Source organism: Electrona antarctica (genome assembly GCF_951216825.1).
Source record: "Electrona antarctica genome assembly, chromosome: 3".
Classification (NCBI taxonomy): Eukaryota; Metazoa; Chordata; class Actinopteri; order Myctophiformes; family Myctophidae; genus Electrona; species Electrona antarctica.
In genome coordinates this window covers 5,326,710-5,448,605 of record NC_136808.1, presented here as the reverse complement: position 1 = coordinate 5,448,605, position 121,896 = coordinate 5,326,710, and the positions used below count along the sequence as shown (strand labels likewise).

The 121,896-nt window shown below is 42.7% G+C and overlaps 6 protein-coding genes across 12 annotated transcripts; 1 reads left to right on the top strand and 5 right to left on the bottom strand.

The window, feature by feature from the left end:
• Positions 1-18,335: 18,335 nt before the first annotated feature.
• LOC306919495 (kinetochore protein NDC80 homolog) lies at positions 18,336-37,629 on the bottom strand. 3 transcript variants are annotated; one of them, XM_079496183.1, is made up of 18 exons: positions 37,473-37,629; positions 35,965-36,060; positions 35,482-35,556; positions 35,221-35,368; positions 34,452-34,621; positions 34,034-34,136; positions 33,687-33,833; positions 33,395-33,472; positions 33,161-33,254; positions 32,940-33,040; positions 32,421-32,565; positions 31,800-32,005; positions 31,336-31,491; positions 31,079-31,168; positions 20,510-20,602; positions 20,185-20,315; positions 19,740-19,842; positions 18,336-18,686 (listed from the first exon to the last, which is right to left on the bottom strand). In XM_079496183.1, exons 1-18 carry the CDS (start codon positions 37,478-37,480, stop codon positions 18,546-18,548), a joined length of 2,085 nt encoding a protein of 694 aa, XP_079352309.1. In that variant the 5' UTR covers positions 37,481-37,629; the 3' UTR covers positions 18,336-18,545. The 3 variants fall into 3 exon arrangements, with proteins under 3 accessions (XP_079352309.1, XP_079352310.1, XP_079352311.1); XM_079496184.1 differs by having other exon boundaries at positions 34,452-34,522; XM_079496185.1 differs by lacking the exon at positions 33,687-33,833.
• LOC306920552 (uncharacterized protein) lies at positions 23,795-25,332 on the bottom strand (the record flags this gene model as incomplete). The annotated part of the gene is made up of 2 exons (XM_079497365.1): positions 25,203-25,332; positions 23,795-24,890 (listed from the first exon to the last, which is right to left on the bottom strand). The coding sequence occupies exons 1-2, from the start codon at positions 25,310-25,312 to the stop codon at positions 23,795-23,797; spliced, it is 1,206 nt and encodes a 401-aa protein (XP_079353491.1). The 5' UTR covers positions 25,313-25,332.
• Positions 37,630-45,666: 8,037 nt separating the features above from the next.
• On the bottom strand, positions 45,667-62,726 carry LOC306919909 (uncharacterized protein). Of its 5 annotated transcripts, XM_079496463.1 has the most exons (13): positions 62,367-62,431; positions 57,628-57,948; positions 56,649-57,280; positions 55,173-55,203; positions 53,920-54,006; positions 53,731-53,812; positions 53,222-53,243; positions 52,689-52,767; positions 49,291-49,730; positions 48,931-49,053; positions 48,690-48,843; positions 47,473-47,713; positions 45,667-47,310 (listed from the first exon to the last, which is right to left on the bottom strand). In XM_079496463.1, the coding sequence occupies exons 1-12, from the start codon at positions 62,428-62,430 to the stop codon at positions 47,517-47,519; spliced, it is 2,232 nt and encodes a 743-aa protein (XP_079352589.1). In that variant the 5' UTR covers position 62,431; the 3' UTR covers positions 45,667-47,310; positions 47,473-47,516. The 5 variants fall into 5 exon arrangements, with proteins under 5 accessions (XP_079352589.1, XP_079352592.1, XP_079352591.1 ...); XM_079496466.1 differs by lacking the exons at positions 45,667-47,310; positions 62,367-62,431 and adding an exon at positions 62,539-62,726 and having other exon boundaries at positions 47,323-47,713; XM_079496465.1 differs by lacking the exon at positions 45,667-47,310 and having other exon boundaries at positions 47,323-47,713; positions 48,699-48,843.
• A 1,615-nt stretch (positions 62,727-64,341) lies between these two features.
• On the bottom strand, positions 64,342-74,991 carry LOC306920502 (dimethyladenosine transferase 2, mitochondrial-like). The gene is made up of 10 exons (XM_079497296.1): positions 74,434-74,991; positions 73,618-73,911; positions 72,470-72,647; positions 71,767-71,858; positions 70,819-70,966; positions 70,518-70,666; positions 69,398-69,487; positions 68,116-68,187; positions 67,677-67,822; positions 64,342-65,576 (listed from the first exon to the last, which is right to left on the bottom strand). The coding sequence occupies exons 2-10, from the start codon at positions 73,855-73,857 to the stop codon at positions 65,429-65,431; spliced, it is 1,263 nt and encodes a 420-aa protein (XP_079353422.1). The 5' UTR covers positions 73,858-73,911; positions 74,434-74,991; the 3' UTR covers positions 64,342-65,428.
• Positions 74,992-84,734: 9,743 nt separating this feature from the next.
• LOC306920551 (saccharopine dehydrogenase-like oxidoreductase) lies at positions 84,735-91,788 on the top strand (the record flags this gene model as incomplete). The annotated part of the gene is made up of 5 exons (XM_079497364.1): positions 84,735-84,838; positions 86,633-86,823; positions 90,355-90,467; positions 91,210-91,290; positions 91,708-91,788. The coding sequence occupies 5 exons, from the start codon at positions 84,735-84,737 to the stop codon at positions 91,786-91,788; spliced, it is 570 nt and encodes a 189-aa protein (XP_079353490.1).
• A 1,993-nt stretch (positions 91,789-93,781) lies between these two features.
• Positions 93,782-101,890, bottom strand: LOC306920501 (dimethyladenosine transferase 2, mitochondrial-like; the record flags this gene model as incomplete). The annotated part of the gene is made up of 9 exons (XM_079497295.1): positions 93,782-94,078; positions 95,985-96,130; positions 96,441-96,500; positions 97,703-97,792; positions 98,711-98,859; positions 99,042-99,195; positions 99,967-100,058; positions 100,492-100,657; positions 101,654-101,890. 9 exons carry the CDS (start codon positions 101,888-101,890, stop codon positions 93,901-93,903), a joined length of 1,272 nt encoding a protein of 423 aa, XP_079353421.1. The 3' UTR covers positions 93,782-93,900.
• Positions 101,891-121,896: the final 20,006 nt, after the last annotated feature.

Below are 121,896 nucleotides of genomic sequence, written 5' to 3'. Positions count from 1 at the left end.
TAATAATTATGCCCGATAAGGATGCTATAGGGTTCATGTGATTAAGATTACCTTTGCAGAGTGGAACCCACAAACACATCTCTGCAGGCCCCCAAACAGAGTTCTCTGTCCCCTCTTCTGAACTGGACACTTCTCAACCTGTAAGAAATCAAACTGAGACCTACATTTACTGAAATATGTATGGGTAATCCACTGTAAAAAGAAAAAACTGCTTTACTTTTACTGTATATAAAGACTGTGCCAGTTGGGCTGCTTTGAGGATGGCCTAGTTCCCGGCATCAGAGGGCCAAACCCCTGTGACATAATCTTCCATGTCCTTGTGTTGAGGGCTCCTATATTCAGCTATTAGTGTAGATTTTCGTCATACACAAACATTAAATTCCCATTGACAATGAATGGATAATTTCATGTCATAGTGTCTGAGCAAATAGGCATACTGGGCTCCATCTTGCGCCACCCCTTACTCATCCCTAAACGTATTTTTTACTATTTTAAAACATTTCAAAATAGTTCAACTAGCCAATCTACATTGACACGTTGTTAGCTTGTAGATCGGCTATTTGTACTATTTTAAAATGTTTTAAAATAGTAAAAAATGGCAAATAAGTTTAGAGATAAGGGGACGTAATGTTGACACGTCACTTACTGCTTGTTGCTTTGAACACAGCATGAGTGACACATACAATCCCTCGTTTCATCTCATGGTCAGGTGGTTTAGGGGGGCCCAAGGGACCCAAGTTTGAGATTTACTGCCCTAGAGGAGCTGAAGAAAGATAACCATGAGTACCTGTAGAGGTAGCAGGACTGGTGTCAAGCCTGAACATCGTCAAGACATTGACAGACTAATTGTTCATTGTGAACACATTTGTCTCATTCATAATTTCCTCATTACCGCAACTACAGTTAGAGAAGCCCTTCTATTCTGTCAAAATCAGATAACTTGAAGGATTTGATAATCCCTCATATACACATGTCAATAAACATTTACTGTATACTCAACTGGTGTGTTCAGTTGAAATAAACCAAATGGGACCAGTGAAAGATCAAAATGCGTTCCGTGTTTTCAGTTTAACGTGTCACACTGGAAAGAGTATACACTTGTGTAGAAATGAAGCCAAGCAAATTTGACAATAACATCTGGTTGGAATCTACGTGTTAAGGAGGACTGATTAGGACTTCCATCAATTCACTGAAAGAAAAACGCTGTTAAATTAAAAGCTGTGTTTCAGAATGCTAAATTAGTTTGAAGCATGTATACTGTATGTGTATGTGAATGTTGGGTACAATACTGGCTGATAAAAGATAGGGCCCAATATGGACCGTTTTGCATAATGTTTGGACATTCGAGTGTTTAAAATCAAAGTTATTTATAAAGTAACTTCCAAATGTTGCTGTCGGGTGTAAACCTTCCATGTCCAACACAGTTCCTGAAGATGGTAAAATAGCGAAAATAAAATCTACAAGCTCACGCCTCACCTGGAGCTTGTAGAGCGTCTATTTTCACTGTTCAACCAGTACAGCACCTCAAAATTCACAAAACTGAACGTGAATAACACTTCACACCACAAAGAAGTCATTTTAACAAAATTAGTCTATATTAACAAATCTGAAAAGAGAATCCCCCCCTCCCCGAAAATCACTTTAAAACGATGCAAAAGAGTCTTTGAAAACTAGTTTCCTATAGGGTTGGGATCTGGTTTCCATCACATTTGAAACCGTTTGTCACTAATTATTAACACAATGTCTTTAATCTAATTGGTTTGACTGTAACAAGCTGCTCTGATGTAAAGCGTTAAACATTCACTTAACTAAACTGCCTCCCCCTGGCCGGCCGGGGCGCCTGATGGAGGGGAAAGGAACTGGTTGGAATAAAGTGTTCCTTCCACGCGCTACGTCCAACGAGGGAACCCCCCCCCCCCCCCGTCGGGTGTAAAGGAGCAACTTGGACACTCAGGCATGAAGGAAGTTGAAGTTCTACTATTGTTTCTGAACTACGTTATTATGTAAGGAGGATAGGCATATGTAACCACCGTGACACGGGTGTAGAAGGAACCACAGGACAATCACTCTCTGTTGGTTGTTTTTACTGCAAAGACAGCTCACAGCACAAGGGTGATGAATAAAAGGCATACAGCTTTCTCTTGAGAACGCCTGTCTCTCTCAGTCCCAGCATGAACTCACTTAACAAACTGTCTGTATACACATGTAAGCAATGTTGCAGTACAAAACAATTAACAAGAAATAATTAATGAATTGAATACAACCAAAATAATAAAATAGTCAATACAACAATTATGCAACTGAATACACAAATACAGTCAATAGTAATACCATTGTGCAATTGAATACACAATTACAATACACAGCAATCGATAAACCCTTTTAGTCCCATGAGTCCAACACGGGGAAGCTCACCCGGCCAGGACACGGAAAGGATTGACAGATTGATAGCTCTTTCTCGATTCTGGGAGATTTGTTAAGAGACTCATTTTGTTAAAATGACTTCTTTGTGGTTCTTTGTGTTATTCACGTTCAGTTTTGTGAATTTGGAGGTGCTGTACTGGTTGAACAGTGAAAATAGACGCTCTACAAGCTCCAGGTGAGACGTGAGCTTGTAGATTGTATTTTCGCTATTTTACCATCTTCAGGAACTGTGTTGGAAATGGAAGGTGCATGGCCGTTCTAAGTTGGTGGAGTGATTTGTCTGGTTGATTCCGATAACGAACGAGACTCCGGCTTGTTAACTAGTTTCGCGGCCCCGTCTGGTCGGCGACTAAAACCAGGTGATGTGCTGTGCAAGAAGAATCTATGGGAGAACCTTGGTGATGCGGTCTGCTCTGGAAGAGCAGGGAAGGGGAACTCCTCTGGAAAACGATACAAATTTCTGGTGACCGGCCATGGAAAATATGAAGACTCCCACAGGGAAGGACAGATCTGGACTCAACGTTACTTTGGATGTTGAGGTACACACACACACACGTTCTTTGGTATATGTCTTATCTAATTGGTGTAATTTCAACAAGCAACAGCTACAGAGATGTCGGGTGCTCAATGGGAGCAGAGTGCTTCTGACCCTCTTTTAGACGTTGTAAACTCGGGGGGAATGTAATCATGGTCGGCCCAAACAGGAATCTGTACAAATGAATGGAAGGTTCGTACAGAGTCAAATCAAATGTGTGTCGTTGTGAATGAAACATGTGGAAGCTAACGTCAATCTCTAGCGGTCTAGCCCCATATGGAACCTCTCTGTAATTCTCCAATCTGTTAATACGACGACAATCTGAGAAACGAGGAGTTCAAAAACACAAACCAACAAACGTGTGTGTGTGTGTGTGTGTGTGTGTGTGTGTCCCAATACATTATTTCCGTATTCTCATGCCCCCCCATGTAAAGCAATATTGAGTATTCATATAGCCTACCAGTCGTTCTCAACCTGTGGGTCCCCACATGATTTGGGGGTGGGGGGACTCCAGATGACAGTGAAGTGACAATTTAAGGACTTTTAAGACTTTTACAATACCTCAAAGGCTCTAAAAGAAAAAAATACCATTACTGCATCAAAAGTAGGCTAATCAGCAAACCATGCTATAAAAACTGGTCAAACATTGGCCAGATTATTAAATGATAAAGAAAGAGGCAACAATTGTGAAAATGGCCGATCTACAAGTTCACAACGAGCTTGTAGATGACAATTTTTTTTTAAATCTGTGGAACCATTCTGTTGATTGTCTGGGTGGGGGGTCCCCAGTTCAAATATGATTACTTTGGGGGGTCACAGCCTGAAAAGGTTGAGAACCACTGATATAGACTAACTGAATATTCTTAAAATTGCTAGCCTACCACCTTGATATAAAATAAAAATGTTGTAACTTACATTGATTCACTCGTATACCAAAATCCATTTGGAAAAAAGAAAAAAAATCCCACCTGTGTGAAGTGAGGGGCGCTCACTTAGCATTATCTAACGTTTGGATAGTTGGTGTCAAGGTGACGTAATGTTTGCTCAGTAGTTGCTGATGTCTGCTCAGGAAGTTTGAGTGTTTGCTCAGACCGAATTTTTTTTAGAGGGAACATTGCCTGGCATGTCGTAATAATGGCCCAACATTCGGCGGAAATGGCCAATCTATACATTTGCGACGTAGCTTGTTGGCTATTTTCGGCAAAGGGATTTGTCGTAGTCAGAGAGAGAGGGGGGGGGGGGGGGCTGTAATCACACATTATACCAGATTTCTGTATAAAGATTTGCACACATGTTCAGGATTAAAGAAAATGGCGGATCTACAAGCTCATAGTGCGGTATATCTGCTATTTTGAATAGCTGAAGTATAAGGTCAGAGTTCAAATAAAAAATGTCACAGATGCTTTCCTGGTTAGAAATGGAGTGCCGTGATTTTTATAGTCTTTTCTGTTTTTGTATGAGTCTATGGAGTTACTCTAATAGACCCCCAGTTGTGTTTATTATAATCAAATATGTCTTCCCTGTGTTTTTGGTTTCTTCCTGAAAGCCTTTGAGTCAAAAGGCCCAATCGAAATGCGTTTAGTGATCACAATATCGTCCCCTCCCCCCCTAACCCCTCCGCCTTTATCATACAAGCTGTGGGTGCGTCCTTTGTTCACCACTCGCCTGAAAACCAGGCATACTTAATTAACTGGATGTGGCCACATAAAAAACATAATTTTAACACTTTCTGTACACTTTTGAGAATCTTCCTAGATGGTCATGTTTTAGGGGGGTTGGTGTGTGTGTGGGGGTGGATCACGGCACTCAATCTTTAAATATAACCTTTTTCACGCCCGTCTTCAGGTGAGGAAGAGCAGTGTGAGATCGAGGGCTGGGACTGCACCTTCCCCAGTCAGCCACTGGCCGTGCCTCCCAGCCAGAACGGACAAGACCTCTGTAAGTAAGTTAAAGTAACAATAACTGCATTCTATCAACTTGCTTAGTCAGGCAATTATTAATTATCAGAACAATATCCAATCTGGGAATAAATTCCTTACGAAGAAATGTGTTTGTAAAGGTGTCTACTAGTAACCCATCTCACAAAGACTGATTCAGTTTCCCTAGGACAATCTGTGACAGCTGTGCTGAAAGTTGGCGTACCATTGATAACCTTTATGCAGGAAAAAATTACAATTTTTCATTCTGCTTTAAGTAACGTGTGACGGGTCAAACTAGGAGTTTTTTCATGATTCTGAATCCATTGCAAGACGCTTTTTTTTTTTTCTTCTGAAAAGGGTAATATAACACGACTGCACCCATTTCACTTTCCCTCTATTCACCCTGAGAGAATCCAGTTTGTTGGTGAGCTGGTGAATTGAATCGCTATACTCTTGGTTCCTTGACCTCAGAGCACAGAATGAAGTGACACAAAGTAACAGAACATTTTGGAAGTTCAACATGTGCTCTTGGATTTTTTGCTGTCTCTATATCCATGCAGGCACTCTGCTGGCCGCCTTCTTCGCCTTCTACGGCCGGTTTGAGTTCCACAGCAGAGTCGTATCCCTGAGGGAGGGCCGTGCGCTCCCCATCGCCCCCTTCCTCGGTCGTCGGGAGACCCCAAAACGGGTGCCCTGCATGATTCTGCTGGATCCTCTTGAAGGCTCCCACAACGTGGCTGCGGACCTGACCGTCGGCACCCAGGCCGACTTCCAGCGAGAGTGCGTGACGGCAGACCTCAAGTATCTGCGGTCTGAGGAGCTTCCCTCCCCTCAGTCATGGGGCCTGGCCAGCCTCCTCACCTCAGTCGAGGTAGCCGGAAACAACGAGAAGTGGGTCGTCGGTGAACCGTTAATGATTCACACAGCGGCCCGTTCCTGTGTTTATTGGTTGCCAATAAAGGTAGGGACCAATAATGCGGGCACAAGTTATTTAGTTCCTCCTCGGAAGAAAGCCATCCCGAATCGCCTCAAACGAGTTAGTTCTGAGCGAGCCGAGGTGGAGCAAGAGAACCCGTCTCTGCCAGCGGGGGGCGACGTGGCACGGCAGTCGAGTGACACCGTGTCACTCTACTGCCATGACACGTCGCCGTTCTCCTCGGAGAACGGCGACGTTGGTGACCCGGAAACCCCGACCCAATCGCCGTCTCTTAGTGTAACGTTTCGGCAGAGGAGAGGCAGTCAGGCTGAACCGGATTTGCCCGCATTTGGCGAGACTCGGGAGGAGGAGGCCGTCATCGCGCCGCCCGCGAGGCCCAGGAGAGGCGAGAGGAAGAGAAAGCGGGATGTCCTCCCGAGTCCAGCGCCTCCTGAATCTGCCGACGGCCAGGACGGAACTCGTCGGCACGCAGAAAGGCAAAGGAAGCGTGTCAAAGACGAGCGGATCTCCTCGGAGGTGGCGGAGGAAGGAGCGCGCGCCCGAGAGGAGAAATCGGCCGATGTTCCGGGTGCCAGTGCTTCTTCCACTGCCACGGAGATGCCGGTCCTGCCGAAAAAGAGAGGCAGAAAGGCCAACCGGCCTCTGCCCGAGGACGTTCAGATTCCAGAGGCGAGGCGATGCGAGGAGGCCTCCGTCGCCCCGGCTGCAAAGCGCGGCAGGAGGAAGGCGACGGGACAAATCGTGGCTCCAGTGCCCCCTGAGTCGCGGGTCCAGGACAAGGCGCTCGTCGCCACAGCGAAGCCCGAACGGGTGACCACCAGGGCCAAAGTGGGACGTGTCGTTGCGGAAGCGGAGACCCCGGACGTCGTCCACCCCGCTGCGAAGCCCAGAAGACGAGGGAGGAACTCGAAGGAGGACGTCGAGACTTCAGGGCCTCCCGACTCGTCCGAGGTTCCCCAAAAAACGCTCCCCAAACGAGGTGTGGCACTCGATGCTCAACCCGCTTGTTCGTCCACCACGATCTACACGTTCGAGGAGATGCAGTTGCCAGGTAGGCAACAATGTCACAATTATTACACAATCGCCTAATTGCAATTATTTTTGCATGATCGTCAATCGTTTCCATGTTAAAATGTCCATACGTGTTGTAAGCGTGTAGAATTGTAGATCCAACTATTTCTGCCAATTCTTTTAATTTTGGGGAAAATCTTTTTTTACCAGCTGATACGAAGTATCGGCAGGTCTACATTAGGATGGGAAACTTGCAACACTGCTTGCAACACCGTAGATCATTCTGCTGAGTGTTGCCAAGTCTGCATATTTCCAGCCAAGTCTGCATATATTTCCATCCAGCCTAACGTGGAGGCTGCTTAGCTTATTTCTGTCACGACATTTGGCAACACTGGCAACCACACTGCCGAGTACTTCTTGCTGAGTGTTGCCAAGTCTGCATATTTCCTGCCTGCATATTTCTAGCCTAACGTGGAGGCTGCTTAGCTTATTTCTGTCACGACAGTTGGCAACACTGGCAACCATACTGCCGACTACTTCTTGCTGAGTGTTGCCAAGTCTGCATATTTCAAAAGCCCACAAAAAACACCTTTCAACACACTACTTACACACACTCCAACTCGCTTATAATTCGCGGAGCTGGCAACACTGCCTCCCCTCGCGCCATTGGCTCAGACACACACGCACACGCACGCACACACACACACACACTCTCACACACACACACACACACACACGCCTGGAAGCCACCGCCCACTGTGATCTCTCCTCAGGAGAAGAGAAACAGCGGAGGAGGAGGAGGAATTGTCGCCTCACCATTTCGCTTCTTCCTTCTAAATCTCTGTATACAAAATTTAGCTAACTCATCGAAACTCTTAGTTACATCAATATTGTTCTTCGCCAATAGTTGGTTTGTGCCAAAGTATTACGAGTATAGAGTTCGCATTGGCCAATTCCATTGCCACGCACATTCACAGCCATTTCCCAACGCGGTGGTTTGACCCAGAGCCAACTCATAGAAGAGTTACGACATTGAGGGGGCAGAAACCGAGCGCTCGAGCGCTGTTCATGCAGGCTGAACTGAACAGTTTCGGGAGACAAACACAGCAGTTACTTTTGCACCATGCTAATGCCTGCTAAAGCTAATGTTGACAGCCTGTGTGTGTGCGTGCTTGCAGCTATGGCTTGCAGGAGAGAGAGGCAGGCGGAGCGGAGGGGTCTCGTCTCGCGCAGCGTGTGTGTGGAGTTTATGCGTTGACAATTTCGGCCCTCTTCCATGGCATTTGCAACACAAACAACATTCTCCCATGTTGATAAGAGTATTTTGAAAAGCACTAAAGCAGTGGTTCTGAACCTGTGGTCTGGGGACCACAAGGTGGTCCCCAGCTACATGATGGAGACTTGGTAACCAAATGAACCCTTAGAGATCTTTAACTCTTGCGAGTACAATTCAACCAAGTGGGTCCTTTTGGTTCCATTTCACACTCTCAACAGTTGAAAAATTGTTAAACATCTGCATTACTTCTACACAATTTCAGAATGTAGCAAAATTATTTTGATCAACATTGGCCTGTTATCTCTCCTAATGGTACCAACATCAATACACTTCTTTAGTTTGGGTCTGGAAGGCTAAATGTCATCAAATGGTGGTCCGTGGCTCAAATGCAGAATAAATAATGGGCCTTGATATGACAAATCTTGACAACCACTGATTTAAGGTATATTTAGAACGGATAAAAATATGCGATTAATTTGCGCTTAACTATGGACAATCATGTGATTAATCGCGATTACATATTTGAATCGATTGACAGCCCTATTATTATATAACACAGAGGCAACAATTGTGCAAATAGCCAATCCACAAGTTCACAACGACCTTGGACATCTGCTATTTCACAACATTTATCTGTGGAACCATTCTGTTGCTTGTCTGGGTGGGGGGGTCCCCAGTTCAAATATGATTACTTTGGCGGGTCACAGCCTGAAAAGGCTCCTAAAATTGCTAGCCTACCACCTTCATATTACCAAAACTAATGTTGTAACTTGTTGCCTTATCTAACTATTCATTGATTCACTCCCAAAATCCATTTGGCAAAACAAAAAAAAAACACACCTGTGTGGGGCGCTCACTTCGCATTCTCTCATGTTGGGCTAGTTGGTGTCAAGGTGATGTCTGTTTGCTCAACAGTTGCTGATGTCTGCTCAGGAGGTTTGAGTGTTTACTCAGACCGAAAACAAATTAGAGGGAACATTGCCGCGGACCACCGCACCAACCTCTGCAGGGACCCCCCTTATATTAAACACACATCTATACGGAAGCTGCTGGTTTTTATTCATATTGAATCAATTCTTGAATTGAATTGATTGAATATAAGGGGGGGCCCTGCGGAGGTTGCTGCGGTGGTCCGCCGCAATGTTCCCTCTAATTTGTTTTCGGTCTGTTAAATCAAGCTACAGACATTACAAATAACCTCCATTTCCTCTAATGACTTGATAGTCACCAATGTTTGGCTCCATTTTGTACTAGGCTACACTCGCCTGGACAGATCCTGTTGTTGTTTACACACACACACACACAAACAGACAGATATATACATTTCAGATAATAGCACAATTCTGAAGATTGTAATCAGCTGGTAATTAATTGATTTGAATCAATTGTTTACTATTAAATGTTCCAGTGATTTCTTTGTATTTAAGATATTTGTCCTATCTGTCCTGTGCAATTGATTACGAAGCCTAAAAGGCAAACGGATATACAAATTGTAATGTTCCAATGTACAATGCAAAAAAAAAACACTCGTTTTTTTTTTAATCGTTAATCGCAATCATTTGTTGTTGTTAATGGTCAACTTAAATGTGTGATGGTGACAACAGCCCCGTTGCCAGCTCCGAGGAAGAGGGGGCGGCCCAGGAAGGCTGAGCTTCCACAGTCTCAGCAGGAGACGGCCGTCGTCCCGGCACCAACGCTCAGGAGAGGGCGGAAGAAGTAAGCCTGTCACATTATTGCAAAATCTCCCTACTGGCAATTATTTCAGCTGAAGAATGGTTTCCATTCATTTCCGTTTTCAAGTGAGCGTGTTGAAAAATGTGCTGACGTTTTTCAGAAACTGTGGAAATGGCTGATCTACAAGCTTCCGTGTCGAATTGTTCAAGCTTGTAGGTCAGCCTTTACTTAAATGTTGTACTTTTGAAAGTATTGTTTGTGGCCAATTTCAGTTTACATTGTAACTTATTGCCATAGATTATTTTTGTTTTATTATTATTGGTAGTGAACGTTGTCAGTGATTATCATGACTACCCTGTGTAATTGTTTACAAAGCCTGAGAGGCAAACGGAAATGTAATTTTTCGTTGCTGTCGGGAGGAAACCTCATAACTCAATTTGAGGTTTTTGATCACCCATTGAACCAATGGAAAGTAGTAAAAAGTGCTTTGGACAAAACCTCAACTCCATTGGACCCTCAAAATGTCTGCTAAAGCAACTAACTCCACCACCTCTCCCCCTCTCATGGAAGTAATTGACAATATATAGTTACAACATCAACTTTGAAAAAAAACAGGAAATATTCTTAATTTCCTGAAAAATGTACATTTTGGAGTTATGAGGTTTCCTCCCGACAGCAGAGATATACAGTCAGATATACAGTGTGAGGGAAAAAAACGCAATTAAATCTTCTTCCATTGCAATTATTTGTATGACAGTTAACGTCATCATCTATGATTTCCTCTCCAGGACTCTGGCGCCTCCTGAACCGACCCAGGTTCCGGCCGGACGGCTCGCTGTCGCCTCCGAGAAACCCCAAACGCGACCGGGCGGCAGAGCCAAGACGAGGGCGCTCGCCAAAGAGCCGGAGAAACCCAAACCGGACGAGCATGTTAGCCAAGATGCTCCGTCTCATGCCTCCGCCTGCTCTGCCGGTGAGAAGATGGACCCGCCAGTCGTCGGAGGCAGGAGCAGGAGGATGGGCAAACTGCCCGGGTCCGAGGTGGTCGCCACAGAGAAACCCCAAACGCGAGGCAGCAGGGCAAAGACGAGGGCGCTCGCCAAAGCACTGGACATACCGGAACCGGTCCCAGAGCATGCTGCTCCGTCTGCCTCCACCTCTTCCACACCCCTTGTGAAAACGACGGGACGAGGGCGCAAGGCTCGGCTGCCTCCTGCCAAGGAGGTGGTCACTGAACCACCGGCAGAGAAGCCCAGGAGAGGAGGGAGGAAGAAGGCTAATGCCTATGGCCTCATGAATCTAATGTAGAATATGCTCCCCAAATGCTTTTAACTTTGAACATATTGTTGTATTGAATAAAGATGTTGTTAAACTGTTTAACAATTGTAAAATGTATTTTCTTTTCCATGTTGCTGTCAGGATTAAAGTCATAGTGACTACAGACGTCAAGGGAATTGTAGTCCTAGATTTAGTGGACTACATGGACCATATACAAGTGTCCATACTGTCTGAGATAGGGAAACATCACATTAGATAAAATAATTAAAATTTAAGCTGACATGCAATGATGCAGATGTCAGGCAGTATAGCCATCATCACTGTTTATGCCTGAAGGACTGCAGTAGCTTGAAATAAACAGAATTAAACAGAATTGAGAGTGCAGATGCTGCTTTTCTCACGTACTGTATGATTAAATTCAGCTCCATCACCTCGCCTCAGTTTGTTAATGGATAAGTATTTTCACCTTCTTCATGCCCATGGTACTTAAAACGAGGCCGGGGGCACTGGTTGTACATGGGTTTTTGATCATTAAATTGGAAAGCTATACATTTTTATGTATAGGCCTACATTTGATTTGTAACCAGAAATTCCTAAAACAAGTCGAAACATGGGTTAATTATTATTTCAGTGGTGCTTTAGAACCTCCCGCTTATTATAAGAATGAATGTCATTTTTTATAGCGCTTTTCCAAGTGCTCAAAGCACTTTACAACGGTCCATTCATAAATTGGGAGGTGATGTGAAGCGGCGAAGTAGTGCGAACAGTCGACGCCACCTTCCTCACTTCCCACATTCACACACACCAATGGTGGCAAGCTCATACCGCGACCGACGCATTTAACAATATGTATTACTTGCATTTTAGGTGTCTAGTTAATTGTTCACTGCTCATTATGTTACGCACAGGTGGCGAAAGCACACAACGAGGTGGTCTGTATGCAGTACAGGAACATTTGAGGACATTTGTTCCTCCTTTGTGAACAACACTACAAAGCCCTCAACACGTTAGGGCATTAAGCAACTAGTCGACTAGTTTACTAGTCGACTAGTCGACCTAGTTGACCTTGTTTTTTTCCCCCTGATTTTGTAGGCCTCAAGATCAGGTAGATTATAGTTTATAGTCACCAATGTACAGTTTTTAAATGTACACTTTTTTTAATTCTTTTTTTTACATAATAGGTAGTTGAACAACTAGTCGACTAGTAAATTAGGCAACTAGTCAACTAGTAAAAATGACTAGAAGTGAATGCCCTACAACACGTCACAGCTTATTAGCTACCTTAAGATCAAAGGGTATTCGAAGTGGTCAAACTATAGCGATTGAATCGAGGAGTGTTTGAGTTGGTCAAAGTATAGCAGAATAGGATGTTCAGAAGCATCTTCCATAAAATCCTAATGGTCTTCTAGGACAGTGGTTTTCGACCAGTGGTCGCCGAGGGGCTTGGTGGTCGATCCCCAGCTAAATGATGGAGAGTTGGTAACTATGATGGATAATTTGGAATTATTAAGATTTAATTGTTTGTGGATTTGTTTACATGTTCCCAATGACTTAAATCTTATGCCCCATGCCCTGCAATAATTATGAATCGGTACATATGCCCTATGCCCACTGATTTCGGTTCTCACTTCTCCCAAGCCGGCGTGCTGATAAAGAATTGTTTTCTCCTGTTTGCCATAACACTATCGGCCCCTTTGTGACAAACATGTTTTTGCCCTTGGTATCTATGCGTCCAGAGCAGACAAGTTGAGACAATCTGTCTCCTACTAATGTTTACTAGTAGCCCGTAACTTGAATTATAAACTACAATTCACCCTTAAACTACATATCCCATGCATTATGCTTCCTGGTTTGGATAGGAAGTGACAGTGTGTACATCTCTTGGTTGTCTGACACGTTGCTCTATGTGCCTTCTCAAATCTTGATTAAAATGATATACTGTGTCCATTTTGTGACACGGTAGAGAGACATTTTGTAATTTGGCTGTATGTGGATCTGTTCTGTTCTCTCCGAACTAAAATTAATTGACAAAAAACATATCTGCTCCTGACTGGACCTCTTTCTTGTGGATTAATTTATTCTATTGGGTATTTAAAGGTCTATTGACGTAAACCAATCTCCCTTGCGGATTAGGCAAGTGGCGGTTTTGAATCGCAGCTTTTTCAAGGGACAATTCAAGGCTCTGAGGTCTAAAATGGGACGGAGCCTATTATTCTGTGTAACGACATACTATAGTTCATGGTTTCGGACAGCATTCTATATAGTATGTCATTTTTTCATGATTTTGGGGCACTATGTCAGAGCCAGGACTTGAACCTGTGGCCTCTTGATTCCCAGGCAGGCTCTGTACCCAGTGAGCCACTGTGCTTGCTATGTATGAAAAGCGAAATAGATAATGATAGATGAGCCAGAGACTTGTTTCCATTGTGGTTCATAAACATTCAAACGTCTAGAGATAAACAACAGCAAAAGAAACAATAGACAAATATCCTGTTATTTTATTTTTTTGTATTTTATTTTTGTATCAATGTTGTACTCAAAGGGAACAGCAGACTGTGTTGTGGCAGGTAGCAAGTAGATCAGTGACTTAGCACACTGGCTGCATGATCTGGAGATTGTATTGTGGGTTCAAACCCCACTCAAATCTTTACTTGCCAAAATCTGCCATTGACCCCCATTCTGAATTTCTCAAATTTAAAAGCACTATATTTCTAAAACGATGAAACATTTCAAAGATTCCTTTTCAGGCAAACATGTCCACCGTAAGATGAACCTAAATAGGTTTGAATGGGGTTTCTAGGTGTAAGTATGTAGGACTAGTAGTATGCCAAAGTTTGTGCTATTGCCATTGGGAATGCATTGGGCGTTTAACTTAAATAACTCAGAAACTACAAAACATTTCAAAGTAAAAAGTTCCAGCATGTGTCTCCACAGAAAGCTGAATTATAAAAAGTGTGAATGGAGTTTCTAGGTGAATGATTTTTTGACGTGCCACTATCTGCCATTATAAATTTCTCAAATTTAAAGCAATATATTTCTAAAACTATGAAACTATTTCAAAGATTCCTTTTCAGGCAAACATGTCCACCGTAAAATGAACCTAAATAGGTATGAATGGGGATTCTAGGTGTAAGTATGTAGGACTAGTAGCATGCCAAAGTTATATATTTTGTCGGACGGCATACTATAGCATGTCGTTTTTCGTGATTTTGGACTATTTGAAAAAAAATTGAAAATCATGAAAAAACGACATACTATAGTTCATGGCTTCGGACGGCATACTATAGCATGTCGTTTTTCATGATTTTGGAGGATTTGAAAAAAATATGAAAATCATGAAAAAACGACATACTATAGTCCATGGTTTGGGACGGCATAATATATTTTGTCATATTTTCATGATTTTGGGACACTATGTCAGAGCCAGGACTTGAACCTGCAGCCTCCTGCAGGCTCTGTACCCAGTGAGCCACTGTGCACGCTGTTCTTAAAAGGCCGAATCGATAATGACAGAAGAGCCAGAGACTTGTTTCCATTGTGGTTCATAAACATTCAAACGTCTAGAGATAAACAACAGCAAAAGAAACAATAGACAAATCTCCTGTTATTTTATTTTTTGTATTGAATTTTTGTATCAATGTTGTACTCAAAGGGAACAGCAGACTGTGTTGTGGCAGGTAGCAAGTAGATCAGTGACTTAGCACACTGGCTGCATGATCTGGCCGGTCGTGTATAGTCGGCACAGCCGGACAGCCAAAGAAACGAAGGCTTGCCTTTGTTGCCAGGCAGTTTTGCCATCTTTTTCACCCAATCAGAATTTTTCACTTTTCTTTGTAGGGGATTTGGAGACTGGAGTTCGATTCCCCCTCATGGAAGATAGATTAGTTATTGACCAGTTAACTGCCTGGTAATTGCATACCTGGATGTAAAATAATAATAAAATATGTTGAGTTGTAATTGTACCACTGTGTCTGTGACTTATTTCTCTGCCCTTGATTTTCTATACTGCTGTAAATTTACATTGTCAGTAGTTATGATTGAATTGATGAATTTGGATAATTCTTTCCATCTAGATGACCAAGTTGGGTCCGGGGACCCTCAGGGGTCCTTGAGGGAGTTCCAGGGGGTCCCCATGCAGCTAAATGATAGTTAGTAACAAAATGGACCGTTATGGTTCTGTAACTCAGAGTGTACAAATGGAACCAAATGGTTCCATTTGTACACTCTCATAGTTAAATTAACATTGATTTAAAAACATAAATTGGGGGACCCAGAGATAGAAATACCAGCAATGGGGGTCCGTAGACAAATGCATGTCAAACTGGGGGGGTCCTTGAAATTAAACGGGTTGAGAATCACTGCTATAGCCGGGGAAAAAAAGGACCATATCTCTTATGGCATATGGTCCCTGGCATATGTTTTCAAATGGGGGTCTGCGGGCTAATTAGTGTCAATTTGGGGGTCCTTCACATGAAAAAGTTTGGGAACCATTGGTAGATAGCAGTAGTACTCAACATCATTGCCATCTAGTGGCTGTTATAAATCATAGCACAGCAAATGGAAGGCAGCCTCTGTAGACATTTTTAAAGCTCAGCTCAAGACCCACTTCTACACCCTTGCTTTTAATTGATTTATTTGTCTTTTTAAAAAAAATGTTATTCATGTCCTCACTGTATTGTTTATGCCCTGCCTTTCTTTCTTTTTTGTGTAAAGCACTTTGAGCTGCATTTATGTCATGAAAGGTGCTATACAAATAAAGTTTTATTATTATTTTTTATTAGCAACAAAACATTTCTGTTGAACTCTGTGAAGCAACTGTTGTGACATACCCACGCGTTCAGGGAGATGTCCTCTACCACACCCCAATCTCCGCTAAGCGGGAGAGGTGGCAACAGTTGCCTCGCGGAGCCGTCTTTTGTCCAGTGTCCACTCTGGGTCTGGAAACGGCACTTTTTTTACCGTTGACAGCAGTAGAAGGTCTGCTGCTCGGAATTTTACACCTCTCCCGCTTAGCGGAGAGTGGGGTGTGGTAGAGGACATCTCCCTGAACGCGTGCGTATGTCACAACAGTTGCCTCGCAGAGCCGTCTTTTGTCCAGTGTCCACTCTGGGTCTGGAAACGGCACAATTTTTACATTTGACAGCAGTAGAAGGTCTGCTGCTTGGAATTTTACACCTCTCCCGCTTAGCGGAGAGTGGGGTGTGGTAGAGGACATCTCCCTGAACGCGTGCGTATGTCACAACAGTTGCCTCGCGGAGCCGTCTTTTGTCCAGTGTCCACTCTGGGTCTGGAAACGGCACTTTTTTTTACCGTTGACAGCAGTAGAAGGTCTGCTGCTCGGAATTTTACACCTCTCCCGCTTAGCAGAGAGTGGGGTGTGGTAGAGGACATCTCCCTGAACACGTGCGTATGTCACAACAGTTGCCTCGCGGAGCCGTCTTTTGTCCAGTGTCCACTCTGGGTCTGGAAACGGCACTTTTTTTTTACCATCGACAGCAGTAGAAGGTCTGCTGCTCGGAATTATACACCTCTCCCGCTTAGCGGAGAGTGGGGTGTGGTAGAGGACATCTCCCTGAACGCGTGCGTATGTCACAACAGTTGCCTCGCGGAGCCGTCTTTTGTCCAGTGTCCACTCTGGGTCTGGAAACGGCACTTTTTTTTTACCGTTGACAGCAGTAGAAGGTCTGCTGCTCGGAATTTTACACCTCTCCCGCTTAGCGGAGAGTGGGGTGTGGTAGAGGACATCTCCCTGAACGCGTGCGTATGTCACAACAGTTGCCTCGCAGAGCCGTCTTTTGTCCAGTGTCCACTCTGGGTCTGGAAACGGCACAATTTTTACATTTGACAGCAGTAGAAGGTCTGCTGCTTGGAATTTTACACCTCTCCCGCTTAGCGGAGAGTGGGGTGTGGTAGAGGACATCTCCCTGAACGCGTGCGTATGTCACAACAGTTGCCTCGCGGAGCCGTCTTTTGTCCAGTGTCCACTCTGGGTCTGGAAACGGCACTTTTTTTTACCGTTGACAGCAGTAGAAGGTCTGCTGCTCGGAATTTTACACCTCTCCCGCTTAGCGGAGAGTGGGGTGTGGTAGAGGACATCTCCCTGAACGCGTGCGTATGTCACAACAGTTGCCTCGCGGAGCCGTCTTTTGTCCAGTGTCCACTCTGGGTCTGGAAACGGCACTTTTTTTTACCGTTGACAGCAGTAGAAGGTCTGCTGCTCGGAATTTTACACCTCTCCCGCTTAGCGGAGAGTGGGGTGTGGTAGAGGACATCTCCCTGAACGCGTGCGTATGTCACAACAGTTGCCTCACGGAGCCGTCTTTTGTCCAGTGTCCACTCTGGGTCTGGAAACGGCACTTTTTTTTTTCTACCGTTGACAGCAGTAGAAGGTCTGCTGCTTGGAATTTTACACCTCTCCCGCTTAGCGGAGAGTGGGTGTGGTAGAGGACATCTCCCTGAACGCATGCGTATGTCACAACAGTTGCCTCGCGGAGCCGTCTTTTGTCCAGTGTCCACTTTATAAAGTCCATGCACTCCAGTGAATAGCATTTTTATTTAGATTTAGATTTTAGCATTTAGATACCTTTTTTACGTTATTTAATTACTTATTTTTTACACAGAAACATGTGTGTCTTTACAATACCTGTAATGTAATAATACTAATAATGTAATGTAATAATTTAATTAACGGCACTTTTATTCTGAAAGCAACCGGATGTCTTAAATTTGCTAGCTCTCAAACAGGAAGTTCTAGATTTGCCAAAAGAACGGAGCCGACATTTAAACAGTGTTCCATAACTATAGCCTTCTGAATGCCTGTGGGTAATAAGATTGCTTGCAACATTAAGATTTTAGATACAACAGTGCTATCTAGTGGTCACATCGAAAACTTACTCAGGTTTATAAAAAAAAAAAAAAAAGTGAAGTGCTCTTATCAGAGCCATAGAGTAAGATAGAGTTACGACATTGAGGGAGCAGAAAACAGCCCGGTCACATGGATCATGTACTTGCGCGAGCCCATAGACTCCATTGCATTCCATAAACTTCCGGTGTCCCTATTCACCAACAAAAGTTTATGTAGAAGAGGCTAAGAGCCACCATTGGACTGGTCCCATGAAGTGAACAAGAGTTGTCGTAACTCAGTCTTAATCGATGGTTCTGGCTCTTATCATACATCATCTGAATTTGCTACCTACACAAAAAGTTTCCTGGTTGTAATGGGTTAAGAAATCCATAGTATAAAGTGACAGACAAAAGAAAAAGGCATCCAAGGCGCTCTGATCACATTAAAAATCCTTTATTGCTGGGGATTCTCACAAATACAGTTCTTCAAATGGATCTGTGCAGTTCTATGACAATGTACAAATCGAACAATTTTAACAAATGTAACATCTTTGGGACCTCGATCTACTGTGAAAGTCTGCGTTTCCCTTATCTCATTTCAATTTACTTTTCTCCCATGAACTGGCAAGAAGCCTCAGCTTTGTCCCATCAAGCATACAAAGCATCAGCCTTTTCCTTGAAGAAGTCAACCATATCCTTGATCTGCTGAAACTGTTGGTGTTGGTGTTCCGCTGTCAATGCCGACATGCCATGCATTTGTCTTTTTTGATTTTTGTCTTTTGTGCATTTCTGTTGATTGGAAGGGGTACAAGATAAGTTATAAAACCATGATTAAATACTCAATTTTGCAATGTCCAAATTTAACTTCCTACATGTAAACCATTTGATAATCATTTCAGCAATGCTTGTAATTCTTAAAAAAATAAATATATATATATATATTCTCACTGACCATGTTCAAGTATAAATTAAGGCTTAAGTGGTTGAGGTAGATGTTAATTAAATAATATTTGTTGTCCAAGTAACAAGTCTGAACGGAAAAGAAAGATTGTTTCATACTGAAAAAAAGCCAGTCACTGGGGATGTCTTTGGTGTGACCAGATCTACACCATCTAGTCCAGTGGTAATGGAGTGGGGGTCTGGGGTCCCCAAATTATTTGATAAAGCATCACAATCAGCTTTTTCTGATTTCACAATTGCCGTTTTTGACTTCATTTTTAAACATGATACTTATGGGGGCCCCTGGCACAACATTTTCAGATGGGGTGCATAATGCATATTAATTTGGGGGATGGGGGTCCTAAACATGAAAATGTTTGAAAACTGAACTGGTCTAGATTTACTGTATACCATCTAGTCCAGTGCTACTCAACCGTTGGGCTTAATATATCTGCAGACCGTCATGGCCATACCAATACAATTATTTTATTTTATAGTTTTGAACAAGATTGTAGGTATTTTATCGTTTGATCCAAGATAAAGTGATATGGCCTGATGTCAGCCGAGTATTACTTAATTCACCTGTGATAATCTGTTCTCTACGTGAATGAAGCCCGATTTTGTAACGTCATCATTAATCACAATGTTTTTGTTCAGTGAGGTTTGGCCTTAGAAATGTGGCTTTTTACTGTGCAGTCCTTAATGTTTAGACTAGTCGTGTAGTCTGTTGCAAAATACAATTTTAAACGACTCAAAAATACTGAAATCTTTAGCTTGCGGCCCTTGGACTTTTGCAATTTTGCAGAGTACCCCCTGAGCCATCTAAAGTCGAGCAGCCCTGATCTAGTCTGACGGGTCAGATAGTGTCAAGTCATTAAGTTAGCTATAGTTCACATGTTGTACCTCCAAAAGGGCCACGTGTTCGGCAGCAGTGGATAAGATAGTGGATAGGTTGTTACGCACTGTTCGTCTCTCTTCAGTGGTCTCAATCTGCACCAGGTGGTACCTAGGATACAGATTAAGTCAATGTCTAAAATCAGAGTTGGGTACGAGTGATCAAATAAACACACCCAAATCAACTACCTTTGAAATATAATATACTGCAATTACAAACATCTCCTCCACAACAATCATCTCTTCAGTTAACCCATTTAGAGGTTTATTAAAAAACAGAAATCCTGTTGCTAATCTATACACACACACACACACACACACACACACACACACACACACCGCAACATCTACAATGACACAGAAGCTTTCCCCGTTTTAGAGGTACAGGCTTTCCCAATCTTAAAGGGTTAAATGCAATAGGTTTCGACAGTAAATACAGTGAGAAAACACCAACTGTTGCTTTGTGGCTTTCAGTTTCTGGACAACTTCATCATTGCCACTTGTAAACATTTTCTGCAGGAGTTTCTCATGGTCTTCAATAGACTCCTTCTCTGCTGTCAATTTCTGCTCCTCACATTCCATCTCCTACACACACACACACACAGAAGATTGATATTAAATCAAAGTGAGACGCAAAGAAACTTTATCCAGATGGCGATGCATCAGAACAAACAGCACGGTTTTGACTCCCTTGTTCCCACAGAGGACCCACTCACACACAAAGCTACGAGACCATTTAGGCCCGGGCCTTCACAACATTATACACTCACACATTTTACCTGCATGTCATGTTCCAACTGTAGATCGAGTTTGCAGTTGTTCTCTCTCAGTAGCTTCAACTCTTTCATCTTGTGTAGGATTTGGCCTTCCATCTGAGACAACCACATTTAACATGATTAATATCTGGCTGGTACATTACAACCACATTTAAACTTAACAGATTGAAACAAGTTTTGATTTAACACAATTTAAACCATTTTGGACTGAGGCCGATTCTAAAAACACCTTCTAAATCCTGACCTAAGTTCTGAAAAAAAAAAAAGACTTCTATAGCATCAACTTTTAAATACTGTACAGAACCCCAAAAGGGGTTCCCATGGCTTAAAGCCAAAATAAATCCCAAGACTTTACATTTTCAGACCATGTCCCAATATATGTTTTGTAAAATGTTGGCCTACCCCTGTACTAGACGGGGATAAAAGTCTGTAAGAGAAAAATAAATCAAATTAATAACATACATTTTTGGGTTGGTAAAATTATGTTTCCCCAAAGTTTACTGAATGTGTGTGCCAATCCATGCTTCATGGATGGAAGTAGCTTTTGAAGTTCTGTTGCATTATATTGCTAGTCTGGCCAATCAATTCAAATATTCATATCTTGAACTTACTGTAGGGCTTGAATTCACATGGTGAATAGCAGTGTGTAAAGTTAAAAAACCCAGAGGAAGACAATTATAGGCATGTAGCCTTCAGTAGTCCATTATGCACCTTGCATAAGATTGCAAGAGAGAATAAAAGTCAACTAGGCTACAAGAGAAACAACCCATTGGTTTGGCAACCAACATTGGATACAGGATAGGTGGGCAGTGGGCACAATATGACATCTGGGCACCTTAACATCTGGCCATTTTATCACAAATGAAAGAAAAGATTTGAAAAATGGTCATTAAATTAATGTAAATGTGAACGTGCCTGGTACACAGTGTTGTTTTTGTCGGCTATTTTTCAATTTAGTCTCAGTCTTAGTCCAGTTTCAATCACCGTTGTTAGTTTTTATATTATTTAGTCGAACTCATCCTTTTTTTATTTAGTCTAGTTTTAGTCGACTAAAAGTCGAGCATTTTAGTCTTTATCTTAGTCCATGAAACCGTGATTTTATTAGTCTAGTTTTAGTCAACAAAAACTCTTGGCATTTTAGTCTAGTTTTAGTCTGACAATTTAGTCTAGTTTTAGTCTAGTTTTAGTCTGACAATTTAGTCTAGTTTTAGTCTAGTTTTAGTCTAGTTTTAGTTTTAGTCTAGTTTTAGTCTAGTTTTAGTCTGACAAATTATTTTAGCCGTTTACTTTTTTGTCAGCAGATCGAATCTAAAAATATTTCACATAGCATTTTCTCATCTTTTGATAAAAATGACAATTTTAAGGAATACATCCAGAAAGGGAACATGAATTGACATGAATTTGCACATTTATTTTTCTAATCATCAATTCAGTTCAGACACATTGATGCTTGCATTAAAATAAATAAAATACATCCGAGATGAAAATATAACAGAAAATAAAGTGCCTGTTCTGTGTGCTGCCTAATAGACTTAACCACTTAAACCCCAGCATCCATATTCTGAGGGGTAAATGTAAGCTAAAATGCTGGTATTGTAGGCTATTTATGTGAGACCAACTAAGTACAGAGCCACCATGTTTACTAGAGTTTAAGTGGTTAATGAAATAAGCTAGTTCACATAGAATCCTAAAAGAAAATGCATCTGAGGTCAGTGTTAAGAAAATAAAAAACTCCCATGGATATAACAAAATACTGTAAGAACATCAGCCTTTTGGCAACTTTCTTTCTTCTTCGAAAGATGAAAACGGCACTTACGGCAGGACCTATGTTCAATTCTTACAAGCCAAACATTTAAATGAATTAGTATCTAACTTATTGGAGCCAGAGCTCTACTTCAGAGCTCAACACTCACTCACAAAGGTGCATATAGCAAACTAGTTCACATGGCATATGCCTATAGTATTAAAGATGAAACAAGGCAGAGCTTGCTAGAACTAAACCAATGGAAACAAGTATTTTTTAAACTTGCAAATAAACTGAACCAGGGTGGAATTTGAATCACATGTGTACATGTTAACACTTAAGCTGCAAAAAATGAACACAATCTCAGTCAAATACTGTACGAACTGCAGCATGTTTTCAAAGGTCTGCACTCTGCAGGTAAGACCCCTTTTTCCCCTGTGCAGATAAACGGCTGGACCTTTGTTCAATTAGTCAGCCAGAGCTCTACTTCATCAGAGCTCAACACTCACCCACTGTCTCACTCACCATCATGTTGGTAAAATCAAAATAAATCCCTTGCATAGATATAACAAAAGTGCTGTCTCTAGCAAACTAGTTCACAGGGCAGGTGAAACAAGGCAGAGCTTGCTAAGAAAATGATCTATTGTTTTGTAAATGAAAACAAATTTGCAAATAAACCTAACAAATGATTTTCTTTTTGTCCAGAATGATGAAAACAGCAGGACCTATGTTCAATAATACAAGTCAAACATTCAAATTAATTAAAGTGCCTAAATTATTGGAGCCAGAGCTCTACTTTAGAGCTCAACACTCACAAAAAAGTGCATATAGCAAACTAGTTCACATGGCATGTAGTTATTGAAGATGAAACAAGGCAGAGCTTGCTAGAACTAAGACAATGGATGGGAAAAGTGTATTTTTTTTATCTTTCAAATGAAAACTGAACCAGGGTGGATTTTGAATCACATTTGTACATGTTTTAAACACTTAAGCTGCAAAAATGTAACACAATCTCAGTCAAATACTGTACGAACTGCAGACCCCTGCAGACCCCTTTTTCCCCCCTGTGCAGATGAAAACGGTTGGACCTACAGTAAGTTCAATTAGTCGAGTCAAACATTCAAATAAATTCAAGTATCTAACTTGAGTTGGAGCCAGTCAGCCAGAGCTCTACTTCATCAGAGCTCAACACTCACCCACTGTTTGTCTGTCTCATTCTCTGTCCGTCTGTCAGTCAGTGTCGGCCTGTCTCATTCTGTCTGTCGGTCTGTCTCATTCTCTGTCTGTCGGTCTGTCTCATTCTCTCCGTCTGTCTCATTCTCTGTCTGTCTGTCTCTCCACTCGAAGTTGCTCTGACATGTAGAAGTTCACATTTGTACACAGTACTGCTCTACCTTTTAAACAGTTAACTGCAGCATACAAAATACAGTTGAATCAATCAGTCTAAAGTCTAAACAATACCTCAAATCAATGTTTTGTATTGTTAAAGGAACCTGAAGGTAAAGCAATAGTCTGTGGTAGCCATCAGTCCCATGACAGTATATTTAGACCTTGTTTAGCTTGAGAAAGGCACTTCTTTCCAATGTGGTTCTTGCCCTGTTGCGGCGGCCAGTTGAGAGTTCACCGGTTACACTGAAGACGCGCTCTGCAAAGGCTTGTGACGCTGGTATTGCCAGAAGATCCAAGGCGAAAGGTTTCAGACGCACAAACAAAGTGTCACTCTGAGAAACCCAAAACTCTATCCCAGATACGCCAGCAGCTTGGGACAGGGCATCTTTGTATTTCTGAATCTCCTGCCTGATAGTGGCCTGGGGGGGCCTGGGCCTTGCTGGATGACTAGGATTAAAACATCGAAATCTAGGCCGCTTTGGCAAAGTGGCTGTCTCTTCAGTCTCACTCTGCCCGCTTGCCTCTTCCCGTGTCTCTTCAGTATCCTCCTCCTGCTCCTCTTCACGGATTACTGGTGGCACACTGCGAGTGATGTAATCCTCAGCTTTTCTCAAAAGTTCCTGGATTGCCTCCTCCTCATTTTCAATGAGGACGTCTACTGCTAAACTTGGGTCGACCAAACATGCAGCTGCAGCAAGTGGATTGAACCTGTCATCTGTGACATTAAGGAAAAGGCCAAAGCGTAGCTCAATATTTTCCCTCATCTTCTGTGCCAGTGCAGCTGCATTCTTGTAGCTCTGGGCATGAACCCTGGAGAACTCAGACAGGTGACCAATTAAGTCCAGCAATGCAGGCACAACAAGACATAGGGAGTTGGTGTCACTTTGGAGTAGCTTTGTGTGTTCAGCAAATGGAAGGAGCAAGGCCTTGAGGGTAGCCAGCTTCTGCCACTCACTGGGTTGCAGGCTGTCCCAGGTCATGCTCTCAGCTACCGATGCAAGATGGTCCTTCAGCTGAAGAGCGCGAGACATCATCAAATAGGTACTGGACCATCTGGTTGGGCAGTCTTTGGTGAGGGTGAGTCCACACCTTGCCAGTAACCGCTCTATGGCAACGGATGATTTGCGGAACAGTTTCACCAGGTGCCTGAGTTTGTCCAGCACTCTCTTGATTGTGGGTTCCTTCTGGATCATGTTGACGACTAGCTGAAGGGTATGGACCACACAGGGGGTCCTCTCCCAGGTTCCGTACCTAAAGAAAGTGGAACACAGAACACAGAGACTTTTCATAACCATTGCATTAGCACATACTTATCAGCACACAAAACATAAAAAATGCTCATTGCAGATTACATTTTAGAATACATTTACATTTTACATTTATTTACATTTTAAACACATCATCCATCCATCTAATGCTGCCGCAGTATTTTACAAGAACCAGCTCTTACATAATATAGGCTTGGAGTTTTGCGTTTACATTTTATATCAAGCTCTAAATAATAAACTGAAATAAGTTATAGTGACTGAGAACTAATCGCAGCAAACATGCACACAGACTGACCTTTCATCAAGGACTTCTGCCTCTTCTCCCTCTTCTTCGTCCTCGTCAGAGCTGGTGTCACTGTCCCCCCTGTCCTCTTCATTATCGTTGTGACGGAAAGCAGCAACCATGTTGCTTCCATTATCTGTGATGATGGTGATGATTTTTTCTTTTGGGATCCCCCATTCTTCTGTTGACTCCTCCACAAGAGTGGCGATAGCCTGAGCCGTGTGTGGGTGAACCATTTGCTTTAGGTTCAGGAGTATGTGTTCTGCCTTATTGTCTTCTGAATTAAAATAACAAGCACTGATGGCAAGAAAGGATGCTGTGAGACCCTTTTTAGTCCAAATATCTAAGCCAATACTAATTTTGCGTACCTTGGACAGTCGTTGTTTGAATTTGTCCTTTTCGTCCAGGTAGATTTTGTCCACTGTGTTTGTAATTTTATTTCTTTTTGGCACAGTGACTCTTTTATCCATCCTCTCAATCATTTTGCCAAAATCCTCATCTTCCACTAGGCGTGACGGGAGGCCTGTACGGGCTATCCACAGTGCTACACCTTCCTCTTTGAACTTTTGGTCTAGAGAGTCAGTTTTGTATTTGGTGTGGGCCAGTAAAGACCCTTGTATAGCTGGCCTGCTGTTGCCCTTTCCGGGTGGTAGGTTGGTGGTTGTAGCCGGTGGATCTGGAATCTGGGACAGGAGTAAATACAATCAGTCAGTCAGGTCAGATACACACATTGCACAGGATAAAATAGGAAACTATAGGATATAGGCTAAGTAAAGCATTTATTAGTATTTTACTTAATTAAAACAGTATCTGTAAAAACAAAATGCCAATGTCATTCCAATCCAAAATCATACTAAAAAGATAGCATATGTAAACTATCCTACTTTAAGCAGAAATATAATTGCAGAGTCTGACTCTGCAGACACTTTTAGTTGTGTTTTTGCAGGCAACATGTTGTTTGCATCCATGTATAGGCTATAGCTTCCCATGTGTTTTGTGCACACTGACTGGGTTGTTTGCAAGTTACTATAATAGTTTGCTTGCTGTAGTGCTATTAGCTCATACTTCTATATGCTTTAAATAGGCTAAACTTGCAATCAAACTGAAACCATAGTTGCCCCACCAGTATAATGTATCTACTTCAATTCATTCAAGTTCACAGCACACGCATTTCTCTAAAGTTCTCAACAAGTGGCTACGGTCGCTACATGCTAAGAAGCTAACGTAAGTTAGGGTAGAAGAGTTGCGACATTGAGGGGGCAGAAAACAGCCCAGTCACGTGGTTCATGTACTCACGCGAGCCCATAGACTCCAATGCATTCCGTAAACTTCCGGTTGTCCCTATTTGAACAAAATGGACTGAAGCCCCTTCAGTTTGCGTAACTCTGTCTTACTTATGGTTTTGAGTTAGGGTAGGTTTTATTGTAGACTAGTAACATTAAGCCGACAGTACTCTCAACAACAAAACGTTGATTTAATGTTACACTTGTAAACAACCAGCAGCATACTTTTTGTTAACTTACCTTGAGTTCTTTGTGGTAAATGCTGATGTGTCTCTTCAGGTTTGTTGTGTTTTTTCCTTTTATCTTGTGGCCACATTGCTCTCCTTCGGTTAAAATCAAGCATTCTGTTTTATTCTCCACATCGATGTAGCGAAAATGTTTCCATATATCTTCTCTTCTCTTTCTCCCGGTCCCCGTGCAAAGCATTTTACTATTTTATTTTAAAAGTATCGACAATAAAGCATGAGGAATCCTCCTCCTCCTCCTTGGTGTAGTGTGCGGTGCCCGCTGCAAAATCAAAAGGAGGCGTGTCGTGACAAGGGTGTGTTCGAATAGAGGCACACTGACCACAATGCTAATACAAAGTGATAGGCGACTGTGCTCCCGGACAGTCCCGGCGGTATTTCCGAACGCAAAACGTGCGCTTCATAGCAAAGAGACAGGAGGAAGTGATCAAGACGATCATAAATAATATATTTCGTATCGTCTTTGTTCGTGAACAAAAATGACCATAGATTTTAGCAGAGTCTTTATTTTGTGAACTACATTTTCGTCTAGTCTTTATTAGTCAACGAAATTGCATAATAATTTAGTCCCAGTTATTGTTTATACACGTGTTTTTTGTCTAGTCTAGTCTAGTTTTCGTCTGGTGAAAAACACTGCTGGTACATTGTCAGAGTTAATTTGATCCTTCAACTTATTGCTCGCTCGTTATTAATTAAGCGGCGGAGAAAATTATTATGAGGATCACTTTGTTGCCCCCCTGAGCCCCTCATATCACTTCACTAGCATAGCAAGCCTGCTGTGTTGTGACTGCTTCGGTCATGTCATTCACACCACGGCAATCTACTGTACACATACATACCCCCTTAATATTTTTTTGCGGAACTACACCAATCTCATTAATGCACCCTACAAACCCTCCCGAGCGCTCAGATCAGCCGACGCAGGGAAGCTGGAAGTAGCCTCCCTAAAAACACCGGGACAACGTTCCACACGCCCCAAACTCTTCTCCCTTCTGGCTCCAAAACTATGGAATGCACTTCCCATTGCAATCAGAACTGCAGCTTCGCTCCCAATCTTCCACCAGTCGGAAAACGCACCTCTTCAGACTCCATCTTAGCCCACAGTACTTTGCCGTAGTACTTGACCTAGCCTAGAACTCCTACAGGTGTATGAAAAGGCTCAACTATCTTAGATAGCATTTTTATGCAGACTTAGAGAGCAGTTTATGTAGACTTATAGCATTTTATGTAAACATAGCACCGTAGTTTATCTGCAGTTTCACTATATACATTTTCCACTGTTATGCCCTTAGCTTATGCATGATAACGTATGCATTACCATGCTTTTTGTCTCCACCAGGCCGAAGGCATGGGGAGAGAGTATGTTTTGCACTCAGTCCGTGTGTGTGTGTGTGCGTCCGTCCTTCCGTCCGTCTGTTACCCGCTAATCTCCGGCACCGTTGGCCCGATCCATGCCAAACTTTGCACACACACACTCCCTGGATGCCAACGATGAACCTCTGCCCCAAATATTCCTCAACGGCCTGTTATAGCACCACCATGAGGCCGATTTAGGCAAAACACATTTCTGTACATTACTCGTACACATTTTATCCATACATCACACAATTCGGTATACACTATCTCCATAGTCATGTGATCAACACGGATCTGCACCATTTCCCATCTTCCTTCCTGATTGGCTAAGATTCGCTTCCAAAGCTCACATGATTGGTCCGTTTCGAACAAATTGCCACAAATCACAAACACAGTGTGCAATTTCCGTGAAATTATACACGCACATTTCCACTAGGCTGAGGACGACATGACACATTTGTTTTCTCCAAACCAGCCTCATGGTGGCGCTATAACAGGGCAATTCCGGTTTTTACCTATAACTGCATTGATCTGTGTACAACTTTGTATGCGCACTCCCTAGAGGCCATGGAAAAACATTTTCCCTGCATCCCTCCACATCTGCCGGTTATAGTGCTACCATGAGGCCGATTTCTGCAAAACACATTGTTTATATTAGTCGCACAGATTTCAGCCAAATCTCATGCAAATCGGTATACATGATCTCTGTAATCATGTGATCAAGACGAGTCAGTTTGATTTCTCAGATTCTACACTGATTGGCTAAGATTGCCTTCCAAAGTTTTCAGGAGTGGCCAATTTTGTACAAAATGCTAGCCTGGTATCCAGCCTGCTTCGCTACGTTCGGCGGATTTGTTTTTCTCTCTTCGCTTATCAGTCTGGAAAGCCTCCGATCTCCAAGGGAGGCGGGACATGCCAAAAGCTTCGAAACCTAACGTGGCTTCTGATTGGTCTGTGGTGCGGGGCGGGACAAAGCACCAGTGAGACGTCATAGCAAAGCGCAGCTACACAGTGTGAAAAGCATGGAGGGTGGCGCTGGCTGATGACGTAGGTTGCCTAACGCTACTCTCATTCGTTGGAACAACATCCAATCAGCAACTACGTTGACTACGTAACATATGTAGTTCTAGTGTAGTTCTGCAAAACCTCCCAATGGGAGGCTTTCCAGACTGATAAGCGAAGAGAGAAAAAAAAATCCGCCGAACGTAGCGAAGCAGGCTGGATACCAGGCTAACAAAATGCTGCACATCCAGAATTCTATCCTCAGAGATGCTATGAGTGATCTGGCTCTGCATTTCCTCAACAAAATGAAGAAAATTGTGGCAAAAAACAAACAAACATGTTTATATCACTCCTAAACATCTTGCCAAACATCACACACACACTCCTATCCTCCTGGTGGAGACCTGTGCCCAGAAGGGCACTTTTTCTAGTTTATTCTCTGTTCTTGCTTAAGGAGAATTCCATGCTAGAAGGCTTTCTTACCTTTCTTTGTAGTCGTTACATCCCCACCAAACAGGTCCAGGTGTTTTTTTGTGCAAAAACCCCTTATTGGCCATTTCCCCTACCATAAGCATTGGATGGGGCTATGGGGTGTTGTGCTAATTCTCTTATTTCCATCGAAATTAGTAGTAAAGTGTGCCGCTTGGGATATTATTTACATTATGAAGAGAGGATATATACAAAAATATCCTTTGAGCGATGGAAATAAGCGAATTAACACAACACCCCATAGCCCCATTCAATTCAATGCAATTCATTTAGGGCTTATGGTATGGAAAATGGCCAATAAGGAGCTTTTGCACACAAAAAAAAAACACCTGGACCTCTTTGGTGGGGACGTAACAACTACAAAGAAAGGTAAGAAAGCCTTTTAGTATGGAATTCTCCTTTAATGTAAGTCTCTCTGGATTAAGAGTGTCTGCTAAATGCCTAAATTGTAATGGTCCTATGAAATCCTCAGGACGGAAATCCGTCTCCAGGGTTTGAGCACTTTAAGCCCTGGGTTCCCATCCAGAAGGGTAGAGTTACAAAAAGCTAATTGTTTCATTAGGTTTTTATATTATATTGCATTTGTAAATTAAATTATATGCATCTCGTTTACAAATCATGTTTTTATTATGGTCGAGACTCGAGGCCATGTATAAGCAATTTGGGCTTCTTGCCTCCTCCTGGCACGTAGTTTTTAATTGTGCTAAATCAAAAGTAGCTAAGGTGTTGCACAGCAAAAAAGGCTGCTCTACAAGCTTGCAACACCATCGTATGTATAAAACTGGGCATAAGTGGTTAAAACACATGCATAGACTCAGACTGTGCCTGTAGTACGGCAGCAAACAGGTTTCTTTTGATTAAAGTGGGAAATTTGGTATATAGGTTTTTTTTTAATTGGCCTAAAATATTGCCTATATACACACACACCATACCATTCAAAGTCAAAGTCATACGATTTGTCACACACGTTACCGCAGTGAAATTTGTTCTCCGCATTTGACCCATCTCTTGGAGCAGTGAGCCGCAGCCAAGGAGCGGTGAGCTGCAGCGTGCGCCGCGCTGACCATCACATTTGTGATGACGGCTATGGCCGTTTTTAGCCCAAGGAGTATTTTGTGCAAAACTAATGCTTGGAATGGGTTCAGAATCATGGGGGAAACTAGTTTTAACACTCGCATGCTACTTAAAGCAAAATGAAATGTTGCCATTTTCGCCTTATAGGATGTTAAGTATGGTCACATATAAACCCCTATAAAAGAAAATGCTCAATACCAACAGCTGGTCGGCAAGTGGATTCATGAATGTACGTATGTATAGACAATATTTTAGGCCAATTAAAATAAAAACTATATATCAAATTTCCCACTCCACACCCCCAGCTGCCAGACTACTAGTTCAAATAGTATTACTTCATCTCTTCCTCACTCCTGGTGGTTTAATGTTTACTACGTAATAACTTCATTACCTCCTCATTAGTCCCCTAGTATACGGTAATAACTTTGCACTAGATTACCTCCTCATTAGTCGCCTGTAGACTGAGCTTCTTGTTGGCCATTTGCTCAATCTCTCTCTCCACGTCAGCGATCATTTTCTTCAGTGGCAACTAAACATATGACAGAATGACTAGATAAATATGTAGCATACAATAAATCTAAACATGCATCATACAAACTACACATCTTGGCTTACTACAATTATGCAAACTCTGAATGCCATATAGGTGGCTTTTACCAGACAATCAATATGGATTCAGATCCATAAGTTACATACCTGGATCTGTGCTTTGTACTTGACCTTGATAGCACCAGGTTGATCCATGGATGCGGTCTGTATCTCAAAATCATGTCCACAGGCATTCTCTGCAGATGCTGGGAGCAACTTTAGCCTACGGGCCATCTTATGGTACTCTGCCACTCTCAAGAGAACCTGTGATGGGGGAAGCAATTTTGACTTTAAACAATACCATTAACCAGTCTTTTCACAGTCAGTTTGCACTCTTCAGACACAGGCACATACAGATCTCCATGTGGGACACAGACAGACAGTTAAAATGGACCACATGTGCGTTCCATCGAATTTGCGATTGTTAATTGTTCAGTTTAATTGAATAATTTCTTAACGGCAATGAAACAACTATTAATATACATTTCTGTGCAGCACCACAACGGCATTGAGTTTTGTATCTAAATGAGCACTGAGGATTTCACTGTGTGTACTCTTGCGTGTATACGCACCCGTTCCTTGATCTTGGCCAGACCCATCTCTTCCTGCCACGCGTGTTGCTCTGCCACCTCTTGAGCCTTGACGAGGATGGAGCTCCCCTTCTGGAGCTCCATCTTCTCCCGGTTGAGCCTCTCCACATCAGCTGGAGTGTAATTCTGATTATCCAGGAGTTGCTGCAGTCTGGCCCCCTCTTGGGTCAGAGAATCAAGATGGTGGCCTGTGAAGGTAGAGTGGGAAGGATAGCTAAGACACACTGAAACAGTCCAACTTACGGTTTCAGTAGGTGGGGACGGGACTAATTATTTTAACTACAGTTCCTTTGCTTGCAGACTAGGGTACACATCCAGTTGAACCCATCCAGTTGTACACATCCAAATGAACCCTAGTGTCAGTATATTCTTGCCATCATGGGTGAACATTTGGCAGAAATGGATTATCTACCATCCCAACACAATGCAATTTTGAGCTTTTAGATGGTGGACTGAAATACAGACACCTGGGGTACCCTGATCAAAACATTTGTGGGGTTTAAGTGGTCAATACATGCAAGGCTGCATACCATTAAACGAAACCAAAAGGTTTCTGTGTGGAATGTCAAGCAACAGGCTAGGTAAAAATGGAAGCAAATTTACCAACAGCCTGCAGCTCTTCAGCCAGTCTGGAGTCCTCCCTTTCCAGACTAGTTCTGAAGGTCTTAAGCTCACTAAGGTAGGCGTCTATTTTCTGGAGTTCTGTCTGGAGCTCATCCTTCTCGAGTCTCATCTTCATGAGCGGATCCTGGTGGTGAGAGTTCTGATTAATCTCTGGAAAATGTTCTGCACAAAAAGTTAGGAGTCACTGTTTGCCCCAAAAGCATGTGCTGAGGATCAATAAGGTATCCGTCAGTGGCATCATCACGTGTGTATAAATATAAACATGAATTAAGCAAAAAAAAAGTAGTCTCAAGTCTATGCTCAATCGAGCAACCATCCTGAAAACATGCAAAGGTGCAAAATTTCACATTTAAAAAGCCTATATTTTAATGGCTTCAGCTCAGCAAAAACCTTCCTGAAAACATTCAATTTCTATGAATGTGTCCTTAGCATATTTAAATACAATTTCTAACGGCACTGGTGGAGCACTGTAAAGGTGCGTGAATTCAAAATACCAACCAAATGTTTCTCTTTCTCCAGCTGATCCACCTGTTCAGTCAGTAATGTGAATTTGTCCTCCATTGACATCAGCTGGGCCTCATCCACACTGTATGCCTTTTCTAATGACACAAGCAGACAAAACTGCAATCAATGCTTTTTCTTAGAACTGACCTGTAGAACAAACTGTCAAGTTCACTAAAATAATAATTAAAGATGTGCAACATCCCCCAAATACCTACCAAGTTCTGACAGGAATAGACAATCCTCCTTTTCTAATGAGTCGCTTCCCTGCATTAACTTGGTGTACGTGTCAGCCACCATGTCTACACACAGCTATGAAAGACATTCAGAGAACAAAAATGAGTGATCTTGTCATCAGACCGTCATTTAGAAATAAAACACATCCATCCAACAGATATTTAAAGCTATAAAAATATGTTTGATTACTTTTATTGTATTACATTAATGGGTACCTTGCTACACTCCACAAATTCTCCAGTTTCTTCAGAAAGACCCTTGAGCAGGTCCTCACTCTCAAGACCACGGGAGATCTGACAGAAATAGAACATTTTAAATATTATCGAGATCTGACATAGACAGCACATTTTAAATGTTATTCATGCCAGTACATATTCTTGGTTGTGTGACGGTGTTGCACTGAGAATAAAAGCAGCTCTTCTGCAATCGAGTCGAGATCTGACAATCATTCAAAAATCCACTATGTAGTTGGGAGTTTAGTGTGTAATGTAATCCAATACATCTTACAAATACTGCAGGCAATCCTTTTCTTTGTGACGTGGAGGGTAAAATGGCCTCAGAACGTACATGTCTGTGAATGCCATGCGATTCAGCATAGCACGCTGCCATTGTTATGCGGCATATTTTGCTTTGCAGTCGCCATTGTGCAACCATCTGCAGATCGGAAGGGACACAGCTCACTCCTTAGCTACAATACTGGAAAAACTATTTTCTAGTTGAGAAACACCCACGATTAATTAGTTAGCCGATAAATTACTACATTGCTGGCAACCAGTTTAATAAGCGATTTGATTATGATTATTATTGCACTCCTAGCGACACCAGTGCACAATGAAGTATATAGCAAGCCTTACTTTGACCGTGTCAATGAGCCAGATGAGAGCTGCCAGCAGCTGAGGCCATGTGTGTGGAGCTCCAACAGAATACATGGCGCTCTTAGACAGAGGAAAGGTATACCTTAAACCACAAAGAGACAAAGATGGTCAGCAGAACGGTATACATTAAACCACAGAGAAAGATGGTCAGAGCAGAGTTCAAGCAAATCTGGCAAGCCGCCCATTACATTTTGAGTTACAGAATATTGTATGAAACCAGAAATCTTTGCCAAAGGCCTTGAATCAGTAGGGTTCAATCGTATTAGTAAAAAGGAAATCTAAAAACTCCCTTTAATACTGGTATATAGGCAAACAATGTTTTGCCTTTACCTCACGGCAATTAAAAGAATGTTACTGTTTATACATGTGTAGAAGTACGATGGTATTATTCAATTACCCGAGGTCTCTCAGCAAACGAGGTACCTCCTCCTCCACTTTGGATTTAGGCAGCACAAAGGTTGGGTCCAGCTGTTGAAAAAGGAACTCAAACACTTTGAGAAATTCCTTGGTAGAGGGAGACTGGAACGTTTTGGTGGACACCTCTCCATACGAGTTTTCTGAGAGGAACTAGAAATTAAAAGACAATCAAGATACACAGAACCAAAGAAATCCTAAGGCTGAAAAGGCTTGAATGTACAGATCCAAGACATGGTCTTAGGCCCTAGGAAGTAAAGTCACTTCCAGAAGAGGCTAGGCCAAGTCTCTCAGCTAACACAAGAGACACTTCCTTGACGCGAAGACCGTACGGGCGACGCCATGTTGCTCCATGGAAGGAAAGAAACATGCGCAGTTGAGACCAGGAAGTTGTACAGTACATGCACAAGTTTGGGCATGTACAACGGTCTTCGCGTCTCATCCTCTTTAGACAGTCCTTGCTTGACCCCAGGAAGAATAGAGGCAGTGACTAGTGGGGGGGGGGGGGGGGATCTAAAATAAACAATAAACTTCCTCTTGAATGAGCAAAAGGTTAGTTTCTCCCCCCCCCCCCCAGGTAAAAGCCGATATGAATGTTCTGTTTAAAGTGGTGGAAAGACAGGGAAAGGCTAATACTGAACACCCAATCAAGTATGACCACTATCAGAATACAGAGTTTAAAACTCTGTACACAAACCGTTAACAAAAACATCCTCCCTCCACCAACGGAGGTAATGAAGGGTTCATAGTACCTCACACAGCTTCCTGACACACTGCTGCATGTAGGACTTGTCGTGCAGAGGTCTGGGGTCCTTCATTTTGTCGGCTGTTCCCAATGCTCCAAACATGCTATTGCGTCCTCCGATGCTGCTTTTACGGTTTAGACCTACTCCACTAGCCCTGTAGCGATCAAGTTCATATTAACACATTCTAATGGGTAAGTAGGTGCAAATCCAAAATGTTATCATTGAATATTAAGTCTATTATAATTTTCTCTTTTGTGAGTTACATACCGAGCGCCAAAGAAGGTCGAGGTCCTAGACTGGGGTTTTCCGAGGTTGAGCTTTCCATAAGAGGGTTGTGCACTACTGTAAATACATTAAACCCCAAATGATGAATTGAAAACATACTTGTGAGCAGGGGCTAAAAAACAATACCTAAATGGGAGCAATGTAAATTATGTTGACACGATCCATTTCAAACACTTCTAAAGACATCAAAATTAAAACACTTATAATGCAAATGTCCACACAGTTTTAACTGGGCACATAAATTCAAGTTGATATGTAGCAGCATCCTAGTAACTTTCCAGCTTAACATCCATGATTATGGCAAATACAAAAGCTTTTAACTTCACTGATGACGTAGGCACCACCATTGTTAAGGTTCCTTCGGGTATGGGACATTATGAACAAAAAGACAAATAGAAATAATGTTAAGCTGTGAATCATTTTCTTACTACTAGAAACTTTGAGGACCCCCAGGGCCAAACCCACCTCTGTGGTGTGGCATACATGCTCTGCCTGCTTGGATCAGCCACCCTCAAAGGCTTCTCTGACATTCTGCTGCTAGAGACCGCAGTTTTCTTCTTTCTGGAAGAAGTGATTCTAGCATCGTTAAGACTGATGTCTGTCACAATTATTACATAATCTCCTAATCGCAATTATTTGAGATAAACAATTATTTTTGCATTATCAGCAACAGTTTCCATGTTGAACATTTTTCAAAATTAGAAATGGTTGATCCGTTTTTCCTTATCTTGTACATTACATATGAAGATCGATTTGTCTTACAACAATAGAAATGGAATACCGATTTATAAAATGGTAAATGGTGCATTTATATAGCACCTTTATCCAAGGCGTTTTACAGAGATGTGCATTACATTCACCCATTCATACACCGATGGCAGCGGAAACCATGCAAGGCACCAACTAGCACATCGGGAGCAATTAGGGGTTCAGTGTCTTGCTCAAGGACACTTCGACAGTAACTCTGGGGGAGCCCGGGTTCGAACTGACAACCTTACGGTTACCATCCAGGCACTCTACACCCCTGAGCCACCACCGCCCATCATCATAACAATCATGAACACTCAAATATGGGACCCTTACTCTCCTGGGACTGTATGACCCATAACATAATGAATGTTAATAGTTTAAAAGTTAAAAAAAAGGAATGGTTGATCTACAAGCTTACGTCACAAATTATGTCTTGTAATGTGATGTCTGATGCACTACTAGCGGACTAGCACAACTTGAACTTCCTTCCAACTCAACTGGACATTGATACTGGACTTGGAGTTCGAGGAAATATTAGTTAATGTGCCATTTCTACGGCAGCCATAATAGTGACTAAACAAAACACATATTACCAGAAGTTACCAAAAACACTCATTGGGCCAAAAACAACCATAGCCACTTGCCCAAATGTGCTGACATCACATTTGTGATGACGGCTATGGCCGTTTTAGCCCAAGTCACATATTATGCCAATTGTGGAAATTGCTCAAATGAAAGTTAGCATCTGGCAGTTTCTACATGCTGGGGACCCATACTCAACATTACTAACATAAAACCTTGGTGTACTCAACATGCCTGGTTTCACATTCTGGCACGTGGACTGTTAGCTTAGCCCTGATTCCCTGAAACATGACAGTCATAATGAAGAATGAGCGTCACGTCACGTGTGAACCATGGTGGCTACGGTGTTTGGTCCGACGATTCATTGATCCGATACCCCTAACCCCTAACCTAACCATAACCGCAAGCACGGGAGCAGGCGCTAGTCCGAGGTGCGGACGCATGTCGAACCAATGCTCCGTCGGACCATAGTATGCCTCCCGGTGGCGGTTACATGACTGGCTAATGTTAGCTTAACATTTCAAGCAGACATAATGAAGAATTGAGGAGTCTGAGGACAGAACTTGGCTGAGAAAAGTAACACGGTCTGAAAATGCTATGATAGCAACGCAGTTCATTTATCATTGGCTTATGTTACTTACCGGTCCATTATTTCTTGTAAGTGAATGAAGGTTTATTTATTTTTAACCGCGTGACTAAACAAACTTGCCAGCTCAAGCCCACTGATGTGTTGCTGCCTGAGTGAGGGAGTGCTGCTGCTGCTGCGTTTTAAATACACCGCCCTGTTGGATTGAAGGGCGGTGCATTTGACCGTGATTGGCAGTGGTGGTCTGGTGGAAAGTACCAGAGCCTTAGGGCGCGTTCGGAAATACCACACCGGAGCGCACTCGCCTATTAGTTTACATTGCACAGTGGGCTCAGTGCGCTATTTCCGAACGCGCCCATAGATACATACATATGGCTCTGAAAAGTACTAAGTACATTTACTGAAGTAGCCTACTGTACTGATTTCCTTCTACTCCCTGACTCCTTCAAAACCGCTCTCAAAGGACACCTACGGACGGACGGCTGCAATTCGAAACTGGCCTCCGTAAAATCTGAATCCCCCCCACCGCCTTTTCCCCTCACTGTATATGTTTCTTTTCCCTTTTTACCTCCCTTATGATGAATTCCTGTTCTGTTCTTTGTTTCGTCTCTAAATGTTTTGATGAATTGAACAAGGTGGACCCTCTTGTAAACAAGTGTAATGCTTAATTGGGTCGTCCACTCACAGTTAACAGTCTTTGTATTGAGTTTGTGTTTGAAATGTACTGTAATTCTGCAAACTGTTAATACATATTTCAATCAATCAATCAATCAATCACTCCACTACATCTCAGAGGAAAATATTGTACTTTTACTCGACTACAGTTACTATAGTTAGGCCTATATTGTAGATTTTGATTATTATTATTACAAAACATACATTAACCACTTCAAATAGCCGATCTACAAGCTCACAATGCATCGCGATTCTGAGCTTGTAGATCAGCTATTTTCTAGATTTACAAACGAGATTTTTTTGAAAACTTGAAGTGTACATGGGACATTCTGCAATACATAATTCTGCAACTTCTGGCACATTTTGACCACTATAAAATGTTCAGATCATTTTACAACAATTTTCTTTTGCACTTCAATTCAATTAGTTTTTAGTTATTATCAACTGAAGTCTGAACTCATTTATATAAACTCATCACTTTTGTCTGATAGTATTGGTTTTCTTCATGTTTTCCAGACAAGGTTAGAGTACGCCCTCTGGAGCAGGAAGATGGCATTGCAGCAGCATCTTCCCTCCCTTTGTGAGTGGTATGTGAACTGGGAGAGGGTCCATGAAATTGCTTGGGTTGACCAGGTCTCAGGGTTATTCATCTGGGATTTTTCAGGTGGCCAAGGAACAGGTGCTCAAAGGTCTTCATATTGTGTGGAAAAAACATGGGACAACCCTTTTTTGGAGCCGGTTTCCACAGACAGAGGGAGCAGGGGCATGATTTGCAATTACATGGTCCAAAGTTGTGATGGGGATTTTCAGGGAGGTGTTCACCAATCTATTGAAAAATATATTCAGTTAATTTTAATTTCCCATGACCTAGGGGAAAAAAGGGGAAAACAAAAGGAATCCCGCACACTGTCTTCACTAATTACACTACAGCATTTTATTGAGTAACGTTTCAGTCTTTCAGTCGACCTTCATCGGGCCTGATGAAGGTCTGGCTGAACGACCAAATTGTTGCTCAATAAAATGCTGTAAGTGTAGACAGTGTGCAGGATTCAATTTTTTCTACTCCTCCAGTCAATTATCCGACGCACCTGTCCTCCGTAGGTGTGCAACTGTGCATAAGGACTTTTTTCTTCTAAATTTGCCATGTCCTGGAATTTCTATAACCAGGGATTCTCTTCTTCCCATTCCATACACCATCATGTTGTTCTGCTGGGGTTTGGATTCCACCTTCTGCTGTAGGCTAAAGATTGGGTAAGTGTATTTTTGGACAGAATCAAAAAATGTGTTTTACAAAAGTCGGCCTCCTGGTGGCGCTATAAAAGGCAGATGCGGAAAATGCAGGTCAAAGGTTTGTCCTTGGCCAATGGCCTCTAGGGAGTGTGCATGCAACGTTTCACGCAGATCGGTGCAGTTTTAGGTAAAAGGTGAAAAGCTGCCTCATGGTGGCGCTATAACAGGCCGTTCTGGAAAATGCGGGGCAGAGGTTAATCGTTGGCATGCAGGGAGTGTGTGTGCAAAGTTTGGCATCGACCGGGTTAACGGTGCCGGAGATTAGCTGGTAACGGACGGACGGAAGGACGGACGGACGGACGGACGGACACACACACACACACGGACGGAGTGCAAAACATACTCTCTCCCCATGCCTTCGGCCTGGTGGAGACAATAAATAAACACATACAAGCAAAGAATGAAAGAAAGAATGAAAGAAAGAAAGAAAGAAAGAAAGAGTGTGTAGTCTGGGTTGTATGTGTGTGGGTCAAGCACCTTTTGGGGATTTACAGTCTGTAACCTAAAGTATGTATTTGTGCATATTTGTACACTGCTGTAGCCTAAATACAGAGGAGGGGCCCACATATACCGGTATGCATTGATTCAACATTTCATTTTTAGTAAATTGTCGATTGATGCATGGTCTCTCTGTCCAGTTCCCAACTAAAGGGCCCCTGATGAGAGTCAATTAAGGCCACTGGGAGGGCTTAATAATAATAATAATAATAATAATAATAATACCTGGGATTTATATAGCATTTTTTTTACCCAAAGTAAAAGAGAGCTTAACTTTATTTGTCCTTGATCAGGGCAGTTTTGAAGGCAGGGAGGGGGTGAGCATCTCTGATGCATTTGGGGAGTGCATTCCAGAGGGAGGGGGCAGCCACAGAGAAGGCCCTGTCACCCCAGGTTCAGCGCATGGTCTTGGGGACCCCGAGTAGGCCGGCATCACTGCATGGACCTGAGGGAACGGGATGGGATAAGTGGCTGGTATGAGGTCAGAGGTAGGGGGAGACATGTTGTGTAGTGCAGTGTGAAGTGTGGTGAGGAGCATTTTGAGAAGTGAATTATTTGTGCTACTGTGCCAGTTTTGGACAGATTTGGTCTTTAGATCAAATCCACTTTTGTTTCCAGTCCAATACAGGACTCCAATAAACCTCTTCAAACTTCTGCTGATTCATACACAGTATTACACACTAGTACAGCCAGGCTGACAGGCCAATTTCACCATCTGTCTTTTCCCCAGTCAGCCTATATGCAACATGTATATGTTTGGGCATGTGGCCAAGCATAAAATACCTTTACTATGGTGATTTATAAAAAATAATTTATGAGTCATTCCACGGAACCTGTACGATATGTGTGGTCCCTCTGACCTTTTCAGGTGTATTTCATCGATTGAGTCACCAAAATATATTTTTAAAAGTTTTTTATCATCAATTTAAATGTTCCCTTTAATAGTGTTAAAATCACGCATTTTATCTTCATATCAGAACTTATTTTGCTTTCTATTAGACACCCCCCATTTTGTAAACTTGGGACATAAACAAGATATGACTATTAACAATGTACAAAAATCCATAAATTGTGCCATCACATATAAATCTATCTGTGCTTTATTGCTGGTCATGTTTATTTTTTTAAATAAATACATGATTAATCATTAAAATAGCATTATATAGTAGAGCTCTGTCCTCCAGTCGCATGCCGTTACACAAGTCATTCTCCCCTCCATAACAATAATGAACTGGCCCTTTAGTGACATAAGCACAAGGAATTATGGCATTCTACAAGTACGAAATAATAATAATAATAACTAGAACTGCACTCTGTCGAGTGCCTACTTGCTTGTTGCCCACAAGTAGGCCTACTAGTGCGCAAGCAGAGCGCGCAAGTACTGTCGACCGCTACAAACTGTCAAATCTCAGCTTCTCTTTGAAAGAAGGATTGAAATATTGAATTATTAGGTTTAGCTATTTGCTACGTACCTACTTTTTGCACGTAAAAAAGTAGTATTATGAAGTATATCGTAATAAAGATGTGGATTAAAGGACCCAATGCCTTCGATGGTGACGTATATCTCGATCAGTGTCGGGTGGATTAAAGGAAATGCCTCTATGTATATGTATATGTAATTTGTAAGTTGATTAGCGGTATACTGTGGTTACTTTTGATGCGTATGCACCGTCCCAGCATATGACATCAGGGTATAACTGGTATAGCTAGCTCAGTAGTCAGTAGTCATTACGTAATTTGCTAATTCTCAATGATGACGTAATAAAGATGTGGATTAAAGGACCCAATGCCAGAATGTAATTGGTTTTTGATGGTGACGTAATGACGATATGTTTTAGTGTCGGGAAGATTAGAGGTAATGTTCCTATGTATATGTATATGTAATGTGTAAGTTGATTAGCGGTATACTGTGGTTACTCTTGATGCATATGCACTGTCCCAGCAAATGACGTCAGGGTATAACTGGTATAGCTAGCTCAGTAGTCAGTAGTCATTACGTCATTTGCTGGGACGGTGCATACGCATCGTCGGGCGAAACTAGTACTTGCGCGCTCTGCTTGCGCAAGTAATAACTTGAATTTATATAGCGCCTTTCAAGAAACCCATGGATGCTTTACAATACAGAAAAAAAATCACACCCGTGTGAACTGAGTGGTGTAAGGTATTATATAGACTGATCAGCTGTGGTCTGACGTAATGTCTGACGTAATGAAATCACACGGAAGAGGATTAAGGAAGTCCTCAAGCTGGCCGGTCTGAATGATACCAACCATGCTCATTTTTGAGTGGTGTAAACCACTCCTACAACTGGCTTTTTTGTGCAGAAAAAATGAGCATGGTTGCTATGTTCACCCTGTTCACCCGGGTGAGATTTCATTACGTCAGACATTTGTGCAGAAAAAATGAGCATGGTTGCTATGTTCACCCTGTTCACCCGGGTGTGATTTCATTACGTCAGACATGATTTCATTACGTCAGACAGGCTATATTACACCACTCAGTTCACACGGGTGTGATTTTTTTGGTACGAACAAACACGTGGACACGTAAACTAACAAAGCCAGTTGTTGGAGTGGTTTACACCACTCAAAAATAAACAAGAAACTAATTGCCAAAAGCCTGAGTGAACAAATGTCTCTTCAGTGCCGACTTGAAACATGCTACAGAAAGAGACAATTTCACCCCTTATTTTTTAATAGTCATTTATACTCTGATATGTGCTCATAAAAGCATTTAGACATTTTTGAAATGTCTATGGGAAAATGCATTGGGAATCATTTCCTGGGCCTGGCGTCGTCATGAAAGGGGGCGGGACTGCGACGCTCTATAGGCCACCTTGAGTAAAACCCGTTATTATTTTCAACCCCATTGTTGTATTATTCTATATTCTATACCAGTAAGAATCCTTTTATTGCTCTATGGGCGGAGCCCGCAGAGGCAAATTCAAATTGGTTTACCTACCGTTGGGTTCCCAGATCGGCTTCCGACTGACATATAATATAAGAACAGAACAGAACTTGATGAGTCAGCATATAATATCATATAATATAAGAACGGAACAGAACTTGATGAGTCAGCATTCTTAAATAACGGAGTGATGCAATTGTTTGTTTGTTGACGGCTTTAACAACAGATTATCAGAATACATCACATCCTTGTCAAAATGCTTTCAAAACAAAGTGAAAGTATTCATGAAAATATTAAATATAAGATGGAATTGCCAAAACATGGATTCGCAAAATAACCGGAGTAATCTCTTTGCATACATTCATTTCAGTTGATTTACGATGAACAATCAAAATGAATGAAATTATATTGAGCTTGATGATGTCAGAGGGGTTAACTTACAAATGCCTAAATGCCTTAATTATCGTGATGTTGATGAGAATACGGTAATAGTACAGATTCATCATTTGCACGTTTCTAATCATTATTAAGAACGAATGACAGGGAACTCATGAAAATATCCACAACCTATATATGTGACTAGAGAAAAATCACATTTCAAAATAATCACCTTAATAAGAATACAGGATGAGAAAATAAAATCCTACGATGACAAACATTGTCCAATAATCTTCATATTTTTAAACCCTATAAATCGTTATCATTATCTGAACCAGTCAGAGAACAAGTGCAAATAAAAAGGATAAAAAGAGGAATAGACCAGAAACAATGTTTACCTTTCTTTACCAGGTGTTCATCCAGTTTCATAATTAAATGTAAAGGTGAGCCCAACCTTTTTTCACTCACTCAAAATGTCTTAGAAACAAATGATTTTCCAAGAAACTACTGTAGTTTCCACTGTCAAGTTTGTACACAAAAAATATATTAGATTGAGATCTGCTTTAAATTTAGGTTGAGATTAAAATTAAGGGGTAAAGATCAGTGAAACATTTCTTCCTATGCTACAGTTCTTAAGACAATGTACTCAAGTTGTGCAGTTAAGTCAATTAACAGCCTACGTAAGACTACAGGACAAACAGTCACAGATATAAACACAATGAACACTAGTATTGATAAAAATACACAAAATCATCTGAGTTTTAATAAAGACTTTTGTATCCGAAGGTCAAATAAAAGAACATTTCTTTTTTGTGTTGTCTTAAAGTACAGTATTTACAATATACGTGTATAGTCTGCCGTTGTGTCACAACTTCCTGCTAATATTCAAAGTGTCTGAAATCACTGACTACTCTCTACTCCCTACACAGGGAGTCCTATGGGTGTAAGCACACTTGGGATTCCACGCGCGGCCAAAAGCCGCTCGTTGCAGGCGTCTCTTCCGGGTTTTTAGACAGCCGGTGGATGGAAATGAAGCTCGAGCCCACGTCGGCCAGATTCCCGGAAGCGCTTGCCCCCCTTCTGCCGCGTGGGCGGGCGGGAGCTTCATTTCCATCCACCAGCTGTCTAAAAAACCCGGAAGAGACGCCTGCCGCTCGCGGTTTTTGGCATCTCGGTGACGCTAAAGTGTGTCTGTGCTGTTATGTATGACACTATATCGAGCTCATCGTCAGAAAACCACTCGGAGGGTCATCGTAAATGACCTCCTTGCTGTCGCACAGTTAGAACGTGCCAGATCAACATTTCTTTCACAGCATAATGCATGATGTATGTAGGTTTTGTGATAGTGCCCGTCGGCTGTGCCATACTTTTCAGGATGCGTTGTGGGATAGAAATGAGTCCACTATGCGTATAACAATGATCACTAACAAATACAGTATACAGTGAGTAGGGACTCAGGGAGTGATTTCAGACAGTCCATATCTCGACATGATATAACAGATGCATATTGCGCCATTGCATATTGTGGCAGTGGGTGTGGGGTTTTTTTTGGCGGCAAAGGTTTTGGTTCAGCATAAACACCTGTAGTCAATTGAACCGATTGTCTGTCAATCAGCCCTATACTATACATTGGTTGGTCTTGTATCCGTCTCATGAACTCACGTTGAACTGGCTTCTACTTTTCATGCTACTATTACTATTCCTGAGAACTGCAGCCAAGTAAGAGGTTAACCAATGGGAAACCATCACTGGCCAACTTCCATTGGTTTCCTATGTCTGTGTGTGAGGTGCAGGTTGCCCACCCCTTTAGGAGACTATAGCGGCACAAAACACCATTCATTCAACAAATGGGGCGGGGAGGTGAGGCAACCACGCCCACTTAGGAGACCATTTTGTGTACCATTTCGAACTAGTGGCGTTGGTGTGGGATTGGCTTATCTTGGTATATTAAGGATCTTTGATTTGATGTCACACGCACACACACAGAATCAGAAATATAAGCAAAAATAATAATAATAATAAAAAGAAAAATCCTGCATTACGAGTACCCGGTGGAAGGAAGTACCATGATATGGTTTTCTTTCTTTTCTGTTTGTTTTGGTTGGTTGGTGGGGCGGTATTATTCCACAATGTAGTCGCTGGGCCACTCCCCCACTGTTCTTGACCAGTCAGTGAGTAGGAGTCACAGCAGCAGTGTTGTTTTTGGCGGCACATTTTGATTTTAGTTTTAGTCGTAGTCTCTTGAATAGTTATCATTTAGTTTTAGTCACATTTTAGTCATCCGGAATGTCTTAGTGTTAGTCTAGTTTTAGGCGACTAAATATCATAAGATTTTAGTCGACTAAATCTACAGGTGATTTAGTCGACTAAAATGTATTTTGGTGGGCCTTGATGCCGTCGTAATGACTGTTTTTACTCTTGCTGAAAATAGCCGATCTACAAGCTCACAACGCGTCGCAGCGCGACGCGTTGTGAGCTTGTAGATCTGCTATTTTCAGCATGCAACTAATTGTAAAATGACTTATACTGGATTCCGTGTCCACTAGTCCCTTCCTAACATTTTAGTCTAGTTTTTATTTGTTGACGAAATTGTCAGTACGGTATATTCAGTTTAGTCATCATAGCTTAGTTTTTATTTAGTTTCCATTTAGTTTTTGCCAGTGGAAAAAGGTAGTCGACGAATATTTTTCGTCTTAGTTTTAGTCGACGAAAACAACACTGCACAGCAGTAAGAAAGTATGGACCAGGGTCTCTGCTGGCTCTGGTCCATATATATCTCCAATGCGTTGCATTTAGAGCTATGTTACAGATGACTTCCGGGGCTCGCATGAATGCAGACCAGCCTCTCGTCTTTAGCGTAAATAAAAATAACGTATTTTGCTACTCACCAAAACAAAGGTGGGTTGTGTCATTAGAAAGCCTACTTTCCTTAGTGGAAGCGCTCTGAGCCCCCCACCACACGTATAAACGGTACCTTTTGACCAGAAAGGGATTTTTTTTTTCACTGGACTGAAAAATATTGTCTATGAGGGTTTTCTCTGGGCAATATCGGTAGAGGGCGCAGCGGAGTAACAAAGTATTTTTTTTCCCGGTGGAAAAAACAATCCCCTTTTGGCCAAAAAAGTACCGTTTATACGTGTGGTGGGGCGGCTCAGAGTGATTCCACTTAGGAAGGTAGGCTTTCTAATGACACAACCCGCCTTTGTTTTGGTGAGTAGCAAAAACGTTCTTTTTCGGTCTGCATTCATGCGAGCGGCGGAAGTCATCTAACCTGACTCCGCCAGATGGGGCAGCAGAGAGTACACTGGGTTCCCCCCTCCTGCTCCCATCTGGGAACTCTCAGGCAGACTTGATGCCCGGCCACAAAACGGCCTGGCCAATCAGCGGCAGCTAGAGGCGGGATCAAGGCAGCACTGTGTATGCCCCAGTGTACTCTCTGCTGCCCCATCTGGCGGAGTCAGGTTAGAAGTCATCGGTAACATAGCTCTAAATGCAACGGCATTAGAGGACCAGAGCTATAGGTCTCTGCAGTGGTGGGTGAGTGTTTGACCTCTTTAGCCCCCCAGATGCCCCAGAAGATACAGTTTAACATATTGACAGAGTCACTATTTGATTTGATTATTACAAAAATGTAAGTAACATTTAAGACATGATTTGTTCCTTCTAAAAAAAACATACATTAAGATTTAAAAATATCAATGATAAAATCACCCGCGCTTGCAGCGCTTTGCTGACAGACTGCTGTATACTGTATATATATATATATATACATAATATATATTAATAGCCTGATAGTGACTGATGATGATGATGAAGATGATGCTCAGTTCAGTCATGATTTCCTCCAAAACCAAAACAAATATCTTCCTTGTTCGGGAGTGTGTGATTGTGCGCGTTTCTGGGTCAGACAATAACAAGTCAGCTAGATGGAGGTTTGGAGCCCCCCTCCTGACCGAAGACCAGTAAGAAACAGTAGAATAACAAATCGTCAGCATCACCTCTCATTAAAACCTCTGTACCTTTGACTTATTTAGGCAGCATGTCAGCCAATCAGACCTTCTAATTCACCTATAGTCCAATCAGGCAGAAATAGGTATTTAGAGACTGGAGGACCTTCCAGTGGCTCCCCAAGTCTAAAACTGACCCTGAGCCAGTTGTGAACCAGTGCTGCAACTGACTGAAGTAGATCTAAACTGACCCTGAGCCACTTGTGAACCAGAAGCTGCAACTGGCTGAAGTAGATCTAAACTGACCCTGAGCCAGTTGTGAACCAGTGCTGCAACTGACTGAAGTAGATCTAAACTGACCCTGAGCCAGTTGTGAACCAGTGCTGCAACTGACTGAAGTAGATCTAAACTGACCCTGAGCCAGTTGTGAACCAGTGCTGCAACTGGCTGAAGTAGAAGTCTGTGTTTCTGGAGAAATCCTGGCAGACCGAAGAGTGGGTGTCGCCCAGAGCGCAGTAGAGGGCGGTGCCTCCCACGCTGATCACCACGGTGACAAAGCACAGCAGGAAGAGCAACAGACACGAGTCTCCGCCCCCAACATCTGGAGAGAAACCAGGGAAAGAAAGTGAGATTAATAATACGGTACAGTAATGTGGATGGACTGAATACAACAGTTAGTTCCGGTCAATTCATTTGATTGGACGAGAGGAATTGCACGAGTGCTGATGTACTGTACAAAAGCAATGGCATTTATTTATGATTCCACTAGCTAGCGGTCATTAGCCTGAGTATAGAGCGTCGCAGTCAAGGCCCCCTTTCATGACGATGTGAGACCCAGAAGTGAATTCCCTGTTCATTTTCTCCATAGGCTTTTCAAAAAAGTATTTATTTAAAGACGTTTACGCCGCGGACAAAGCCAACTCGAGTTGTGACAAATCATGACAACAAACACAACATTTTGGGCCGAACAAATAATTACAAAGAAGAAAAACAAAAAAAAAAAGTGTTGTAACCTGCCGTTTTCTTCTTCTTTCTAATTATTTGTTCGGCCTGAACAATTGTGTTTGTTGTCATGATTTGTCACAACTCGAGTTGGCTTTGTACGAGGCTTAAAAGGTAATACTTTTTGAAATGTCTATGGAGGAAAATGAACGGGGAATCATTTCCTGGGCCCTGGCAGGGGGCGGGACTGCGACGCTCTATAGTCTTTCACACAGAGCGCTGCAGCAGTGCAGAGATTAGCTGTTCACTAGCCATTATCATTCCATTCCATTGGGGGTTTATGATCCGGTCGGGGGCGGATATCTTACTTTACGTCATGTTCAGTTGTAGTCACTGGTTTGTAGTCATCAGGCAGGAATCCACAACCGCAATAAGAACTACCCAAAATAATTCCCCGCGATCATAATTTTAGGGCCTACCCAATAAAATCTTTGATGCGGCGTAGTTTGGCAGATATTTTAAAATACAAAATAAATATAAATGTGATCATCTCCTTTTTCCTTTCCCAAACTGGTACTCAGAATACATAACGTGGTAAAGAATACAATAAATATAAATGGTTGTGTAGGACATACTGTACTCGCCATGCTCAAAGCAATCATCGGGGACATTAAAGTGGACTCTTCTCTTGGCAGGTATGGGGTGTGACTGTGTGGAGGACACGCAGACATCTTCTACGCACACACTCCTTTTCTTCAAGATGGAGATCAGTCCAGAGGCAGGAGACATCTGGAGGGGAAAGACATACACCACATGAGCATGTACCTACCTACCTACCGCACGCACATACACACGCGCGCGCGCACGCACACACACCTGTTCTATAGTGATGAGTTTAGCCAGGTCGTCTAAGGAGGAAGATTCTCTGATGATGTTCATGTTCTCTACTCCGTTGTCCTCCTCCTCCTCCTCCTCACCACAGTCCTCTTCATCACGCTGCTGAAGGAGTTCAATCAGTCACCTCAACATGCTGTTCATTCACACACAAACTCTCTCTCCTCTCTCTTGCTGTCTAGCTCTGGTCTGATATCAAATACAAACAGAAACCCCCTGCCATCGGGCTTGACCAGTCCATATTATCAGAAAGTCTGCGTGCCCACCACAGACAAACAGACAACATACAGACCTCCCACCAAAAAACAAAACTTGATATAGTAAACACCACATAAGATGTACCTGGGTCTGCCCATGGTGGTCGTCCACAGACGGGACATTCTCTGAGACCGTCGTTTGTTGGGTGGGGGGAGCAGATCCCAGATCAGCGGAGGAGGAGTCCAACCCTCCCGTCTGCTTCTCCTCACGGTTCACCTCCACAGCCTCCTCTAGTCGCTCTCCTTCGACCTCCGTCCTTCCTCTTTCTCCACTCTGCGGTTCTTCTTCTTCTTCTTCTTCACGCGTGGACGGGTCCATTTCTCCACGGGCGGCGGGGTGGTCTTCTACAGAGGTAGCCGCCGCCGCCGCGCCCATCTGTTGGCTCTCCAGCACGCGGCCCGTCAACTGGTTCCCATGTTCCTCTGTGTTCCCGTTCCTTTCCTCCTCTGTGAAGGATCCGACTGCTTGGCTGCTCTCGGAGGAGTCTGTGTGCGTCTCCTCCGCCGGTTCTATCTCTCCTCTAACTGGACCGAGAGAGAGAGAAGCAGGGAGACAGAGACACACGTTAAAACCCATTTGGACCAGAGATCAGATTCTAAAAATGTATTTTAAATCCTGACAGTTTTCTGAAAAAGCTATGTGTCTATGTCAGTGGTTCTTCGATTTTTCCAAAATAGCAGACCTACAAGCTCGTAGCGCGGCACTCGCTATGAGCTTGTAGATCTGCTATTTTTCAATAGCTAAAGTATAACATAATGCTTTAAACACCAACAGGGGTTCCCGTCCAGAATGGGTTAATGCCAACTCACCACCTCTGAGCTTACTGTACACCACTCTAACATGATGCCATGATAACTTTACCCACTAGATGGTGCAGCAGTGCGAGTGAAATGTTTGTGGCTGCAAGAGTCAATACTTTTCAAGCTATTCTCTGGAACTTAATGCATAGATTCATGCGTCGCTTGGATGAGTCTGTGAATAGCATCATCGCCAGTATAAGTAACCCTGTGAAGAGTTGCACTAGAAACTCCTCTAGCCTTAGGAGACATTGGCTTAACCCATTCTGGACGGGAACCCCTTTTGGTGTTTTAACTAAGCATTATGTTATACTTTAGCTATTGAAAAATAGCAGATCTACAAGCTCATAGCTACGAGCTTGTAGGTCTGCTATTTTGGAAAAATCGTGAAAATGTGGCACAAATCTTTGAATATATTTTTTATTTCGACATCAGGCCTAAATAGGTTAAAAGCATGTATTTAATAACTGTCACAAATGCCTGTCATACCATATTATTGCATGTATATACGTAATTGTGATTTATTTATTTATTGTGACGTCATTTTCTATGTACCCTGAATCTGGAATAAAGGCATTCATTCGTTCATTCATTTACCAGTAATGGTAGATGAAGACTGAAGAGAACATACAGGTGTTTCTTCTGGAGGAGCTGCCAAGATATCAACTTCTGATAAATTAATGTAGGCTACTACATTAATTAGTAGTAGTCTAGCTAGTAGACTAGGGCATTAGCTAGTAGTCTATGGCATATCTACTAGTCTTAATATTAGTAGTCTAGGGCATATCTACTAGTTGCGAACGCAGTGAGCATTTACTATGAGACCCAGCAGATCATGTCTGTGTGTCTGTGTGTGTCACGCTGTAACACCACCCGCCCACCACCAGAGGGCGCAGCTGTATCGCACGCGCACGCACGCACGCACGCGCACGCACGCACGCGCGCGCGCGCACGCACGCACGCACGCGCGCGCGCGCGCGCGCGCACGCGCGCGCGCGCGCACGCACGCACGCACGCACGCACGCACGCACGCACGCACGCACGCACGCACACACACACACACACACACACACACACACACACACACACACACACACACACACACACACACACACACACACACACACACACACACACACACACACACACACACACACACACACACACACACACACACACACACACACACACACACACACACACACACACACACACACACACACACACACACACACACACACACACACACACACACACCTTAACTTAAAACAAAACTTAACTTAAAAAAAATCTTAAACAAAAAAAATAGAACTAAAAAAAACCTTAAAAAAGTACGTAATTTATTCTAATTGTTGTTATTGCAATTTACGAGCTGCGTTCGCTTCCCGCGTTCGCGCGTCTTACTTGTCTTAATATTAGTAGTCTAGGGCATATCTACTAGTCTTAATATCAGTAGTCTAGGGCATATCTACTAGTCTTAATATCTTGAGCCTCCAGGGGCCTCCCAAAAAAAAGGAATAGTAGTAGTAGTAGTAGATGTAATATTGCATTGCATCGCAGCCTTCCAATCAGCCTTGTCAATTATTCAGCCTCGTCCTGTACGTCCACTTACCACTAGTTGGCAGCAGCTAATAATCACTGCAGGTACTCCACCTGTCATGTCACGTTGACCTGTGTCGTTTGGTTTGTAATTGTTCCCACTTCCCAGTGTGTGCACTCACTGCACTAGCAGTGCTGAGAGTTGCCATTGCATAGCTATAGTCTATGCTGCCTTCCAGTTATACCTTAAAGTAAAACATTGTTTAATCAAGCTGCTTTTGTGTATTTTTCTACTTGGCTGTGTATGCTGTTCATGCTTTGAAGTCCGATAATACACACTGACAAAAAAAATAAAAAATAAATATTATTATGAACGGGGCCTCCCGATCCATTTTGACCTGAGATCAGATTCTAAAAAATGTCTTCTACATCCTGCTAGTTTTCTGAAAAAGCTATGTTTCTATGTCAGTGGTTATTCGTTTTTTCAAAAATAGCAGACCTACAAGCTCGTAGCGCGCCACTCGGTGGCCGCTATGAGCTTGTAGATCTGCTATTGTTCAATAGCTAAAGCATAACATAATGCTAACACCAAAAGGGGTTCCCGCCCAAAATGGGTTAAGGCCGCTCCTGAGCCTAGGGCATATCTACTAGACTTTATATTTGGTAGTTAGGATACGTTTACTTGTGTCTTTATATTTAGTAGTCTTTCTAGGGCAACCAAGAACCTGCTTGAAATATTCCAGTCACAGATGGACACCGAAGACACGATCTGAACTTTATATACAGTGTGTATTTGTGGGGCCCTCTCTCTCAGAGCACTGGATGATATCGACTAACATACTTTATAGAAATGCTATATAACATTATGACACAACATAACAACACACACTAGGGCTTTCACTTCTAGTGATTTTTACTAGTTGACTAGTTTAATAGTCTAGTTGTTTAACTACCTATTGTGTCAATTTTTTTTATTTGTACATTTAAAAACTGTGTACATTGGTGACAGTATAATCTAGCATTTAATCTAGGATTTACTAGTGAATCCACTAGTAACTTACTAGCGACTAGTTGAACAGTCGACTAGTTGCTTAAAGCCCTAACACACACTCATATACCCAGTCATCCATCCACACATCCAGTCACCTGGTATCCACGTAGACGACAGACCACAGAGTCGATCCTGCTCAGCTGTAGACAGATTTCTGAAGTCCAGATTTGCACACTACACGCACACGCGCACACACACACACACACACACACACACACACACACACACACACACACACACACACACACACACACACACACACACACACACACACACACACACACACACACACACACACACACACACACACACACACACACACACACACACACAGTACGTTAGTGAAATCAAATGGTTACCGTGTTGTCGTCAGGAGGATTAAAAAAAAAACTAAATATACACCAATCTCAAAAATAAAAATCACACCCGTGTGCATTATTGATATACCTCTGTAATTACAGCCGAACACCAATACATGATCAATATGACGGACGAGGAACGTTACAAGTTACAGTTTAGACCATACAGAGTACAGACTATGCAGACACACGCATACATGCATATTAATATCAACAGATGAACCCTGACTCTAGTCTATACCAGGGTTCAGAACAGAGGCATGACTTACCAAAATGTGTTCCGCAGAAGGTCTGTGAGACAGAGAGAGAGAGAGGAAGTCAGTCAGACAGACAGACAGACAGGAGAGACAGACAGACAGACAGACAGACGGGAGAGACAGAAAGACAGACAGACAGACAGACAGACGAGTGTCTTCAGTAAATGAAGGTGAAGGGTTGGTGTCAGAGGCTGAGCTACAATCTAATATTAGACAGAACAGATTTCCCTGGCTATTACACTGTCTATGAGAGTGTCAGCGTGTGTGTGTGTGTGTGTGTGTGTGTGCTTAGCAGTATCATGTCTCAAATGTCTGAAAGTGCAGCAGTAAGGAGACATATGTTTACACTATTATACACACACACACACACACACACACACACACACACACACACACACACACACACACACACACACACACACACACACACACACACACACACACACACACACACACACACACACACACACACACACACACACACACACACACACACACACACACACACACACACGACTGACCGTTCGTGTGTCTGACAGATGTGTGTGAGGACGTTCAACTGCTGGGAACACTGGTCTGAAACCAGTGTTCTACAACGACTCTCTGAGACAGACAGACAGAGGGAAAGAGAGGAAAAAATAATTAATGTGACACCTGCAGTGTGTGTGTGTGTGTGTGTGTGTGTGTGTGTGTGTGCGCGTGCGTCTCACCCCAGTGTCCCTGCAGTGTGTTAATGTTGTCTATTATCCTCTGGTGGTAGAGTCTCTCCAGGTGAATACAACACGACGCACTCTGGACTGAAGGTCAAAGTTCAGGAACATGTATGCTGTCAGGGTTGGGCGGTGGGCCAGTGAAATGTCACAAACCAGCAATTACTGAATCATACTGGTGATACACATTTGTTACCGCTAGGTGGCGCACAAACACATAATGCAGTTTCTCCTGAAGGTTCAAGGTTCAGCTTGAACCTTGCACTTTGAAAACGTAAATCATATCCAGTCCATCGATCATGCAGAGGTGTCGCTTGCCAAAAAGAACGGAATAAAAGTCAGGAGGACGGATGAGTGATCTTCTTGCCCTGGTCCGTCCTCCGTCGTACAGTATAAACAACCTAGGCTGAATATGTACGGGGAAATTGGAGCTTTACATTAATCCGCAGTAACCTATACTGTACATCATCATCATCAGGTTTTTGTTTTGTTACCGTCATGTTTAGTTCAAGCTGGCAACAAAGCTAGTCAACTTGCCTGCAACGACGTGTCACCAAGTTATACCACTACTTTACTCCACTGCTCGCTCCATTTTGCAGTCACTGTGCTTTCTTGTATAATATCCACGGCCCATAAGAGTTCGGGTCCCCGTTGTATCATTGTCTGTTTATCACGTGTAATAATACCCTGGAGTGAACCGAGAGGACCCGTACCCGTACTCAGGAGGAGAGGAACTCTTTGGCATGTACGGTCTGTGTGCATGTAGGCTTGGGCGATATTGATTTTTTGATATCGATATTGATAACGTGAATAATACCGCGATAATCGGTATTATCGGTTTTATTAATAAAACATTAATATATCACACTGACGGGCTGATTTCTCCTCTCCTCTCCTCTCCACTCCAGTCAAAATGTCCCCTCCCCTCTCCTCTCCAGTCAAAATTTCCCCTCCCCTCCCCTCCCCTCCCCTCTCCTCTCCTCTCCTCTCCTCTCCACATGACGGTAAAATTACGATATTAGTATTATGACGGTATTCTGTATTATTGAGTGGTGTTTTATATACTCCGCGATATTACCGGTATTCGGTATTATTTATATACTCTGCGATATTACCGGTATTGATTTAAAATATCGCGGTAAACGGTAATATCGGTATATTGCCCAAGCCTATGTGCATGGCCCTGATTTTTTTGCCTGAATGTCTTATAAACACAAATGCTGTATAACTGGTTTGCACAATTAAAAGGATACAATCTTCCTGGAGGGCAAAGGCCTCGGCAATCTGTGGAGAAAGGCCAAAAGGAAAGAGAGAGAGAGAAATAACTTGATTCAAACAAACAGAACAAAACAGAGTAAACAAAGCCTCAAGCAGAACTCGCCCTACCTCTCTCTCCCCAGCACCTGACATCGCCGTTCAGCTGACTACAAACTCAAACAACCCTGAGTACAAGAGAGAGAGAGAGGAGAGCAGAAGTGCTAATTCCTTTTTTTAATGAAGAAGCTCTCTGTCTCTCTCTCTTCTCTTTTCCTTCCAACAATTCACATGTAAGAATGTTCGTAAATTAACCCATTCTGGGTGGGAACCCCTTTTGGTGTTAGCATTATGTTATGCTTTAGCTATTGAAAAATAGCAGATCTACAAGCTCATAGCGCACCACCGAGTGGCGCGCTACGAGCTTGTAGGTCTGCTATTTTTGAAAAATCGAAGAACGACTGACACAGAAACATAGCTTTTTCAGAAAACTGTCAGGATGTAGAAGACATTTTTAGAATCTGATCTCAGGTCAAAATGGATTAAGGTCTATTCTGTCTGTCTGTCTGTCTCGCTGTCTAACTTCAATCAACTTCAATCATTGAGGAGCTTTAACGTACCTGTTCTCTCATGTAGCAACAAGACAGAAATGGAGACAGAGAGAGAGAGAGAAAGAGAGAGATAGAGAGAGAGCACCCTAGCTTGAGGAGACATGATTCCCCCCCCCCCCCCCCCCCCCATTTAATGAGCCGAGTAAATAAGAGGGAGTTGATTATGGTGATAAAGTATTTTACTAATAAACACAGATTGTGCATGGATGTTATGTGGTACGTTTCAGACTATACAAGTAAGTAAGTAGGTCAGAGGCTTAACATGCTTAACAGTATCATATCATTAACAACATCGAACGTTCAAACACTTCATATGAACGCTTATAATATGAAAGTCTTGTTGGTCAGCTGGTCAACTTAGCTATCTATAATAATGTCCAGTCGGACTCGTTATTATGGTGAGAATAGAATGACAATGGTTGAAATTATTTTCTGGGCTTAGCTAGTAATGCTACACTAAACTAACGTATGATTGCTAACCAACTTAGCCTATGCTAATTATAAACATACATTATGTGGCAGTATGCTCAGCTACCGTAGCATGACACGGTGAACATCTGTTCAGCTACCAAGCAGCTATAAATTGTTTAGACGACGAAATGTTGATCTGCAGATGCCGCCAGATGTACTCCATATGAGGCCATCTCAATTACAATCCCTGTGAACGACTCATTACATGAGAAGTTGACTAACTATCTGAATTACCTTGTGGTTGTTTGACTGACTGACTGACTGACTGGCTGACCTTTTGGTTGACTGACTGACTGACTGACCGACTGAAGCCCTGAATATGACTCTTGACACCCCCTGCTGCAACATGGCAACAACAACACCAATGTAAAAGACAACTATGTGAGTGTCCACCTGGTGAAGGTATTGAGGAAGATGGACGTCATCTCCTATCTGTCCCAGCCGCTGCAGAGAGGCCTGCAGTAGAGCAGAGCTAGGGGTGGTCCGTGTAGTGCAGTCGGCTGTTCTCCATGAACCCGGCCCCATGGCCGAAGTGCAGGAGCTTCCAGAACCACAGGGAACGTCTGTAGAAAAGTCGACGGCGGAGTTGATGGTTCCGATGCACGCAGGCCCACTCGCGCAGGCCGACCCGGCAGCAGACGGTGTTGTTAATGTAGCGTTAATAGGCCCAGTGACGCAGGTGGATCCTGCAGTGGTTATAGTTAAAGTGGAGTCAATAGGCCTGGCGATGCAGGTGTGAGTATGATCCACCTCCAGTTCACAAGGGTTCTGTGCCACTGGACTGACGGGATATGCAGTCCCAAGAGTGACGACTGGTGTGACTGGGCATGATGTCGGCTCTGGACTTATCCCAGCGCTAATGGGATTTGTGTGTTCCAGACTGGCTGTTGTTGGTATGTCTTGAGATGCTTGAGGCTCTGGAGTGTTGCCAGAGCTGATGGGATATGGGGTTTCCAGACTGGCCACAGACGTTGGATCTGGACTCGTTCCTGGGCTGATGGGATATGGAGTTTCCAGCAGACTGCCTATACAGTCAGGAGGCATCAGTAATCATGGAGAGAGAAATAGGGGGATAGGTACAGAGAAGAAGAGATGAAGACAGGTGGAGGAGGGAGGGAGGGAGGGAGAGAGAGAGAGAGAGAGAGAGTCAGAAACAATCTTTTAATTATGAAACACACCTGTGGTTACAAAACCATGTCTACATATCTGTGTCGTTTGATCTCTCTGTTCCAAAATGTTTTACTTTTGTTATTTTTTTTTTTTACTCAAAGGTTAATAATCTCTTTGGGGCAGCCTACGGAGTTTTGACCATTCCCACCAAGTTCCCAGACCCAGATTATCTGGTAAATCCTTGCGTGTATGTGTTTAATACCAGTTTCAGAGTAGGAGTCGTTCGTGGATGTGTCCAGGGACTGGCAGCGAATCAGGCTCGACTCGTCCGACGTCGTGTCCTCCTCCTTCATCATCTCGTCGTTCTCTTCATCCTCCTCTCCTTTAGTCCCTCTGTATCCCTCCTCCCTGATTTCCTCCTCTTCCTCTGCATTGTTGTTGAGGGAGATGAGTTCACATGGCCCCCCCGGGGTCCGAGAGTGTGTGTGTGACTCATTCAGGTTCGGATCAGGCTGATTATCACGGAGTTCAGCCCCATCCCCCTGACCCTCTGACATCACTGGCCCCTCCTTCTCACACTGACCTAAAAAAGAACAGATTAAGTGGAAGCTAAGATTAAAGAAGATATGCCACACACACAACAATAAATAAATGGAAGCTAAGATTAAAGAAGATATGCCACACACACAACCAGTGATGTAAATAGGTTTTCAATGTAATGAGTTCCGGGATGCAGGGATGGTCTTTTAGATGAGTCCCAGGGACATTTGATGAGTCCCACTTCAACCACGTTAGAAGTCATATTTTGCCATTTTTACAAATTGCAGCATTTAACTCCCATTTCATTTCATATGGTTATAATGTGGTTATATTCATGTAGAAAACAGAAGAAGAAATTATTATTATAACTAAAGCTAGCAAAATATCGCTTTTTTTAAAACGTGTATTATTTTTACTGTACATGCTGAGTACAGTAGTGCATCCCGTGGATGCAGGGGTCGTTGTTTTATTGCGACCCTTAACTATAAACTGCGTTTTGGGATGCAAAATGCACCCAATTTTAATCTCTGCACAACAATAAATAATCGAAGCGCCATATGATCAGCTTTCTCGTCTGTTTAGTGTGCTGACAACCCATCACAAAGAGACGCGTCGATCAGAGCGTTCAGATGAAATCATTGATCTCGCTCTCCCTTCCTCTCTCGTCTTGTCTGACATCACAACCAAAATAAACTGTTGCCTGTTAGTGCTGACGCTAGGCATGTCCAAGTTGAACTTTTTGACGATTATTTGTTGGCTGTGTGTGTAAGAATGATGTTTTCAAGACAATGTGGTCTTGATATTTTCACATGCTAAAACAATGTGTGACTCCCTGATGGTTTAAAAAAAAGAAAAAAAAAGACAAACCATAACGAGGAATGAAAAGATAATGGTCAATCATGAAATTACATTTTTTTAATTAAAATTTAAAATTTAAAAGTTTCTGCAGTGACAACAAAGCTAAAGAAATAAGTAGACAAATAAAAACAAAACCATTTTTTTTATACTGGTACCAGTAGAGACGTTACTACTGACCAAATAACCAGAACATCATTCAACATGTATGAATGAAAGGACGTGTGGATCAGATACGGAGTCCTATAGTATTGTTCCATCAGTCTCCACCCTAACCTCTGACCTCTCAGCAAATAGGTCAACCCTGCCCAGACACACCTTTCTTTAAACCTGAAAAGCGAAACATTTAAAATAAATGTTTTACAATATAGTTCCGTGAATGGAAATGCCAGCTTCCTTGATCGGGTTTCTGACTGGAGGTGTAGTTCCAGACTAGTCTATAGGGAGAGATAGACAGCAAAGCAGGAACAGAACAAGTCCCACATCATTCCTGAGTTGGGTGCAACCCCTGAAGCTTAATGTTCACATTTAAAAACCAGTTTCAACATATAAAAACACGGGTGCTGAATAACAGCATATCAAACATAAGAGACCTGCTCAACAACACCTGCTCAGAATTGGACAACATTGTGAATAACAGCAGCAACATACTGGAACTGTATTTTAAAGAAATATAGAAAAGATATAAAGGACAGCTTCCAGTCGGAACTAACAACTAACGTTTGAAGTGAGGGGCGTTGATATTATATTAAAGTCTAACTCATGTTGCTATGATTAGGTGATGTAAAACAAACGGTGACAAAACAAACATTAAATGTTTGTGTTAGGGACAAGATTAATTAGATTTTCCCTTCATTGTAAATGGTAAATGGTGCATTTATATAGCGCCTTTATCAGAGATTGTGCATTACATTCACACACACATTCATACACCGATGGCGGAAGAAACCATGCAAGGCACCAGCCAGCACATCAGGAGCAATTTGGGGTTCAGTGTCTTGCTCAAGGACACTTCGACACTAACTCTGGGGGAGCCCGGGTTCGAACAGGCAACCTTGCGGTTACCATCCAGCCACTCTACCCCTGAGCCACCGCCGCTTGTCAATGGTGTTTTTAAAACAAACATTAAACCTGTATATAGGAGGGGCTAGCGCCCCTCAAAAAAGGAACTTACCTCATATATATTATTATTATTACTATTAATACTATTATTATTATTATTCGTTTATTTTTTTGTGCTACCTATATCACCCCTTTTTGGAAAAACCCTTTTCCAGGCCCATGGTTGTGGGGACTTCAATGCCAGAACAGGACAAGAACCTGACACTGTCAACACACAGGGAGAGATAAACACCTCCAGTACCCAGAGTAGTATAAAAGAGAGTAATGACACTCCCGTTGACTCTCATTGTAACAATGGAATGTGGAAGTGCTCATTCTATCTCAATGGAATAGTTCCAGCCATAGGAGCAATGTTTGGAACTATCGCCCATAGGCACCCGCTTTGCGGCGAGATCAAAGCGTGTCACCACTCTCTTACTACATTACTCTGCCAGTACCAGGAGGTGGAAACTTGTACCCCCCCAATAGTCTCCCTCGATACAAGTACCTGTATGACAAAACAAACATGAGTCACTCACAGGCTGGTCACATGGAGTCCGAGAACGTTGGAGCTATAGGCCGATTTTATGTGCATCCCCCGACTCCCAAGATTCCACATGCTCCTAGTTGAGTCAGATAACTCACGAATAGATGTAACCAATATTTATTATAGAATGAGAGTGCAAGTGTGCATATACTCATATTTTATCTTGGCGTTCGGCTCTGCTACATTTTTGCTCGGCACAATTAAACACCACCATTAAACATTAAAGGAGCATTCAGTGATTTGGGTGATTTGGAAAACCACCCAGTCCGCCCCGGTAACAAAATGTGCACATGCACGCTCTACAGTGGGGGGAAGTGCAACAGGCCAACAGCATGTGCACCAAGGCCCGCCCCCACTCAATCATGATTGGAGGAAGTTCCCTCTCATCCTGATTGGATGAAGGCTTTGCCACCCGCCACCAAAACTGAAACTAGGGTTTTTTGACCCCAGGGGCCCACTGGGGACAGGGAGGATATCCTTATATGGTCAGCACACTATAGTAGGGAGGATTATCCAGAACAAAATAAGTAATATTTGAATTAAGTCAAATCACTGAATATACCTTTAAGAACAGGGAGATAGATATAGATAGATAGAGCCCACCGGCTGTGACTTAACTAACTCTGCAAGCTATGAAATCATTTATTATACTAGCATCTGTGATTTCTAAATACGCCCGTATACTAATAGCACCTTGCATTTAACCCATTTTGGGGCGGGAACCCCTTTTGGTGTTTTAAGCATTATGTTATGCTTTAGCTGTTGAAAAATAGCAGATCTACAAGCTCATAGCGCGGCACCGAGTGCACTTGTAGGTCTGCTATTTTTGAAAAATCCGCGAAAATGTGGCAGAAATCGTTTTTAACTCAAATCTTTGCTTCTGGGGGGGTCCCTGGAACAACATATTTTCAGATGGGGGTCCAAATTCAGATAATTCCTGGGGGTCCTTGACATGAAAAGGGTTGAGCACCACTGATATAGAAACATCATGCCCAACATCATGGCTCAATCACAATAGTATACAATGAAAACTATTTGCCAGTGTTGCCTCAAACTCACTTTTACGACACAAATGTATTATTCAAAATAGAGTCCCTAGTTTCTGCAGTCCATCCTGCCTCCATCGGGTCAATCCTTTCACTTTCCTTCGCTCTACTGCACCAGATAATCAGGCAATGCATCAAAATCACTCCAATGAGAAGATTATGCCAGTCTTACAGCAGGATTCAAATGTGATTAAATACTTCTATGCTGTATATGTATGTATCTCCTACCAGTGCTACCACACAAGATGTACAACAAAGCTAAATGTTGTTTTCTGTCATCCTCTGTCCCAATGGAGGCCAGAGACAACACACACAACGACTCCATGTAGCTTATGCAAGAGCAACCATTGGATTACATGGTCCCAAAGGTGTGTGTGTGTGTGTGTTAGTTAAATCAACCTCTATATTGCTTTCAATTCAATATTGCTATATTGTTATATTGCTTTCACTCATGGTCCTCCATCTGTGACAGTCTGTGTGTTGCCTCCTCTGTAGGGGAGCATGATGAATAATGAAAGCCAAACAGAAGGCTATAAAAGAGTAAGACCCACAGGGAGAGTGAAACAGAGTAGACACAGGAGGCAGGCAGGCAGCCACACAATCACACGAAATAAAACGGTAGAGAACAGAGTGATATCACCCGTCTGTCCTTCTGAACCAAAGTCTCTCTCTCACTCTCACACACACACACATAGCTCGTGAGCTGTCAAACGTATCTCTGAGCAAGCCAACTAGGCTAACTAGCTGTTTAATTCAGCTTTACTGCAATTACTGGCCTAGCCTAGTCGCTTATATTATATAACACGTGCTGCTTTTTATTGTCTCTGATAGATAATTGACAGTTACACCAAATCACACCAGAAAAAGGCCAATCCCTGATTCCCTGTACGTGGTAGAGAAAGAAAAAGGTACCACGATTGGTGTAGCTAACGTTAGCTAGCCTGCTGCAGTAAAGGTTCCACAGACTCGTAGACATGAATTAACGTCACACACACAAGCATGTACACACACACACACACACACACACTCACCGCGTATACTTTAACGTTATAAAACGGCGAGATAAAACAACCAAACAACTTACCGTTGAATCCGGTGTCTTCTTGTATAGTAGCTGACAATTTACTCCGACCGACCTGGGTCGACTGTACTGTAACTGTACTGTACTGTCTGTGTGTGTTGTGATAATAACAGCTGGATGGACCTGCTCTGCTCTCTGCTCTGCATGGGGGGCAGGTTGTTGTCGCCGCCTAGCGGCTGTTTGAAGAAACGATCATCATTCAGAATCACTAATAGTCCTGATCGATGACTCGGAACTGCTGTCCTCCTGTCATATATTTATATTAATATTATATCATATGACAGATAACCGTCTTGTGATCCAAGGCTTAATAATCACTCAAACGTATTCATTATCAATCTGAAACAAACCAGCCATGGACCCCTTATAACTTTTGGTCCTATATTATCCTATAGAGTTCATGTATTCCAAAATATAGGGACCCCCCCGCACAAAATGTGTGTTACATCATAATATATATATTTTTTTTTAAAAAATGTATTCAAGAGTTTTTGAAAACAGAAGCAACAGAACTATAGAAGCTCAGTGTGTCACATATATACTTAGTGACACGTTGTGAGCTTTGTTCTTGTTTAATGTAGCGTTATCAAATTGGTCAGTCATTTGTCTCATTGGAATAGAGGCATCAATAAGCTAGGGTGGTCCCACATCATGAGGAATTAATTCATCACTCTTATTTTTAGAGTCCACTCTTTAAATAGAACATTATTTTCAGTCCTTTTTCCTATGATACAGGTTTCCTGGTCTATTTCACACGTTAAGCAGTTTGTTGAACGGTGAGAATACTATATTTTTGCAGCACTCTTAGAGTGGACAAATATCAAACTGTTTACTCTATTTCAGCTTTAGCTTATATCATTTTATTCAGCACACCTTAGATCGCTGGACCATGGACAGACTTTCAGAACCAAAATCCTCAATTTGTATCGCACTACAAAAACAAAGTTGCATTTAATTCCGACACAAAATAGATGTTATTGTAATAAATAAATTACAATATGATCGACATTGGAGACATTTCAACATAATTTATTTCAGAATCTTGTTTTTCTTTTCTTTTCTTCTATATTACAGGTTCATGTCATGAACCCATTTATAGTACCATGGGCAGCGTTCCATTTGGGGTTTATGATTGGGAGCAGATGGTAACTTTCATCATGTTGTAGTCAATGATTTGTAGTCATCTGGCAGGAAACCACGGAATCATTAGTACCCAAAATACGGAATCAGAAGCACCCAAAACACTTCCAGCGATCATAATTTTAGGGCCTACTCAATAAAATCATAGATGCAGCTTTAATAGTTTAGCTGATTTTTTAAATATAAATGAACGTATATTCCAGAGACTATTTAGTGTCTGTATACCTTTGTTGTCCCATGGGGAAATTCTATTTTTATTGGATAGGCCCTAAAATTCCGATCATGGGGAATTATCCGCTTCACATTTTGGAACACAGACCAGGCTTTACCTCCGAGGTGGAAAGCCTGGTGACGCAAGGTTACATTTATAGTGACAGTTCACAGAGAAGATTGTGTGCACATCTCAATGCCTATATTCTGGCCAGGAGGTGCTGGATGTCAGGCATCAAGGCAAACATCAAAGATTCTTCTTCTTTTGTCTTTTACATTTATAGTAAGACATGAATCTTTGGGCACATTATGAAAGGCATGACATAGTCCAACCTTCCTGGCTGTCAGACACGCTAAAAAGAGTAGATTGTCTCCCACTAAAACAGCTACAGTCCTCCAAACTCAGTTATGAAATGTGACACATCCGGGAAAAAAGTGACTCTGGAAAAATAGCGCTGGAAGAATAGTTTAGATGTTCTATAAAACAAGACAGCATGTTGTTTACATACATTCATATGGCTACTACATAAAGGATACAAAGCCAATAAGACAAGTAATGAAAAACCCTAAATCATTTGATTCAGTTGAATCAAATTCTTTGCAAGCATGCTGCATTTGCAGCTCTGTCTCCAAGAGAACTGTTGGTAAAAACCTCCAGTACCGAGTAACCCCAGGGACTTAGCAACAATATGCTGAATTAACAAAGCTACTGTACAGTATTAAGTCATTCATTCAACAGAGTTACAGATATTCATAATTTGACTTGGTTTGTGAGTCAATCTGATGATCATTTTGTTTCTTCCATTTCAGACACAACTATGAAGTCATTTAGCTGAACTTAAATATTTTCATTCAATAGCCAATCTGAAAACAAACCTTTATGCAATTAATTTACTTAAAGATGTATATAAGCAGTGTGAAGTAGCAAACAATTAAGTAAAGTTCCAGAAAGCGACTGTTGTCTGGCAACCAAACATACTGAGACGGTTCCGTCGATTAGTTTAATCCACGTTGATTTTCTTCTGCCCGTTACTGTGTGTACGTACATGGACATGCGAGTATCCTGTCTCTCGATGATTTGTATATTTTACATGTAATTGTGTGTCTTTGCTTGTAAGGCCGCTTCTAGTCCCAGCCATCTTGTGCACTGTATGATCTACAGGTGTAGATTCTACACCGAGATCTCTCTCTTTAGTGTATGTATGCAGGTTCTAGACACAGCCATGTGTGTGTGTGTGTGTGTGTGTATGTGTGTGTGTGTGTGTGTGTGTGTGTGTGTGTGTGTGTGTGTGTGTGTGTGTGTGTGCGTGTGTGTGTGTGTGTGCGTGCGTGTGTGTGTGCGTGTGTGTGTGTGTGTGTACTAGGTCTAGAACCTACATTATGTAGGTTCTAGACCAAGTCACATATACACACAGAGTACTCTCTGTGTATGTATGCAGGGCCCCAGACCCGGTCCTCGCTCTCTCTGGAGGTTCTAGAGCCAGCTTCCAGGTTCTAGAGTCAGTTTCTCTGTAATCTCTGTGTTCTCAGGAACACAGAGAGTTTAAAGCCAGCTGTCTTTAAACTTGGAGCTCTTCTCGAACATCTCGAACAGCCTGAGGTACTCGTCTGGAAACACGTGCCCGGTCATTATGTCCTCTGGCATACCCATCTCAGATAAGAGCTTGCTGCCATCGTCTGGAAACCATTGACTAAAAGAACAACGAGACAGAAAGAAAAGTAGAGAAGAGAGAGACGGGAGAAAGTAATGTTAGCTGGAAACTGAGGGGCAAAAAAACAACACAAAATGAGACGTTCAACCCATTTAGGCCCGACGTCGAAATTAAAAAAAAATGTCTTCAAAATCCTGACAGTTTTCTGAAAAACCTTATGTTTCTGTATCAGTGGTGGTCATTATTTCATGTCAAGGACCCCAAAAATGATATGTAATTGGCCGCCGACCCCCATCTGAAAATATGTTGTTCCAGGAACCCCTCAGAAGCAAAGATTTGAGTTAAAAACGTTCGCTCTGAAAGAATATATATTCAAAGATTTGTGACACATTTTCACGATTTTTCCAAAAATAGCAGACCTACAAGCTCGTAGCGCGCCACTCGGTGGCGCGCTATGAGCTTGTAGATCTGCTATTTTTCAATAGCTAAATTATAACATAATGTTTAAAACACCAAAAGGGGGTTCCCGCCCAGAATGGGTAAATAAGAGTAATCCATTTAGACTAGAGGCTATTGGGTAATAACCTGACTCCGCCAGATGAGAGTACACTGGGTTCCCCCCTCCTGCTCCCATCTGGGAACTCTCAGGCAGACTTGATGCCCGGCCACAAAACGGCCTGGCCAAGCAGCAGCAGCTAGAAGCTAGAAGCTGCTGCTAGAAGCTGCTAGAAGCTGCTGCTGATTGGCCAGGCCGTTTTGTGGCCGGGCATCAAGTCTGCCTGAGAGTTCCCAGATGGGAGCAGGAGGGGGGAACCCAGTGTACTCTCATGCTGCCCCATCTGGCGGAGTCAGGTTAATTGGGTAAAGCTGCACAGAGGTTTTCATACTACATCAACATGTGTGTTGGCGGCCCCCCAAGTGTCAGCAAGACGGAACGGATTGACTTGCTTCACTGGACGGATCTTACAGAATTTGAATTGTTCCAACACTTGTTTTGCTTAAATATGTTGCATGATGTGTCAAACAGCAACACATTATTGGTAAAGAGAACTAAAACCACAACTGCACACAAAACCACACAATCTTTGGTCTGTGCTAAACATATAGTTTATACAGTAGGTGTTTTTGAGTGGTGCGGCCACTCCATTGAACAACAATGTGTGTCCCTTTCTATGCATCTAGTATGTACCGTATGTATGTTTGTCTGTTTAGACTCTAAACTTTAGAGTACCAACCACTGTTGAGCTTCACACTAGGGCATTCACTTCTAGTCATTTTTACTAGTTGACTAGTTGCCTAGTTTACTAGTCGACTAGTTTTGGGAAATACATATCTGTACATTTAAAAACTGTGTACATTGGTGACTATAACTATAATCTACCGGATCTTGAGAAAATAAATAAATAAAATAAACCTTTTTTTTTGTATCAACTAGTCAACTAGTACCAGCAAGGTCGACTAGTGGAATTACTAGTCGACTAGTAAACTAGATTGTAACTAAATTGTTTAAGGCTAAAATGACCTGTTCGTGAACAGTGCTCATTTCACACTGCACTGCTGTACTTTACAAGTGCGTATTCACACATTAGAAAACAGTCGTCAATCCCCAACACTGATAGTATGAACACAGCGTATGGACAAACGTTTCCTGTGGATCATTTTCATATTATGGACAAAACGACAGTTTCCTCTGAATAATATACACAGGTAGAGCACGTATTCATTCGGCGCATATACAAAGCAAATATTGGGAGATTAATTTGGTAACTGTACTAAAGTTCTATTAGTATGTGTTCTTAAGTCACCGTTACTGGTGACTGGAAACACCAAACCTGCCCGTGGGATTATAGGAGCCAAATCGTTTGGAAAAATAACAAGAAAGTATTATTTTTTTACTATGTGGCCATGGGGTTGCGCTGTTGGGCGCAGGTATACAAAGTGCTAGGTTCACTGTCATTTTGTGCTGTGAAAGCCGTTTGTTTCATCAGGATTTACTTTATCGATACTATTCTAATTTATAGTAGGCATATACGGGTCAATACAAATAATATACAATATACAAAGAGGCATTTTGTTACTGGCCAGCATATGAGACTAAGCCGTATAGATGATTTAGCAAATATATATATATAGTCTTACTTTAGTTTGTTGATGAGCTTAGCTTTCCTCACGGCCATGACCTGTTTGACCATGACGAACAGAGTTGAGGCGTTGTCAGGATTCAAACCAGAGGAGAACAGATCAGCTCTGGGACTCAGATGGACCAGACACAGTGGGTCAGGGACCTATGTATGAAGAGAGGGGAGGAGAGATAGGATGTTAAATATGCTCTTCAGTCTTTCACTATTGAACTCATAATTATCCCTGCTCTCTGATGGTCATCGATCCCACCAATATGCCCCCTTGTTTTTTCTTTTGTGTGTGTGTGTGTGTCTCTTGTATGTAGTGGTAAGCTTACTTTACTGTCATTTGATGTCTTGTATTTCACAAAAAAGATCTAAATAAAGTATGCAAAAAAAAACAAGAAGCTCTTCTTCAGTTCACAATGTTTTTTTACAGTGATTGCGTTCTTACTTACTTGTAACTTGTGATTGCATGTCTTCTTAGGTGTCAAACACGGTTTGGACCTCACAAACGACTCCCAGGGCTCCTGGATATAAACACAATAGGTCAAGTATTAACATGAATTATAAATGTTAGCACAACAAAGAGGTAGGAGCGCACACCAGTAGTGGGGAGGTGCTGACCGCAGGAGATACAACTTGAAACAAGGAAAAGAGGCCCGCAGAGCTCGCAGCTTCTTCAGGCCCCGAAGAAGGCATCCCGTTTGCCGAAACGTCGGTTCAATTCAGTATTTAAGTCCGACGTCATTTTGTAGTGCTACGTTACGTCCGGGTCCAAGTGGCACCAGCTCCCGTCCGCATCTCATTGTAAATAGAATATCTAAACGCGTGAATCTTTTTACAATTACGTTATTTTTCAGAAAGGAAGCCATTGAGGGTTAAAATGGGTCTTAATGCTTCCAACTCGAGTAGAATTATTAATGTTTTGTACAAGTTTCCATGACAAAAAAAAATGATGTGGAGACAAAGACTATTATCATTATTATTGAAGGTGGTAACAGTCCATTTGCTCAGTAAAATATTTCGGGGGCATATTTAGAATGTTTGCAGGCTTGAGTATGTTGAATCTAGTTTGCATTAATGAGGATTTAGTTGACACAATGAAATAAAATGGCGATAGTATTCCGTGTGGGGCAGACGGCCTGTCACAGCCAGATTTGGGAGAGCAGCGCAGCTTTGTTGTTGCGAGGAAAGCGGTAAAATGAGACTTTCGTGGTTGTTTTCGTCTCAGATTTAGTCCGACGGAGCGTCACAGTATAACTCTATGGGGACACAAAAAGCGTCACAAAAGTAGGACCCGGAAGTATCTCACGTGCTCGCGCTCACGTCACAGCTAAAATACAGAATAGAGGTTTCTTGAATCGTCACTACGAGCTGTGCGGCCTCTTTTCCTTTTTTCAAGCCCATCTAGTCAAGAAATGGAACTTCTAATCAAGGAACTGGTCCAAAAGTGACTCACTAAACACTTCAAAACAAATCTTTACATTACAGGCCAATAAATGACATAATCTTCACATTACAAAATACAAATGCACTTGCCGTCTAGAACTCTTTACTGGTAATCATCGTCATAGTTTAAAGTGACATTACTGGAAATCTTGACATTACTGACATTATTACTGGTCATGTTTTGTGAAATTACTGAACATACAGTATTTACATTACATTACCGGAAAACTTTACATCATCTAATTAGCATTTTTCAGCATTACACCCCATTTGATCTTCCACAGTTACCTTGTGCAGTAACTTGACATCAAAGGCCATCTGGCACAAGACGCTGAGGTTTGTGTATCGAAATAGATCGGCTGGCCCTGCCATCATCTTCTGTAATAATGATATTCATGGTGTTGATGGACAGAGACAGACAGACAGACAGACAGACAGACAGACAGACATGTTTGTCAACTTTGTGCAGACAGACAGATTGCTGTAGAATAGATTTCCACCTGTGGCACATTCTTCATCGCCAAGGCAATGAGTCTGCTCAGCACCATGCCTCAAAGCAAAGTTACTATATTTACCCAGGGTATCTGGGCTAAGCTCAAGAACTTGTTTCCAGCCAGGCCCTGCTCATAGAACATTTCATGGTAGTGGTTCAATGCCTGTCTCAAGGGCAACTGGCGACCTTCCGGTATCAAGACGGCTCCGCAATCCGTTCGGCCACCGCTGCCTAAGAGTCATCTCCAAGCTTGACTACACTAACCTACTCCTTGCTGGCCTCCTGACATGTTCAGTAGGCCAGCAAGTTCAGTCTTGTACGGACCACATAGGATCTGATGCGCGACAGCTAGTCCCTGGTTCAACAGCCCAGTTTATCCCATTTTGACCCGAGATCAGATTCTAAAAATCTGACAGTTTTCTGAAAAAGCCGTTTCTGTCATTCGTTCTTCGATTTTTCAAAACTAGCAGACCTACAAGCTCGTAGCGCGCCACTCGGTGGCGAGCTATGAGCTTGTAGATCTGCTATTTTTCAATAGCTAATGCTAACACCAAAAGGGGTTCCCGCCCCAAAATGGGTTAAACCCTGGGGTATAAATTGGACTAGCCCCAGAATATACAGAATATACAGGGTGCGCGAGTGCGTGGACACAGCTGTTTTTCTGCTCCCATGATAATGAATGCACCCATTCTCACTGGCCATTTTTTTCCCCCCGCTCCAGGTGGTCATTTATTTTATTTATTTTCTGTGCGCAGAAACACAAACCTCTGCACACAATAAAGTGAGATTGACGCTTTCTGTAAATCACGCTGCATATTAGGAGCATCGGATAAAAATAAATGCAGACGTTGAAAGTTGTAAAGACAGATGGACATTGGACAGACATAAGGACGGTATGAGGCAGATGGTTCTTACCAGATATTCACTCTCGCTCATGAAGAGGAAGAGTTCTATTCTTCCGTATCTGTAGACGGAGGTACGTTCAAACAGAGAGTACACCAGCTTCAACAGCGCGGCTCTTTCCCGCACCTGTGGCAGTATACTAAACACCTTCACTGGGATGTCTACACACACACGCACACACACACACACACAAAGTCACCTTCATTTCTTATTCCTGCACAATTTCAAATTTGTGTCCATTTGTGGGTCTGTCTGTCTCCAGTTTGCTGGTGTGTGTATGTGTGTGTGTGTGTGTGTGTTTTCTATGTCTCACCGTCAGTCCAGTTGGCTTTTGATATACCCAGATCAGTAAAGAGTTTATCAGCGGATGTTTTCAGCATGTTTCCACCAATGAGGGGATTCAATCCCCAAAAGTTACAATTAACTACTTCTAACTGGCCATCAAGACGCCCCTCCAACTCCTGAACAAGACACAGACACACACATTTATAAGTTATTATAGTTTTCAACCAATGCTGAACCACACACACATTCCTATCATCACAACACGGATTCATAGGTTTATCACAACATACAGAGGTTGGGCGATGGGTAGGAATAGGCCGTTATATATTCAGTGTTACCCCTATATGCATTATTGTGTGGCGGGCTGCAAAAATGGGAACTGAACTGAACCCGTGGATAATTGTACCGGTCCCAACGGACTCGAGAAAACATTCTAAATTACTGGACCCGGTCGGAAACGGACAAGTACTGTACATACGAGGAAAACTGGACATACCGAGGATACTTGAAATGTATTAGACCCGGTCTCTAGACCCGTTACTGGACTCATTTAAAGCTAAACTCACACTTGATCTTAGCCAAAAAGGCAGAGAAGCGATATTTCAAGCTGAACTCACCGTGATATTCATATATCTACGCCAATTTGTCTTTCTCATCGCCGATCGGGAGACCGGATACACACAGCGTACCGGTAAGTAACATTTGTAACATCCGGTCGGGGGTTTTGGCTCTTCAAAAATAAGGGTTGAACGAGCGAAAGTCCTGGCAGTATGAGGTGAATTCATTAATTTATCCTGGCGGGTAATGGGTTAAAACCGAAGGTTAAAGAGATTAATAAAATAATAATAAAAAAATGTTGTCGGGTCTAGGAATAGACGAAAAAAGGCAAATAACCGCAAAACAAACGAGGGAAAACACTGATATTATGTGTCTTGCTATTGCTACCATTTACCTGTAGGGCCATTGTGATTCTTACCTGTAGGTAAGGTAGGTAGTACTTGTCATTTTCCAGAGCCACCAGCCTCTGAGCTCCAGCATTCAACAAAGTTCGAGTCAACACTCCTGGTCCTAAGACAAGAAACACCAGGGCACATTAAACGCTGGAGGAAAATTAGCACTGATCAGACAGAGATATCACCAATCACTCCTGGACCCATATGTGCAAATATCTATGACATAATCAATGCAAGATGTTTTCTATATCTTTCACTATAGAGAGTATGCGCATGCTTAAAGTGAATGGCACATCGAGTGGCAAATCGAGTGGCAAAGGAACATGCAAAGTGAGTTTAACATTGTTTAACGTTGTTTAATGCAATCAGACAGGACTTTTCTGTTTGGATGTATGGGCTGTCAAGGCCAGAAAGTAGTTTTTTGCCACTCAGTAGGCGTTTCTGCATAACTTCCTGGTTTGATGATGATGTCACACGCATACTCTCTATAAGTCTATAAAATAGATGACTTTTTTATACTTCTTTTAACATTATATCCATGTTATAATAATAACCAGAATCATACTGCACAATAATTCTATTAGAACTATTATAATGAGGCACGGAGCCAGGAATTCTTTATGAGTAAGGCATAGCCAATACCCCCCCCTCCCCCCCCCCCCCTCAAATAGCTTATAAGCACATACACACACACAACACATATAAATGTAACAAACACACACAGACCTGGATTGCATTCGAAGATGGCCGTTTCCAGATCGGGACCTAGGTGTTGCGTTACCAGCTCGGCCAGGGCTGGATCAACTATGTATGTATTTCTGACGCCGTTAGTCGGCTTGACCTGGGGAACATTCTCCGCATCTGCACTGACGTCCAGGAAGTCATACCTGCTTACTGGACGACTCTGACCCACGTACAACACACACACACACACACACACACACACACACACTATTACATGACCGCAAATGTCACAGAATGTCTGACCATTACAAACATATGAATGTTAAACCATGAAAGCAGTTTACACAGACAGCCACCACACTACTATTTGTTCAGTCATTTGATCCTCCAAAGAAATGTCAAATAATTCATTTCTCCAACCATTCACAGCCCATACATCAAAAAAGTCCTATCCGATTGTATTAAACAACGTTAAACTCACCAACATTGCAGCTGTCGGAAAGCTTAAATTACAATAAAAATCTTTCTATCTGCAAAGATTTGGTTTAATAAAAATCTGTAGACAATCGAATTCAGTGCAGGTGATAATTTGTGTTCGAGTTTGGAACCCATTTCAAAATTGCACATAATGCAGGAGACAGCAGAAGGAGTAGGACGTTGCGTTATTAAAAACGAGCACTTCCAAACTCCAACACTTAGAAAAAGTATCACCTGCACGTAATTTATTGACATAAAGCAGCTCATAACATTGCAGATAGAAAGAGGATAATACGTACAGCGTACAGCTGCAATGTTAGTGAGTTTAACGTTGTTTAATACAATCAGATAGGGCTTTTCTGTTTGGATGTATGGACTGTCAATGGTTGGTGTTGCAACTCTAGATTTGAGAAATTAAAAATAGAATTTATAGGTGCTTGCGGCTAAAACGTTATTCATAGTCTGGATTTCCGGTGGTGAGGTGACCACCGAACTACAACATGACGTCACGGAGCCACGGTGAAGAGCAAACCACCGCTCTTCCCCAGCCCTTCTCTCTGTTTTTACTCACCACCGCTCCACTCCGGTGGTGAGGTGACCACCACCGGAGTGGAGCGGTGGTCACCTCACCACCGAAAATCCAGACTGTGAATAGGCCTGAATTCTCCACAAACCAGAATGCGGAGTAGTGGTATCATATCCTACAGACTGACCTGTAAGGCCGACAGGTTTCTCTGTGTCAGTGTTGATGAAGGGGAAGTCCTCTCAAGGGACCAAGGGACCGACGATCGAGCGTCGCTGCTGTAGGCTCTTCTCTGGGGCATGAGGACACAGGGTCCAGAGGGTACTTTAGGGGCCAACACTGCTCGAATACAGGGTCTACTGCTGTGTGTGTGGCAGCAGACAGAGCGCAATGCCAACACCACCACTTTACTACACATCTGAGTGGACATGATGGACGGATGGAGGGACAGGTGGACGGACTGTGATGGGAAGGTGGTCAGTGCCTGGAGCAAAAAGGAATGATAATAAATAATTAATTGACATACACAGTAAGACCATTACAATAATTGACCATTTCAATAAAACTATAGCCAGCCAGGTAACTAGTTTATAGTGTACAGTAAAATCACAGTAAATGTGCACATGATCGAGATAGCTTAGCTACTACGACAATACATATTTTGTCGTGGTAACATTGCAGACAATGTAAAAATAATAAATCATATAACACACGTGCGCAACAGCGAACAGAATTATGAGTTATGCGTGCGTTGCGCATGCAGTGTATATATATAACTTACAATAACATGGATCAAAAACACTGATGTATTCTCGCAGTGAAAACAAATGACTCGCATATACACGACGATGTTCTGTTTTTAAGCGAATTATTAGGATTACCTTTCTGCTATTATGGTAAATATGATTCCCATCAGATTCTAGGTGTCAAACGCTAGCTGTTAAAGCTAACGTTACATGATCAACTCAACTGACACATGGTTGCAAATCGCAGTGGGGAAACTAACCTTTGTTCGAAACTCGATGTTGTCGGTTGTCGCTAGTCACATCGCAGATGTGTGTTTCGTTTAGACGTGGTTAATATAATACTGTCTGTGACATTGGACAACACGCTGCCTGTTGACCCCCTCCACAGTTCACTTCAGACCATACGCAACTGCGTAAATTCAGGCGCATGTGGATGATGGCATTGTTTACCATAGTGACGAGTGTGATCGACACCTCCGAGTCCGACACCCAATCAGCATCTATCGCGAAGAGTAGGACATTGAGGGGGCAGAAACCGAGCGCTCGAGCGCTGTACAGTTCACGCAGCCTGAACTGGGACAAGCTGGAGTTGGAAATACATTGTTTTCAACGAGGGCGGCGCAAATAAGAGTTATTTTAAGCATGTGTGCAACATGACAACTGTTTTAAAGTATTGTACAGTAACAACTAAAGTCTCTGTAATGTTTATGTTGTACTATTACTACAAAACAACTAAAATAAAGGGATTTAAGATCATTAAAGCTGGGCTGTTATGCTCTGCTCCAGTCCACGCCACTGCTGACTGCGTCATTCCGCCGCGCAGCGCACGCGCGGAACTCGTAATGCTATATCAGCTCATGCTACTTAATCTGGCGAAATCGTCCCCGTTTTATTATAAATGAAACTATGTTTCAAACCAATGGCTTGTAAATGAACGTCACCAAGTACACACCACCTAATAAACACCGACAGCCTTCATTTGCCACACGCCTCTCAAACATATAATATCTAACATTTCTGATGCATGTATATAGCATAGCATAGCATCATGCTACGGAAGCTATTAAGCTGTCATCACGATGATGATCAGAGTCTGCTGTCATTCTGTGGTCTTGGTGGTTCCACCCCTGCAGCACACACTCATATCTCTGTCTTATCACTAAGGTCCACTAAACGATCCTCCCTCTGTTACTGCATGCCAAAGTCCTGTCTGTCTGACAGAGAGAGACCACGGCACGAAACTATATCTTATTTCTGTTATAATGGCGATTGGCGAGTGTTGAAGTATCAACTAGCAGACCGTATCACATCGTTATTTTCGGAGCCTCTGGTTTCACGGGACAGTTCGTGGTCGAGGAGGTCGCTCGAACCACGGCCGAGGGTCCGAAGGGGAACCTGACATGGGCCGTGGCCGGCAGGAGCAGGCAGAAGCTGGAGAAAGTTCTGGACCAGGCCGCTGCAGCCTTGGGTATGGATGGAATGGATGCAGTATTCTAGATAATGCTTTACGTATTATTTAACAATTCATGTCATAAGCTGCGGCTGTGAATACCATATACTCTATGGTGAATACAGACACTTTTTTATCTCGTTGAGGGTTGACAGTGAGTGAACACTTAAACATAATACATTGATTTAATAAATTGAATCCAGACAGCCAGAGCAGCTGCTATAGTGTCATGCATTTTAAGTTGAACTTATTAGATCATCCAATTAAACTGGTAAAACCAGAACCTTCTTCAGTAAGGGGGCTTGCACAGACCGAGAACAAAAAGGGAGTTCAGAGTAGAGTTAGGATTTAAAACGGTACTATTTGGCTGTACAGTGTGCAAACGTTTCAGTCCTCCTCAACTATATTCTCTGGCTTCATGCCATGCGTGGTAATTAAGCCCTTAGCTTGACCAGCCTACATACTACTATAGGTAGTGACTAGTGAGTGACTCATGCAAGCATGCATTTCTCTTTGCACCAACATGGACTGAAACTTTTGATACAGCCCTGTAAAGGTCTCAAAAAATAACTCCTGATTATAGAACTCTTCTTTTGTCCTGTGTTAAGACTTGTCTTGGAGTCCTGAGCAGTCCTTCCTTAAAACAAATAAAATGCAGAGTTTGATTGACGCTAAATCTCTGAAGAACAGATTCGAGCTTTCGAGGAGATTACTTGACATGAGGAGGACTTTGACCATCTGTACAGAATCTCCAAGTACACGTCTGAGCTAACTCATATGTGCTAACAAACAGAAATAAAGTCAGAAATGCATCACCGCATCTTTGATCAATACAAAAGTCAGAAATGCGTAACTGTCTGTTATATCTGAATGTTAAATCAATTGTACCGTTTGTGTTTATTAAGTAATAGCCTGGGGTGAAATTGCAAGTGTTGAAACAAAATGAAGCAGCAGAACTCCATTAAATTGAAGCTGGAAGAAAAATGAGTTCTCTCGAGTCTTCAAAGTCCTGATTATGAAATTGTTGACCCACCTGAAAATGTATTCTGAGTATGTTGGGGGCGGCAGTGGCTCAGGGTAGAGCAGCGCCGGAACCATGAGGTTCCCCCAGAGTTTTAGTGTCGAAGTGTCCTTGAGCAAGACTCTGAACCCCTAATTGGAGCAAGACTCTGAACCCCTAATTGCTCCCGATGTGCAGGTTGGTGCCTTGCATGGTTTCCTCTGCCATCGGTGTAGGAATGTCTTTGTGAATGGGTGAATGTAATGCACTATATAAATGCACCATTTACCATTTAGAGCTTTAACGTCCTACCAAGTTGTCCTTATATGTCAGTCCATGTCCCTTTCATGCCCATATATGGAGTTCCCTGATGTCATCCGTATATGCCCAATTGCCCATATATGGCATGCCCATATAAGGTTAAGTTAGGTCGTCAGTAGGCCTATAGGTGGTTTTAAGACCTGGTTGTTGTCACGTCACTCAGTAGTATAGGTAGGTAGTTTAAGGCCAGAACAGGGTGGTTAAACGTGATATCATTTGTAGGCAGTTTAAGGCCAGGCTAGGGAGGTTTATAGATTGGTTATATATAGTTTCATGCTGTCATGCCACTAGGGTTTCCATCCTGAGGATTAGATCGTTTTGTTTTAGTCCATTTCCCCAGGGAGAAACGATACAACAGCTTGCCCTTCCTAGGGTGGTACACACCATGATGGGGTATATACCACACCCTTCCCTCACTTGGTTCCAACTGATGTTGTGGCACCAGCTCAGCATAGCCTTTGTTGATGACATCAGTGAGAAAGCTTGTGTACTCACTGCGAAAGCCTTCATTTTTCTGAAGTTTCCTTTCCAGGCCACGGATCCGTTGCTTAGCAACACAGAAGTTATTAGGCAGAGCCTTGGCTTCATTCGATCAAACCCGTATTGAAAGGTCTCTAGCACAAAGGGGAATCAAATGGAGTTTCAACCCACCGGCTGCATCTCATTACGGTGGCGTATGGGAGCGTATCATCAGAATGATCAGAAAGATCTTAAGTTCAGTGCTTCGCCAACAAACACTAGATGATGAAGGCTTTCAAACTGTGTTGTGCGAGGTTGAAGCTATGCTGAATGACCGCCCCATAACCCGACCATCGGATGACCCAAATGACCTAGAGGCTTTGACACCAAATCACCTACTCCTAATGAAAGGCAAACCAGTTCTGCCACCAGGACTGTTTGGAAAGGAGGATCTGTATGCAAAAAGAAGATGGAGACAGAGCCAATACATTGCTGACCTCTTCTGGAAAAGATGGATCCACGAATACCTACCGTTATTACAGGAGCGTCAAAAGTGGATAAAGGAAAAACGATGTTTCATGCCTGGAGACATTGTCGTTGTGGCGGATTCTTCAGCACCAAGAGGCTCTTGGATACTTGGAAGAATAGTGCAAACCTTTCCTGATAGGAAAGGCCTCGTTCGTTCAGTTCGTCTTAAAACTAAGACAAGTGTGATTGAAAGACCTGTCACAAAAATCTGCCTTTTATGTGAAGGTGCAGATTAACCACTTTGAGTTTGGAATAGCGCAATATTGAATATTGCTGAGTTAAATGCCTAAAAAGGGTTTTTGTTTTTTCTGGCTCTTTGTTTTTTTTGGTTTAGAATTGCTCTGTCTTGCATGCCAGTAGCAATTAGGGGCTGGCGTGTAAGAGCCATTTACTTTCTATCCATTTATTTTCTATGCATTTTATTTCTATAATTGACGTCACGGTCAAGGCCAAGGTGTTGGCCTTGTCTAGGCTATATGAGGGAGTGGCTTACAAAGCACAAGTGCTACTGAAGAGAAAGAGGCAACAGTTTGTTGACTGTATCATGAGAACAAAGGCTGTTGATAATCTCATTGTTTAACCTGCTGAAGTGACGGTACAGTGGAAAGTACATGGTTTCTTCCTCCATGACCCAGCTGTTTTCCCTCTGTACTGTCTGCAGAATCTGCACTTGGTGGTGATTTTCCTCACTGCAGAATTGGCGTTCGTGATCCAATATATTTTCCTTACAGTGGAAAGTACATGGTTTCTTCCTCCATGACCCAGCTGTTCGTGATAATGCCGGAGGATAAGGCTTGCGATGTGTTGGTCCTTAGATAAGAGGAGGGGATGCTTTAGCTCTTCCGGCAAAGCTGCTTTATTCAGTCGACCCCCAACTCTCAGCAGATTCCCATCTACTATTGTACTGTCTGCAGAATCTGCACTTGGTGGTGATTTTCCTCACCTCCATTCACCTCCATTCACGTTTGTGAATGGAGGGAGATCTGGAACCACTCTCTCTGTGGGCAGGTCTGCCATTTTTTGTTCGCCAGTTTTCCCTCTGTACTGTCTGCAGAATCTGCACTTGGTGGTGATTTTCCTCACTGCAGAATTGGCGTTCGTGATCCAATATATTTTCCTTACAGTGGAAAGTACATGGTTTCTTCCTCCATGACCCAGCTGTTCGTGATAATGCCGGAGGATAAGGCTTGCGATGTGTTGGTCCTTAGATAAGAGGAGGGGATGCTTTAGCTCTTCCGGCAAAGCTGCTTTATTCAGTCGACCCCCAACTCTCAGCAGATTCCCATCTACTATTGGATCCAACTTGTAGATGGAGCTGCTCTTTTGTACCGGTTTTCCAGAGGTTATGGCTGTGATTTCATTGTGGAATCTCTGGAATGGAGGGAGATCTGGAACCACTCTCTCTGTGGGCAGGTCTGCCATTTTTTGTTCGCCAGTTTTCCCTCTGTACTGTCTGCAGAATCTGCACTTGGTGGTGATTTTCCTCACTGCAGAATTGGCGTTCGTGATCCAATATATTTTCCTTACAGTGGAAAGTACATGGTTTCTTCCTCCATGACCCAGCTGTTCGTGATAATGCCGGAGGATAAGGCTTGCGATGTGTTGGTCCTTAGATAAGAGGAGGGGATGCTTTAGCTCTTCCGGCAAAGCTGCTTTATTCAGTCGACCCCCAACTCTCAGCAGATTCCCATCTACTATTGGATCCAACTTGTAGATGGAGCTGCTCTTTTGTACCGGTTTTCCAGAGGTTATGGCTGTGATTTCATTGTGGAATCTCTCTTGCTGACAGAATGAAATGATAGATTTCTCCGCTTCTGAGAGATCGTCAAGCGACAATGTCTGGCTTCCCAGTGAAGCTCTCACAGTTTGCATTTCCTTATGCACGTCCAATATAGGTGATCCAATACCACCAGTACTTGTAAGCTGCTTTCTTTTTTCTTTCAAGTGCAGCAGGACCTTTTTTAGTTTGAGGACCCATGCAACTGAAACCTTTAGCCTCTGCCAGTCAGAGAAATAGGCTATCAGCTGGTGAGTAGCATTCACAGCATCAACAACAGTTGCATTCATCAACAGATTTCGCTTAACTTCTGGGTCGTCAGCAGTGATGTTCACATCTATAGGAGGTTTTGGCCACTTTTCCTCAGTCTCCCATAGAAATATTGGGCTTTCGATCCATCTCTGTTTGACCAGGTCTTCTGCCTTCAGTCCTCTAGAAGCATCATCGGCAGGGTTTTGTGATGTAGGGATGTATCGCCATTGTGACACATCTGAGTGGTCCCTTATGGTTGTTACCCTATTTGCAACAAATGTTTGGAACCTCTTGTCTTCATTTTTTATGTACTTTAGCACTGACGTGCTGTCTGTCCAAAAGACAGATTTCTTCAGTGGAAGCTGCAGCTCAGCCTGCAGCATTTTGTCGACTCTAACAGCGACAACGGCGGCTGTGAGTTCTAGGCGGGGTATGGTAACAGGCTTCAGTGGTGCAACTCGGGCTTTGCCGAACAGGAAAGCAACATGAACAACTTTATCTGTGTTCTCCATTCTGAGGTGGGTGACTGTGCCATAAGCATTTTCACTAGCATCTGAAAAGTGATGCAACTGAGCAGTTGCAATACCTCTGAAACCCTTGGGCTGAACACAACGACAGATCTTGAAATCTGCCACCTTCTCAAGGTCTGCCAGCCATTTGTTCCACTTCTGCAGGAAGGCTTCAGGTATTGAGTCGTCCCAATCACATTTCTGTCTGCATAACTCCTGCAACAACAGCCTAGCAGGGAGTATGAGTGGTGCTAGGAATCCTAATGGATCATAGACGGAACTGATTATGGACAGCATGCCACGCTTGGTGTGGGGCTTCTCTTTCACCTTCAGCTTGAATGTAAAAGTGTCAGTTTCAATGCACCACTGCAGACCTAAAGCCCTCTCCATAGGCAGCTTATCTCTGTCCAGGTCTAGTTCATGCAGGTTTTTGGATTGGTGGTTTTCTGGAATGCTTTGAAGTACCTTCCTGCTGTTACTGATCCACTTTGTAAGGTTAAACCCTCCTTTTTGGCAGACAGACATGAGCTCTGCTATCAAGAGGACTGCATCCTCGTCAGAAGGTAGGCTCTTCAGTAGGTCATCCATGTAGAAGTTTCGGTTGATGGTGTCGATGACTTCTACTGGATAGCTGTGCTTGTTGTCTGCAGCGGTCTTTCTGAGAGCAAAGCATGCACAACTGGGTGACGATACTGCTCCAAACAAATGAACAGTCATGCGATGCTCTACAAGATCCTGCCTTAGGTCCCCTTCAGGCCACCACAAGAATCTCAAGAAATCCCTGTGCTCCTCTGCCACCTTGACTTGGTGGAACATGGCCTCTATGTCTGCCATTACTGCCACAAACTCCTGTCTGAACCGTAGGAGAACTCCGACCAAGGAGTTGGTTAGGTTTGGGCCTTGCAGAAGTTGACTGTTGAGTGAGGCCCCTGTAAACTCTGCTCCACAATCAAACACCACTCGCAGCTTGCCCTTCCTAGGGTGGTACACACCATGATGGGGTATATACCACACCCTTCCCTCACTTGGTTCCAACTGATGTTGTGGCACCCGCTCAGCATAGCCTTTGTTGATGACATCAGTGAGAAAGCTTGTGTACTCACTGCGAAAGCCTTCATTTTTCTGAAGTTTCCTTTCCAGGCCACGGATCCGTTGCTTAGCAACACAGAAGTTATTAGGCAGAGCCTTGGCTTCTGCTTTGAAGGGCAGCTTCATTTTGTAATGCCCATCCTGCAGCTCAACAGAGCTCTCCACAAGTTCCATATACTTCTTTTCTTCTCTTGACATTTCCTCTTGGTCATTAGAAGTCTTCTCGTTAAAGTCATGATTGTACTGGTTAATAAGCAGTTCCTCCAACCTGTTCACAACTGTGTGATTAACAGTAACGGTGGGGCAGCCACTTCCACTCAAAGTGTCTTTGCCTTGTAGTGGTCCATTAATAACCCACCCCAGTAGGGTTCTAACGGCATAGGGACCATCCCCATGACTGTTAATCACCTCCCACGGTTCCATTAGCTTGGATGCGTTGGTACCGATTAACAAGTCCACATTAGACGTTATACGAGGGATGTGGATACCTTGGAGGTACGGCCATTTAATCAGTTCCTCCTCACTGATGAGGTTGTCAGTAGTCACGGGCATTTTCCTTTGTGTGAACACATCAGGGAGTTCAAAGAACTGATTGCCAGTCAATTCTGAGATTTCCAGGCCGTTAACAATGCAGCTAGGTGTCACCTTACTATGGCCCATGGTGCGCAGATGGATCTTTGTTCTCCGACCTTCTGTGTTCAACCTATTGACCAGCTGTTCTGAACAGAACGTGCCTGTGCTTCCTGGATCTAGAAAAGCGTAAGTCTGGATTATTTTATTTCCCTTTGAGCACTTAACTTGTACCGGCAAGATTGGAAGTATGCCATTGCCAGCCCCTGTATGGCCACAAGTTGATGTTGTATGGCTCTCCGGTTCTCTTTTTGGCAGATCAGTGCTACCTCCAAAGCTCCCCGTCTCTCTGTGTATGTGTAAAACACTGGGATGTGTTTGGCTGCAGTGAGAGCACTTCATACGCTTGACACAACGTTTAGACAAGTGCCCTGTGCGCAAGCACCCGAAACACAGGCCTTTCTCCTTCAGAAAGTCCAACTTTTCCCTGTGTGTCTTTTTTCCCAGCTGCCAACATTGCTCAAAAGTATGCCCACGTAAATTGCAATACAGACAGGATGTAGGGCCTTCCTTGGGGTAATTCTTAGACCTATTCTGGAGAGGATCTGATCTTACTTCATCATCAAGCTCAACGTGGGTTGCAAAACTGTTTTTGAATTGTGACTTCATGGTTTGCTGTTGAGGTTTGGGTTTAATTGTCGTTTTACCCAAAGGACTGTCCTGGATATCACCGAAGACAGGATCAGAAGCAACTCTGACTTGATGTTCAAGAAATTTCACAATGTCTATGAAACAGGCTCTTCGATTGAACTTGTCAACAATGTCACATGCTTTTCCTCTCCACTGATCTCTGAGTCTGTATGGGAGCTTCTGTATGAGGGCCTTCATGTTAGCAGGCATGTTAAGCTCCTCCAGGTACTGTAACTCCCCCATAGCATTTGCACACTCTCTCAAATAAAGTGCATAGGATTTGAGACCTTTAAGATCCTCCGTTTTGACATTGGGCCATGTCCTGATTTTTTCCATGTACGCTTCTGTTATTTTTAATGGGTGCCCAAAATGTTCCCTCAGAAGTGCTTTGGCAGAAGGATAACCCTCTTCAGGTGGCATATGAAGGCAACTGCGCACTAGGTCCCTTGGCTGCCCCCTAGTGAACTGCTCAAGATAGTACAAACAATCACCAAAATCACCAGTTTTAGCCTCCACACAGTGCTGAAAAGCCTTAATGAATGATTGGAACTTTAGTGGGTCACCATCAAAAAGTGGAATTTCCCTGTGAGGCAAGTAGTGAGAGGTTTGGGTTTGAACCAGGAGTGATGTTATTTCATTTTGCCTCTGTAATATGTTGTACACATCCCCTGATACCTGGTTATGGACTTGAGATGGCAAAACTGGTTGAGGTAATTTTTGCCTTGGTTGTGTTTTGACAGGATCCAGAGTGGCTGTGTGCACTGATTGTTTATGATGCTTGTGATGTTGAGAAGTGACTGGGTTTTTCATTGATTGACGCTGTTGAGTTGAGGATTGCTGTGTGACGATAGGTTGGCTTTTTGGTTTAGCACCTTGTCTGAAATAGGACTCCATTCCATTTGACTTTTTGCTAGTGACACTGCTGCCAGCCTCCTGTAGGACTGCTATTTTGGCAGTAGAGGCTGCTATTTTGGCATTCAACTCCACTTGCTCTTTTTTCCTCCTTATAGCCTGAGCTTCCTTGCTTATAGCCTCGCCCTGTTCCTCCAAAGCATGTAGCTCTTTTAGTGCTGCAGCATGAGCCACAAGTGCGGCCTTATCCGCCTCTGCTTTGATGCGTGCAGATGAGGTTGAGGATCTTTTGCTGGACTTTGAAGCACTGCTTTTATGACCATCTGACACATTGGAAGTGACATTTGAAATACTGTCATGTGGCTCAACATCAACCACATCACTGTCACGGGCAGCAACAGAACTCTCAGTTTCAATGTTAATATCATCACCTTTATTGTCGCCTGTGGCAACAAACCCTCACTCCCAGCATTTACATTTTCATCATCATCAACATCATCATCATTGTTATCATTATCATCATCTGGAACATAAAACCTCTCACCCATTTTCTTCATAAATTTATCAAAATTAAGCATTTTTGCATCATACCAGGTTTGTTGTCTTATGGCTTCATCAGCCGGAACAAGCCCCAACAGTTTTGTGTGAACACCATTTGTTTCATCATATAACCCTTTGAAAATATGAAATGCATCTTTTGCCTCGTTTTCACGTGTCTCATCCCACAAGGCAGTAACATTTTCCCTCAGAGTTGTCAGCTTGCTCAATTTGGCCTTTCTTTCCCTGTGCAAGCTTTCAAGTTTCTCACACAAAGCCTTAGGAGTCATTTTGACCACCCGTTTTCCCATGGCCATTTCCCCAGACTCAAGTTCAATTTCAACTTCATTGTCATCACCAGCGCTCTTTAGCGCCTCCACTTGATCCATGTTAATTCGACCTTGTTTGTTGTTCAATAATGTACTTGTTGTTCAACTTGTTTTTAAGTGTCGGCGCTGTGCCGCTAAAGCATTTAGCCTACCACATGCACGTTGCTGAACGCCGTCAGCGTTGATGAGATGCGAATCATGCGATCCCGATCGCCGTGCGCCGCGGTCCGGTCCGGTCCAGTCCGCTGCTGTCAGCGGACAGCTGCGGTGGTCGTGGCTGCCGATGTCCCCGTAGCACCCCTGTAGCTTGGGTTGACACCGCGCTGCTGTGTCCGCCGTGGAAGCTGATCCCGTCCCGTCCGCCTTCACAAACACACGCTGCGCTGCGGCCCGTGTGTGATGTGTCCTCCCCCTCCTCCTTCCAAACGAGCCTCGCCGGTTCGACTTGCTTCCCAATGGCAAGCGGTCCGGAACCGAGGCAGTTTGTTGACCAAATGTAGCGTCAGTCCTGAACTGACACCACGGACTGGTTACTGAAAGCGAGATCTAGTTTAGACGTGTATATAATAAAAACCAAAAACTGATGACCAAATAACGTTGACTTCGTTTGAATTCATTTATTTACCGTCACTTCAGCAGGTTAAACAATGAGATTATCAACAGCCTTTGTTCTCATGATACAGTCAACAAACTGTTGCCTCTTTCTCTTCAGTAGCACTTGTGCTTTGTAAGCCACTCCCTCATATAGCCTAGACAAGGCCAACACCTTGGCCTTGACCGTGACGTCAATTATAGAAATAAAATGCATAGAAAATAAATGGATAGAAAGTAAATGGCTCTTACATATAACTTACAATAACATGGATCAAAAACACTGATGTATTCTCGCAGTGAAAACAAATGACTCGCATATACACGACGATGTTCTGTTTTTAAGCGAATTATTAGGATTACCTTTCTGCTATTATGGTAAATATGATTCCCATCAGATTCTAGGTGTCAAACGCTAGCTGTTAAAGCTAACGTTACATGATCAACTCAACTGACACATGGTTGCAAATCGCAGTGGGGAAACTAACCTTTGTTCGAAACTCGATGTTGTCGGTTGTCGCTAGTCACATCGCAGATGTGTGTTTCGTTTAGACGTGGTTAATATAATACTGTCTGTGACATTGGACAACACGCTGCCTGTTGACCCCCTCCACAGTTCACTTCAGACCATACGCAACTGCGTAAATTCAGGCGCATGTGGATGATGGCATTGTTTACCATAGTGACGAGTGTGATCGACACCTCCGAGTCCGACACCCAATCAGCATCTATCGCGAAGAGTAGGACATTGAGGGGGCAGAAACCGAGCGCTCGAGCGCTGTACAGTTCACGCAGCCTGAACTGGGACAAGCTGGAGTTGGAAATACATTGTTTTCAACGAGGGCGGCGCAAATAAGAGTTATTTTAAGCATGTGTGCAACATGACAACTGTTTTAAAGTATTGTACAGTAACAACTAAAGTCTCTGTAATGTTTATGTTGTACTATTACTACAAAACAACTAAAATAAAGGGATTTAAGATCATTAAAGCTGGGCTGTTATGCTCTGCTCCAGTCCACGCCACTGCTGACTGCGTCATTCCGCCGCGCAGCGCACGCGCGGAACTCGTAATGCTATATCAGCTCATGCTACTTAATCTGGCGAAATCGTCCCCGTTTTATTATAAATGAAACTATGTTTCAAACCAATGGCTTGTAAATGAACGTCACCAAGTACACACCACCTAATAAACACCGACAGCCTTCATTTGCCACACGCCTCTCAAACATATAATATCTAACATTTCTGATGCATGTATATAGCATAGCATAGCATCATGCTACGGAAGCTATTAAGCTGTCATCACGATGATGATCAGAGTCTGCTGTCATTCTGTGGTCTTGGTGGTTCCACCCCTGCAGCACACACTCATATCTCTGTCTTATCACTAAGGTCCACTAAACGATCCTCCCTCTGTTACTGCATGCCAAAGTCCTGTCTGTCTGACAGAGAGAGACCACGGCACGAAACTATATCTTATTTCTGTTATAATGGCGATTGGCGAGTGTTGAAGTATCAACTAGCAGACCGTATCACATCGTTATTTTCGGAGCCTCTGGTTTCACGGGACAGTTCGTGGTCGAGGAGGTCGCTCGAACCACGGCCGAGGGTCCGAAGGGGAACCTGACATGGGCCGTGGCCGGCAGGAGCAGGCAGAAGCTGGAGAAAGTTCTGGACCAGGCCGCTGCAGCCTTGGGTATGGATGGAATGGATGCAGTATTCTAGATAATGCTTTACGTATTATTTAACAATTCATGTCATAAGCTGCGGCTGTGAATACCATATACTCTATGGTGAATACAGACACTTTTTTATCTCGTTGAGGGTTGACAGTGAGTGAACACTTAAACATAATACATTGATTTAATAAATTGAATCCAGACAGCCAGAGCAGCTGCTATAGTGTCATGCATTTTAAGTTGAACTTATTAGATCATCCAATTAAACTGGTAAAACCAGAACCTTCTTCAGTAAGGGGGCTTGCACAGACCGAGAACAAAAAGGGAGTTCAGAGTAGAGTTAGGATTTAAAACGGTACTATTTGGCTGTACAGTGTGCAAACGTTTCAGTCCTCCTCAACTATATTCTCTGGCTTCATGCCATGCGTGGTAATTAAGCCCTTAGCTTGACCAGCCTACATACTACTATAGGTAGTGACTAGTGAGTGACTCATGCAAGCATGCATTTCTCTTTGCACCAACATGGACTGAAACTTTTGATACAGCCCTGTAAAGGTCTCAAAAAATAACTCCTGATTATAGAACTCTTCTTTTGTCCTGTGTTAAGACTTGTCTTGGAGTCCTGAGCAGTCCTTCCTTAAAACAAATAAAATGCAGAGTTTGATTGACGCTAAATCTCTGAAGAACAGATTCGAGCTTTCGAGGAGATTACTTGACATGAGGAGGACTTTGACCATCTGTACAGAATCTCCAAGTACACGTCTGAGCTAACTCATATGTGCTAACAAACAGAAATAAAGTCAGAAATGCATCACCGCATCTTTGATCAATACAAAAGTCAGAAATGCGTAACTGTCTGTTATATCTGAATGTTAAATCAATTGTACCGTTTGTGTTTATTAAGTAATAGCCTGGGGTGAAATTGCAAGTGTTGAAACAAAATGAAGCAGCAGAACTCCATTAAATTGAAGCTGGAAGAAAAATGAGTTCTCTCGAGTCTTCAAAGTCCTGATTATGAAATTGTTGACCCACCTGAAAATGTATTCTGAGTATGTTGGGGGCGGCAGTGGCTCAGGGTAGAGCAGCGCCGGAACCATGAGGTTCCCCCAGAGTTTTAGTGTCGAAGTGTCCTTGAGCAAGACTCTGAACCCCTAATTGGAGCAAGACTCTGAACCCCTAATTGCTCCCGATGTGCAGGTTGGTGCCTTGCATGGTTTCCTCTGCCATCGGTGTAGGAATGTCTTTGTGAATGGGTGAATGTAATGCACTATATAAATGCACCATTTACCATTTAGAGCTTTAACGTCCTACCAAGTTGTCCTTATATGTCAGTCCATGTCCCTTTCATGCCCATATATGGAGTTCCCTGATGTCATCCGTATATGCCCAATTGCCCATATATGGCATGCCCATATAAGGTTAAGTTAGGTCGTCAGTAGGCCTATAGGTGGTTTTAAGACCTGGTTGTTGTCACGTCACTCAGTAGTATAGGTAGGTAGTTTAAGGCCAGAACAGGGTGGTTAAACGTGATATCATTTGTAGGCAGTTTAAGGCCAGGCTAGGGAGGTTTATAGATTGGTTATATATAGTTTCATGCTGTCATGCCACTAGGGTTTCCATCCTGAGGATTAGATCGTTTTGTTTTAGTCCATTTCCCCAGGGAGAAACGATACAACAGCTGGTGGAACAATGCACCTCATGATGGAAATACAGCATCATGTCTCCCAGTCTTAACTATATCTGAATCCATGGAAGTCAAGTAGTGACGATATAAACGTTGTGGGTTATTTTTCATTCGAACACCCCACACAAGGTTAGTGTGTACTACTACTAGATTGAATGACACCACTTTTTACTTCATGATTTGTGGTCAAGCTACAAGCTACCAGCATGCTTACGGAGACTTGAAGTAGTTTATTATGCCTTAATATCATTTAAAAGACCTAGATGGTGGTGTGTGTACTGTGTAGTGCAAGTGAAATGATTGTGACTGTATGTGTCAATACCAGAGGCCTATCTACAATAAGGCGAGGGCAGGCGTCCGCCTGTCCAACTCCAAATCCATACAATGAGAAAAAAAGAGGACAAAAACAAGACCTGAGAACTATTAATGGACAGCTGATTGGCCGTCGCGGTAGAGCGCGACCCTCAATCACCATTGGAATGTAAATGCAAGCCTTTCAGCCTTTGTATACTACTCGTCTGGCAGGTATATCTCTTTGAAAACCTTTAGTGCTACGATTGTGCGCGGGGAGACGACAATTAACACATCTTGCCTGTCCAAAATATAATTCTTGCCTGCCCAAAATGTAATTCCTGGAAACGCCACTGGTCAATACTCAATACCCTCGAGGCAGTTTTACAAAATCATTCAATGTATAATGCCACCTAAATTACTCATTCAGGGTTTAATGGACATTAGGTTTAGTACCCCCCCCACACTTCCACTCACCTAAGTGGAGTTATTGGCACAACCTTTTTTTAAGCCATGTCATTTATTATTATTATTTTTTCTTTCCTTTATTTACCCAGGGTAGTAGCATTTTCAGCAAACGCCCTGCGTCCTGCCCGTCCGGGGAATCGAACCGGCAACCTTTCGGCAAGTCGGCAACAAGGGAGCTCCTCTAACCCTTAGGCCACCGCTGCCCCAAAATGTACCCTTGGTCTGTAATTTTATATAGGAGGTTGTGTATGGTTATTTTTTGTTTATTTGGACTGTGGTTCTGTTTTAAAGATTGAATTGAGCCCCAGCCCTCTTTCTCATTGGTTATAACCCAAACATCGCATTAACCTTTCAGGACAAATGCATATTATTAGCTGCCTCAACTGCTGCTAAGAAAACAATTATCAAAAACTGGTTTGAACCGACTGTTAACTTGAAGAGAAATTGGCTTAATTGCTTTTCTGATATTTGTTTACTGGAGCGTTCTACTGCTAAGATGAATGGCGCCAGAGCGGACACTGTGGACAACTGGTCCAAAGCTCTTGACGCAGTTCAATTAATGATTTAATTGATATGACGTTCTGACCAACGGTTTGCCTTTGGCTCCCTTGTCTGTATCTGTAGCCCTTGTACTGTACACACACTTATTTGTCTTGTCTCGACCTTGTCTGTGTTTGTCTTGTACTGGTCTGTAGTGTCTGTATGTTTTGTATTTGTTATGTTTTTTTCCCCCATTATATTTTGCTTACTCATGAGTTTTTCAAGTTACAGTATATTTATGAATATCGATTTTGTTTTTGTCTTTAACGGTTATTTTTCTTCTCCATTCCCCCCCCCTTTTGTATTGTCTTTGTCTCATTGTTTTGTCCCTGTGTAAGGCCACCTATGTGCATTGGTGATTTACATGTTTGTTTTGTTAAAATATATATTAAAAAAAAAAGTTTAAAAAAAAATATGATTGAATTTATGTTTATATCTACGTAGCTTGCAGCTTCTTTGCATATTTGCTAAGTCACTTATGGCCAGGCAGCAGGCTGTTATTTCCAGTGTGTTTAATTGCTAAATTGAATCTTCTATAAATTAACATAACTACCTTCTTGTGCAGGTAAACCAGAGCTGAGGTCCGGTGTTGACATAATTGTTGCTGATGTGGGAGAACCCGACTCTCTGGCTACCATGTGCAGACAGCCTGTGATTGTTCTCAACTGTGTAGGGCCAGTAAGTATCCTAGCCAGTAGCCACCGCACGCACACACACACGCACGCACACACGCGCACACACACGCACATTCACAAAGTCACACTCTCATTCTTTCTCACATCCTTACAGCCTCAGCCCTCTCACCAGCTCTCTTTGTCTCTCTCATTCTGCCCCCCCCTCCCCCCGTCATTCACCCCATCCTCTTACCACACACACACACACACACACACACACACACACACACACACACACACACACAGTAGCGTTCATTCATTATGAATACAATAAGTCATATTGTTTAATGATAGAATGAGGAGGACATTTTCAACACCGCGCAACGTTCAGTAAACCGTTATTTGATCCCTGAACAATCTATCTCTGATGTCGATGGATAGAAAACAAACCTTTGAATAATATGTGAATTTTAGTTTAGTGTGAGTAGTGCTTTCCAAATGATTGATTTGATCAATTTGAGTACTATTTTTGGGTCTGAAGTTGCAGCTCAAGTTACAACTCATGATTTTATCATGAGTTTTATGATTTTATTTTAAGTTCAAGCCTCAAGTCTACAGCTACCGTTATGTGCAAATTTGTGCATCTGCCAATGCCATAATTGAATCTCCGTGCCAATTTGGCATTGTCCAGTTTATCAAGGTTGCCACAAACAAACCCAGCGGAAACTTTGTCTAAATTATTTAGACATGTTAGTAAAAGTGCTTAGATAGCTCGTAAGACACATTATACGTGTGTGTGTGTGCAGTACAGGTTCTATGGTGAACCAGTAGTAAAGGCCTGTGTAGAGAATGGAGCCCACTGTATTGACATTAGCGGAGAGCCACAGGTAAGATATTGCTACTGCACATTTTATTATGCTATAGATTTACATAACTAGTGGTTTACACAGCATGTATCCTTTCATTAGGACACAGTCAAAGTGTGTGTGTGTGTGTGTGTGTGTGTGTGTGTGTGTGTGTGTGTGTGTGTGTGTGTGTGTGTGTGTGTGTGTGTGTGTGTGTGTGTGTGTGTGTGTGTGTGTGTGTGTGTGTGTGTGTGTGTGTGTGTGTGTGTGTGTGTGTGTGTGTGTGTGTGTGTGTGTGGTTTCTAGAGAGTATGCAGTTGAACTACGACAGTCAAGCAGCTGATAAAGGAGTTTACATCATTGGAGCTTTGACTCCATCCCTGCCATGGGGGTTATCTACACCAGGGACCAGTTCAGAGGTACATATACTATAGGATATATCTTTGCTCCCATCTACAGGCTGCTTCCAGTACAATTTTAAACATCGCTGGTGAACAGAGCCTGGGTCCACACCACACCGATAGCACCATAAGGACGTAAAAAGCATAGACATAGAAAGGTAGACGCCGCGGCCTCCTTGAGCTCTGGGGGAGCTCTGTCTGTAGATCTCGAGAGGAGGCAACATGGAGGCAAGCTTTGGGCGGAAGCACAGCGGAAATTCCGCGTGAGTCACGGAAGGGGACGTTCTTCGGTAGGCCAATCAGACAGGCAACGTTTTTTTTTCTCAGAAAGTGAGAAAAAAACTCAAGTAGTCACTTGAGTGGCAGCAACGCAGCATTCCTGGGTAAATACGTACCAGATTGTAAATATTAAAGGTAATTTTCTGACTTCCTAGTTAAGTACTATTTAAGGGACACATTGCATAAACATCACAATAAGGAAGTCAGCATAAGTAATAAACATATTAGATAATGTATACATCTATTCACGGGTTCAAAATGACGGACCCAAACCCTAATGGTCCTGAAATTGGTTCTGAGATCCGAGTGGAGCAGTGGACATTTTGTGCTGATCTCATCACATTTGTCATGACGTCTATGGCCGTTTTTAGCCCAAGGAGTGTTTTTTTGTGCAAAACTAATGCTTGGAATGGATTCAGAATCATGAAAACCCCCTAGTTTGACACGTACATGCTACTTAAAGCATAAGGAAAGTGTGACATTTTTGACATTTTTGCCTGCCATAGGATGTTAATGGTAGGGTCACAAGAAACCCCTATAAAAAATTGCCCAATACTGACAGCCAGGTCAGCAAGTGGATTCATGAATGTATGTAAATAGACAATATTTTAGGCCAATAAAAAAAAGACTATATACCAAATTTCCCACCCGTTCACCCCATCTGCCGGACTAGTTGGGGAAAAATAAATAGACCAGTCATCGCCCAATAGTGCTGGGGGGGGACATTCAGACCTTTTCAGACCCTTCTGACCCACTCAAATCTTTGCTACTGAGAGGGTCCCTGTGGAACTACATATTTTCAGATGGGGGGTCAGCGGCCAATGTCATATATATTTGGGGTTCCTTGACATGAATATGTTTGAGAACAACTGACAGAAACATGGGGGTTTTAATAAAACTGTCAGGATATAGAAGACTTTTTTTTTTAAATTATTTTGACGTCAGGCCTAAATGGGTTGAATGAAAGTGTGTGTGTGTGTGTGTGTGTGTGTGTGTATGGAATGTGTGATAGAGGGGTAAAAAAAGAACGGAAGTTGCACTAATATTTTAGAAATAGGTCAACAATACAAATGACGTTAGTTTTGTGGATTAATTTACTTTTACTGCGTGGCCCCCAGTGCCCCCCACAAAATGACCGGAACTACTTGATATTTCACCAAAACCAGAGCAGAACTCCCACCACAGGACTCGGGCAATCAATTAATACAGTTGCAACCACTATATTAATGGCAAGTATTTCATACAACTTAAATTCAAAAAATCTGAACTATCCCTTTAAGTAAAGTTCCAGAAAGCGACTGTTGTCTGGCAACCAAACATACTGAGACGGTTCCGTCGATTACTTTATTCCACGTCGATTTTCTTCTGCCCGTTACTGTGTGTACGTACATGGACATGCGAGTGTCCTGCCTCTCGATGATTTGTATATTTTACATGTAATTGTGTGTCTCTGCTTGTAAGGCCTTTCTAGTCCCAGCCATCTTGTGCACCGTATGATCTACAGGTGTAGATTCTACACCGAGATCTCTCTCTTTAGTGTATGTATGCAGGTTCTAGACACAGCCGTGTGTGTGTGTGTGTGTGTGTGTGTGTGTGTGTGTGTGTGTGTGTGTGTGTGTGTGTGTGTGTGTGCGCGTGCGCGCGCGTGCGTGCGTGCGTGCGCGTGCGTGCGCGCGTGCGTGTGTGCGTGTGCGCGCGCGTGCGTGCGTGCGTGCGTGCGCGCGTGCGTGCGTGCGCGTGCGCGCGCGTGCGTGCGTGCGTGCGTGCGTGCGCGTGCGTGCGCGCGTGCGTGCGCGTGCGCGCGTGCGCGCGTGCGTGCGTGCGTGCGCGCGCGCACACACCAAGTCTAGAACCTACATTATGTAGGTTCTAAACCAAGTCACATATATACACAGAGTACTCTCTGTGTATGTATGCAGGGCCCAGACCCGGTCCTCGCTCTCTCTGGAGGTTCTAGAGCCAGGTTCTAGAGTCAGTTTCTCTGTGTTCTCATTATATCTTTATAGATCCAGCTGTCTTTAAACTCTGAGGTCTTCTCGATTATCTCGAACAGCCTGCGGTACTCGTCTGGAAACACGTGCCCGGTCATTATGTCCTCTGACATACCCATCTCAGATAAGAGCTTGCTGCCACCGTCTGGAAACCATTGACTAAAAGAACAACGAGACAGAAAGAAAAGTAGAGAAGAGAGAGACAGGAGAAAGTAATGTTAGCTGGAAACTGTGAGGGGCAAAAAAAAAAAACACAAAATGAGACGTTCAACCCATTTAGGTGCGACGTCGAAATTTTAAAAAAAGTCTTCAAAATCCTGACAGTTTTCTGAAAAACCTTATGTTTCTGTATCAGTGGTGCTTATTATTTCATGTCAAGGACCCCCAAAAATGATATGTAATTGGCCGCCGACCCCCATCTGAAAATATGTTGTTCCAGGAACCCCTCAGAAGCAAAGATTTGAGTTAAAAACGTTCGCTCTGAAAGAATATATATTCAAAGATTTGTGACACATTTTCACGATTTTTCCAAAAAAAGCAGACCTACAAGCTCTACAACCTACATGAGCTTGTAGATCTGCTATTTTTCAATAGCTAAATTATAACATGTTTAAAACACAAAGGGGTTCCCGCCCAAAATGGGTAAATAAGAGTAATCCATTTAGACTAGAGGCTATAGAGCGTCGCAGTCCCGCCTCCTACCCTGGACCAGGAAATGATTCTCCGTTCATTTTCCTCAGACATTTCAGAAAGTATTTATTTAAAGACGTTTACGCCGCGGACAAAGCCAACTCGAGTCGTGACAAATCATGACAACAAACAAAAAATTTTGGGCTGAACAAATAATTAGAAAGAAGAAGAAAACGGCAGGTTACAACACTTTTTTTTGTTGTTTTTCTTCTTTGTAATTATTATTTGTTTGGTCCAAAATATTGTTTGTGTTGTCATGAGTTGTCACGACTCGAGTTGGCTTTGTCCGCGGCGTAACAGTCTTTAAATAAATACTTTAAGAAATGTCTATGGGAAAAATGCATTGGGTTTCATTTCCTGGTCCATTGTAGGGGGCGGGACTGCGACGCTCTATTGGGTAAAGCTGCACAGAGGTTTTCATACTACATCAACATGTGTGTTGGCGGCCCCCCAAGTGTCAGCAAGACGGAACGGATTGACTTGCGTCACTGGACGGATCTTACAGAATTGTAATTGTTCCAACACTTGTTTTGCTTAAATATGTTGCATGATGTGTCAAACAGCAACACATTATTGGTAAAGAGAACTAAAACCACAACTGCACACAAAACCACACAATCTTTGGTCTGTGCCAAACGTTACTGTGGGTCTGGAAGTTCCGGGGACAACTCTGTGACCCCCACACAGAGTTGCACCACTCACTTCATACGGGTGTGTAAAATTGTTTAAGGCTAAAATTACCTGTTCATGAACAGTGCTCATTTAACTCTGCACTGCTGTACTTTACAAGTCCGTATTCACACATTAGAAAACACAGTCGTCAATCCCCAACACTGATAGTATGAACACAGCGTCTGCATAAACTATATGGACAAAGTTTCCTTTTTCATATTATGGACAAAACGACAGTCTCCTCTGAATAATAAATATACAGGTAGAGCACGTATTCATTCGGCGCATATACAAAGCAAATATTGGGAGATTAATTTGGAAACTGTACTAAAAATCTCACTAGAGTTCTATTAGTATGTGTTCTTAAGTCACCGTTACTGGTGACTGGAAACACCAAACCCTGCCCGTGGGATTATAGGAGCCAAATCGTTTGAAAAATAACAAGAAAGTATTTATTTTTTTACTATGTGGCCATGGGGTTGCGCTGTTGGGCGCAGGTATACAAAGTGCTAGGTTCACTGTCATTTTGTGCTATGAAAGCCGTTTGTTTCATCAGGATTTACTTTATCGATACTATTCTAATTTATAGTAGGCATATACGGGTCAATACAAATAATATACAATATACAAAGAGGCATTTTGTTACTGGCCAGCATATGAGACTAAGCCGTATAGATGATTTAGCAAATATATATAGTCTTACTTTAGTTTGTTGATGAGCTTAGCTTTCCTCACGGCCATGACCTGTTTGACCATGACGAACAGAGTTGAGGCGTTGTTAGGATTCAAACCAGTGGAGAACAGATCAGCTCTGGGACTCAGATGGACCAGACACAGTTGGTCAGGGACCTATGTACGTATGAAGAGACGGGAAAGGAGGGGAGGAGAGATAGGATGTTAAATATGCTCTTCAGTCTTTCACTATCGAACTCATAATTATCCCTGCTCTCTGATGGTCATCGATCCCACCAATATGCCCCCTTGTTTTTTCTTTTGTGTGTGTGTGTGTGTGTCTCTTGTATGTAGTGGTAAGCTTACTTTACTGTCATTTGATGTCTTGTATTTCACAAAAAAGATCTAAATAAAGTATGCAAAAAAAACCAAGAAGCTCTTCTTCAGTTCACAATGTTTTTTTAACAGTGATTGCGTTCTTACTTACTTTGCGTGTCTTCTTAAGTGTCAAACTCGGTTTGGACATCACAAACGACTCCCAGGGCTCCTGGATATAAACACAATAGGTCAAGTATTAACATGAATTATAAATGTTAGCACAACAAAGAGGTAGGAGCGCACACCAGTAGTGGGGAGGTGCTGACCGCAGGAGATACAACTTGAAACAAGGAAAAGAGGCCCGCAGAGCTCGCAGCTTCTTCAGGCCCCGAAGAAGGCATCCCGTTTGCCGAAATGTCGGTTCAATTCAGTATTTAAGTCAGACGTAATTTTGTAGTGCTACGTTACGTCCGGGTCCAAGTGGCACCAGCTCCCGTCCGCATCTCATTGTAAATAGAATATCTAAACGCGTGAATCTTTTTACAATGACGTTATTTTTCAGAAAGGAAGCCATTGAGGGTTAAAATGGGTCTTAATGCTTCCAACTCGAGTAGAATTATTAATGTTTTGTACAAGTTTCCATGACAAAAAAAATGATGTGGAGACAAAGACTATTATCATTATTATTGAAGGTGGTAACAGTCCATTTGCTCAGTAAAATATTTCGGGGGCATATTTAGAATGTTTGCAGGCTTGAGTATGTTGAATCTAGTTTGCATTAATGAGGATTTAGTTGACACAATGAAATAAAATGGCGATAGTATTCCGTGTGGGGCAGACGGCCTGTCACAGCCAGATTTGGGAGAGCAGCGCAGCTTTGTTGTTGCGAGGAAAGCGGTAAAATGAGACTTTCGTGGTTGTTTTCGTCTCAGATTTAGTCCGACGGAGCGTCACAGTATAACTCTATGGGGACACAAAAAGCGTCACAAAAGTAGGACCCGGAAGTATCTCACGTGCTCGCGCTCACGTCACAGCTAAAATACAGAATAGAGGTTTCTTGAATCGTCACTACGAGCTGTGCGGCCTCTTTTCCTTTTTTCAAGCCCATCTAGTCAAGAAATGGAACTTCTAATCAAGGAACTGGTCCAAAAGTGACTCACTAAACACTTCAAAACAAATCTTTACATTACAGGCCAATAAATGACAATCTTCACATTACAAAATACAAATGCATTTGCCGTCTAGAACTCTTTACTGGTAATCATCGTCATTGTTTAAAGTGACATTACTGGAAATCTTGACATTACTAACATTATTACTGGTCATGTTTTGTGAAATGACTGAACATACAGTATTTACATTACCGGAAAACTTTACATCATCTAATTAGCATTTTTCAGCATTACACCCCATTTGATCTTCCACAGTTACCTTGTGCAGTAACTTGACATCAAAGGCCATCTGGCACAAGACGCTGAAGTTTCTGTATCGCATTATATCGCCTGGCTTTGCCATCATCTTCTGTAATAATGATAATCATGGTGTTGATGGACAGAGACAGACAGACATGTTTGTCAACTTTGTACAGACAGGCAGATTGCTGTAGAATAGATTTCCACCTGTGGCACATTCTTCATCGCCAAGGCAATGAGTCTGCTCAGCACCATGCCTAAGAGTCATCTCCAAGCTTGACTACACTAACTGCCTTTCTTTTCTTTTTTGTGTAAAGGACTTTGAGCTGCATTTCATGTCATGAAAGGTGCTATACAAATAAAGTTATTATTATTATTAACCTACTCCTTGCTGGCCTACTGACATGTTCAGTAGGCCAGCAAGTTCAGTCTTGTACGGACCACATAGGATCTGATGCGCGACAGCTAGTCCCTGGTTCAACAGCCCAGTTTATCCCATTTTGACCTGAGATCAGATTCTAAAAAAGCTGTTTCTGTCATTCGTTCTTCGATTTTTCAAAAATAGCAGACCTACAAGCTCGTAGCGTGCCACTCGGTGGCGAGCTATGAGCTTGTAGATCTGCTATTTTTCAATAGCTAATGCTAACACCAAAAGGGGTTCCCGCCCCAAAATGGGTTAAACCCTGGGGTATAAATTGGACTAGCCCCAGAATATACAGTGGGGATATACAGAATATACAGGGTGCGCGAGTGCGTGGACACAGCTGTTTTTCTGCTCCCATGATAATGAATGCACCCATTCTCACTGGCCATTTTCTCCCCCCCGCTCCAGGTGGTCATTTATTTTATTTATTTTCTGTCTCATTGAAACACAAACCTCTGCACACAATAAAGTGAGATTGACGCTTTCTGTAAATCATGCTGCATATTAGGAGCATCGGATAAAAATAAATGCAGACGTTGAAAGTTGTAAAGACAGATGGACATTGGACAGACATAAGGACGGTATGAGGCAGATGGTTCTTACCAGATATTCACTCTCTGTCATGAAGAGGAAGAGTTCTATTCTTCCGTATCTGTAGACGGAGACACGTTCAAACAGAGAGTACACCAGCTTCAACAGCGTGGCTCTTTCCTGCACCTGTGGCAGTATACTAAACACCTTCACTGGGAGGTCTACACACACGCACACACACACACGCACACACACAAAGTCACCTTCATTTCTTATTCCTGCACAATTTCAAATTTGTGTCCATTTGTGGGTCTGCCTGTCTCCAGTTTGCTGGTGTGTGTGTGTGTGTGTATGTATGTGTGTGTGTGTGTGTGTGTGTGTGTGTGTGTTTTCTATGTCTCACCGTCAGTCCAGTTGGCTTCTGATATACCCAGATCAGTAAAGAGTTTATCAGCGGTCATGACAGAAGGTTTCATGTTTCCACCAATGAGGGGATCCAATCTCCAAAAGTTACAATTAACTACTTCTAACTGGCCATCAAGACGCCCCTCCAACTCCTGAACAAGACACAGACACACACATTTATAAGTTATTATAGTTTTCAACCAATGCTGAACTGCACACACATTCCTATCATCACAACACGCATTCATAGGTTTATCACAACATACAGAGGTTGGGCGATGGGTAGGAATAGGCCGTTATATATTCAGTGTTACCCCTATATGCATTATTGTGTGGGCTGCAAAAATGGGAACTGAACTGAACCCGTGGATAATTGTACCGGTCCCAACGGACTCGAGAAAACATTCTAAATTACTGGACCCGGTCGGAAACGGGTACTGTACATACGAGGAAAACTGGACATGTTCCGAAACGAACCGAGGATACTTGAAATGTATTAGACCCGGGCTCTAGACCCGTTACTGGACTCATTTAAAGCTAAACTCACACTTGATCTTAGCCAAAAAGGCAGAGAAGCGATATTTAAAGCTGAACTCACCGTGATATTCATATATCTACGCCAATTTGTCTTTCTCATCGCCGACCGGGAGACCGGATACACACAGCGTACCGGTAAGTAACATTTGTAACATCCGGTCGGGGTTTTGGCTCTTCAAAAATAAGGGTTGAACGAGCGAAAGTCCTGGCGGGTAATGGGTTAAAACCGAAGGTTAAAGAGATTAATAAAATAATAATAAAAAATGTTGTCGGGTCTAGGAATAGACGAAAAAAGGCAAATAACCGCAAAACAAACGAGGGGAAACACTGATATTATGTGTCTTGCTATTGCTACCATTTACCTGTAGGGCCATTGTGATTCTTACCTGTAGGTAAGGTAGGTAGCCCTTGTCATTTTCCAGAGCCACCAGCCTCTGAGCTCCAGCATTCAACAAAGTTCGAGTCAACACTCCTGGTCCTATTAAAGACAAGAAACACCAGGGCACATTAAACGCTGGAGGAAAATTAGCACTGATCAGACAGAGATATCACCAATCACTCCACTTGCCATTTGTGCCCATGGACCCATATGTGCAAATATCTATGACATAATCAATGCAAGATGTTTTCTATATCTTTCACTATAAGTCTATAAAATAGATGACTTTTTTATACTTCTTTTAACATTATATCCATGTTATAATAATAACCAGAATCATACTGCACAATAATTCTATTAGAACTATTATATATATATATATATATAATATATATATATATATTATATATACCTCGTAAGGCATAGCCAATACGAGGTAGGCAGGCACCCGGCCGGCCGCAGCCCCCCCCCTCAAATAGCTTATAAGCACATACACACACAACACATATAAATGTAACAAACACACACAGACCTGGATTGCATTCGAAGATGGCTGTTTCCAGATCGGGACCTAGGTGTTGCGTTACCAGCTCGGCCAGGGCTGGATCAAATATGTAGTGTCTGACGGCGATAGTCGGCTTGACCTGGGGAACATTCTCCGCATCATACATGCTCTCATACCTGCTTACTGGACGACTCTGACCCACGTACCACACACACACACACACACACACACACACACACACACACACACACACACAATTACATGACCGCAAATGTCACAGAATGTCTGACCATTACAAACATATGAATGTTAAACCATGAATACACATACACGTGCAGTTTACACAGACAGCCACCACACTACTATTTGTTCAGTCATTTGATCCTCCAAAGAAATGTCAAATAATTCATTTCTCCAACCATTCACAGCCCATACATCCAAAAAGTCCTATCCCATTGTATTAAACAGCGTTAAACTCACCAACATTGCAGCTGTCGGAAAGCTTAAATTACAATAAAAATCTTTCTATCTGCAAAGATTTGGTTTAATAAAAATCTGTAGACAATCAAATTCAGTGCAGGTGATAATTTGTGTTCGAGTTTGGAACCCATTTCAAAATTGCACATAATGCAGGAGACAGCAGAAGGAGTAGGACGTTGCGTTATTAAAAACGAGCACTTCCAAACTCCAATACTTAGAAAAAGTATCACCTGCACGTAATTCATTGACATAAAGCAGCTCATAACATTGCAGATAGAAAGAGGATAATACGTACAGCGTACAGCTGCAATGTTAGTGAGTTTAACGTTGTTTAATACAATCAGATAGGGCTTTTCTGTTTGGATGTATGGACTGTCAATGGTTGGTGTTGCAACTCTAGATTTGAGAAATTAAAAATAGAATTTATAGGTGCTTGCGGCTAAAGCGTTATGCATAGTCTGGATTTTCAGTGGTGAGGTGACCACCGAACTACAACATGACGTCACGGAGCCACGGTGAAGAGCAAACCACCGCTCTTCCCCAGCCCTTCTCTCTGTTTTTACTCACCACCGCTCCACTCCGGTGGTGAGGTGACCACCACCGGAGTGGAGCGGTGGTCACCTCACCACCGAAAATCCAGACTGTGAATAGGCCTGAATTCTCCACAAACCAGAATGCGGAGTAGTGGTATCATATCCTACAGACTGACCTGTAAGGCCGACAGGTTTCTCTGTGTCAGTGTTGATGAAGGGGAAGTCCTCTCAAGGGACGAAGGGGCCGACGATCGAGCGTCGCTGTAGGCTCTTCTCTGGGGCATGAGGACACAGGGTCCAGAGGGTACTTTAGGGGCCAACACTGCTCGAATACAGGGTCTACTGCTGTGTGTGTGGCAGCAGACAGAGCGCAATGCCAACACCACCACTTTACTACACATCTGAGTGGACATGATGGACAGATGGAGAGGGACAGGTGGACGGACTGTGATGAGAAGTGGTCAGTGCCTGGAGCAAAAAGGAATGATAATAATTAATTGACATACACAGTAAGACCATTACAATAATTGACCATTTCAATAAAACTATAGCCAGCCAGGTAACTAGTTTATAGTGTACAGTAAAATCACAGTAAATGTGCACATGATCGAGATAGCTTAGCTACTATACGACAATACATATTTGTCGTGGTAACATTGCAGACAATGTAAAAATATTAAAATAATAAATCATATAACACACGTGCGTAACAGCGAACAGAATTATGAGTTATGCGTGCGTTGCGCATGCAGTGTATATAACTTACAATAACATGGATCAAAAACACTGACGTATTCTTAGGGTTGCCACCCGTCCCTTAAAATACAGAATCATCCCTTATTGGAGAATTAAATGATGCGTCCCTTATTGAACCAATAAGGAACACAGTTTGTTCCTTATTTTCCTAAATAGCCTCTACACGTCAACACTGAATTTAACAATAATGAACAAAACAAAACACAGGAAATATTAAAGTCAGCACAATTGTTCTAGCAGGAGGCACACAGTACCTAAAGTAGCCTAAACCAGTGGTTCCCAAAGGGGTCTTTGAGGGAGTTCCAGGGGGTCCCCAGCTAAATGATAGTTTGGAACCAAATGGACCCTTATGGGTCTGTAACTCTGAGAGTGTACAAATGGAACCAAATGGACCCTCAGAGTTAAATTAACATTGATTTTACAATATGAATTGGGGGCCCAGAGATAGAAATGCCATTAAATGGGGGTCCGTAGACTAATGCATGTCAAACTGGTACTTGAAATTAGATGGGTTGAGAATCACTGCGTATAAATCCTCTCTTATGGGGGTCGCTGGCATATATTTTCTAATGGGGGTCCGCGGGCTCCTAGTATAGAGTCCTGTAGCCATTCCAGCCAGGTGGGTTCGGGGAGTGAGGCCAAGTAGTAGCCTGACCAGTTTGTTTTGGGAAGTCTGGAGCCTTGTTTTAAGGGCCTTTGAGGTGCTGTGGTACCGTCCAGGAGGTGCATGCATAGTCGAGGAAACCTTGTACGAGGGCTCCTGTTAGGGTCTTCAAGGTGTTTTTGTTGACCAGTGAGGAGATCCTGTATAGGAATCTTGTTCTTTGGTTGACTTTTTTTATTACGTTGGTGGCCATTTTATCACCGGAAAGATTTGACTCCATGATGGAACCTAGGTAGGTAATTTCATCTTTTCGTGTTCTTCATGTTCAGTTCATTTTCAGTTCTTCATGACCCAAACATCCAGTAAGGGCGAAATCCATTTGACATTTGACAAACATCTCCTGAGATCGATTCGGTATGGGACCTTATATTATTTATCATCTTATTTATCCGTGTTTTTACAAGATGTCATGTCAGTAGTATTTCTAATACCTGCCCAATAGCCCACATCTTGGCTGCTGATGTGGGGATAGGTTAGCCTGCTATTTCAGTAGACTATTATAGTTGATTGTTTAATAATGTTGAGTTTTAAAGTCTAATATAAATATAAATCAATATAATTAAATATTGTGCCCATTTAAAGAACCACTCGGATTCACAATCAGAACTCTTTATGTTGTTATGCTCATTTGGAAAACAAAATTCTACTTCAAAAGTTGTTGATAGCATTAACAATAAGTTGAAGGGAAACTTATTGCTTCAACTTATTGCTTCAACTTATTGCTTCAACCTATTGCTTCAACCTATTGCTTCAACCTAGCCGCACACGCCTGCGCCGCAAGGCCGTGGCAGGCGTAAAGAGTGTCCCTTATTTTGATTGATTGATTGATTGATTGAAGAATTTATTAACAGTTTGCAGAATTACAGTACATTTCAAGCACAAACTCAATACAAAGGCTGTTAACTGTGAGTGGACGACCCAATTAAGCATTACACTTGTTTCCAATAGGGTCCACCATGTTCAAATCATCAAAACATTTAGAGACGTACAAATAGACACTTCTATAGACAGAACAGGAATTCATCATAAAGGAGGTAAAAAGGGAAAAGAAACATATACAGTGAGGGGGAAAAAAGGGGTGGGCGGTGGGGGGGGGTTCACGTTCAGCTCCGTTAATTTGTTTGTTTTCCTTGGAGGAGCTGCGTTGGGTCCCCAAGTCGGCTCCGTGGCCGTACCTTGAGTTGGCTGTGTGGCCGTGACCGTCTCTTGTGTTGTGATTTCAAGATCTCAAAGGTGGCAACCCTAATTCTTGCAGTGAAAACAAATGACTCGCATATACACGACGATGTTCTGTTTTTAAGCGAATTATTAGGATTAATCTTTCTGCTATTATGGTAAATGATTCCCATCAAATTCTAGGTGGCTAGCTGTTAAAGCTAACGTTACATGATCAACTCAACTGACACATGACGAAAGTTCAGGTTGCAAATCGCAGTGGGGAAACTAACCTTTGTTCGAAACTCGATGTTGTCGCTAGTCACATCGCAGATGTGTGTTTAGTTTAGACGTGGTTAATATAATGCTGCCTGTTGACTCCCTCCACAGTTCACTTCAGACCATACCCAACTGCGTAAATTCAGGCGCATGTGGATGATGTCATTGTTTACCATAGTGACGAGTGTGATCGACACCTCCGACACCCAATCAGCATCTATCGCGAAGAGTAGGACATTGAGGGGGCAGAAACCGAGCGCTCGAGCGCTGTACAGTTCACGCAGCCTGAACTGGGACAAGCTGGAGTTGGAAATACATTGTTTTCAACGAGGGCGGCGCAAATAAGAGCTATTTTAAGCATGTGTGCAACATGACAACTGTTCTAAAGTATTGTACAGTAACAACTAAAGTCTCTGTAATGTTTATGTTGTACTATTACTACAAAACAACTAAAATAAAGGGATTTAAGATCATTAAAGCTGGGCTGTTGCGGCTCTGCTCCAGTCCACGCCACTGCTGACTGCGTCATTCCGCCGCGCAGCGCACGCGCGGAACTCGTAATGCTATATCAGCTCATGCTACTTAATCTGGCGAAATCGTCCCCGTTTTATTATAAATGAAACTATGTTTCAAACCAATGGCTTGTAAATTAACGTCACAAAGTACACACCGTACCTAATAAACACCGACTGCCTTCATTTGCCACACGCCTCTCAAACATATAATATCTAACATTTCTGATGCATGTATATAGCATAGCATAGCATCATGCTACGGAAGCTATTAAGCTGTCATCATGATGATGATGATCAGAGTCATGCTTAGCCCGTCTCCGGACCCCCCGGGTTGAGCTCCTTTGGACCCCTACCCCGTAGGGTCCGGTATCACCGGCTTCAAGCGACATGGGATGCATTCTGACTTTCCCTGATTTACCCCTGTGCTGCGCTGTGGGTGTGACGCTGACATATTCCAAAAGAAGCATATGAACGCTATAGGAGACAACGAACCCTCTCACCCCCCCCGCGAACGGCTCAGAAGCCGTTAAGTATTTTTAATGTTTGTACGACCGTTTTGGCAGCTCTCTTCCTTCCTTCCTTGACTTCCTTATTGACATCCTATTGTACCGCCTCCATCACCGTGGCTGGCTAACGGCGACAGAGGCAGGAACGCGCAGATAGCCAGTTCCGGCGCTCCTACAACTCCTACAACTGGCTTTGTTAGTTTACGTGTCTGTTCGTACCAAAAAATTAGCATGGTTGCTATGGTCACCCAGTTCACACGGGTGTGATTTCATCTTTGTTAGTTTACGTGTCTGTTTGTACCAAAAAATGAGCAGGTCTTATGAGCAATGTATAAGACCTTATGAGCAATTATGAGCAATGTATAAGACCTTACACCACTCAGTTCACACGGGTGTGATTTTTCTTGGTACGAACAGACACGGGTACAATGCCAGTTGTTGGAGTGGTTTACACCACTCAAAAACAAAATCTGGGGGTCCCCGGACCCCTCACTGTGCTATTGGAAGCTATATTGTTAAAGTACATTGATTCACAATACCAGAATGCACTTTTAATTATAATACATGAAGCAGACAGCCATGTGATTAAATCTTTAGCATTACACTGCAACCACACTGTGGTTAATGTTTTATTCACAATGCAAAGTTATTGTACTCCTATCATGGTGTAGTCAAGCACAGTGGATTCATATCGTAATAGATCTGGGATGTTAACATGCAAAACTGTGTTCAATGAATTGCCACTCCTAGAGCATGTTGACAGCTTAGTTATCTCTGTTTTATAATTAATGGGCTTGGTTGGTTAAATGATTTTATTAGACAAATGTAGAACAGTATAAGTACAGTCAAAACAAAATAATTCACATGCAAGTAAAGACATGGTGTTGCAAAGCAAAAAAAAGCACTGGTAGAGTACTATCCAAGGTTCTGCCTCGATATAGGGTTCGAAGCCCTACAGTGCTGTGACCTGCTGACTGCCTCACCTTAGTCCTGTTGGTATGTTTACATTAAATATGAAATGCACTATTTCACTAGAGTGTAAAGACGCTGTGTTCAGATTACCACACTTGAAACCCAAATATATCACCCAGACAGCTAATGCAGTGTTTTCCAAACTGTGGGTCTCTCACTCAACAGTAAACAAGCCAACATACAGTTTAAGTGTACACTTGGGTTTTGTGTTTAGTAAGAGTCATGACTGTACTTTTCAAGGTGTATACTGTAGCTTGCTGCAAGCAGATGACTGTCTTTTTTTTTTTAATTTGATACTTTATTTAGTATTTTCAACAGTTGTAGACCTGAGGACGATTCTACAAGTGTCTTCTAAATCATGACAATTTTCTGAAAAATCTATGCTTTCATGTCAGTGGTGCTCAACCTTTTTCATGTCATGGACCCCCAGAATTATCTGTATTTCGACGCTGACCACCATCTAAAAACGTGTGTCTAATATTTGCGCCACATTTTCAAGATTTTCCAAACATAGCAGATCTACAAGCTCTGAGCTTGTAGATCTGCTATTTTTCAATAGCTAAAGTATAACATAATCCTTAAAACACCAAAAGGGGTTCCCGGCCAGAATGGGTTAACCATACAACAAGTCCCTGTGCCCCTTTGCCACACACGCCCAGGAACTGCTTCACACAACACCAGCTGACACCGCCAAGGCTTCCTGGGGGATGGCGAGATGGAGGGACCAGTGGAAGGCAGCAGAACATCCAGGCTTCACCACTACATCAAGGATCCCACAGATGTTCATGGCCAGCCAGCACCTGCCCCGCATGGAGTGGACAACCCTCAATCGTCTGAGGACAGGTGTGGGGACGTTTCAGTACAGCAATGCAGAAGTGGGGTCTGACAGATGTGTAGGCAGGGCGAGAGAGAGAGAGAGAGAGATGAATAGAGTATATAATTGCAATACATACAATCACTAGCAGGCAACTTTTATCTAATCTCACTTTTATTTGCACTGTTGCAAGGTCAACTGCCCACACACTGCCCACGCTTGATGACTTGAATACATAGAACCAGAATGGAAACAAGGCCTGTTATCCTTTTAGCATTATCTGTATCTCTGTACTTCTTTGCAAACTATTGAATCAATTAAACAAACCATTAGAAGAATCCCTTCTGTATTTCTACTCAGCCGACACGTTTTGTGATTTGATGCATGAATTATAGGGACAATGCAGATCTTTCTAATCAAAATAACCGGTCATTTTAAAAACATTATGCTTTCCCTGCCTGTTTCAGTTAACGAGTGAGTGAGTGGCAGACCTTGGTGACGCAGTGCAGGAGCTGCCTTCATGGACGCACAGGTCAAAGTGTCCTTCAGGAGGCGAGGAGAAGGAGGGCCACCACATCACAGTCCAACTGTCTGTGCGCACACACACACACACACACACACACACACACACACACACACACACACACACACACACACACACACACACACACACACACACACACACACACACACACACACACACACACACACACACACACACACACACACACACACACACACACACACGTTGATAAAAAAAATGACTAAAACATTTTTCATAGAGAGAGAATGGACTCTGAATGGAATGGAAGCACCTTAAGGAATACAAATCATTGTGTACACTGTTATACCCCTACACTGCTTACAGCAAATTACATCTGTATATAGAAATTCTGTTAAATAAACAAGCAATACATTCTTCATTTGTTTTATTTTTAGGATGGGAATTCAACTGCTGCTAGCCGATACATTTGCACTATATATTGTATCCCACAGTTTGATATTTTATCTATTTTCTAATACTATTTATCTTTATCTTTGTATGTATGGATGGCAATGATGATGACTATACTACTGCTATATAGACCAATGGTTCCCAAACTTTTTCATGTCAAGGACCCCAAATTACACTAATTAGCCTGCAGACCCCCATTTGAAAACATATGCCAGGGACCCCCCATAAGAGATTATTATTATATATTTATTACGGCTATAGCAGTGATTCTCAACCCGTTTAATTTCAAGGACCCCCAGTTTGACATGCATTATAGTCTAATTTAAATGCCATTTAATGGCATTTCTATATCTGGGTCCCCCAATTTATATTTTCAAATCAATGTTAATTTAACTCTGAGAGTGTACAAATGGAACCAACGGGTCCATTTGGTTCCCTTTGTACACTCTCATTAAACATTTGGTTACTAACTATCATTTAGCTGGGGACCCCCTGGAACTCCCTCAAGGACCCCCAGGCCCCACTTGGTTATCTAGATGGAAAGAATTTATCCAAATTCATGAATTCAATCATAACTACTGACAATGTAAATTATATAATCAGTATAGAAAATCAAGGGCAGAGAAAAATAAGTCACAGACACAGTGGTACAATTATAACTCAACATATTGTATTATTTTACATCCAGGTATGCCATTACCAGGCCGTTAACTGGTCAATAACTAACTTTAACTATGGATGCATCTTCCATGAGGGGGAATCTAACTCCAGTCTCCAAATCCCCTACAAAGAAAAGTGAAATTCTCATTGGGTGAAAAAGATGGCAAAACTGCCTGGCAACTGTTATGTACCTGGCCTAGGGGGTGCCAAGATACACAACAAAAAACCGGGGAGACGCAGTTTACCAAAGAAAATAGAATTTATTAATTAAACCAGTAATCAAAGTAATAGGTAATCAAACGATAAATCAGGAATAAACAGATGAAGTGTGGAGGTCAGTATTCAGTGGTGTAGTGCGTGTATGCATGAGTGAAATGTATGTGGGTGCGTGTTGTATGTATTAACAGAAATGTTGAAAAGTGTGCATGGTGGAGAAGGTGCAGGAGGCAAATGAAAGAACAGAACTCTGGAAGGACTGGGGAAGCAGGCATTTATAGGGCGTCGACACCCGGGCCCAGGTGCGAGCCACTTAGGCTGATCATCATGAGTGCTCTGCTCCCCAATCCTATTGGATAAAAAGAACAGAGGTTACTATAGGGTAAACCCAACATATACCAAAACCAGACAACCTAAGAGTAATATATATATATATATATCACTCATTCTTGAGATGAGGGACAAAAGTGGAAAAAACATGTCCCACACATAAGAGCCTTATTTATGTTAAAAATAAATTAATTCATAAAAAGAAAACACTTGCAAAGTTAAATATAATACAGTTGTGTATTATTATGCCATTAATTTAATTATATATTTTTTCATATGCCATCTAAATTAGTTAAAAGCAGGCACTGTACCCAAAAAGGCCTGTATTTAGCCTGTCCCCAGCAAGTTGTCACAATTTCAAACTGCCAAAAAAGTGTCTAATACTGTCACAATCACATAAATATACATACTAAATTAAAGTAGATTGTCAACAACATAGCAAACAATATACACAGTTAATTTTAATTTATATTTTAAATTAAATATCTCATATCAAATGTGTGTCCCACGTCTCCGTCAACTCCGTCAGGTTTTTTGAAAGTCTTAAATTAATCAGAAAATATTGTCGACAGATTTAGCCTGAAGACTCCTTTTCCAAGTCCTGTTTATATTTGTTGCAACAGTGGAGCACCTGGTCTGACAATTATTCAATTGTTTGATATTTTAAACAAACAATGTTGATATCAATGTGGTCACAGCTTTTACATGTCAACTCCGTCAGGACATTATGATCTTTGTTAAGAATTCCAAAATAATGTTTAGTATTTTAGTTTAGGGTTAGGTTTAGCTAACAACTGAAGAAAAACTAAATGGATAAATTGTACTACAGAGGGTTAAGATGAAAACAAATGCCATTTTGTCAACTCCGTCAGACGTCAACTCCATCAGGTTTTGTGTCTGACGGAGTTGACATGTATCTGACGGAGTTGACAAAAGTGTTCCCAAAACAATAAAATGATAGTTTTTGAATAATGGGAAGTATTCTAATTTGGCAGACAGTTAGAGCATGCCTTAAGGAACATTTTTGGCTATAGGGCCATCACAGATTTGTCTCGTGGTGACCATGGCAGCCATCTTCCAAAATGGCCACCACCTGATGTTATTTTACAATAACTCAAGTTCTACACCACCTAGGATCTTGATTCTGGTGACTAATATTACATTTTAAAAGATGAGGAATACAGTGGTACTATTTAGATTGGTCCTGTGACCATGACAGCCATTGTTTTTCAAAATGGCCACCAACCTGCTGTTATTTTACCAATAATTCAAGTTATAGACCACCTAGGATCTTGATTCTGGTGACTAATCAATGTAATCATACATTTTAAAAGATGAGGAATACAGTGGTACTATTTAGATTTGTCCTGTGACCATGGAAGCCATTGTTTTTCAAAATGGCCACCAACCTGCTGTTATTTTACCAATAACTCAAGTTTTAGACCACCAAGGATCTTGGATCTGGCGACTAATCATTACATTTTCAAGGATGAACTTTCTCTGGGAGGGGTCAGGGCTTATTTCAGGTGCAGGTTGAGTTGCTACTGACAGGACATTACAGTAGGTGGGCTTTATGGCCTTTGACTTGTCCCTTTCAGGCACAGACGCACAGTTTGACTTCACTGGCCACTGCAGGGAACTGTGGGGGAGAAACTTTGGTCTCTTGACACCCCGATTAGGTTCAGGTTTTTTTTGGTAGAGACTTGCCTTTCATGACATCGTTGCTGCAGCAGTTGATCTCCTTACTGCGAGCGGTGGCACACTCTGGGTCTCTTGGGCGTTGTATCTTGGTGGCCTCCTGCCAGTGTTTCTCCGTCCTCATGAGCTCTGTGTTCTGGGGCTCTTACATTGTCTTGGCTGGAGATTGCTTTCCTGCAGGGTCCAGCCCAGTCTTGTGCAGATGGCTGCTGGCCCACCTGGAGGCCCCAACCTCAATTGTTCGGTTGGTGTGATTAGGTGGGGTGGTCTTCCCCAATCAGGATGAGGGGTTTGACCCTTTCAAACCGTTGTAGCGGCAGTCTGGCCAAGTGTCTGTATTTAGTTGTGAGGCTAGATACAGGATACGATTGCTCACCCAGCCCCAGGTGACTTGAGGTGAAGGCTCCTTTGATTTGGTAACATTGCTTTGGTTGACATGCTGGGGACACAGAGAACGACACTGATGCCTTCAGTGTCTGCACATCCTGCCTGATAGTTCTGAAGGCAGATCTTCAGGTTTTCCGTTGAGGCAGAGTCTTTCGCTCACTGTTCACCTCAAGCAGGACTTCAAGGTGTTTGCCTTTGCACAGGCTATATGGCTAGGACTCGTGCTTCAACCACTCCGAGAACTCCAACAGGGTGTTGGTTGCTCCTGGGCCGCAGAGCATTGTGCGGCGGAATTCAACTCTTATCTCTGGTGGCAGCTTGTTGAGGAGTCGTGCAACTTGTGAGCCGCATCTAAGTGCTGTGTCTCCCTCTGGGCCTAGGGTTGTTAGCATGCCTACCAGCGACTGTACTTGAAGCGCAAACTTCTCAAAGGCCACCCCATCGCCTCGACAGATGTTGGCTGCCTCCAAGACACTTGCTATTTTCCGTAACACTAATTCGTGGGGCTGTCCAAACTTGTTGTTTAGGTGTCACCCGGGTCTCTGTTGGTGAAGTCGGGTCTATAGGTGGTCTAGAACATTAGAACGTTATTTAGTATGGGGATATTAATAAAATCTGGTAATAAATTCCTTACCAATAATTTTCTTCACCAATGTGTTTGGAAGGGTGTCTACTAACATATCCCACATTGCTTTATATTCAACCACCCTAGGGGAACTTTTGAAAGCTGCTGAAAGTTGGGGTACCATCAACAACCAATATAAGGCAAAATGTTCATTATGCTTATAGCATGTGACATGTCAAACTAGGGGGTTTTCATGATTCTGAATGCATTCCAAGCATTAGCTATGCACGAAAAACACTCATGGGCTGAAAACGGCCATAGCCGTCATCACAAATGTGATTAGGTCAGCACATTTGGGCACATTTGGGCAAGTGGATATGGCCGAATTTAGCCCAAGGAGTTTGACCCCTAGTTTGGCCATAGACCCCCTAGTTTGGCCATAGCCACTTGCCCAAATGTGCTTACCTCATCACATCTGTGATGATGGCTATGGCCGTTTTTAGCCCAAGGAGTGTTTTTCGTGCAAAACTAATGCTTGGAATCATGAAAACCCCCTCGTTTGACATGCCACATGCTACTTAAAGCATAATGAAAATTAGAACATTTAGCCTTATATTGGTTGTTGATGGTACCCAACTTTCAGCAGCTGTCAAAAATTCCCCTAGGGTGGTTCAATAGAAACCAATGTGGGATATGTTAGTAGACACCTTTACAAACAAGAAAATTCTTGGTAAGAAATGTATTCCCAGATTTGACATTCTGATAATATTCCCTGACTAATATTGGTAAAATAATAGCAGGTCCGCCATTTTTGAAAATGGCTGCCATTGTCACAGGATAAATCTAAATAGTACTACTGTATTCCTCATCCTTGACAATGTAGTATTAGTCACCAGAATCAAGATCCTAGGTGGTGTAGAACTTGAGTTATCGGGAAATAACAGAAAGTTGGCGGCCATTTTGAAAAATGTCTACCATGGTCACAGGACAAATCTAAATAGTACCAATGTATCCCACATCCTTGAAAATGTATGATTAGTCACCAGAATCAAGATCCTAGGTGGTGTAGAACTTGAGTTATTGTAAAGTAACAGCAGGTGGCGGCCATTTTGAAAAATGGCTGCCATGGTCACAGGGCAAATCTAAATAGTACCACTGTATTCCTCATCCTTGAAAATGTGGGATTAGTTACCAGAATCAAGATCCTAGGTGGTCTAGAACCTAAATCAGTTCAACTTGTCAACTCCGTCAGATGTCCGTCAACTCCGTCAGACGTTGGTCACATGATGTTTTTGTTAATTTCCAAAGAAATAGATGATTCAATGTCAAATATTTTGTGCTTATGTATTGAAACACCAACTGAAATACTACTTAATGATGCTTTTTTTTTTTTTTTACATGGTTTTTATGTTATAATATTGAAAGTAAAGGTTGAAAATGAAGGATTTGAGAAATGGGATATTTCACAATAGTGTGATATTGGAATAAAACAATATTAAATTAATTGTATTACTTAACTTGACTACTAAAAGCCATTATAAGATAACTGAGGACTTTATAGTATTGTTGAAATTATCAAATTAAAATAAAAGGGATTTTAGTGTGTCTGACGGAGTTGACATAAATCAGTTATAAAGTGCATAAATGTCCCATTTTAGAAATAAATGTTATGCGAAAAACCTGTTCCTTCTCAATATTGGTAGTTGAGACCTGTGTCTACAAATACATCCATTTCATTGTAATGGTTCTTAAAATAAAATAAAATCTGATTTGAAAAAGGTTTTGTCCCTTATTGCAAGAATGAGTGATATACACACACACACACATCATAATATAGGGAACCGTCACACCCCCCCCCCCCATAAAGACGGGGTCCCAAAGGGAACACCGGCACCCACTACTTGAATTAGCTTTAAATATATCCAATACTAACATTAGCATTAAGAGTGCTCCTATAACATGGCCAACCCCCCTGTTAACAGTCTCCACCCCAGCAACTTATATATTGAAGCATTTAAGGGACGAATGCCAAAACAGGAAGAAACCACAGAGAAGACCCATAATAACATTTGTCCTCAAGAGACCAGAATGGCCTCCATGTAACTCTAGAATGGCCTGTCTACCTGTGGAGCTGCCAGAACAAAAACAGTTTGTTTCTTACGTTTCTTTCGTTTCCTACCACGTTTAGTTGTAGAAATCCTGTCATTTTGATCAGAGACCTGCTTTACCACAGTGTGTGGACCAGATACGTCTGCCTGAAAGGTGGCCGCTTCCCTCGTTACCAGGGGAACGGACGTCACCATTGCTGGTGGCTGAAGCCCCGCCCACACCTGAGCACCAACCAGGTCGTTACCAAGGATCACAGTCACTCCTGGAATCGGCAGTGCTGGCCGCACGGCCAGCTTTGCTTCTCCCTGAAAAAGTTCACATTTAAGCACCACTTTATGCAAAGGAACCATCAAAACATTCATGTCTATGCTTCGGACAGGCGCCTTGTCACCCGTGTCAGAAACATGGTTTAACGGAAGAACACCAGCTTGCATAAATTAATCAAAAGCCCCCGTATCCCTTAGAATAGTTACAGGTACTTATTTTCCCCCTTGCACCAAAGACACAGACCCCTGCCTGATAAATGGATGGTAAGATCTCAGTGCTGCAAACTCTGTATCCTTATTTGGACCGAAATTAGGTGAAACACAAATGGACACCGGATGAACTGGAGCGGCAACGCCAGCCCCTTTTGGTTGCGAATGACCTGCGCTCAAAGTTTCAGTCCTGGGGTTTAACCTGAAACACTCAGATTTCCAGTGGCCACGTCTATGACAGTAATTGCAAACCTTGTCTTCCTCATGCATATTACCGTTATTGTCATTTTCAACCGGGCGAGGTTTATCAGAACGGCCATGAGACTCGCCACCACCGCCAGCCATACTCTCCACGGTCACGGTGCGTCAGGACATAATCATCAGCGAGTGCTGCCGCAGCCGATGCGCCTTCTGCTCACTGATATACGTCGCCACTCGAGCAGGAACAGAATTCTTAAACTGCTCCAAAATCATCAAATCACATAGCTCATCAAAATCAGTTACCTCCGAGGCGTTACACCAGCGGGTAAAACTGGTCGTCAAATCACGTGCAAATTCCAAATGACTCTGCTTGTCATGTTTTTTCCAAAACCTAAAGCGCTGTCTATATGCCTCGGGCACGAGCTCGTAAGACTTTAGCACCGCGGCCTTAACGCGAGAATAATCTTGGCTATCAGCGACAGTCATAGCTGAAAAAACCTCTTGCGCCCTGCCTGTGAAGACACAATGCAACATCAACGTGCGCGCAGAGTCAGGCCATCTACGCACGTCGGCCACACGCTCAAACATGGCAAAAAATGCCTCAGGATCACGTTCAGAAAACTTGGGCACCAGACGTAGATTTCCACTAATATCAAAACCCCCTGCGGACTCTGCAGGTTCTGTAGTAGATACTTGTGCAGCAACTGAAATCTTACCGTCCCTTATCAAGTCCAGCCTGTTCTGCTCTACTTGCCATTTAAACTGTTCAGACTCATGTTTCATTTTCTCAATCACATATTGCGCATCTGTCGTTTCCGGTCTGGATCAGCAATGCATTCAAGAGGACAAAAAGGGATGGACGCTTGATGGTTTTGTAGCTTCAAAAAGGTCAACTCCGTCTTTATTTTCGCCAAGTACAAAGTCGAACAGCCGTTATAACACTGCACAAGAAAGGTCTTAGGCCTGAGTCTGAGAATTTCAACACACAGCGTTTCCGTGGTTCCAATATCAACGCCGGATCAGAGACTCCCGATGTGAGGAGCGTTTAGGCTTATGACTCACAAACCAACGCATGGTCCCGCCTACTCTGTCAGCGGCCTCGTCCAATAGGAAAGCCGCTAAACAGGGTATCCGGTTCTTGCGAGGGCGGGACCTATGCCAAACTACATGTTCTTACAACAAACTATTTTTACAACTTGAGATGACAACTGGCTAGTAATGAATTTAAGAATACAATATGATATATGAAATTATAAACATGACAGAACTATATAAAACTAAACAGAAATATATGAAACTTAACTGAAACATGACAGAACAGTATGAAACTAAACAAAATTACATTAAACTGAACTGACTCTATTTAAGAAATAAATGAGCTGTTTTAACATGGTACCTGAAATTATAATCTTTAAAATAACCATGTTTAAGAGTACATTCTAGATTAGTCACTGAATGCTAATAATTTAGTAACCTAGTCTATGTATTAGTTTCCTAGCGTTTATCTATAGTAACAGAAGAGTGTTTTTAAGATACTTTAAGAGGAATATATAAAGTTAGAGTCCATGTATTTAACTCAAGCCAAATCAGATCCTACCAGCTGCTTCACACCTTCTGTATTTAGAACAAAAGGATTTTCTTTCTGTCCTTATAAGGTGCTGTTTGCTCAGACGTTTAACAATAGCCCCTTTCAGTGGGAACAGTCTAAATTGACTTCAAACCCAGCTGCTTAACCGTACCGACTATAGTTGAAAATAGACTTTAATTTTGGTTCATTCATTAGAAAATACACGACATATCCTCCCTTTTATGGGGCATATGCTCCATAAACATCAAGATGAACGAACCAAAATAAAATCCTCCCTTTGATACATTAAAAACAAAAAAAGTTTATCAGAAAAAAACAATTAACTAAGAAAAGTCCGAAATAGCCAGGACACCCAAATTACATAACCCCCCCCCCCCCCCCTTTTGACAGACCAAACAGTCTGTCAAAAAATAAAACAAAATCAAAAACACCAAAGCAAATAACCACCCTTAACCCACACACAAAAAAAAACAGGTATAAAAGTCCAAACCTCCTCCCTGGACACCCGTAATCACCCTAAAAATCATCAAACCAAACAAACAAAAACACAAAACAGCCGAACCATTATCGTACCACCCTACCATGCCTGATGAATATCCAAGCATGGGAGGCTGAAAATACAACCAAGGTTAAACTCAGACACAGGATATCAAAACACGGGATGATTTTTTTCTTTTTTCATCAAAATCCAAAAAACGAAAAAAACGAATGTCTGTTCTTTCTTTAGCCAAAGAAATGCACAAAAGTTCGAGGTAAGCGTCACCGTCTGACCTCAGAGCATAGATAGAGAGACAGATATTTAGAAAAGAGTTGAGCGATACAAGATAGGGCATGCCATAGTGACACAGACGGGGAATGGGCATTTGGGCAAATCCTTCCAAGCACGAGAAAGTGTGCGGGGGAGTGAAAAAGGGCAAAATCCTTCTCAAACCTCCTCTGCATAGGTACACAGCTCTAGATCTGTGTACAGCGATACATCCGTTCCATCGTTCATTCCAGCCTCCATATCCCTTGTATCCATGTGAGTGAGGACGGGCGACTGAATGGCCTGCAGTGCCATTGTCCCGCCCGCACCCCCTGTGAGCCCTCTGATTACCAAGGCACGGATGAGCGGAAGACAGCAGCAAAAGATAAAAGCTACAATGAAAATTATTCCTAGGATCCACATCCCTGCGGTCGCCAGGTATGCACCCCAGGAACCCAAATGGCTTTCCAGCCATGCAGCCAGTCCAAAGGTGACTCCGGCGTGCGCATGGAGCTCAGCCCTCAGGCTGTGTAGATGTCCCATGGCCTGAGTGAAAGTACCATTTACTGCCGTAGAATTCGGGATGTATGTGCAACAGAAATCGCCAAACATTGCACAAACCCCGCCTTGAGATGCGAGGACCACATTCAACACCTGACGATTCTGCCAGGTCATCTGACTAGTGGCTGCCAACTGCCTTCCAATTGCTCCCAGGGCAGCGATAGTGAAATTCAAAAACCTCTGCTGATTATAATACATATAATTAATCCATTCCGCGTCTACCACGATTCCAATTAGCGGAGAAAACATACTACCGAAGGCAATGGATGCTTCATCAATGGCTTTAAATTCCGTCGGTACCCCATGCGGTGTACCAAAGGCATCGAAATATACCTGAGGAGTAGGTCTAGGCCCGTCCTCCCGTTTGACCCTCCGAGAGCCAGATCCAGTCCTGGCCTGTACATCTTTAGTCGGGATGATAACTACAGACTGTACCACCTGAACTCTCGCACACCTACCTATCCAGTTCAGAGGCAACGCGCTATATAAATGATTTTCTCCACAGCCAAAATTGATCTGCAACTGCCTGAGTGGCATAGTATAGTGGACATGCCTGGGGAGCTGGTTGCGTTGGCTTTCCTTTCAACATTGCCCCTAATTCCAATCTGGGCAGTATCCCAGGCTGTGGTCGACAAAGATATTCATAAACCTGTGTGTCCTGTGGAGCGTATGATAAATCCCATATTGTGTCACAACGTTTTGCAGTAAAATTACCCATATCCACAAGTCTCGTAGTCTGTGCTCCCAATCTACCCCTCTCAAAACATTCAAAAGTACCCACTAATTTTAGAACTCCACTAGGAATTGTAGACGGATCCGTTTTCACTCGTATGTCCAGTTTACTACACATCTCTCAGAGTGTGGGCCCTACAGTCTCGTCCTGATTTACAGAATCCTGACTTGCTTTGTGTTCTGGTAGAGATTCTTTATAATATTCAGCAGATCCTAGGTACTGTAAACATTCTGCCTGGCAGAAGGGGACTAAATTTGGGTCAGAATCATTATTTAACACTCCATTGGAACTGAGTATAGTTTGTTTCTTTTCTTTTTCACAATTTTTCCAACTAAAATGTGTATTCAATACAGTTAGATGTGTCTGGTGTGCTTGTGCACAGAAATAACAGTCAGACTTGCCTATTGTCGTAGCGGAAAAGACACTCCATTGATACCAGGAATTTGCCAAAGCCATGTGATATAATGGTTCCAAAATGCCACCTGGGTTTGTATTAAACAGACTACTCATATGGAACGAGCCAGTTGCTTTTGCAATTTCTTCATCATCTGGAGTGACCTTTCTTGCTGTTCTATGTTTAACCAAATCCGGGTCTAAATTAATGTTGAACTCTAAAATGTCCTCCGTTTGTACATCAGGAAAATATTCAAACTGAGACGTTATCGTGGAAGTGACAAAAATATTTGGGGTCTCTTCAATAAGGGTATACTCAGTTTCAACAGAACTAGGAGATAATAGGCTATACTCAGTTTCAACAGAACCAGTAGATATTACCACAGGACTAGGAGGAATAACACTATCTAATTTAGTGACTGTGATGGGAGGAGGATAGCTAACAGGAGTGGTATGAACAGTAGTGGGTTTGCTAGGACCCACAATATCTGACATATCTCGTACGTACGTCATACTTGTAACTGGTGCATCAACAAGGTCCTGAAAAAATGTGACCATCCCTATAAAATTTTGTAACCCAGATTTAGCTTTCTTAGCTGACCTAGCAGGCCGTGATTCAATATTGGGAACCAGATCTTCCGGTATAGGCTGCATGAAAGTGGACATGGGCTCGGTGGTAGGAGGAACGAGAACAGGGTTACCTTCTTTGAGTCTAGACATTGTACCTTCGGGGTCGACGCCTTTCACGGACTGGCCTGGGGTCACGGGGGAGGGCAGGCTGTGGTTCTCCCCCCTGGACCAGAGCTCCAGTGTCTTGTGGCTCGGCACCGCTTCCCTGGCTGTTTCCTTCAGCGTGGGGCGCTGAAGGGATGAATCTGGTGTCAATGTTACCGAATGCCCCGCTGTAATCGACGTCAGTGTCCTCCATGTCTGCTGAAAGAGGACTAGACTGACACACAGCATCCTCAGAGCTGTCACCCTCATCCTGAGAGCGTACATCCTGAGAGCGTACTGGAAGAGGCGAGCCTTCCCTTAGAATGACGAGGTCCTGGTCGTCGTTGTTTGCTGGTGCCTTAACACAATGGTTCAGGTGGTACCATGTGGGTGATCCCTCGACTTGTAGTGCCGTTCCCGTGCACCGAGTGACCAGGAAAGGACCGGATCGGCGTCCGTGGAACCACTTCCTGCGGAAAACTTTTACGTACACGCTATCCCCTGGCAGGATAGTGTTACAAGGTGTACGTGCAGCTTCTTCCTTCTCCTCCTGTTCCTGTTTGGTACAAACATAAGAATATATGCTTCCATGCAATTTGGACATGTAATTTACATAGGCTTTCATATCATCCTCTAATATTGAGAGGCTAGGGCCTTTTCCCCCAACATGGACGCCAGGGGTGAGCATTCGTCTCCCCATTGCAAGTTCATGTGGAGTCATATGCAGGTGTCGAATTTCACTTGACCTACACGCCATCAACGCTAGGGGGAGACCTTGTACCCAATTAAGACCTGTTTCTTCACAGATCTTAGTGAGCCGATTCTTTAGGACTCCGTTCATCGATTCCACCATCCCTTGGCTCTGCGGATGGTAGATGGCTCCTAGACGTTGCTTAATACATAACTTCTGCAAAATCAGTTTTACCGTCTTGTCAACAAATTCTTTCCCATTGTCACTTGAGATTCTCAGGCAAATTCCAAAACGGGAAAAAACCTCGCGGCATAAGAAGTTAGCAACTGCCTGTGCGTCTTTCCTTTTAGTGGGCGTGGCTTCAATCCATCTCGAAAATCTATCAACTACGACAAGAATGTATCGTTTACCTGCAATAGTCTTAATCATGTCCACATAATCTATGACTAGTTCCTGCATTGGCCCTTTTGGAGTTGGGATATAACCAGGTGAAGTTAACACTCCTCTTCTCACATTATTTGTCAAGCATATTGTGCATCGACCTATAATATGGTCAATCTGTACCAAGAGATAGGGAGCCCAAAACCCATACTCCTTTGTAATCCTCCTTTTAACCTCCCCCTTGAGACATGCGCCAGGCCATGAGCGTCATGTATCAGTAAACCCAATAAATCAGGTGGAACGATCACCAGTCCTTCGTGGTTACGCCACAGACCGCGGTCGTCTTTGACGGCGCCTCTATCACGCCATAGCTCTTTGTCTAGCTCACTAGACTCCTCTTGCATCAAAATCAAATCTCGTAGAGAAATATTCTCTTCGAGCTCCACGTCATGCGTTACCAGAAGAATACTTCCCATCCTGTTAGCACCTGCAATAGCCTTCGCAGCTGAATCAACCGCAACATTACCTTTCGTGACGTGTGACATGTCCTTCTTATGAGCTGCACATTTCACAATAGCGACAGCTTTGGGCAACATTACCGCTGATAACAATTTCAAGATCTGTTCATGATGCTTTATGGCAGAGCCGTCGGCTCTTTTGAACCCACGACCCTTCCACAACGCCCCGAAAGAATGACAAACACCCATAGCATATGCGCTATCAGTATAAATGGTCACACGTTTGTCGACCGCCATTAAACACGCTTCAGTCAAACCTATGAGCTCTGCCAACTGGGCGGAGCAGGGCTGGGGCACCACTTCTGCCTTTACAGTCACGAAGTCGCCACCCCTGGCCTGCACCACCGCAAAACCAGCACTCAAAGTTTCACCAATGCGATAACACGAACCGTCTGTCCAAAACACTAAATCTGCGTTCAGGAGCGGTTCAGATTGCAAATCATCTCGTAATTTAGAGTACGTCTCCGCCTCAAGCACGCAATCGTGAGGCGTTCCATCACCGGGAGCGGGCATGGATTCTGCTGGGTTAACCACATCACACCTAACGAAAGTGACGTCGCCCAATTCCAACAACCTGTGATAGTCCCTGATTCTTGACATAGTTAAAGTATACTTGCCAAAATTCAAGAGATTTCTCACACTATGGTGTGTAAGAATTGTGACAGGATAACCCATAGTTATAGCCGAAGCTTTCTCATACATCAAGTAAACACCTGCCAAGACTCGGTAACACGGAGCTAACCCCATCTCTACCGGGCTATATGCCATAGAATAATAAGCTACAGGTTGGGCTGTTACGCCAACGCCCGTGGGCTGTGTAAGAACAGCACACGCATG

Coding starts and splice junctions, on each gene's coding strand:
- LOC306919495 (XM_079496183.1), bottom strand. Junction 35,557..35,964: donor ATGTATGCCACACCACAGAG/GTGGGTTTGGCC, acceptor ATGTATTTACAG/TAGTGCACAACCCTCTTATG. Junction 31,169..31,335: donor AGTACAAAGCACAGATCCAG/GTATGTAACTTA, acceptor TCATATGTTTAG/TTGCCACTGAAGAAAATGAT.
- LOC306919909 (XM_079496463.1), bottom strand. CDS start 62,430: ATGTCTACGAGTCTGTGGAACCTTTACTGCAGCAGGCTAGCTAACGTT. Junction 52,768..53,221: donor CTTCTGCGGAACACATTTTG/GTAAGTCATGCC, acceptor GTGTGCGTGTAG/TGTGCAAATCTGGACTTCAG. Junction 48,844..48,930: donor AACTCATCACTATAGAACAG/GTGTGTGTGCGT, acceptor TTTCCCCTCCAG/ATGTCTCCTGCCTCTGGACT.
- LOC306920502 (XM_079497296.1), bottom strand. CDS start 73,857: ATGTCCACTCAGATGTGTAGTAAAGTGGTGGTGTTGGCATTGCGCTCT. Junction 72,648..73,617: donor GAAACCTGTCGGCCTTACAG/GTCAGTCTGTAG, acceptor TACGTGGGTCAG/AGTCGTCCAGTAAGCAGGTA. Junction 65,577..67,676: donor AAGCTCATCAACAAACTAAA/GTAAGACTATAT, acceptor TTGTTCTTTTAG/TCAATGGTTTCCAGACGATG.